Raw genomic sequence first — 144,179 nt, forward strand, 5'->3', positions numbered from 1 at the left:
AGGAGTTGGTTACCCTTCTTTGAAATCTAAATCGTGCTATAGAACTGAGTTATAGGGAACTACAGGGCATTTGGTGTTTGCATGCACAGATGACGGTGACTAGGAAGACTACGGCTAGCCAGAGGAGAGATACAGCAGTAGGTGAGAGGACCAGTAGGGTACCCCCAGTAGATGGGGCCCAGTCTGAGGCTCAAGGAGAGACCCCTACTCAGCCATTACCGGCTCCTCCACCAACTGCGGAGATTCCTAGGGAAACTGCATATACAGTTCCCCCCCACTTCCATCAGATCAGGACTTGAGAAGTGCGGTGCATTTGTTGACACAGTTGGTAACTACCCAACAACAGGCTAGGGCATCAGCTAGTGCAGGAACTTCTGAGGGGTGTGGGAGTTCAAGGGTCCGAGAGTTTATTGCTTTAATTTCCCCAGAGTTCACGGGGACAGATCATAGGGAGGACCCGCAGGATTTCATAGATCAACTTCACAAGATCTTTCATGTTATGCATGCCACGGAGAAAGAGGCACTTGAGCTAGCAGCTTTTCGACTCCGAGATATAGCCATCCTTTGGTACGAGGGATGGGAGAGGTCCAGGGGACGTGATGCACCTCCAGCTATTTGGGAGAATTTTTCAGATGCCTTCCTTGACCAGTACTTACCGCGAGAGATCCGACAGGCTTGAGTCGATCAGTTTCTAGCCCTCAAGCAGGGTAATATGAGTGTTCGAGAGTATAGTCTCCGTTTTGACTCATTGGCCAGATATGCACCATCCATAGTTACTACTATGCGAGACAAGATTCACAGGTTTATAGCAGGGTTAGCCCCAGAGTTAACCGAGGCATGTGCCACCGCTGCATTGTAGGATAGTATAGATATCTCCCGGATTCAGGCATTCGCCCAGAATATAGAAAGGGGTAGGCGTCGGCAGCAGGGTACAGAGAGGACTGAGCAAGGGCAACGTAAGAGGATGAGATTTCCCAGGTCTCAGGAGCAATCTCAGGGTAGTTATAGGACCCAGTACTTCGGACGGCCACCTAGGCTTCCGCCACCTAAGTTATAGGGTTACAGGTATGACCGCTATACTCAGTCAGGACCAGGTGAGAGCTTACGGGCGTCGGGTTTGCAGCGACAGCGAGGTTCTGCGCAGACATGGTCATTTCCTCCATGGTGTGACATCTGTGGTAGAGGACACTTGGGCCAATGCCGAGCAGGTTCTGATGCTTGTTATACATGTGGGCGTCCGGGGCATATGATGCGAGATTGCCCAAATAGAGATTCTGGGGGAATGGCATAACTAGCGAGTTCAGCAACAGGATCATCTATGTCCGTGCATCCTTCAGGGCGCGAGTCTCAGTCTTCGGCTAGTAGAGGTCGAGGCAGAGGTAGAGGTTCCAGTTTAGGTGGTAATCAGAACCGTATTTATGCTTTAGCGGGTCGACAGGACCAGGAGTCTTCACCAGACGTTGTGACAGGTATATTAACCATTTGCTCTCACGATGCTTATGTTTTGATAGACCCAGGATCTACTTTATCGTATATTACCCCATTTGTCGCGAGGAAGTTTGGTATAGTGCCTGAAATACTAAGTGATCCTTTTGCGGTATCTACACCGGTCGGAGAATCGATTATTGCTAGACGGGTTTACCGAGGTTGTACGGTGACAATTTGTAGTCGTCAGACCTCAGCTGACCTAGTTGAGCTAGAGATGATGGATTTTGATGCTATCATGGGCATGGATTGGTTGGCAGCTTGCTATGCCACAGTTGATTGCCGAGCAAAGGCAGTCAGATTTTATTTTTCGAGTGAGCCAGTCCTTGAATGGGTAGGTAATACAGCAACACCCAGAGGTAGGTTTATTTCCTATATGAAGGCAAGGAAAATGATCGCAAAAGGGTGCATTTATCATATTGTGCGAGTTAGAGATGTAGATGCTGAGATACCTACACTTCAGTCTATTCCCGTAGTCAAAGAGTATGCAGATGTGTTTCCATATGAGCTTCCAGGTATTTCTCCAGAGCGAGAGATTGATTTTAGCATCGATTTGCTTCCAAGAACTCAACCAATATCCATCCCTCCATATAGAATGGCACCTGCCGAATTGAAGGAGTTGAAGGAGCAGTTAAAAGATTTGCTGGAGAAAGGTTACATCAGGCCCAGTACCTCACCTTGGGGTGCACCGGTACTATTTGTGCGAAAGAAAGATGGCCCGCTGAGGATGTGTATCGATTATAGGCAGCTGAACAAGGTAACTATTAAGAATAAGTATCCACTTCCAAGGATCGATGACTTGTTTGATCAGTTGCAGGGGGCTATATGCTTTTCAAAGATAGATTTGAGGTCGGGGTACCACCAGGTCAGAGTTCGGGAAAAAGATATTCCGAAGACAGCCTTCAGGACCCGATATGGCCACTTCGAGTTCCTTGTCATGTCCTTCGGGTTGACTAATGCACCCGCCATATTTATGGACTTGATGAATAGCCTATTCCGGCCATTTTTAGATCTGTTCGTGATAGTATTTATTGATGATATTCTGGTTTATTCCCGTTCAGAGGATGAGCATGCGGACCACCTGCGAGCGGTACTCCAAACCCTCCGTGATCGTAAGTTGTATGCTAAGTTTTCTAAATGTGAGTTCTGGTTGAAGTCTGTAGCATTCTTGGGGCATATTGTATCAGATGAAGGTATAAAGGTGGACACTCAGAAGATTGAGGCCGTGAAATCTTGGCCTAGACCTACCACTCCGACAGAGGTTCGTAGCTTTCTAGGCTTAGCAGGATACTATCGGAGGTTCGTAGAGGGTTTTTCTTCCCTTTCGGCACCATTGACGAAGTTGACACAGAAAGAAACTAAGTTTCAATGGACAGAGGCTTGTGAGCAGAGTTTCCAAGAGCTTAAGAACAGGTTGACCTCAACTCCAGTTCTAACACTTCCAGAGGGTCTAGAGGGTTATGCCGTGTATTGTGATGCATCAGGTGTCGGGTTAGGATGTGTCCTGATGCAACATGGGAAGGTAATTGCGTATGCTTCAAGGCAGTTGAGGAAGCACGAGAGGAATTATCCGACCCACGACCTCGAGTTAGCTGCGGTTGTCCATGCACTTAAGATATGGCGGCATTATTTATATGGTGTTCATGTTGATGTATTTACTGATCATAAAAGCCTACAATATATCTTCAAGCAGAAAGAGTTGAATTTGCGACAGAGGCGATGGCTTGAGTTATTGAAAGATTACGATGTTAACATTCTCTACCATCCAGGGAAAGCTAATGTTGTAGCAGATGCCTTAAGTCGCCGATCTATGGGTAGCTTAGCACATGTAGAGCCCGAGAAAAGACAATTAGCTAGAGAGATTCATCAATTGGCTTCGTTGGGGGTTCAGTTAGTAGATTCTGAGGATGGTGGAGTTGTACTCCAAAACACTGCAAAATCATCCCTCATAGCTGAAGTCAAGGAAAGGCAGTACGAGGACCCAGAGTTGGTCGAGTTGAGAGAGCGGGTTCCACAGTAGAAGAAGCCATTGTTAGAGCTCAAGATAGATGGGCTTCTTAGATACAGGGGTCGTTTGTGTGTTCCAGATGTAGCAGGGCTACGAGATAAGATTATGTCAGAGGCACATTATTCATAGTATTCCATCTATCCTGGATCGACGAAGATGTATCATGACATTAAGGATATGTACTGGTGGAACGATATGAAGAAGAACATTGCTGAGTTTGTCGCCCAATGTACTAGTTGCCAGCAAGTGAAGGTAGAGCACCAGAAGCCCGGAGGGCTAATGCAGACTATAGAGATCCCGACATGGAAATGGGAGGCGATAAACATGGACTTTATCACGGGTTTACCTCGTTCTAATCATAAGTTCGATTCCATATGGGTGATAGTCGATAGGCTCACGAAATCAGCTCACTTCCTACCGGTCAGATCTACATATACAGCAGAAGATTATGCAAAGTTATATATTAAGGAGATAGTGCGGCTACACGGAGTACCGGTTTCTATTATATCTGACCGTGGGGCTCAGTTTACAACACATTTTTGGAGGTCATTTCAGAGAGGTCTAGGGACTCAGGTGAATCTCAGCACAGCTTTTCATCCACAGACTGATGGACAAGCCGAGCGCACAATTCAGACGCTCGAGGATATGTTACGAGTATGTGTGTTGGATTTTAAAAGAAGTTGGGATGAACATCTACCTCTTATCGAGTTTGCATATAATAACAGTTACCACTCCAGTATCCAGATGGCTCCGTACGAGGCTTTGTATAGGCGTAAGTGCAGATCTCCTATAGGGTGGTTTGATGTTGGAGAATCTGGGTTACATGGGCCAGACCTGGTTCAGCAGGCCATAGAGAAAGTAAAGCTTATCCGGGAGCGACTGTTGACAGCTCAGAGTCGTCAGAAGTCATATTATGACGTGCGGCGACGAGACTTAGAGTTCAGGATTAATGACTGGGTATTCTTAAAGGTAACACCTATGAAGGGCATGATGAGGTTTGGCAAGAAAGGCAAGCTTAGCCCACAGTATATTGGGCCTTATAGGATCATTCGGAGAGTGGTCTAAGTAGCTTATGAGTTAGAGTTGCCCTCAGAATTGGAGTCTGTCCATCCGGTTTTTCACGTATCTATGCTACGGAAGTGCATTGGCGATCCTACCCGACTGGTGCCTACGGATGATGTACATATTACAGAGGACTTGTCATACGAGGAAATTCTAGTTGCCATCCTAGACCGACAAATCCGCAAGCTATGAAATAAGGAGGTAGCTTCCGTGAAGGTTTTATGGACGAGCAAGAATGTAGAAGAGATGACGTGGGAATCAGAGGGAGAAATGAAGTCTAAATACCCCCACCTATTTCAAACTGAAGATATGGTTCGAGATGGGACGCTACAACATAGCTCTATGTAGGCTAGCAGGTTATCAGGTAAGCTTTTATTTTTCACTTTCAATATTTATGATTTACGGTCGGTGAGGCAAATTGCTGCTATTTATAAAGATTGGCCATGTGTGGCATGCATAGTATGTTTTTTGGCTGCGTGCAGGTTGGTTTTAACCTAGTGTACAAAGGATACTCTGGCAAAATTTTCCAAAGTCTCTAAGAGTAAACATTCGAGGACGAATGTTCCCAAGGGGGGAGTGATGTTACACCCTATATTTTCGTACGTAAAAATACGTCGTAAGCAAATTAATGTAGGACCAAAAATGAGATAATATTTAAAAGTATATAAAGTAAGTTAATCATGTTACCTCTGAAGTTACAAATATTGAAGATCATGAACAACAAGTACAAAGAGGGTTGGACAGTTCAGAAGCTAAAGCAATTAAATAAAATAATGTTTCGTCGAAAGTCGACAAGTTGAGAATGTTATAACATGTACCTTTGGGGTGATACTAGGGTGATTAACATGATAAGGAGATTATGTTATGATTTATATTAGTCGTATGACATCCGTGTATTATGTTTTGAAGTCAAGCGAGTTGTGGAACAAAAGTCGATGAAAGTCATCACAAGTTACATTCATAAGTTTTACTGAAACTTTGGGTCAAATGTAACTGCAATTTTCTCCCAATATACTTAGATTTATAGGGTGTTCCACCTATCAAATTAAAGATCTATGAGTCTATTTTCCAACGCATTAAACTGTTTGTCAATATGACATCGGAGTAGAGAGATATGGGCTTTTTTGCGATACTGCACAAGCTGCTAGGTGACAAGTAGGTGTGTCACCTACTTGCTTAAATGAAAGCCCAAAAATGGGCCATTTCGGGTCGTCCAAAGAGGCCTTTTAAAGGCCTATTTTCTTCATATATTAGACTTAAAATAGAGCATAATAACCAGACATAAGCTCTGCAAAGAATCCTCCCAAATATTTCCCACAAACCCTAATTGATTTTCTCTCCCTTTCAAGTTCTAATTGGAGGTAAAACCTAGAGTTTGAAGAACCAAGATAGGAGCTGAGTTATCCAACCAATAAGGTGAGTTTACTGATCTCTTTCATCCATTTTTTCTGCTGTAAATTCATGATAAGTCGTTCTATACTTGTAAGAACTCACGGGACGGTGATCGGAAGCCGTGAGTTCGAGTTATTCACTTGTAGCGGACTATTTTGTGGACGGTTTTGTGTTGCTGTTGGGATGCATGTTTTACTACTGTTTTTAGAGTTTTGGAGGAGGAAGGGGGTGTAGAAACACCATATAAATGTAGGGTGGTTGGCTGGTCGTTCGTCATAACATTTCCGGGTCGTTTGACACTACTACGATGGTCGTTTTGTGTATGAAGAGATTGGGGTGTGTTGGGCTGTTTTGTAGTATTTGATGGCGTATATAGGGCTGAAAAATGGTGTATATATGTTGTTATTGTTCTGTTCTTGTATTGTTGGTGTTATCTTGAATTTGGAGGAAGTAAGGATTATAGGGGAGATGCTGCCCGTTTTAATACAAAATAAGTTTGTCGTTCGTTGTGCGATAGTTGTACCTTTCGTAACTTAACGATAGTATTATTATCATTCTTGTAGATTAAGGTGCGAATAGGTGAGTTCAACTTGGTGATTGGAAAGATTGTGATAAGGTATGTTAAGGCTAAGCCCTTCCTTCATTTTGGCATGATCTCGTAGCTACATGTGTTAATAATGAGACATAAAGAGAAGTTCGTATTCATGAATTTATTCACATTATTCTAGTCTCATAAGTTACAATATTATTCCTTATCGAGACTTCATATTCAGTTTAGTTTTGTCTTTATTCAGTCAAGAGAGCAGAGGGTATATATATATATATATATATATATATATATATATATATCTATATATATATATATATATATATATATATATATATATACAGTATTACACTATTTTCACCACCATCGAGCTATAATCGGTGGGCAGGCCCCTATTGGGCAACCTCTGATCAGATGGTAAGTTATATATACCGAGCCTACTGTGACCGAGCGCCTATGAGCGAGCCCAGGATGGCCGAGGTACAGATCCCAGTATGGCCTAGCGCCTATGAGCGAGCCTACTACGGCCGAGCAGTTACACGTACCGAGCCTTATAGGACCGGACATTTATTTTACTTACTATATTGAAGGAGTTTAGTCACTATCAGCAGGTAAGTATATCTCTAGACCATCTTTGACTCCCAGTTAATTTCAGTTATCATATTATCAGTTCAGTTTTAGATTTCAGTTATTTTATTGCCTTACATACTCGGTATATTATTTCGTACTGACGTCCCTTTTCTGGGGGCGCTGCATTTCATGCGTGCAGGTTCAGACAGACAGACGGGTAGATCTCCTCAGTAGGTGTTTCCCGAGTTCAGCCTGATCGGTAAGCTCCACGTCTTTCGGAGTTGCCAGGTCTAGAGTTTTGTGTACATCTTATGTATATCTGTATATATGTTATGGGTAGGTCGGGGCCCTGTTCCGATCACAATATATCTATCAGTAGAGGCTTGTAGACATATCCTGTTGGTTAGTGCAGTATGTTGGGTTTGTAGGCCTGGTATGTATATTTGATGGTTTGTCAGCTGTAGTAGCTATGACGGCCTTGTCGGCCTAGCTTTATATTGATGTTTAGTTAGCGCTAGTTTCCATTCAGTTTTATATTTTGCTTCGCAAATTGTCTTGCAAGGTGGCCCCATGGCCAAAGTATGACATTATATGTTCAGAGTCCCTTAGTCGCAATTTGGTACGCCAAGTTAGGTGAGGCACCGGGTGCTGGTCTCGCTCCTAGGTTCGGGGCGTGACAATAATGCTATCAGATATTAGACAAATACCTGAACGTTGTTTGATAACATGCTTTTTCAAGTGGTTCAAATATAGTTCCCACGTCTCTTGGCTTTCATTGGTACAAATAGCAAAAGCTAAGGGAAATATACTTCCATTAGCATCTACTGCAACGACGATCAACAACTTAATATCATACTTTCCATAGACATGAGTGTCGTCTATGGATATTACCGGCTGACAATGCAGAAAATCATCAATTGCTAGTTTAAATGCTAGAACACATATTTGAATATATGTTCTGGTATTCCCGGACTCCGCTCAAGCTTCCATTCAATAACAATCCCGTGGTTAAAGTGCTCCAATGCAGCCATGTACCTGAGTAGAGATGCAAAGGATTTATCCCAATTACCATAAATAATTTCAAACGCACGTTTGCGCCCGAGAAATGCCTTTCTTTTGGTAATGGTACACCCATATTCCTGGTGGACGGATATTATACACTCTTTGATCTTGTACCTTATGGACGTTTCAATATGTGAAATCAAGACAAGAGAAATAAAGTCAACACTCAAGTTAAAATGATTCCCACTGAATGTGTCCATTTCACAATTGTGGGTGCCAATGTATTTACCCACAACGCACATATTTGTTTTCTTCTTCCTCGCACGCAGCATCCAATTACAACTCGTAAACCATCTACGGCAGACTACCTTATATATATCTGGAGATGACTTGCGTACCGTGGTCTCACGACACTCTTTTACGCTATACATTAGCGCCATCCTGGTTAGGCGCGCTTTATCGGGAAAAAGTATGCCCTTTGACAGCACCGTTGCTCTAGATTCATCCCATATTGTTGTCCGAATTTCGTTAATATCCCTTGTGAGGGCATACATATCCGGCATACTTGGCAAATGATCAAGGTAGGAAATCTCCCTTGAATGAAACAACACGTGGGACTCGTACACTCTTGGTCTAACGGGGGGTGGAGCATGCACCCTCGTCAAATCAGGTCCAGCATTCTCTTCCTCCTCATCATCACCCTCATCAGGGAAGGGTATGTCATCTGCAGACTAATCGGCATTGTTGTTATAATCACTATCCTCTTCCTGACTCTGTGCATCTGCCAGATCTCGATTAAATATATCGCCTTCGCGCAATTGAGTAAGGACATGACCTTCAGGATGCTCGTTTTCACTGCACAACCAACAAAATAATGAGTTACTCAAATTGATAAATACTTTACATATAGCTATATCACTTCACTTACAAATCGTAATGTGTTGACATCCCATGATGGATATTATCCTGTTGGTGATGACTCCCGGATGGACCACTATGATCCAACACACCAGAACTAGGCATATTTCAACTGGGCATTGGTTCATAATTTATAAAATTCATATCTCGATAGTACCCCGTGTAGAATATATGAGTATTAATACAAATTCAATACAGCAAAAATAAACATCGTAACACAAAGGAAAATTTAAGTTTACCAATCGTCTTGTGGATTATGTAAACTAGGAGAGAAATTATTTCATCGCTCCTCATTCGCCCGTGGAGATAAGTTTAGATCAGGTCAAACTCTTTCAGACGGAACCTGTTCGGCTAAAACTGTTCCAAAATAACCACTCGATGACTGAAGGATATCCCTTCTTTGCGCAACCACATTATTGCGAACGTATTCAACTTTGACGTACATTTTTCAATATTTTTATCACAAGAAATACCCGGTATTCATCCGGAGTCCTCAAAAAATCTCTCAGAGTTTCATCATCCTCGATGTTAAACTCAGCATAACAAGCAACCCCTTGCAGAGTGAAAGAATAGAGATATCTTCCGGTTACTTTAAGGTTCATCGAACGTTTGCTTACTCTTTCCTTTTTTTTACATAACAACGATACCAATGTATCGTATTCCATTGTAAGTGTCAACTTAACATGACACTGTGGAGATAAACTATAGGTTACTGAGTTATTCGTCATCACAACCTCACCCCTCACCCCTCCTTCCCCCCCTCCCCAATATAATGAAATCATTATTCTTCGCTCTTCAGACATTATGACAAAATGCAAAACAACTTAACGAAGAAATATTTCAGAAGACTTGAGAATATTTGTGAATGGATTTTTAGAAAATCCTTAACCTCTTTAAATAAGGCAAAAACCAATGTCGGGGTACAATTGTTTTAGGTATAGCGCTTTAAATAAGGGCGCTATACCCAGTTGAATTATTGTTATGTCAGTTAAGTCCAGAAGAATTATTGGTGGGCCCACATAATATGTATAACGCGGTAAGGAAAGGCGTTATATATATAGCATCTTTTAAAAGAGCGTTATACTTTAACGAGCAAACAACCGTTAAGGAATAGCGCACTTTAAAAGGACGTTATATATATTTTGATCACTATATTTATTTTTCACACATTTTTGTTCTTTAACTCCAAAAGAACCACATTTTGGTTCGAGACTCCGCGCCAAAGGGGTATTTAAACATATCTAGTCGTCCTCGTGATCGAATTTTTTAATTTATAGGGGGGTGCTGGGGTTACATAGGTAATAGGAATTAAAGACTCCTACTGCACAACGAAAGCAACACTTTAATGATTTCTGAAGCATGCATTCAAAAGCACGACCTATAAGATCTGACAGCTGTAGTATATATATATATGCTTTGGGAAGGAAAACTCAGAATCTTATATAATCACATCAGCTTTAGATTACTGGACGGTTGAAGATTAGTTTAATAATAGTTGATGTCTAGATCAGTTTATTCCAGTGAGTACATGTTAACACATATCAATGGAGGTACTGATAACTATGTCCAACAAAACTTAGGCAAATTAAATTGGAAGAAATTTTAGCGTTTTTGTCTCAACTGAAATTCTACCTCAATCTTCACTTTGTTTAAGCTAAATCACTCTTTTGTGTGCTTGATAGCAACCTTTGTGTTGAGACGTCCTAACCTTCTAACTCCTAACTAGCCTTGAGATTACTTGCAAATTGCAATTAGTGCCACACATCCAAGAGGCTATCTGGTCTTAAAACAATAAAACCCATTTAATTTACACTGGGCCTAACACAATTGAACTCCAAATGTACGTACCTACCCCAAACTTGGACGTACGCACACAAGTGTCGCAACTTCAAAGGAATTTAGAGGAAAGATTTGGACAAGTGTCTGAACTTTTTTAATGTTTTGATGTCTATGCCAACCCTCAATGTTTATACCAAAATTATCATATAGTGAAACCTCACTGGTGACTTGTCATATGATAACTCATACTACGTAGTACGTATTAATATATATCACTCAGTAGAGATTCATAAAGCTGAGCCACTATGACCGTCAAGCTACTATAAATATATAAATGAAGGGCTTCCAAAGATGAATCGATCACAAGCTTATTTAATTTGCGAAGGCAATGATAAAAGAGCGACAATTAAGCTTAAGGCACCGGGCCATCAACGCGAAGGAAAAGAAGAAAAGTACAGTAGGATTTTGAATACAAACGAGAAACAGATGAAAGAAGACCTCAAGGATACTCTTATACTATATGTTAGCCGGCGTAATCCATTGGTCCATAAGGATGGAACCACTCAGCTAAAATACCCTTTTTCCTTTTAGGATTCCATCCCATGTCTCTGCACAATTGGTCATTGTACCAAATATGCATGATCTCCTGTACCTGTAGTTGTTCAAATATGAATATCTCTTCTTGTATTTATCCCATTCTGCTATGTCTTTCTCCATTATCTTAATGTTAGGTACCTTAAATGTTTCGTCAAGAAGCTCTCCCAGCCAACGGCACTTTATTTCCGAGGTGTATAGATTTGATACGCTTTCTGAGAATCCAATTATTGCCAGTTGTGGTATTCGGGGATGAATGCATTCCCTGAAAATATATAAGAATTCTAATTACCGCTGCACAAGCCTTTTTAATTTAATTTATTACTCACCTATAGAGGAGAAGTGCAGAATATTCATCTGAGCCGGTTAAGAATTCCTGAAATTTTGGTGATTCAAAAATGTGTTTGAACTTATCAATTCCCTTGAAGCCAGTAGCGAGTATGACTAAGTCGGATTTTATTGGTTCAGCCTGACCCTCGACCTCGAGAACGATACCTTCTTTAGAGAATCCAAAATTCTCTTCTTGATGAGTTTGATACTTCCTTCCTCAACTCTGTCGTAGAAGCCCTCTGGCACTTTAGAAACTGAACATGAACTCAATTCGCTTAAGAAACTATGATCTGGTACCATTCCATGTTTTGCAAGCCCCAGTTTGTGTTTTATATGGCTTTCTACAAATTTTGAGAAGGCCCACCTCTGTAAAATATGATAGTGAAATCGACTAATTAGTTAGTTTTGTCACTTTGTGAGAGGAAGAGCAGGAATCGTACAAGTAAATTAACATCTGATTAGTAATCTTTATACGACTTGTAGTTAATCTTTAACATTTTTTTCTTTCAATTTTTTCAAAAACAAAATATCAAGTGACTCCAAATAAAATCAGAATCAAATTGTTCTTTACATCCACTAAAATGGAGTCAAATGTTATATACATGCATGACATGTGTTTGCACTTACATTTTTTTCCACTTAATTATGATTATTTAATTTTCACATTATTAATCACTTAATCGTGATAAGTACATAAAATTTGATATAAACACTCGGATGCTGATAAGTTTCTACTAATGGATCTTCTACTCGTTTTTGCCCTTTCCTTTTTCTTTCTTCAAGTCTGTCCAATAAGAAAGAACGCTAATCTGTCTAGACTAGAGCTGAAGAAAAAACTATTGTATACAGCAGTAACCCATCCTACAGATGGCTAATTGACCAACAGTTTTGTTCTTATATACCTATCAAAATCAAATAACTAACATTTTAAATTAAACTTCATATATCCGGTAGAATAATATCACAATAGGTCAAGAGTGGTATTTCAACAAACTTGGCAGGAGGATCAGCCAACAACACGGCTATACATGGACTCCCATTTTATAGTTTGTTTGGTCAAACTTCTGGGACGTCAAAAGTATTTTTCCTGAAAAAATAATTTTTTTGGATATTGAGGTGTCCAGACGGAAAAGTGCTTTTTAGCATAATCAAAAGCAATTCTAGTTTTTTTCGAAGAAACAGAATAAGTTGAAGTAGAAAACTAACTTTTTAAAGACAAAATATCTATTTTCAAAATTATCTTTCATTAATTTAACCTTTTTATTTTCCTTTTTTTTATTTATGCCATCCTCTTTTCTTCTCTTTTTGTTTTCACCGTATTATTGTCCTTCTCCTGCTCTTCTTTGTAATAGTCTTTGTACTATAAATAGATTTTTGGCCAAATACATAGACAACCCATTAAACTTGGCCCAATTTTTTATTTTGGCACTATAACTCAATCTTGTTCCATTTTGGCCCTCCAACCCCATTTCTTATGTTTCACTTTAACACAAAACTATTATCCGACGTAAAAATGCAGCGCGTATACATACTTGCTTGGCCAAATACATAGACAACCCATTGAACTTAGCTTCATTTTTTATTTTGGCACTCTATCTCAACCTTGTTCCATTTTGGCCCTCCAACTCTATTTCTTATGTTTCATTTTGGCACTCTATCTCAATCTTGTTCAATTTTAGCCCTCCAACTCTATTTCTTATGTTTCATTTTGGCACTCTATCTCAACCTTGTTCCATTACGGGTTCGAAAGTTTACGGTTTCGAAAATTTAGCGATTCAAAAGTTTATGAAATTTGTGGGTAATTCAGGATATGCATGCACACATGTTTCACAAAATATAAAATTTATTTCAAAATATTTTATTTTTTAATTTTTTTTACGAAATCGACCAACTTCGGTCGTTTTTTCTTTTGCGCAAAAATATAGGAAACTCTTTTAGTGTCCCGCAAAATTTATTTTTTAAGAAACCGACTGAAATCGGTTGGTTTTCATATAAACAGTAAATGGGGAAGGAAATAATGAAGTTGAAATATGGGGGAAGGAAGTTAGGAGATTAAAAATGGGGCCAACAATTATTTTATTACTGTTGGGAAGGAATTTTGCAATAAACAATCTGTCTCACGCACTTATCATGTGAGCCAATTCACACTATGTGACTAGTCAGCTTTCGTGTTAAAATGAAACATAAGAAATAGAGTTGGAGGGCCAAAATGAAACAAGGTTGAGATAGAGTGTCAAAATGAAAAAATGGAGCCAAGTTCAATGGGTTGGAGAAGGAAATTTGCCCAAAAAAATCTCCCTCACGCGCCTACAGGGTGAGACAACTCACACTCTCAATCTAGTCAGCTTTTGTGTTAAAGTGAAACATAAGAAATGAGGTTGGAGGGCCAAAATGAAACAAGATTGGATTAGAGTGCCAAAATGAAAAATTAAGCCAAGTTTAATGGGATGCCTATGTATTTGGCCTAGATTTTTTTTCCTGTCTTTTTCCTTTTCATCCTCTCCTATTTCTACTCCCATTCCTTTTTTGAAATAACTAAGCTAATCACCACATTTAAACACTTTTTTCATAAGGTATGATTCTTTTTGTTTCTTTTGTAATATACCAGATGTGAAATATTATTAATTTGGTATAATCATATTTTATATTGATTAAAATATTTAATTTTTATTATTAGTTTATATTTTATATTTTAATTAAATAGAAATAAAAACTTAATTAAATTCTTTTTCATTTCTCTCTTAAATATACTAATAGTAAACTGAACCTTGATAGTAATTTGATACTCAAAAGCACTTTTTATAAAGATTGGTTTTGCTTCTCAAATAATGTAAAAAACAATTCTCAAAGGGATTGGCCAAACACAAACTGTTACGCTCCAAAATTTACTATTTTGAAAATCCATTTTGGTAAAAGTGAATTGCAAAAGAAGCATTTTTTGGCAGTTTGGCCAATCTCTTAGACGAGCTAGAAATGTAAATTGTCAGCAGTAATTGTGCTTGGGAGCATTTGCAATGATACATTGACTACAGTTTCTAGAGAACAGAATAGTGGAAAAGATGTACTGAGAAAGAGGATCTGGCATACTTTTTTCCCTTGGTTCATTGTACTGGATGTCTCAAGGAAAATGAACACTTCCCTTTTCCAACCAAATGAACACTGTTTAGATTGACCAGAAATGGAAGGAAGACAATCTTTTCGGAACAAAAAGTATAGCAAATTTAAAATGCTAGCCTTATTGTTCAAGGTTAATGAACAAGAATACAACACACCGTTTCGTAGATCCATCTGATATTCTTGTGCCATTGAATCTACACAAACTGCTTGTCATTCAGTAGAGATTCATAAAGCTGAGCCAGCATGAACGTCAAGCTAGTATAAATCAGGGCTTCCACAGGTGGATCACAAGCTTATTGTGCGAATGCTATGATAAAAGAGTGACAAGCTAAGGCACCCGGCCATCAACACGAAGGAAAATACGAAACATACAATAGTATTTTGAGTACAAGCGAGAACAAAGAAAAGGAGACCTCTCTGAAGCTGTCAGAAGAGGACCTGATGATACTCTCATACTCGTTAGCCGGTGTAATCCATTGGTCCATAAGGATCGAACCACTCAGCCAAAAGACCCTTTTTCCTTTTAGGATTCCATCCCATGTCCTTGCACAGTTGGTCGTTGTACCAAATATGCAATGCACCGATGCATGATCTCCTGTAGTTCTTCAAATATGAATATCTCTTCTTGTATGTATCCCATTCTGCTATGTCTTCTTCCATGACCTTAATGCTAGGTAGCTTAAATTTTCCATCCAGAAGTTCTGCCAGCCATCGGCATCTTATTTCCGAGGTGTATAGATTTGCTATGCTTTCTGAGAATCCAATTATTGCCAGTTGTGGAATTCGGGGATGAATGCATTCCCTGAAATCATCCGGAATGACATTACTTTCACATGAGATGAGGTTATATACATTTGGATGAATATGATGAATGTATGCAAAAGAATTCCCACCACTGCACAAGGCTTTTAATACTCACCTATAGAGAGGAACTGCAGAATCATCTGTGCCTGCAATGAAGTCCTGAAATCTTGGTGATTCAAAAATGTGTTTGAGCTTATCAATTCCCTTGAAGCCAGTAGCGAGTATGACTAAGTCGGATTTTATTGGTTCAGCCTGACCCTCGAGAACGATACCTTCTTTCGAGAATCCAAAGCTCTTTGCTTTCTTCAGCTTGATACTTCCTTCCCCAACTCTATCGTAGAAGCCCTCAGGCACTAAAGAAATTAAACATGAACTCAATTCATTTAAGAAACTATGCTCTGGCACTATTCCATGTTTTGCAATCCCGAGTTTGTGTTGTATATGACTTTCTACAAATTTTGAGAAGGCCCACCTCTGTAAAATATGATAGATTTCGATTAGTACTGCATGTTAGTTTTGTGAAAGGAAGAATAGAAATCACATTGTTGTAACTTCGAGCATATAAGTAGTAACTTTAAGACAGATTTCTAGTAACTTTGGGATGGATTCTGATATTTTGAGAAGGAATAGTAGTTAACTTTGTCGACACATACTGCTCCGTTGTTGCTTCAGCAGCAATTGTATTTATTTTTCTTATTTCTTCACTTAACTTGCACACTTGCATGTATCTGTGTTACGTAACAGTCATGTATTTTGATTCTTATGATCTAAATAGCTGACATATAACCTTAAATTTGTAACTATCCAGTTAAACTCCGCTTATTTACTTGTTTTATCCTTTTGGATTCCCTAGTGGTGTCATGTAAAGAGTCTTTGCTTTTTTCCTTTTTCCATAACAGTTGGTGGAATAACTTTTCATCTCCAAATTCAAGATCTTTCCAATTTAGAAAGCTACTCAGATTCTCAGTCTTTGGTTATTGAAATTCAGGTATATAACTTAGAGTATATTTAGCCCGGTTTCTCTACAATGCTGAAGTTTTGAGCGAGATGTACAGTCCACGGCCAGAAATGAAAAGTACTTGTTTCCTAATATGTTCATCTCAGATAAAGAAACCTCTAGTCAACCTCAAAGTATTTGGCTTTGCTTTTAGATACATTTGTTAGTTTCAATGAGAAAGTATGACTAATCATTGCTGCACATAGTTCAGTTTTTTTATGAGTCAAATTAGTCAGGAAGAAAATAATTACCATAGGTGAAAGAGTTGTGGCGAGGAGACTTAGAAGAAGGCCTTCGCCGGGTTTATGCACCATAAGTTCGGAGAATCGATTTAGGTAGAGATATGCCAAAGGGAATCCCCATGGAAAATAATCGGGAATGTTCCAATGCGGTGTCCTGGTTACTACTGTACATGGACGTTCAATCCCTGCAAAATTAGTGCAAACAGAATCAAGCTGATGTTTATAAACAAACAATAAAGAGGTCCAGGGAATGAAGGTATATGAAAGATCAGTAGCAGTACTTACCATTAACTGTGGAGCACTCCATGGCAATGTCCATTCCTGATTTCTGGGACCCAATGACGACTACATGTTTTCCTTTGACCAAGTTGGTTGCAGTTGTTGAATCCATTTTGGAATAGTCCATTGAATGGATTACTTCACCGTCGAAAGCTTGTGGACCTTTGTTTAGAGGGAATTGAGGGATATTTGGAACTTGGCTGAATCTTCCCAGGCAAACTACTGCAAAATCAACTTGGTATACCTGCAGCCATGAGAGATATGCTTATCCTCCATTTGATTCTAAAAATCAACTTTATGGAGATACATATCAAGTAGGAGTCAACTCAGATATTAACCCAACAATAAATACTGAATTGAACTTGTAAAAATAATTTGTAGAAGTTTTTGAAATAGCACTCTGTCATACAGTTACAGAGAACCGTTTATGCAGCTCTCTTTGGGTTACAAACAATCATATTACACACTGCATTAGATTAGCTATTCTAGTAATTATTGGGGAATTATATTAAAACAGTGTTAGTAATACTAGCTTATCAGCTCTTCTACTCTTACTAATGAAGTATTGGCCTGGTGGTCAATATATAGGACAAGTTCGGTTAGATACAAATCCTACAAAGGCATGAAGCTGAGTCATGCGTTAATGTATTAGCTAGTATATGCTAGAGAATGCCTAGTTACGTTGTAAATACTATTAATTGACCCAAAAAATATGATGCCAAACAAGCTAAACAGAATAAGTATATTTCAGCATAATTTATTTGATCTTAGACGATACTACTCAAATGTCATCATCGGACATTGACACCGACACAAATCTCCAATGCGTGAGAACATTTTAAAATAGGAGATAAAGAAAGTGGCATAGTAATTAATTAATTACTTGTGTGGAGAGGGTTCGAGTGTCGTGTACAGTGACATTCCACTTCCCTTTAGTGCTAAGAGGCTCGCCGGTGCCGCCCCACAAATTCCATTCTCCGTCGGAGTCGTCACCAGATTCATAGCTGAGGCTCAACACTTTGCTATTGAACTGAATGTGACGGAGCAAATCAAAGTGATGAGCGTAGGATTCAATGTAGTTCAGCACAGTTTGTTGGTCGGGAAACACATCGGTTACAGAATCAGGCCATGGAAAATCAGAGAACTGGTAAACAGGTCTTGGAGTCTGCAGCTTGGTACTCTCAATTGTCTTAGTCCACACACCTCCGATGCTACCCTCGGACTCAAACACTATGGGATCGAAACCTTTTGAAAGGCTGTATTTGCAGGACAATAGGCCGCTTATACCAGCTCCGATTATTGCTATCACCTGCTTCTTTCTGCGATCATTATTTGCCATTGTTATTGCGATAGGATGAATAACTAGATTTCTCTACTTCACCAAGTCCACACAAACTTTGATAGTCCTATAAGTAGTAATTTATTGGTAGTGGGTGTACCTTTCCTCTAATTGTATGATTTAAAAATCTTAATTACCCCTAGTACTATACAACAACATAAAAATATCTGAGTTATGCAATACACAGCACGACAATAAGGTCGCTTTCCAAGGTCCCTGTATTACCAGATTTCGATGCTAATCAGGAGTAACTACTTAAACGTGAGGGATTGCATTACTTAATCAGAACACGCAATCCTCTATCAGTGGCTTTTGCCAAGTCCCTCCCTGATCATTTTTACATCTCTCCGTCTCCACGTGATTGATTTTCTGTTGAGAATATCACTGTGTGGTATCAAAGTTAGAAAAGTTTGTAAAACGGTTATATAGTACTGATAGCTACATTTGTCTTGATAATCACATGTCCTAAGAGGACATGGGCCATACAACTGAATAACATTGCTCAATAATATGCAGGTCTTAATTAACTAGGCCCCGCTATTGAGCTTCCAAATGCATCGTGCTTCGTGAAAAAATAAAAAATAGAATAATTTTCAGAAATCACTATTGTTTAGTGGTTATTAACTTTCTATAGTTATCATATACATAATTACTTCCTACAGCTACTATTAAATTGTTACGGTAGTGTATTCGTTGTATTCGCGTTGCTGTATTGATGAATACAGCAGCAAAAAGCATCAAAAATCAGGGTAGTCCAGCTGTACGCGCATTTATTCACATATATTCGCGCCATGTATTCATGAGGGCTTAAAATCAAGGCACTACAGTTGTACGAGCATGTATTCACATGTATTCGGGACATGTATTCATGAATATAGCAGCAAAAAATACCTAAAATCAGGGCAGTCCAGCGGTACACACATATATTCGCGCTGCTGTAATCAAAATGGGCCTAAAATCAGGGCAGTCCAGTTATATGCGCATGTATTCACATGTATTCGCGCCATGTATTCATGAATACAGCAGCAAAAAGCGCCTAAAATCAGGGCAGTCCAGCGATACGCGCATGTATTCGCGCTGTTGTATTAATGAAGGGCCTAAAATCAAGGCAGTCCACATGTACGCGCATGTATTCACATGTATTCGCGTAATGTATTCATGAATATAGTAACATAAATCACCTTAAAATAGGTATGTTCGACTGTCTAATAACTGAAATAATATCAATTAGTGTGATACACTCCTAATATAACTCAACAAAATCAATTCTAACATGCCTCATTATCAACCCAATTAATTAGAATCATTTTTGAGTTGTATATAACTTTTGTATTTAGTGTGTTTTAATTTATTAATTTTTATTGTTGCATTCATTAGATTCAATGTTTGTATTTACTGTATTCGCTATTTTATATACAGTGTATTCAAATATATTTGTATTAACAGTATTTTAGTTATTCCTAATACATGTTATTACTGATGTATTCAGTATATTTTATTGGTTGTATTCACTGTATTTCTACTTGTATTCACTGTATTTTACTGTATTTTAAAATTAAATGTATTCATTGTTTATATTTTATTTTATTTTAATATTTGTATTCAGTATATTTTAATGTTTATATCCCGTATTCATGCATGAACACATATGTATTCGACTGTATTGAAAAACTACAAACCTTCGAAATACATAAATACAAGCAAACAAAATGTATTTATGCAAAAATATAATGTATTTGAGTGAATTTGTACAAAATATAATATATTTGTATCATTGTATGTGACTAAATAACAAAGAAGAGAAAAAAGTTTGTTGGAGATGGTGTTTTCCGGCCAAGAAAAATATTATATGCATTGTATTAAAACTAAAAATGGAGACGAACAAAAACCCTGACCCTCGAATCTTCTCTGGCGTAAAGAATATTGCAGTATCCGTGTAAAGGAATCCATTGCAATATCCGACATAGAAGAAAGTCACAGTGGCCCTCTTGTTTCAAAGTTGTTGAATCAACCATTGAATAGGAAATTTGAAGTTTTCTGCTGAAAATCTAACAATGGTGAAGATTTAAAAAAAATGAAGAGAAATGAAGAAGCTTGAACCGACCAAAAACCCAAAAACTTTAACACTTACCACGAATTTTTGGAGCAAAAACGTTGAAAGTGAGAGAGAATCGTGCTTCAAAAATCGCGAATACAATCTTGTTGTGAGAGAGAGATCGTGGAGAGAGAAAGAAGAAATATTTTGCTGTGATTTTGGGAGAGAATAATCGAAAGAATGAGAGAGAAAAATGGTACATAGCGTATTTAATGCCTTAATGGTAGTCTATACCATAAATACCTATTTTGCTATAAAAAATAAAAGATAGCTATAGAAAATAATATTTTAAAAGGGTTTTGGTTTATAATAAATAGAGTATAAACCTTTGCTATATAAGGTAAAATTTCCTAAAAAATAACTACAAAGATCAAACTGATTACTCTTGCCTACCCATTTACTTTCTACCAATCAAACTAATTATCTTTTCTACCACTGTAGCTTTTGTGGGTAATTCTCTTTTCTTTTTCTTTTTTTATTTCACTGCTTTTTTTCTCCTTTTCTGTTCATTTTTTCCCCCAAATCATATTATTCTTTATTTTCCTTTTCACCATAATCTCATTCTATACTCAATTTTGGCTAGTTTCTTTTCTTTTTTTATATTTCCCTTTTCTTTCCTTTTGTTCATTTCCTTTATTTCTTGTTCTTTTTCTAATTTCTTTAACTCTTTTTTCTTTTATTTCCTTTTTTCTCCATAATCCAATTTCATTCACTTATTATTTTATTTTATTTTTTTCCTTTTCTTTATTCTTTTTTTATATACAATAAGAAAAGATAATTGATATAGTAAATATTCATTCACCTTTTTTTAAATAGCTGGTATAATATACCTTTTGCCTTTCTTTCTCTTAGTTTTTGTTCTCTCAATCAGTTATTAGAACAACTTAAATATTATACGTGTTTTCTCTTCCCCTTATTTCATTGCATATTTCTTATTTTTCTCATAATCTAAATCTACACCTCATTGGCTCTTACTTTCTATTTTTTTACTATATTAATAAAAAAAAGATAACTGATATAGTATATCTTTTTTTTTTTCTATATTAATTATCAATAAACAACTTATTCTAACATATAGTATACCAAAAATAATATATTAGTAACAATTAAAGTATATTGTTGCATCATAGAATGATACCCATATGGTATATTATCATATATTGATAGGGTATCATAGAGGCTTGGTTCATTCCTTCAGAAACACATTCAGTTCTCTATGATGTGTATATGGTATATATCACATATTGATAGGGTATCATAGTGTCCAGTTCATTCCTTCCATAAAAATACCCAGTCTTGATGATACTTAACCTGGTATATATCTAGCAGTGTATCATATAAGACTGGTTCATTCCTTCAACAAAAAAAATATATTTTCAGTCCGCTATGATATCCACATGGTATATATGTCATATACTAATATGATATATGTCTAGTTCATTCCTTCAAAAAAAAAGAGCTCAATTCTTTATGATATCAAACTGGTATACAAGTATACTATTTTGGTATACAGTACAAATTCATTTTTTTCGCTAGCTAAACTTAATTTCAGCCCAAAGTTTACAATTTTAGTGCAAAATCTTCACCAAATTGGCGCAAAATTTAGCCATAACCTCCATTCAATAATTCAAACTAAATATTTTTGTTTAAGAAAAAATAAATTAAAAAAGGCATGAAAACTGTATTGAAACATTGAAAAAGGTTCAAATGAAAAGGATACCAACCTGGTATATATTACTCCCTCCGGTCCACTTTTTGGCCTTTTTTGTGGTCCACAATATTTGATTTTTCAGATATCAAGAAGGAATTAATTTCTTCTTTCTAAAGTTGTCCTTGGAGCAAAGAACCTAGGAGTTGTTTGTTATATTTCCAATGAGCAAATTAAGGTTAATACGGTCAATTTCATTATTAATTAATGCTAAAAGGTGAATTTCTTAATATGTATGAAAAGAGCCAAAAAAATCACTTAAAGTGAACCGGAGGGAGTATATACTAACAGGATATCATAGAGAACTGATTCATTCCTTTAACAAAAAAAACCCGTTAGTATTTTATGATACCTACATGTTATATATCATATACTAACAGAATAGAGGTTTGGTTCATTCATTCAAAAAAGAGCCCAGTCCTCTATTATGATACCAAACTGGTATACAGATATACCATTTTGGTATACAGTACAAATTCGTCTTCTTCACTAGTTTAACTCAATTTCAACCCAAATTTCACAACTCTAGTACAGAATCTCCACTAAATTGGCTCAAACTTTAGCCACAATCTCCATTCAACATTTAAAAGTAAATATTTTTGTTTAAGAAATATTTTTAAAAGGCATGAAAACTCCATTGAAACATTAAGAAAGGTTCCAATGAAAATTTCCAACAAATTAAAAAAAGACCAAATTGTAACGATATATTATTACACTATATTGTATATTACAACAGTATATTGTTGGAATAAACTATATACTGCTAAATTAAAAACTATATAAATCCATCTTCTTCACTAGTTCAACTAAATTTCAACTCAAATATCACAAGTTTACTACAAAATCTCCACCAAATTGGCTCAAACTTTTGTCACAACCTCTAATCAACATTTCAAACAAACCCCAAGCAGAATCAGATCAAAACAACTACAAACTCAAGAAACCCAATATATGAGTTTTAAGTTTCAAGGTCCTTCAATGGTGGATTTAATTCTTCTAATAACAAATCTCTAAAAATCTCATGTATGAACTTTCTAAAGGTACTGTAAATAGATATGTTAAAATATCTATTTTGAGTCAAGCAACAAATCTTAAAGTTGAACTTTCAATTCTAGAGCTTCAAGCTCAACAATGGTTAGTCTTTAAAAATTCAATCCCAAGCACCTCAAACTAGCTCCAAATGAAATCAAATTTTAGTATGAACTTCTCAAAGATACTAGAAATAGTTATTAACACCCATTTCGAATCAACAAAAAATCTTTAAGTTGATATTTTAAATTGGCAGAATGGCCTAGGAGACAATTGTACTTGTTCCGGATTGTCATCCCGGTCTCTACACTCCATAAAGTATCATCTAGATACCTCAACTTAATCAAAACAAGACTTTTTAAACCCCTTCGGATTCGTGTGATGCTCACTTGCTTGATGTGAATGACAAATCAGCATCCACATCATATTCAATGCTAAAATAATATTATTTAACAAAATTTTAATCTCATAAATAAAAAATAAAAAAAGAAAAGAAAAAAATTAAAATTAAAGAAAACCCCCTCCTCCCTTCTTCAAACCCACCCACTCAACCTTCTTAAAAAAATAATGCCACCTTCCATGGCTCTTCCACCATGAGTACCACCACTTCCCATATCAATTCTTATTTCTTATAATCTTACCTTCACTCCTCTTTTAAAGAAAGTTATCTATCCATGAAAAATCCTCTTGAAAAATACATGAGCAGAGAATTAATTCTTTTGAATTTTGACTTATTCCTCTACCCAAATTTGGAAGGAGGCTGTGAAAAAATTGAAAGCTTAGACCATCAGAAAAAATGAAGGAGCCATAGAGAAGGGGAATATGACATGATGGAAGAAGAAATACACACTAAAGAGAAAATCTAATGGAAGAAGGGATGAAGAAAAATGAAGAAAAAGGGGAAGGGAGGGGATCTAAAGAAGAATGGGGGAACGAAGGGTAGGGGATCTGAAGAAGAAGAAGAAGAGGAGGAGAAGAATAGGCCGGGGGGAGGGGGGGACAGAACGAAGGGGGAGGGTAAATATGAAGAAGACCAATTGAAGCATTAAAAGAGGAAAGGGTTGGGAAGTTAATGGGTTTTCATGTGATAGAAAGGGCTTTGAAAATAGGTAGTCGGGTAAATAATTTGGATTGAATATGCACATATTGTAAGACAAACAGAATGGGCAAGAATAAGTAATAAAAATGACTTGAATGGGCATTTAGCATAGATTTTAGCCTATAAGATAGAAGCATATAACTTCCTTAAGACGTGATAATCTTTTTTTCAAAAAAAAATAATATACTTTAAATAAAAGAAGAATCGTATTCGTTTTGTTATTACATCCACTAAAATAGATGTTACTCGAGACATCTTGCAAGAGAGCGCATAACTCGGATTACACAATGAGTTCAATTGAATCATCTTCATCGAAATTTTTTAATGAGCAAATAAGGAAAAAACGATTGCAATATTCCACTACATACTGGCTAGTGTAAGGGTTTAAGTTACCCATTTAACTAGGGGACAAGATTTATATTGGAATGATATTCATAGATCTTGTTGGGCACGTTATGAATCTCCTAGAAATAAGGGACTATTCAAGCACAGTAGCAACGAAGGTTCATAAATTCCTTAAGCTACTTGTTTGAATGCAAGATTCTTCAAGGAGTACTAAATGGACATCCCACAGTATTCATAACAGAAATGTTGTTTGAACAAACTTGGTAGGAGGATTAGCCAACAGCAAGGCCAATGTGCTTGCTTTAATAATTACTTCTTTCATTCCATATCAACTGCTTTTGGTTGACTTGACATGATTATTCAGACAAGTTAAAAATGTGAATTGTTAAACATTGGCGCATGCATCGACTAATAGTAGCAAACATGTTATTGTATGTGAAAGAAAGAAAAGTGGACAAAACAAAAGAAAGAAAAATCAAAAAGAGATGAACTTATGATGTAAGCGCTTACATCGGCATTCTTATGATATATTCGCTTACATCGGCAATCGTATGATGTAAGCGCTTACATCGGCATTCCTATGATGTAAGCGCTTACCTCGGCAGGGCATTCAAATGCCTATAAAACGGGTATGCATTTTCATTTACAAATCATCCCTCAACTTCTTCTTTCTTTTTTTAATTAATAAAGAGTTATTCTTTGTGTGACCGTGGAGTAGGCAAAATTATCGAACCACGTAAGTTTTGTCTTATCTTATCTTGTGCAATTTATTTCTTCTCTTTTAAATATTTTTTTCTTATATTAGCCTGACACGTTTTACAACAACTGGTATCAGAGTACAGACAGTGTAATTCTGATAGAAAAATACGGTACTGGTGCATGTACTATTCACAAGAATAGTGTGACATTATTGATCATCGTTACTATTCACAGGCAATATTCACATAAATATTTTTGTGAAAAATGGCATCGGAAGAAGGGAAGGTTAAGATTGACAAGTTCAATGGCAAAGATTTTGGATTCTGAAAAATGCAAATAGAGAATTATTTGTACCAGAAAAAATTACACTTACCTCTAACCGAGGTAAAACCAGAGAATATGGCCAAAGTGGATTGGGATCTATTAGATCGCCAAACTTTTGGTGTGATCCGTTTGACGCTAACACAAAATGTGGCGTTTAACATCATTAACGAGAAGACCACTGCAGGCCTGATGAAGGCCTTATCAAATATGTACGATAAGCCATCTGCTTCAAATAAAGTTTATTTGATGCGTCGATTGTTCAACTTAAAGATGACAGAAGGTGAATCGGTTACATAACATATCAATGAGTTTAATGTAATATTAACTCAGCTGAGTTCTGTCAATATAATATTCGATGACGAAGTCAGGGCATTGATTCTACTATCATATCTACCGGAGAGTTGGTCTGCAACAGTAACTGTAGTTAGCAGTTCATCAGGAAGTACCAAAATCAAATTGGATGATATTAGAGACTTGGTTCTAAGCGAAGATATTCGCCGGAGAGAATCAAGTAATTCCCTAGGATCTGCTTTGAATACCGAAAGCAGGGGGAGAAACAGCTAAAGAGGACAAAGTCATGGTCGTGGCAGATCAAAGTCAAGGAGAAGAGGGCAATTCAAAAATCGCAAAGACATTATGTGTTGGAATTGCGATAAAAAGGGTCACTACAGTAGTTAGTGTAGAGAGCCAATGAAGAAGAAGAACGATCAATACAAGGATGATAATTCAGCAAATGCAATTGCTGAGTAAGTCGGTGATGCACTAATTTGTTGTGCAGACAGTCCAGTCGAATCTTGGATTCTCGACTCAGGTGCATCCTTTCACTCTACATCATGCAAAGAATTATTGCATAATTATATTGCTGGAAAATTTGGGAAAGTTTATCTAGCAGACGGCGAACCTCTGGACATTGTCAGGAAAGGTGAAGTTCATATAAAGACTTCACAAGGCACGCTATGGAAATTACAAAATGTCCGACATGTTCCCGGCCTCAAGAAAAAACTGATATCTATGGGTCAGATTGACAGTGAAGGATATACAATAACATTCGGTAACGGATCGTGGAAGATAACTAAAGGAAATTTGGTTGTGGCACGAGGCTTCAAGAAGGGAACACTGTATGCAACTGCAATACAACGAGATACTATAGCAACAGTTGATCATGGTCGTGATACAACATTGTGGCACCAGAGGCTCAGGCATATGAGTGAAAGGAATGCAGTTGTTGGCATCCAAAGAAAAGTTGCCAAACCTAAAGCATGTTGAATTAGGTTTGTACGAAGATTGTATCTACGAGAAACAAAAGAGAGTTAGTTTCTCAAAGGCGGGAAGGACGCCAAAGAAAGAGAAGCTGGAACTAGTGCATACAGATGTGTGGGGACCAACTCCTGTAACTTCTCCGGGAGGCTCACGCTAGTATGTCATCTTCATTGATGATTCCATAAGAAAGGTATGGGCTTATTTTTTGAAAAATAAATCTAATGTGTTTGTTACCTTTAAAAAATGGAAAGCTGAAGTTGAAAATTAGACAAGTCTAAAGTTAAAATGTCTGAAGTCTGACAATGGAAGAGAGTATGATAGACAAGAGTTTAAAGCATTCTGCTCTGAGAATGGGATCAGAATGATCAAGACAGTCCTTGGAACACCGGAACAAAATGGCGTTGTAGATAGGATGAACAGAACTCTGAATGAACGAGCCAGAAGTATGAAAATACATTCTGGATTGCCGAAGTATTTTTGGGCCGAGGCTGTTAACACAACAACTTACCTCGTAAAGATGGGACCCTCTGTACCGCTGAATTTTGAAATTCCTGAGGAGGTATGGACAGGAAAGGAGGTAACTCTCTCACATATGAAATTTTTTGGTTGTGTTACTTATGTGCATGTAAACTCTAATGATAGAGATAAGCTTGATCCTAAAGTCAAGAAATGTTTCTTTCTTGGCTATGGTGATGATAATTTTGGTTATCGATTTTGGGATGATCAGAATAGAAAGATCCTAAGACACAAGAATGTCACATTCAATGAAAATGTGATGTACAAAGACAAGCTTGAAGTAGAACCAAACAGAACCAGCAGACAGACATCTAAAATATTTGAGTTAGAAGAAATCTCAGAAAATAAAGTGGCTAGAGAGCCTACAACTGGATCTGAAATTGAAGATGCCGAACCAAAAGCCGAATCTGGATCAGAATTAGAACCAGAACCAGAGATAGAATCAGATGAAGAACTAGATCTGGATTCGGGACTTGAATCAAATTCGGGATAAGTTAATACTGAACCTACATTAAGGAGATCTAAAAGAGTCACGAATGCTCCAAATAGGTTAACTCTCTCTCTCTTCACTATTTACTTCTGACTGATGCTGGAGAACCAGAGCATTTTGTTGAAGCAATGCAGGTGATAAGCTCTGATAAGTGGAAGTTAGCCATGAAAGAAAAGATGAATTCTCTTCAAAAGAATAAAACATGGATACTTACAGAGTTAGCAAAAGGAAAGAAGGCATTGCAAAACAAGTGGGTGTACAGGGTCAAGGAAGAGCATGATGGTAAGAAGAGATACAAAGCACAATTAGTAGTAAAAGGCTTTCAGCAGAAGGAATGGATTGACTACACCGAGATCTTCTCTCCTGTAGTCAAATTAACTACTATCAGGTTGGTGCTAAGTATCGTAGCTGCAGAAAATATGCATTTAGAGCAGCTAGATGTTAAAACTGCTTTCTTGCATAGCGACCTTGAAGAAGACATCTACATGAAGCAACCTGAAAGTTTTCAAATTTTTAGTAAAGAAAACCTTATGTGTAAGTTGCAGAAGAGTTTGTATGGTTTGAAACAAGCACCCTGACAATGGTACAAGAAATTTGACGGATTCATGCATAATAATGGTTTCACGCGATGTGAGATGGACCATTGCTGTTATATCAAAAATCATGATAAATCCTATATCATTTTACGATTGTACGTTGATGATATGCTAATTGCAGGATCTAGCACAAATGAGATCAACAGGGTTAAGCAACAACTGGCGAAGGAGTTTGAAATGAAAGACTTAGGACCAGCTAAGCAAATGCTTAGGATAAGGATTAGCAGAAACAGGTCTGAAGGAACCTTAAAATTGTCTCAAAAAAAGTACATACAGAAGGTACTAAGCAGGTTCAGTCTTCATGATGCAAAGACCAGAAGCACTCCACTCGGAAGCCATCTTAATCTGTCGAAGGACCAATCACTTAAGACAGATGAAGCATGAAAGTACATGTCCAAAGTTCCATATGCTTCAGCAGTGGAAAGTTTAATGTATGTTATGGTTTGCACTAGACCTGACATATCCCATGCAGTTGGAGTTGTCAGTAAATACATGTCAAATCCAGGAAAGGAGCTTTGGGAAGGTGTAAAATGGATATTGCGATGTCTCAAAGGCACCTAAGGTATGGCACTTTGTTTTAAAATGAGCAATATTATCTTACAAGGTTTTGCTGATACAAATTTAGGCGGCGATCTGGATAGTCGAAAAAGTACCACAGGCTACGTATTCATCTTGGGTGGTACTATTGTTAGCTGGATGTCTAAACTTCAGAAAAATATTGTCCTATCTACCACTGAAGCAGAGTATATGGCAATCTCAGAAGCTGGAAAAGAGATGACTTGGCTTAAGAATTTTCTTAAAGAGCTAGGTAAAGAGCAAGACAATTGTGAGCTTTTCAGCGATAGCCAGAGTGCAATTTATCTTGCCAAGAATCCAGTGTTTCATGCAAGATTGAAGCATATCCAGTTGAGGTATCATCATATCCGAGAGTTGATAAGTGAAGAAACTCTTTCCCTGCAGAAGATACCAGGATCAAAGAACCTGTCAGACATGCTGACCAAAGTTGTTGGTGTTGACAAACTGAGGTTGTGCACTGCCTCAGTTAGTCTTCAAGACTGATAGGGTGAAGGCGCCACCAGAGAATAGCAAATCTTTATTTTAATTTCTTTCTTAATGTAACATAGGTTTGAGGGAGAGATTGATAGTAGCAAACCTGTTATTGTATGTGAAAGAAAGAAAAGTGGACAAAACAAAAGAAAGAAAAATCAAAAAGAGATGAACTTATAATGTAAGTGCTTACATCGGCATTCTTATGATATATGCGTTTACATCGGCATTCGTATGATGTAAGCACTTACATCGGTATTCCTATGATGTAAGCGCTTACCTCGGCAGGTCATTCAAATGCCTATAAAAGGGATATGCATTTTCATTTGCAAATCATCCATCAACTTCTTCTTTGTTTCTTCAATTAATAAAGAGTTATTCTTTGTATGACTGTGGAGTAGGCAAAATTGTCGAACCAAATAAATCTTGTCTTGTCTTATCTTGTGCAATTTATTATTTTTCTCTTTCAAATATTTTTTCCTTCTATTAGCCTGACACGTTTTCCAACATTGACTACAGCATACCTTCTATCTCCATATACATTGTATTGGAACTGTCTTAATATGGAAAATAAACACTGTATAGATTAACCAAAAATTCAAGGAAAAAATGCTTTTTGGAACGAAGAAGAGCAGCGAATGTAAAATGCTAGCCTTATTGTTCAAGGTCCAATTAAATGAACTAGAATACAACGCCCAGCTTAGAAAATCCATCTGATATGCTTGTGCAAGTGAAACTACACAAACTGTTTTTGGAGATTATACCTCAAAGACCTGTCTCGAGAGCTTCAAAGAACACAGGAGGAGATCACTCTCGAAATTCAGTCCAGATTTGCTATGACGGCATCCACAACTTCTTGGGTGGTACTATCTCCGCCAACATCCTTGGTCCTACCTTCTGACTTCTGCGATTACAAGCTTCACTGTAGTCTCTAGTCTATCTGCAAATGAAGGGAACTGCAAATGTCTCAACATCATGGCGGATGAAAGAAGCAAGGCAACAGGATTTGCCTTTTTTTGCTCCACTATCTTCTCATTTCCTACATTTCCTGCTGAAGCACCTTGCTCGACATTACCTGACACACAAAGTCCATTCTTCATTCATGTAATAAACACATTAATCATCTTAGGCATACCCCAAACGTTAAAGCTGCTCTGAAGATGAATGGCACTTTAAATGACACAAACCAAATTAGCAAGGAGAGAAATGAAAGAGGATGCAGAAAACCAACTTTTGAAAAGTATCCAAGTTAACTTGGAGAGAAAGCTGACTGCCAATGATACACACCTCCTGGCATTACACCCGTGCCTCCAGCAATACCAGCTGCTGTATTTGCCACCAGATTGCCATATTAGGGGTGACCTGTAACATACAATTTCAAAGTAACATCCACACGGGAAGATATAGTGACAATGAAATTCAGAAGAAGAATGAAAGAACACAAAGGTAAGCGCACACATGCTATACAACACACACACACATCATACATGCATACTACCATAACACAAGCACCCACACATATAATGTGTGTGTGCGTGTGTGTATTCACCTGATCAAACACATAAATCACGAGTTATTGATTTGCAACAGCACTGCTACAAACTCCAACAAAATGAAAACGTCAGCTCTATTTCCCATGTCAGCAACCTCAAGTTCAAACTTCATCTTATGAGTATACTTATCATCACCCATCACCTCTTCCCCACCCTCCATTGTTTGAAAAAGAGAATACTAAAATTTAACGTCGGCAAACTATCACATGCTCATTCAACTACTGTATAAGGAGTGAAAATGCTTCAAATAGCGATGAAAGTGAACATAGTGTGAGCATCATGCACAAGGCAACCAGTGGTGGATGCAGGATCTCCACGAAGGGGTTCAAAAAAAATAAATTGTAGCTAGTGGGTTGAACCTTTCAAAGATTTTGAACTTCCTTGACCACTAAGCTACACTTTTGGGTTGTGTCAAGGGGGTTCAAAACTTAATATATAAAGGTAAAAAAATAGATATTGTCTTATATATACCGTGTAATTTTTCGACGAAGAGGGTTCGGGTGAACCCTTTTCGCCCCTAAATCCGCCCGTGAAGGCAACTATTTCCGGAACCAAAAAGTAATCATGGATCAAAATTAAATGACTGATATTTGCACCAAATCCTTACCATAACGTCAAATTGCTTTGGCTTCGATACAAGTTGCATGCAGCAGTTATCCACAATGATCTCATTGTACTTGATACCAGGGTACTTGCTAGCAACCTAGCGACAAGACTCCAGAAATAAACCATCAGCGAGTTTCATGATGTTTGCTTTGCGTATAGCGGTCACTCTCTTGCGATTGTTGAGATATGCATATCAAAGGCATATTTTGCAATGCGTTCAGAGCAAAACTTTGTGATCACCTAGCAGTTAGATTATAAAAATAACAATTACAAGACTCAGACTCCTCCAGGAGAAGCCATTACAAACTTCTCGAAGTTGAAATGTAAGTGCTGAACACAAAGTATAAAGCAACCAGCGAAGAACTCATGACTCCTAACCAGAGTGGTCAAAAATTCAAAAAGAAAATGGAACCCCGACACATTTCCTAGGGCCAAAAGACCAAGGAAAACAGAACACAGAAGAAATTCCCCAGGGACTATCTGTGTACGGTCAAAATCGATTCTCAATCATAAAGAACGGTCGAGACAATGACATTTCAATCGAAGTGTATCCACATGACCAGCTCGGACGAATTCCGAAGTAGGGACGTCGAGCTTCGAGCTATAAGACAAATCAACGGCAAAACTCGATATCATTATCGAGCCCGTGTCCGAATCGGACTACGGGGCAACACCGATCGACACAGGCACCGAATATCGATGCCCCAAGGCAGAACCGAGCTCGAACCAAGACTGGGGGTTCGATCTAACACCGAGCTCGAGCCAGTGCCAAGCTCGCAGACAAGAGCCGTTACAACCGCACCGAAGGAGAGAATCTTGGCGAGAATCAAGGAAGAGACAAACCATCATGGGTCCTCTACTATATGTATTATTTTATTATGTTGTTATAGATAAAACAGTGACCCTCTACTATAAAAAGGGGGATAGACTGCAATAGACGCAGGTCCTCCAAGATACATTAAGATTTCATTGTGCTTATTTTTCTAACTCATTTCAGTCTTCCCGTCCATCATTCCCATTTTATAGCAAAAATATCTGTATTGTCATTTTGTATCAAAGGAATTTGCATACCTTTAGAACCATATCTAAATTTAACGTTATTCGATTTTTCGGGTAAACAGTTTGGCGCCCACCGTGGGGCTAAAGGTAACAGTGATTGTTTGATATAAATCTACAGTATACTCCAGCTTACAACTTCAAATCAGCAATGGCTCTACCTATCAACCTCGAAGCCAGCCTTCAAGATGAAACCAACAACTTGGCGCCCGGGACTGGAAGGCTACCTGACGACGGCAACGAGGCTCGAATCGAAGAACCCGAAATTCGAGCCGAAGTACCATTGGATATCAATTCACAAATAGCTCTAGAAGCGAATCAGCGTTCTGAACCGGAAAGAAGCGTTCAGGGCGGTGCTCGGCCCATAACTCGAGACACCTACAACACGGGGGAAATCGGGGTCAGCTTGCATATGATTTTCGAAATATTACAAGCCCAACAAGCAGCGATAGCTCAGTTGCAGAGCCGAACTCATATGCAAAGCGGGCCGAACTCCAATCCGCTTCTTCGAGAAGTCACCCCCAGAACGGAGCCCGCCGTAGTGAAATCAAACGAGTAGGAATCGGGGACCACTCCTGAAACTGCTAAATTGCTCGAGGAACTCACAAAACGAGTCGAAGCCAACGACAAAATAGTGGAAACGTATAACGCTAGGGTCGATCAAATCCCGGGGGCTCCGCTAATGATAAAAGGGCTCGATTCGAAAAAATTCATACAAAAGCCTTTTCTCTCGAGCGCGGCCCCAAAACCAATCCCCAAAAAATTTCGTATGCCCGAAATTCTCAAATATAACGGTACGACCGATCCTAACGAACACGTCACCTCCTACACATGTGCCATCAAAGGCAACAATTTGGAGGATGATGAGATCGAATCCGTGTTGTTGAAAAAGTTCGGAGAGACCCTCGCAAAGGGAGAAATGATCTGGTATCACAACTTACCACCAAATTCCATTGATTCTTTTGCCATGTTAGCAGATTCGTTCGTAAAAGCACATACTGGTACCATAAAGGTTGCAACAAGGAAATCAGACCTCTTCAAATTAAAACAAAGGGGTAACTAAATACTGAGGGAATTCGTATCCCGATTTCAAATGGAACGTATGGACTTGCCACCGGTCACAGACGATTGGGCCGTACAAGCTTTCACCCAAAGACTGAACGGGCTAAGTTCGATAGCATCACGTAGGCTAAAACAAAATTTGATCGAGTACCCAGCAATAACTTGGGCAGATGTACACAACCGGTACCAATCAAAAATCAGGGTCGAAGATGATCAATTGGGAGCTCCGTATGGGCCCGTACGTCAGAACCACACAACCACTAAAAATCAGAGGGAAATCAACAGAGAACAAAGGTCGAACAGAGACCGATACCAACCGTACGACACAGATCGGATGAACAACGGTTCAGCACGTGATACTGTTCGGAACAACCGAAAGACTGATCGAGGGCGAAATTCTCGGGGACTTATGAGCAAGAGCGGCTTTGATAAATATGACGATCCTATAGAAGTCCCTCTATTATCGGAGTATAACTTCAACATTGATACATCCGACCATCGTATCGGCCATCGGACGCATCAAAGACACCAGATGGCCTCGACCCATGCAGACCGATCCTGCCCAAAGGAATCCCAATCAAATGTACGAATATCATGGCACCCATGGCCACAAAACGGAAGATTGCAGGCAACTAAGAGAGGAAGTGACCCGCTTATTTAACAAAGGACACCTTCGAGAATTTCTGAGTGATAGGGCGAAGAACCATTTTAGGAACAAGGAATTCGGCAAGCAAAACGAGCCAAAAAAACCGCAACACGTCATTCACATGATCATCAGCGGCGTCGATGCCCCTCAGGGACCAATGCTTAAACGCACTAAAACATCGATTGTGAGGAAAAATCGATCTCGAACTCAAGATTATACACCCATAGGTACTTTGTCCTTCAGTGATGAAGATACAGAGGGAATCATCCAACCCCATAACGATGCACTAGTAATATCCGTATTCATGAATAAAACTAAGATTAAGCGTGTGTTAATTGATCCAGGTAGCTCGGCCAATATCATCAGATCGAGGGTCGTAGAACAGCTCGGCCTGCAAGATCAGGTCGTACCTGTAACTCTGGTTCTAAACGGATTCAATATGGCATGTGAAACCACCAAAGTAGAGATTACCCTACCAATAAACGTGGCCGGAACCATCCAGGAAATAAAGTTTCACGTGATCGAAGGTGATATGAGATATAACGCCCTTTTCGAAAGGCCGTGGATCCACAGCATGAGAGCTGTAACCTCGATCCTACACCAGGTCCTCAAATTCCCAACATCGGGAGGTGTCAAAATAGTGTACGGAGAACAACCGTCCGCAAAGGAAATGTTCTCCGTCGAAGAAGCAAAATCAATATCCTCGTCTTCGCCGATAAAAGGATCAGGTTCAGAAGGAGACACAATCGGAGAGCAAAGCGCCAAATTGCTACAGACATCAGCTTCGACCCAGCCAGGTAAGCAGAGCATTGAAGAAGATGATGATGATCGATGGATCCCTCGATCCTTCGTAACCCCTGAAGATTTCAATGCCACCAAATCAACAATTAAGGAACTGGAGCAAATCATACTGATCGAACACTGGCCCGAACGAAAGGTATACCTAGAAACGGGTTTGAGCCCCGAACTCAGGAAGAAACTCATTCAATTTTTTATCAATAACATCGACTGTTTTGCCTGGTCCCATCTAGATATAACAGGGATCCCGCCGGACATAACGGCGTACCAGCTAAGCTTGAACCCTAGGTTCAGACCGGTGAATCAAAAAAGAAGGCCCCAGTCCGAGAAAAAGCACGCATTCATAAAGGACGAGGTAACCAAACTTCTCAAGATAGGGTCCATTCGGGAGGTAAAATACACCGAATGGATAGCCAATGTGGTTGTAGTACCTAAAAAAGGGAACAAACTTAGAATGTGTATGGACTATAAGGATTTGAACAAAGCATGCCCCAAAGATTCCTTTCCACTACCCAACATCGATCGCATGATCGATGCCACGGCCGGTCATGAGATCCTCACCTTTCTCGACGCCTATTCCGGGTATAATCAAATTCAGATGAACCCGGACGACCGGGAAAAGACTTTATTTGTGACCCGATATGGAACATATTGTTATAACATAATGCCCTTCGGGCTAAAAAATGCAGGAGCTACTTATCAACGCCTAGTAAACAGAATGTTCGAAGAACAAATAGGTAAAACAATGAAAGTCTATATTGATGACATGCCAGTTAAGTCCCTACGCGCAGAGGACCATTTGGCCCATTTGCAGGAAACGTTCGAGATTCTGAGGAAATACAACATGAAGCTCAACCCCGAAAAATATGCTTTCGAGGTCGGTTCGGGAAAGTTCCTCGGCTTCATGGTATCAAATCGGGGAATTGAGATCAACCCCAACAAAATCAAGGCCATCGAAGACATCACCATCGTGGACAGCGTGAAAGCTGTACAAAGGTTAACGGGAAGAATTGCAGCCTTAGGCCGGTTCATTTCAAGATCATCAGAACGAAGTCACAAATTTTTCTCCCTACTCAAAAAGAAGAACGATTTCGCCTGGACACCGGAATGCCAACAAGCATTACAAGAATTGAAACGATATCTTTCGAGCCCACTACTGCTTCACACTCCAAAAACCAACAAAAAACTATACTTGTACTTATCGGTATCGGAAGTCGCCGTAAGCAGTGTCCTAGTTCGAGAAGAGCAAGGTACGCAATTTCCCGTTTATTACGTAAGTCGGACCTTAGGAGAAGCGAAAACTAAGTATCCGCACTTAGAAAAATTAGCACTTGCGCTGGTAAGCGCATCTAGAAAGTTAAGGTCGTACTTTCAATGTCACCCCATAAGCATATTAACCACCTGCCCACTCCATAATATTTTACATAGGCCCGAACTATCAGGCCGATTGGCCAAATGGGCCATCAAACTCAGTGGCTACGATATCAGATATCAACCCCGTACGGCCATCAAGTCTCAAATTTTAGCAGACTTCATGGCCGACTTCATGCCAACCCCCATACCCGAAGTCGAAAAGGAACTCCCTTTGAAATCAAGTATATCGTCCCGGGTATGGATCCTTTTTACGGACGGTGCTTCGAATATAAAGGGGTCCGGGTTAGGCATAGTTTTGAAACCCCCCATGGGTAACATTATTAGGCAAGCTATTAAAACTATCAGGTTAAATAACAATGAGGCCCGAGTATGAAGCCATGATTACAGGTCTCGAACTAGCTAGAAACTTTGGAGCAGAAGTCATTGAGGCGCATTGTGACTCTTTGCTGGTGGTGAGTCAAGTAAACAAAACCTTTGAAGTCCGAGAAGGTAGGATGCAAAGGTATTTGGACAAACTGCTTATCACTTTACACCATTTCAAACAATGGACCCTACGGCATGTTCCACGAGAACGGAATAATGAGGCTGATGCTCTTGCAAATTTGGGATCTTCGGTCGAGGTAGATGATTTGAGCTCGGGGACTGTCGTTCAACTTTCAATATCGGTAATCGAAGATGGGCACGCCGAAATAAATTCTACTAGCTTAACCTGGGATTGGAGAAACAAGTATATTGAATACTTAAAAAACTGAAAGCTCCCTTCAGACCCTAAAGATTCCAGGGCCTTACGGACTAAAGCTGCTCGATTTACGTTGGCTGCGGACGGAACACTATATCGAAGAACATTCGATGGACCGATGGCAGTATGCGTGAGTCCAGGAGATACCAATTACATCCTCCGGGAAGTACACGAGGGCACTTGTGGCAATCACTCTGGTGCCGACACATTAGTTCGAAAAGTGATCAGAGCGGGGTATTATTGGATCGATATGGGCAAAGATGTGAAAGAATTTATTCGTAAATATGATAAATGTCAAAGGTTTGTGCCAATGATCCATCAACCCGGAGAGCAACTTCACTCGGTCCTATCCCCATGGCCATTCATGAAATGGGGAATGGACATCGTCGACCCTCTGCCATCGACCCCAGGTAAAGCCAAATTTATTTTATTTATGACTGACTATTTTTTAAAATGGGTTGAAGCGCAGGCGTTCGAGAAAATAAGAGAGAAAGAAGTTATAGACTTTATTTGGGATCATATCATATGCCGATTCGGGATACCCGCCGAAATAGTATGCGACAATGGGAAGCAATTCATTGGCAGCAAAATCACAAAATTCTTCGAAGATCACAAAATAAGAAGGATATTATCAACACCATACCACCCCAGTGGGAACAGTCAGGCCGATTAACGAACAAGACTATTCTTCAAAACCTGAAGAAAAGATTGAACGACGCGAAGGGAAAATGGAGAGAAATCCTGCCCGAAGTCCTTTGGGCATACCGAACAACGTCAAAATCCAGTACGGGGGCGACCCCATTCTCCTTAGTATATGGTTCTGAAGCATTGATACCAGTCGAAGTCGGTGAACCTAGTCCCAGATTTCGATTCATGACGGAAGAATCAAATAACGAGGCTATGAACACCAGCCTTGAATTATTGGATGAAGGACGAGAAGCTGCCCTCATCCGATTGGCCGCCCAAAAGCAACGAATCGAAAGGTATTATAATCGCAGAACTAAACTTCACCATTTCAAGCCCGGGGACTTATTGATAAGAAAAGTCACCATCAATACTCGGAATCTAAACGAAGGAAAATTAGGACCAAATTGGGAAGGACCATACCATGTGCTCGAGAACGTTGGAAAAGAATCATACAGGCTCGGCATCATAAACGGCAAACAGCTATCAAGCAGTTGGAATGTATCACATCTAAAACGGTACTACTGCTAAGGTACGACCTTTCCATATTCATCTAACTGACCCATGCAGAAGTCCGAACAAGAGCTGAAGAAGATCTTTCGCTTAAAAGCATGCGTTGCACTCTTTTTCCCTTAGTCCGGTTTTCTCCCAAATGGGTTTTTCGGTAAGGTTTTTAATGAGGCAACCATCGATCGTGCTGCACTTTTAACAATATCCGAGGCCTCTTTCCAACCGACCTCGAATATTGGGGGGCATCAGGGCCCTCAAATATATCGAGTTCAGATGCAAGAAAGTCATCTCACAACAATAGGGTTCCAACAGGAAAAATTGTAAGAGCCAAATGGTCAAAATGAACCATGCTCATATAGATTGGCCCAAATATAAACACATGTGCAATGACTTGAGATTTATTGTGCAACCAGAATTAAGATTCACTCAACTATTAAGCCTACGGGCTACTTACATTCCGAGTTCGAAATAATCACTCGAATATTAAGCCTACGGGCTACTGTTATTCCGAGTTCGAGCAAGCACTCACTCGACCATTATGCCTACGGGCTACTTTCATTCCGAGTTCGAAATAATCATTCGACTATTAAGCCTACGGGCTACCTTTATCTCGAGTTCAAAACACTCACTCGACCATTGCGCCTACGGGCCACATTATCTCGAGTTCTTCACTCGACTATTAAGCCTACGGGCCACATTATCTCGAGTTTGAAATATTCACTCGACTATTAAGCCTACGGGCTACTGTTATTCTGAGTTCGAGCAAGCACTCACTCGACCATTACGCCTACGGGATACGATATTTCAAGTTTGGAACAATCATTCGACTATTAAGCCTACCGGCTACCTTTATCTTGAGTTCAAAACACTCACTCGACCATTGCGCCTACGGGCCACATTATCTCGAGTTCGAAACATTCACTCGACTATTAAGCCTACGGGCCACATTATCTCGAGTTCGAAACATTCACTCGACTATTAAGCCTACGGGCTACTGTTATTCCGAGTTCGAGCAAGCACTCACTCGACCATTACGCCTACGGGCTACAATATTTCAAGTTCAAAACATTCACTCGACGGCTAATAAGCTACTTTTACTGTGAGTTTACATTAACTCAACCATTACATTACACCTACGAATTATGTTCCATCAAAGTTTGAATCATCGACTCAACAAGCAAACACAGGGGCTACAAATCTGATCGATCAGAGAGACTACAAGTTCAACATTCGATTAAAAGTCTTCACAAAACAAAAACAAGTCGACCTCATTATACGTATATATACAAAAATTGCCTACGTGATTAATTTACAAACATGAAGAATTAGAAGCTAAGCTTCCTGGTCGAGCTCTTCCCCGTCCTCGGATCCGCTTTTGCTACCATCATCATCATCATCATCAGAAGCCAAGGCTTCAGCTTTCGCTTCGAGCTCTTTTGCCTTTTTTACCTCTTCGGTAAGGTCGAAACCTCGAGCGTGTATCTCCTCGAGGGTCTCCCTCCGAGACCTACACTTAGCAAGTTCGGCAACCCAATGAGCTCGAGTATAGGCGGTCTTCGCCGCTTCCCAGGCCTCCATCTGAGCAGCCTCAGCATCAGCCCGATATACAGCAATGGACTTATCCGCCAAGACTTTCGACGACTCAACCTCTGCCTTAGCCTCAGCAAGTCGTGTTTCAAGCTCCTCGATCTTCTTAGCTTGAACCGACCCCTTTTGCTTGACACTTCGAAGTTGAACGTCGGTCGATAATAATTTTGTTAAGATGGTTTCTTTTTTCGCTGCCAGGCGGTCGAGGGTCTCCTTCCACCGATTGTATTCAGCTCGAATTTGATCGACTTCTTCTCGAAGTAACCCGATCTTTTCGATCTTTTGCTGCAACTGAGACAACAAAGGGTTAACTTCCACGGTTGAGTCAGACCCATACTTTAACAGAACGAGGCTCACTTGCTTATCGAGCTCGACCCCTTCTTCACGGACCTTAGCCAAATCCGCTTGGAGGTCCTTTATAGCCTCGTCCTTTTGGCTGCAAAGAAGCCGCAGGGCATCTCTCTCACCTGAGACCTTCCGGAGCTCGGCCTCACACCGGCTAAGATCGACTCGAAACCTACTAATGGCATGCACAGTAAGAAACACAAGTCAAGTATGGAAAAGAACAAAGAAACCAAGTATGAAAGAATCATTACCTGAGTAATGAAACGTTGAGCCTCCTCTAATAAAAGAGAAGCGTCACCGATATCGGAACCATCATCGACTCCAGTATAACAATCCCTAAAAGGATCCCCTGCACCAGAGCCTGCGCCGATATCGGGAGTCTTCAACTCTCGAGCTTCCTTCAATGCCTTCTCAGAAAAAGATGGAAGAGAAGGCGCCCATTGTCATAGCCCCGAGCAAATCACTCGGAGTACTCCGGTCGAGACTCAGGTCTTCGGAAACAACCCTGACAGGCACAACCACCATCGGCTCGGGAGCTCTGGCAACCTCGATGGCCTCCATAGATCGGACTACGAAAGCCGAGGAGCTATTTTCTTCTTCTTCTTCTTCTCTCAGTCGTTGGACCGAGTCAATCGAAAGGGCAATTACTTTTCTCCTCACCCTTCGAGTTTTGGGCTTGGGGTCCTCTGACCGAGAGGAAGCTCTTCGCTTCTTATCTTCCCCCCTGTTTAGGGACTATGGACTTGTTTCCTTCTTCACCGCTCGAAGGCCTCAAAGCGGCATCCCTGGTTACGCCTCCACAAAAGGAAATCGGTAACGAATAGAATGCAAAGAATACTTCGAAGGAAACAAGAAGCAAACCTCACCATGGTTCTTGGCCTCCCATATGCCTTTTGCCAAATCACGCCAAGCGCGCTCGGCGTAAGAGGAGGTCGAGGCTAACTTCCGAACCCAGTCCTCGAGGTCATGCACCGCTTGTGGCATCCAAGGGGCAGCTGAACATCAGGGAGGGACATCAGAAAAAATCGGAAAAGGACATGAAAAGTGAACAAAAATCACTTACGATCAAAATTCCATTCTTCAGGGAACGACATCTTCTCCTCCGGAATGAGATCACGGGTCCTCACTCGAATATAACGACCCATCCAACCCCGATCCTTGTCTTTATTGATGCTCGACATCAAAGCCTTCGATGCCCGACGATGAAGTCTGATTAGTCCTCGAAAGATCTGAGACCGATACAGTCGTATGAGGTGGTTCAGAGAAAAATCCAACCCCCGGCTTTGATAGAGAAGAAGCGCAATAAGATCACTATACACCATAAAGAGGTATGAATTTGGGCAAGGGTGACTTGATACCTTTTGCAGAAATCAATAATCACTGGGTCGACGGGTCCCAGTGTGAAGAGATAAGTATAAACACTTAAAAACCCCTTCACGTAAGTGGTAACACTCTCATCGGAAGATGGAATTTGCAACACGACCTCCGAACCCCAGTTGCAATCTTTTATGACGGCCTCGAGGTGATCCTCCATTATAGAGCACGTATACATCGATACGTGTTCACATCGACCCAGAACGGAGGAAGGATTCTCCACCTTAAAATCGGTCTTCAAAGTGCACGGGCTAGGAACATAGTCATGAACTGACGACTCCACCGGCGCCTTATCATCAGACGGCTGTGAGGAAGAAGTTTTCTCCTTCTGAGGTACGGTTTTGGAAGTTTTCGCCATTGATATGAAAGGAAAGAGTGCAAAGGAAGGTGAAGAAATAGACAGCACCAAAATTATGGTATGGGCGGCCCCGTAGCAGCGAAATAGAGAGGATAAATAAGAAAGTTTGGAAGAAGAGAAGGCGCAAAAGTGGTAAAGGTTGTATGGAAAGACTATTTATAGACTAAGGCATGACGGTTCGGTATCAGCAGTGGCCGACCACCGTCTGACACACATTAAATGCTTCGGTAAAATCGAGCCGATAGGACAGCTATCATATACGTCAAGATCGGGTTTGATAGAAACGTCAGCATAAATTTGATCGAGCCACAGGAAAATCATATCGTTCTTCGCCACATCCTTTCCGAGAAATGAGGGGACTATTCCGAAGTAGGGACGTCGAGCTTCGAGCTATAAGACCAATCAACAGCAAAACTCGATATCATTATCGAGCTAGTGTCTGAATCGGACTACGGGGCAACACCGATCGACACAGGCCCCGAATATCGATGCCCCAAGGCAGAACCGAGCTTGAACCAAGACTGGGGGTTCGATCTAACACCGAGCTCGAGCCAGTGCCAAGCTCGCAGACAAGAGTCGTTACAACCGCACCGAGGGAGAGAATCTTGGCGAGAATCAAAGAAAAGACAAACCATCATGGGTTCTCCACTATATGTATTATTTTATTATATTGTTATAGATAAAACAGTGACCCTCTACTATAAAAAGGGGATAGACTGCAATAGACGCAGGTCCTCCAAGATACATTAAGATTTCATTGTGCTTGTTTTTCTAACTCATTTCAGTCTTCCCGTCCATCATTCCCATTTTATAGCAAAAATACCTGTATTCTCATTTTGTATCAAAGAAATTTACATACCCTTAGAATCATATCTAACTTTAACGTTATTCGATTTTTCGGGTAAACACACAACAACAAGCACACTGGAATCATTATAAGTATATAGATCAATAAGTTTTGACTTACAAAAAATTTAAAATAAATAAATTAAGAAAGACAGCAAGTTGTCCGAGCATAGAAATTGCAAATCCAGCGAGAAATACAAGAATCTACAGAAATAATGTGACATGCAGTCAAAGGACTGAAGATTAGTATGACCTCAGAAAGCCGAAGAACAGGGCAACATACAATACAGCGAGAATGCTTCTCAAGCTAGAAAGATATATACAATCTACTTTAAAGAGATCTTTTTTCTCTTTCCTTTTCTTTCGAGTAAAAATTTGAAGTCAAATTGAAAGGGTAAAAGCAAAGGCCAAAGGTCATAACTTATTCTATGTAACAAGGAATGCAAGGTCTCTCATGCGATTTTCATCAATATTGTGTCTTGAAACTTGTGGACGGTGTATAAATTCATAGATCTCGGGCCCTCAAACCAATTCCTTCCCAGATGTGGTGCTGACTGCAAATTATCAGTATTTTGGCCCTGTTTCTAATCTTTTAATACTTAAAATCATTTTTGGCTCACCTTTCTCACGAAACCAGCATCACGCAGGTTGAATATTACAGCTTGATGCCAGGAAGATGTATTAGTACGAGATTTGTCCTGTGAATGTGCATACATCCAAAGATCTGGAAGAATTTCCCTGAGAAAATATGAACCTACAGAGGTCCCTATAGATTGGCTCATTCTTCAACCATGGGTTAAGACTTAATACGTGGCTAGCTGGTATATGTGATTTTCTTATTTTAGACTTTTGTTCTTCCTAGTAGAATTGGTTCATGAGAGCATCCCTCTTTCATAGTACACACCATCTTGTTTATGCAGCTGCTGAGCTATTCAATAAAACACTACATATTAGATTACAAATAGAAAAGAAGAAAATAATTCTAATGACCCTCAATATTTAGTTGAGTTAAAGTAGTAGTAGTTTATAATTCACCGGACTTGACTTATCACCGTACCAAAAGTTTTAGATTTACATTTGAATGCTACTGCTTGACATTTAATGCCAAACACAGTAGTCAAAATTTACATATCAAACAAACATAGATCAAGCTCGAGCAAATAAATAGTACATAACTTGCTACTTACACAGGCTAAACAATCACATATTGAAGGAAAGCTGATTCAGAAGAAACCAATTATGTTCCTAACTAGATGAAGCACGCCCGTGCTAAGCACGGACCCAACAAAGTGGTGTTGCGATAACCTATCGAAAAAAATAAAAAGGTGTTGCGAGAATGTATGTAATTGTTTACACTACATACGTACAAAATTTCATATCCCAGTTGACAAGCATATAGTGTATTGCAAGAACTTTGCACTACCAAAAAATGTTTCCTCCTTTGTATTTGCTCTCGTGAATCAAAAGAAGTTACATCATAAAATAAAAACAAAGGATAAAGCTTCACTAAATAGGTATGTACAATCATTTTAGCAAACATTTTTTAGTTTCTTTCAAGCGCGGTAATTACCCTGAAAACCTTTGCTTGCTTGAAGGTGTCTGGAGGCTCACGCAGCACAACCAACAAGCCCAACCATTACAATCTGGAGGCACGTGAGCGTGACATCGGACATGTAAAGCGTATTGCTTTTCGCATAGTGGGTTCTCTCCATCTCCAATTCTGCCTTAACAAGAAGAATTATGTTAGAATTTATCAAAATAGCTAATATAGAAATTATGTAAGTCCGAATTAAATTTGAGTAAGAATGATGATAAATACTACAGATCAGTAAGTCACATTTGAAGAGTAAACCATTAATATTCCTCTAATGCAAAAGAAGCTACAGATTTTTCTAATATGCTGCTCTTTTGCGTGTCAAAGTTTGAAGTATGAGCTTGTCCCTAATTGGAATTTTCATTTCCCTTTAGTACAATAAAAGTAAGAGAGCTACTTTCATTTATTTTCAGAAAGAAACTAACAGAAATATTAAGTTTCATACCACAAATTCATACCAAAATTTTCTTAAACATTGAGATGGTACAAGATTTATCTAAATAATGCAACGGTAACACTTCAACTGCAGTACATACATTTGCTGGAAGAAGTGCATGTACTGATCAAACCCTTGCAATTATTAAAAACAAATGAAGTGGTCCTATATGTAGCACATAAAAGCAACAATCTAGACAGTGCATTATCAAATATGAGAAATGAGAAGCAATTATGTTTCTTTGCTACTTATTGTTGAGGTTTGGTCATTCACTGAATGACAAGAGCTATTATATTAGCGGAAACCCATGGTGCATCAACTTTAGGCAAGAGACGTAAGAGTTGACATGTCCATATAAATGACAGAATTAAGATTGTGTCAGCTGCATTCTCTATACAAAGAGTCTATCCTATTTTGTTTTTAAGTGTCATATGAGAAATCCGATGCTGTTTGTAGAACATGATCAGTTAATGCATTCCCAACACTACTGCTATCTTAGAAACAGTAAGCAATAAAAAAAAATAGCCGCAATGAAGCCTAGATATCAACATGTATACATGTAAAATTCACTTCTACACCAAAAAGATCGTACCATTTCTTCCAATTATGTCCTTTTCAACTAAGGCTAAATCATAATATAAGCAGTTAGAAATGTCTAAAAAATTTGGGAGAGAATTGAGGTCCTTCTATGTCCTCTTCAATTGGCACCAAGACAAACTCTAGGCATATAAATTGGAAAACTAACATTGGAAAATTTTATAACTTTAGGAGAAAAAGGCTAAGATAAAGTTCTTGACATCTAAAGTGAAAGAAAATCTTAAATTAAAGATTGTAGTTTCAAAAATAAGATATAGTTTCTTTAGTAGTTTAGAGAGTCTTATTTCATGTTTCACATAATTAATACCGAGGAAAATATATCATGTCCAAATTCTCCAATATTAAAACTTATCTTAGTAATTAAGGTAAATTTTTAGTTTAATCAAGTTAGAGTGCAAAGTTGGGAAGATAAAATTATAGTCTGCAATTTATAGCACATGAGAGTTCTTTGAGGGTGTCAACTACTTATCGTACCTAGAATTATTTTACTTGAATCCTTTTTACTTTTATGAGAGAAACGGAGCAGAACAACATTGAAATATGATTAATAAGAAAGTGCAATACTTGCCTTTTTTAATTCAAAGATGCATATCCATATTTTACCCCTAGGTGAGCCCACAATAGTGATATATATTATCTCCACTCTAATTAAAAAGTTAAACATGAAGCAAAAAATAAACAAAAATACAAATACAAATTTAGAATAATGAAACTTTAATAATCAAAGTATGAATTTAAGATGAAGACCATGAAGCTAATATATAGCTATTCAGTGCTATCAGCAGTTGTCAAAGTCATACATCGGGATATTCCTTGTCCCTTTTTTTTTAAAAGAATGAAAGATCCATCTTAGATGTCAAATTTATTTAACAAAGAAGATCTTCAATTAGTTGATCCACAAAACATAAAGCAAACTAAATGGAACAGTTTTGCATAGAGTTTAAAACAAGAAATTTTATCCTTCTCCGCGAAATCAAACAAAAATAACATTTCAGCCCTGAAGCCCGGCCCCTTGAATTGCACCAATTTCTTAATCAAAGAGAAGACTTGTCATGGATTGAGGCATAATTATTATTGTTTCAGTTAAGACAAGGAAAGGGTCATGGTTAATGAAAGAGTTGCAAAGCTTCAAGTGCTTGCTAGGACAAATGTATCAACGCACCGGTACTCCTGAAAGCAAGTTAAAACTTCAGCTAATTTAATTGTTTAAACAATTGAACACAATACTATACCGAGCTGAGCATGATGATTTACAAACAATATGAGAATATGCACTGAAGAAACATAAGTTTAACAAAATGTATACGACAATCATTTTTATTCCTTTGTTTAATGAAATTTAAAAGAAAATTAATTTTTTTTTAATGATACAGTTGATCTGGATTTACTGATATTAAATAAAAACATATTCTCTTATAAATTTTATTTTTAAAAAAAATCAAATTATTAGCCAAGAGGCAAATCCCGAACTAAAAAGGCCATGACCGAATTAACACGTTTCGGAGACGTCCGAATTCCGTAACAAAACAGGCATTCGAATTCCCTCATAAACCGATTAAAAGGGCTACCCCGCCAAATCATAAAAGGCTTCGATAATATCAAGCCTCGAAAATTCCAATGAGTAAAAAATTATTCGAGCTCTCAAACAGTTCCTTATTGCATGCTAAGGCATTACAAGTTTTGCAAATACAAATGATAAAAAAAAATTTCAAGTCGAAAAGAGGAGAAAGCCATAAACAATCTTTTTACAAAGGCTATATCGGCATAATACAAAAGCCTAAGGGTTGTTTTTGCTTTGAGTTCGAGAGACCATCCTCACTCAAATAAAAAACCTAAGGGTTACCTTATTTCGAGTTCGAGCAAGCACTCACTCAATCGTAAAGCCTAAGGGCTATACTAGTTCGGTTTCAATCAAATTGTCTAAACCTCGGACATTAGAATACAACTTCATAATTTTATAAGGCAGAAAGGAAGAAAGTTTTTATATATATGTCAAAAATTATTTACAAGGGCAACATGGCCCGATCAAATTTCTCTACAAAAGACCGAAACAGTCTTAAAAGAAACACAAAAAATACTAATCCTAAAAGACTTAGTCTTCTCCAGGTGAAGCATCTTCGCTTTCGAGGCCTTCTCCGCTTTCAAATTCGCTCATACTCCCAGAATCATCATCATCAGGAAAGGCCAATACTCTGGCTTCAGCTTCGAGCTCCTTAGCATTCTCGATCTCGGCTGTAAGATCGAAGCCACGAGCATGGATCTCCTTGAGAGTCTCCCTTCGAGACTGGCATTTAGCATGTTCAGCAACTCAGTTTGCTCGAGCCTGAGCAGCTTCGGCAACCTCCTTTGCTCGAACCTGAGCAGCTTCAGCATCGGACCGGTAGACGGCCACCATTGCATCATCATTAGCCTTGGTCATTTCGACCTCCGATTTGGCCGCTGCAAGTTCTGTGGCCAGCCTCTCTCGATCGGAAGTTGCTGAATCCAACCGAGACTGGAACTCCTCAATTTTCTTGGCTTGCACCAAGACCTTCTCTTTCAAGCTTCAGAGTTGGGTCTCAGTCGAGGCCAGTTGAACTCGGGCAACTTCCTTTTCTGAGGCAAGGCGGTCCATGTTCTTCTTCCATGCCTCGGTCTCTGCTTTCACTTAGTCCACTTCCTCACGAAGTTGTCCGATCACATCGAGCTTTTGCTGGACCTGTGGGACCAAACTGTTAGCCACCACGCCCGAGTCAGTATCGTTAACTTCAAAGATTTGTTTTACCTTCTCGGCCAGATCAGCTTGTTCTTTTTGAGCTTCTTCTAGCTCATCCCGAAGTCCTTTTGCTTCCTCTTCTCTCTGCTCACTGAAAAGCTTGAAGGCATCTCTCTCCTTAGTAAGTCCTCGATTTTCGGCTTCGTACCGGCTCAGCTCTACTCAGGATCGGAAGAAATCCTTGCGATGAAGCACAGAATCCTACAAAAATAGAAAGAAGGAATTATACATGGGGAGAAAAGTACAAGTATGAAAAATGACAAAGAAAATATGAACTTACCCGGTTCAGGGCCTGTTGGGCTTCGTTGAAAAGACAAGATGCTTTCACCTCGTCCATTTGGGCTTGGTCTTCTTCCGTGACCGAACGTCGGAGGTAGCTAGCCACCCCTACGGGGGCAGTAAGAACTCGGGCATCCTCCGGGATCGTGGTAATGATTGTTCGCTTGCACCCGGGATCGGCACTAGGGGTCGGAAACTGATTGGTCAGTTTAAAACTCAAGAAAGCCTCGCCCGAACTCTTCTCCGGAACCTCTAAGTCACTCAGACCGGTGACACCTTCTACCCCAATAAAATAACCACGAAAAGGATCTTCCTCTTTGTGGGCTCCTTCCCCATAACAAGTCTCCACGGCCTGAGCATCGCGTATCATCGACTCAAAAAATAAAGGAAATGAGGGGGAATCCCCGATCTCTATTGCCCCAAGTGGATCTTTTGGGGCGCCGCCTCCGTCTTGGAGAGCCTGAGCCCGATTTCTGCACCAGCATCCACCACATCTTCAACGGTCTCTTTGACCCGAGATAAAGCATCTTCGATGAATTTATCTCGGCTCGGGTACTTGGGCCGAAGTTTTCTCCTCGACCTCATCAAGCCTAGACGGAGTAGTATCAACTCCCACCAGTTCCGGAGTTCGCCGAATCTCGGTGCTAGCTCGCGCACGGGCCGCCAGCCCAGAATCATCTTCTTTCTCTTCTTTTTCTTCTTCTTTTTCTTCCCTTAGCCTTTGGACTTACTCCATATTCACTGGGATTGTGTTCCCCTTGGGTTTACAGGTTGTTCTCTTCTTGGGTTTTTGACCCTCAGAGTTCGAGGCCCTTTTCCTCTTATTCTCCTTTGCCGGTTTTGAGATAGGTGATGAAACTTCTTCATCACCGGACGGGGATCTCATAGTCGTGTCCTTTCCAAGACCTACAAAAGGAGAAAGTAAGTAAACTCATGTTTGAAAAGATGTTTGAACGATAAACAAATCGGTAAGTCAGGAAAAAGGCTTACCATGAGTACGAGCCTCCCACCGACCCTTTGACAAATCGCGCCATGCGCGCTTGGCGTGTGTTGACATCGAAACCAGGCTTCTAACCCAGTTCTTGAGGTGGGGAACTGCACTCGATATCCAAGCAACGGCTGCATCGAGAAAAATACTGATAAGAAAGAATGAAGAAGTAAAAACAACGAATAGAAATTAAAGACAGAATCATACTTACGTTTCATATTCGATTTCTCAGGAAATGGCATGCTCTCAGCCAGGATTAGGTATGTGGTCTTTCTCAGGTATGTGCTTAGATACTTTTTTTAGGTCTAATTTGCTATTTTTACTAGTTTTGACCTTTTTGCTTTATTTTCTCTTAAAAATGAAAAGTACAAAAATATTTTCCATTATTTTAGCTACTTATATCTCATCTAGCTATGTAGTTTATCTTACTTTTCATAAAATGGAAAAAAGACAAAATAAAAAAGAATTAAAAAAATGAAAAAAAAGGAAGCAAAAATGGAACGTTGAATCTCATTTTTTGGGATTCTTATCCCAACTAACTTGGCCCCACACATGCACACAAGCACATAACAAAAGAATTTTTTTTGATTTTATTTTGATTATGGGGAACCACACGTTTAAGAGAGATTCTTCCTCTCCAAGCAAAAAGAATAGAAAAAGATAAAAAGATAATTGATAATTGAAGTGAAAGAGGGAATGGGGACAACACTTTGAGGGGAAGGGAGGATTTTCGGGAAAGAGAGTTTGAGTGGGGCAACACTTTAAGGGGGAGAGGGGAATTTTGGGAAGAGAGATTTTTCATACATAAATTTCGGAAAAAAGAGGGAGATGGATGAGGGGTTTAATGAAAAAAGAAAATATCATTTCTCTTGAATCTCTTCTCTCATTTTTGCTTCTTGAATTCCAGAAAAATCATACAAAAAAAAAAAGATTTCTGTTTTTAAGTGAGTAGGATCCGAATTTCGAAAATATATATGAAAAATATATTTCAACTTTTCTTTTGGTTTTTAATTTCAAAGATGGGGTACTCAGGTCACCGTTTGTGAGTTCGAGGTCCGGTCGTAAGGTTCATGTTGGTGATTTCAATTAAATTTTTATGCTGATTCTCGCTTAGATTTTGTAATCAACGATTTTTGTATCCACGGATTCTTTTACTCTGATTAAGAAAAAGTTTGGCTAAGAAAAAGTTTGGCTTCAACAAGTTCATTACTTTATCCCCATTTATTTAATTTCAAAAGTAATTAAAAGATGAGTTGAATCAATAGTGAGAGCTAGTGTTTATTAATTTGTTAGTTTACGTGATTGTGGCTGCCTGTTTCTTCCTTAATTTCTTTTGGATAATTGTTTAGCATTTGAAGTGAGTTAATACTTGTTTGAACTTGTAGCTTTATATCTTTTGTGTTAAATCTGATAGTTGAGTGCTAAAAGTATTGTAGTTGACAAACATCATGTTTAGTTTTCAGCTTAAATAGGTGAATAAGACTTTAATGATTTCTCTGCAATTTCTTGGATTTTTAAAGGAATGAAATCATCTATTTATTATTTGAAGATCTATGAGCTGCTACCTAAATCTTCCATGTAAACAAGTGTTTTGAAGTATTTTTTTATTATTATTATTTGAGCCATGTTTGCTGCCAATCTCTCGTTCTTAAAGGTTAGAGTATCTTTCTAGATTAGCAGTAGATTGGATAATATGAAAATAAATTTTCATCATGCCATTCCTACTTATAGAAATTACTCTTTAGTGGTTCAATGAGTTATTTTTATTGTATTTTGATAAAAGTGTTTCTACAGTTCATTTGAATTTTCTTGTTAAATTTGGATCGTATGCATTGAAATACATATTCCTTTTGTTGATTTTGGTTTAAACAAGGACTTGTTCTTGCTGAATATTTCTTTGTTATCTTGTTTAATGCTTCAGTGCTATTTAATTGTCCTAACGTGCTAAATTAAAATTAAACTACGGTGTCATCCTGTTTCATTTGGTTCTTTTGAGTGCTTATTTGATGGAATGTTTCTTTTTGTTCTTCTTTGTTTTCATTCCTATCTGCCATTGTATATATGCTTCTTCGTGTGAAAGGGTCTGAGGGGGTTTGGGGCGCTAAAGAAGTTAAAACGAGCCTGCCATGAATCTTTTTACTTAGTTTTTTTATTTTATTTTATTATTCTGGCCGCTAGGAGTATGTTTAGGCTGGCTACACTTGGGTAGGCAAACTTTAGGTTTTTTCTTTTATTTTGTTTTGAGGTAAGAGGTCGTTCCCTTTAGTTTATATTCAGAGGAATGCCCCGCATATTTTGTATATATTTTTTCTGGGGAATGCCCCGTAGTAAATGCAATTGGAGGCGGTGACGGACATTATGGAATGAGCACAGTGTAGACTTTTAGTATTTTCTTCTTCTTCTTTTTTCTTTTATTTAAGTGGGAACAACCTCGAGCCTTGTGTGTGTTTATTTTGCGTTTGTGTGTTTTACCTCAATTAGAATATTCTTAAAAGCGAATTAGATCAAGTATGCAACCGTACTAGTTACGGAACTAGGGGAATGCCTAACACCTTCTCCCCGAGTCAAATGAACTCCCTTACTTAGAGTCTCTAGTGCAAACTAGTTTTGGAGTTTAAATGTGTTTTGAAAGGAAAAATTATTTTTTAAAAAAACAAAATGGTGACCTGGCACACCAAAACCAAATATCAGATGGTGACTCTGAAAATCCTTTGAAACACGAATTATGTCACTTTTAAATTGAAAACCCTTTGAGCTTTCCACTTTATATCTATTTTAAATAGGGGTTAGCGAGGTAAAAATAAGGGGTGTGACACTCAAGATAAGAGCCTTAGTGGCCCGGCATTGAAGCTTTATCATCCCACCTCGCTAGAGTCGAGGGGTATATAATCTTATAAGGTGGTCAAGGGTGAAGGGAAGCCTGTCAGTTTTGCTCACAAAAAAACGGAGCAGTATCACGATTCTGTAGAAAGAGGGGTGAATTTGGCCGAGGGTCACCTGGTATTTCTTGCAGAAGTCTACGATGATCGGATCGAGGGGACCTAATGTGAAAGGATAAGCGTAAACACTCAGGAACCCTTCCACGTGGGTGGTGTCGCTTCTTCCGGTGCCGGTATCACAGCCTTTTTGTTTCCCCAGTTGCAATCTTTCTTCACCTGGTCAAGGAGGTTTTTGGGTATCGAGCATATATATCTCGATATCGGCTCGCATCGACCAGGAACCGATGAGGGTTTCTCGATCTTAAAGTCGAAATCTATGACACACACCCCGGGAATAAGTTCTTCAGGGCTTGGCTCCACCACTAGTTTCTCGCCGGCCCGCCGAGATGAGGAAGATGCCTCTTTCTGCGGAACAGTTTTAGATGTTTTGGCCATTTAGTTTTTGTGGGCAAAGAAGAATGGAGATTGAAGTATTTGGTGTTTTAGGAAGAACAAGTAAAGAAACTCAAAGATGTTACGACCCAAAATCCCACCACAGGCGTCGTGATGGCACCTATCTCTAAGACTAGGTAAGCCGATTTCTATTACATTCTGAAGCCATTTTTTTTATAAGTAAACCAAAACTAACAGCCGAATAAATATGAATATACAACCTCCCAAGACTGGTAGTACTGAGTCACAAACTCTAACTGAATACATGGAATGATCACGAGGAGCGAATATACAATACTGTTTGATTACAAATTAACAGTACAATAAAATGAAAAGACTCCAAGGGACTGCGACGGCTAAGCAGCTCTACCTTAAACCTTTACGATCGCGCTTTAACTCTACTCAAGTCTGATATCTCCAATACCTAGCTCTGCACAAAAATGTACAGAAGTGTAGAGTGAACACACCACAGCGGTGCCCAATAAGTATCGAGACTAACCTCAATGGAGTAGAGACGAGGTACAGTCAAGAAATTCACTAGTCTAATAACATGTGCAATATAATATACAAAATAATAGGAAACAAATAACAATAGAGCAACATGAAACAACCAGTGATATGCACAGCAGACAACAAGAATACCACTAATATCGCTCAACTATTAATAATTATAATTACACCCAATTAAATCAAGTACTTTAAATAAATGTCTTTCACATATAATTCTTCCAAATAATTCTCTTTCAAATATAATTCTTTCAATAAATCTTTTCAAGTAAAATTTCCTCAAATAAATATCTTTCAATTAAAATGTCACCATGTGACACCTCATTTCAAAATCATAAAAAAATACGGGTCTCAGCCTATTTTCATATTTTTCATAAATACGGGTCTCGGTCCTTTTTCATATTTTTCATAAACACGGGTCTCAGCCCATTTTTCATATCTCCGCGGTATTTCATGCCCATAATTAAATTATCATATTTCTCCGGTACCTCGTGCCCTCATTTCATATCTCAACTGCATGGACAACTCACGTGCCAATATCCTCAATGTATATAAGATCCACGTGATCAATTTATTTTTAATAAAGTAAGGTTAAAATTATTTAAATCAAGTAAGAAATCAACAAAAGGATAAGTTTATTTTAGAAATCGTTTGAGAGAGGAAAAATGGCATTTCCTTTAAAATAAAGCATCAGGTAAACTACTGATTTGGATATAAAATTTATTAAATTAAACATACTGGAAATTTTCTTTTATTTAAAACAACTCAATGATCAAAGACAAGTACAACCCATAATATACAAATTCTCAAAGTCTCGTACGAAAAAAGTCAAGGTCAACACAATACATCAAGAAATATAAAACACTTAATATTAAGTCAAATAATACATCACAAAAAATACAAAAATTTACAAATTACGGAAAAAAAAATAATCAAGGGCAAGTGCAAACATAGTCCCGAAGTAAGTGTTCAACAGGAGATCTCCCGAGGTACCGCCTCGTAGTCCCAAAATAAATATGCAACAACAATAATGCCCCCAGGCCATCACAAATCAATCCCCGACATAGCCCCTTGTCTCGACACGTGTGCAATAGTAAAGTAAATGCCCGCCTTATCTCGCCACATGCGTAAATCTATACATATATATAAATAGCCCGCCTTGTCACGCCGCATGTGCATAAATCAATAGTAATAATAGCATGGCAGAAACCTCGTGCAAACACCCGAACATAACTACCACAATATAATGTGCCAATATCACATCTCATAAACTACACTTCAAGTATTCAAATATTACAACATAGCATAGATTGCACATCAAATGCTCAATTATTACAACTTATCACAGACTGCATATCAAGTGCTCAAATATTACAAATTATCACAAAAATCAACAATACCTTATTTTTCACAATAAGGAGCCCATGGCTCGACCATAATATGCACAAAGAATCTTAACAAAATATCCGAAAGTGAACAACTCAACAAAAGAATATTTCACATAAAAATCAAGATGGCAATCACACCAAATCATCATGTAAAAACAATTTCAACAAATATTGATCTAGGCATGACAAATAGAGGATTTAATGAGTGCCAATAATTTTCAATTTAATACATAAGGGCGTCTAAGGATTTTTAATCGATGAAATTTGCACATATAAACCAAGTACGTACTCGTCACCTCGCGTACATAGTTTTCAATTACACAAATTGCACATAAGACTCAATGCCTAAGGAAAAATTCTCTCACTCGAGGTTAAGCAAGACACTTACCTCTTTGAAGTTAGGCCGATATCCTAAAATAGCCTTCTTGCTTGAATTGACCTCCGGGCAGCTCAAATCTATCCAAATTAATTGTATAACTTCATTAAAATTCATCGAAATCAATTCCGGATAATAATACGTCGACTTAAAATTTTATTTCAAAAAGTCAATAAAAGTCAACGCGGGACCCGCCCCTCGGAACCCGGCAAATTTTTCATGAAATCCGAACACCTATTCCGATATGAGTTCAACCATACCAATTTTATCGAATTCCAATAATAACTCAACTTCCAAATCTTAAATTTTTGTTTTTGAAAGATTTTACAAAATTCTTGATTTTTCCTCCATTAAATCCGAATTAAATAATGGATTCAAAGACATAATCATGAAAATTAATCAAAACTGGATAAGAATCACTTACCCCAAACACCCACGCAAGAATCTCTCCAAAAATCGCCTTCTACCGAGCTCCAAATTGGGACTTTTAATTCTGCCCAGATAGGCCTTCTTCGCGTTCGCGACCATAGCTTCACGTTCGCGAAGCACAAAAAATGTGCTGCCCAGATTCCTTCTTTGCGTTCGCGATATCCTCATCGCGTTCGCGATGCATTCCGACCTCTGCCCTTCGCGTTCGCGAGACACGAGTTGCGTTCGCGAAGGCTTAACGCCAGGCAGGCCCCCAACTCCCTTTCCTCTTCGCGTTCGCGTCTTCTTCATCGTGTTCGCGATGGGCAAATCCCAACCGTCCAAAATCCTTCTTCGCGAACACGTGAGACCCTCCGCGTTGGCGAATAACAATACCATATATCAGTTCCAGCAGTTGCAAAACAAGGAGAAATGATCTGAAACCATCCTGGAACTCACCCGAGCCCCCCGGGACCTCAACCAAATATACCATCAAGTCCCAAAACATAACACGGACCTGCTCGAGGCCTCAAATCACATCGAACAATATCAAAACGACGAATTACACCTCAAATCAAAATCTATGAACTTTGAACTTTCAAATTCTATGTCTTGTGCCGAAATACATCAAATCAATTCAGAATGACTTCAAATTTTGCACACAAGTCATAATTGACATAACGAAGCTATTCAAATTTTCAGAATTAGATTCCGACCCCGATATCAAAAAGTCAACCCCCCGGTCAAACTTTTCAAAAATTCGACTTTCGCCATTTTAAGCTTAATTCCACTACGTACCTCCAAATAATTTTTCGGACACGCTCCTAAGTCCAAAATCACCCAACGGAGCTGACGGAATTGACAGAACTCCATTCCGGAGTCTTCTTTATACATTCCCGACTATGGTCAAAATCCTAAGACTTAAACTTCCGTTTTAGGGACCGAGTGTCCCAAATCACCCCGAATCATCCGATAACTGAAATCAACCACGCATACAAGTTAATACACATAATACGAAGCTGCTCAAGACCTTAAGTCACTGAACGGGGCGTAATTTCTTAAAACGACAAGTCGGGTCGTTACAAAAGATCTGAAGATAGGAAGCTTTGAAGAAGGCAAAGAACTATGGAGATTGGAATGAAAAAGATTTGAAAGTAAAGTTTGAAATAATGAAGAAGGGGTCTATTTATCAGTTTCACAATGACGGTTCAAAACTGGTAGTGGCCGACCATCGACTGACGCGCATTAAATACCTGGAAAACTGTACCGACGAGACATTTCAGTCACTTCTGCTGCTTATGTCACGACAATTACGTCATGATCGAAGGCTCAAATTGTTTCTTGTCATTACTCTCCAAAAAATGAGAGGACTATCTGTATACGGCCAAAATATGGTTAATCGAGACCGAGGTGGCAAACCGAGGTTCAATCCCAAGTTATATTGGATCGTTACATGAATAAATATTGCCTAGCTCGTAATTCAAGGATTGATCGAGATCGAGACCAGCTAAGGTCGAGACCGAGAAGGATAGAGATCTAGCGAGATCGAAGGAAGCCTGCTAAGTCGAATAACAGAAAGCCGAGGAATCCGTAACCAGGCGAGGATTGTGGCGGAGATCTCGGCATATATCAAGTCAAGACCGGTTGATTAGCCAATCAGAAGATTTCCTTCTGTATTTAGAATTGTGCCATATGTAGAACTCCTCCACTATATAAAGGGGGTTCCAATCATTTTGTAAGGACAGATTCACGCATAACAAATCAATATATTACCTTTTTCTCTCTTAAGCTCTCTCATTCAGCTGTCCAGTTCTTGCTTTTCAATAATATACTCAGTTGGTTCTAGGGCAACCTAGCTCGAGGGTCAAAGTTGCGCGTTGCATTGGTTGCTTCATTTTACAGTTAATTTCTAACTTCAATTCTCATATTTCTCAGTTTGTGCCAAGTGAAATCACATATCCTTAAAACCACTTATAAATTTAATTATTATCCGAATTTAAGAGTAATTAGCAGGGTTGGGTGGAAGACGGTATCTACGAGGGTTTGTTAGGCATAGTGACATAGGTTTCATCACCATTCTCTTTTGCTATTTAATTAAGTAGGCAAAAGGTATAAGTTTGCTCATGTTCTATTCAAAATTGCTTAATATTGTTTTTGTTATACTATTACCGGAGCTCCACCGTATAATGGTGAACTCCATATATATCGAGATAATGTCTAAATTATACGTACTGGATATTAATTGAAGACCTGTGGGAGTTGGGACCAACAAACTGGTATGGTGCTAATAACTTATTGTACCGAATCCTGAGATGGAGTACCAATTACTCCTTTAAAAATTTTACAACTTTTAAAATTTTAAATTGATATAGCAATTAAATTTTTAAACTTTGATGTAATGTTCTTATAATTAAAATAATTTTTCAACTATTTATTCTATCATTCTTCTACTCAAAATAGCATCTTAAACATAGGTCCAATCAAGCATTGTATACAAAACGAGACAGGGAATATTATAAATCTCTGCTGTTTATAATTAAAAATATTTATGACGTCTTTTGCCAAATGTGTTGAAAAGAAAAACAAATAATGTGATGAAAAGAGTTGAGTACTTTATACTTAAAGAACTCTAGAACATAAATCATATACTTCTGTCACAAATTAATACTTCTGTCACAGACTTGTATTATAGAGAGGATTAGATATCTAAAAGTTACACGAAAAATCTATATATATATATATAATAGAGATTTTATTAATTAAAGTTTAGATAATATTATTGAGAACAATCTATATATTATTAAAAGGAGAGGAAAAAACCCTTTTCTTAAGCCAAGAGGCACCCTAAAAAAAGTCACATGACATAAGTAATTAATAATTAGTTATTTAATTAATAATTAATTATTAGTTATTATTTTTTAATTTAAATATCTATAAAATAATAAAATAAAATATTTTATAATAAAATCTAATGAAGGCCACATGAAAATATGAAATACTATATATTAGGTAATGTAATAGCAATAATTAAAAAATTTAAAACATTTAAAATTATAAATAGGAGGGAAAGATGATTTGAACTTGATATTAGATTAAAATTATGGTAAAAACGCTCAAACTATAGATATGACCGCAAAATTAAAGTTTTACTAGATAAAGAAAAATAATAATAGGATAACAAATTAAAATATTAAGAATACAAAATAAATATCTCATGTAGATAATTTAGTAACGAAAATAAAATTAAAAGGAGAGAAAAAAGCCCTCTCCTTAAGCCAAGTGGCAGCCTAGAAAAAAGCCACATGGCATAATTAGTTAATAATTAATTATTTAATTAATAATTAGTTATTGATTATTATTTTTTAATTTAAATATCTATAAAATAATAAAATAAAATATTTTATAATAAAATATAATGAAGGCCACGTGAAAATATGAAATACTATATATTAGGTAATGTAACATCAATAATTAAAAATTTAAAAATAATTAAAATTATAAATAGAAGGGAAAGATGATTTGAACTTGATATTAGATTAAAATTATGGTAAAAACGCTCAAACTATGGATATGACCACAAAATTAAAGTTTTACTAGATAAAGAAAAATAATAATAGGATAAAAAATTAAAATATTAAGAATACAAAATAAATGTCTCATATAGATAATTTATTAACGAAAATAAAAATTAAACTTGAAACTAAAAGAGAAAGAAGTTTTAATTGCACGTGATATAAACTAATTATAGGAAAATACAATAGATTTAAAATTTGCTAATTAAAAAGACTTATTTATTCAATATTTTAGACTAATTCAAAGTTATGACTTAAAATAAAATGTGATATTACATATTTTGATTGCTGGTAAAATACTAATATAAAAAACTAATTAAATTTTTATAATAGGGCAAAACTATATAAAGAGAAAAATAAAGGGAGTGTGAGAATATTTATATTTTGAATTAATTTAAGGATAAGTATATTAAATAATTAAATAATACTCAAAAATATTTGATTATAGATTTAAATGACGAAAGAGTTCCAAGTAAGAGGATAAAAGTATAAAAATATATTAACTTTTAGGAATAAAATATTTATATTTATATATGATTTGTCACGACCCAAAAATCCCACTCGTCGTGATGGCACCAATCCCAATACTAGGCAAGCCGACGATCTCAATAAACCACCATATCTTTTAAGTTTGAAAACATAATATCTAAATTTAGCGGAAGAAAAACTCATAATTATATATATAAACACTCCCAAAAATCGGTGTCACTGAGTACATGAGCATCTAATATGAATACAAGTCTGGAGAATACGGTCCAGAACAGTCTGAGACCAAATACAGTAAATAAGGAGATAGGGAAGGAGAGGCAAGATCTGCGAAACACGATAGCTACCTCTGAATCTCCGAAAAATCAACTGTGTGAGAGAATTAGCACCCATTATATCCGAAAATATATGGATCTATACACGAAGTGCAGGGTGTAATATGAGTACAACCAACTCAGCAAGTAACAATAATAACTAAGGAACTGAAGATAATGACGAGCTACACAGTTATAGTTCACTTTCAGTAATTCCAACAAAGAATAGACATGCTTTCAAATCCGGCAGTTTAAGCCAAATCAATTTTATACAGTTCAAGTTCATGTAATCCGGATATAAAATCTTTCAGAGATTTCACAATAATGACAGATAGCAACCAAGTACAACAACAAATGCAAAGCAAGTACAGCCTCTCAGGCAACAGTCACTCAACTCATCACAACAGCTTAACCATTCGGCTCTCAGCCATCAACACTCACACTCAATGGGTACCCGCGCTCACTGGGGGTGTACAGACTCCGGAGGGGTTCCTACAGCCCAAGCGCTATAATCTGCACTGACAACTCACGTGCCATAATATAAATATCTGGATCCGCATGGCCAACTCACGTGTTGCACGGCCAACTCATGTGCTATAGTATAATATAAGGATCCGCACGGCCAACTCACGTACTATAGTGTAATATAAGGATCCGCACGGACAACTCACGTGCTGCACGGCCAACTCACGTGCTATAGTATAATATGAGGATCCGCACGGACAACTCACGTGATCCACGGCTAACTCACGTGATATAGTATAATATCTCACAATCATGAAATCAGCCCAAAAACAATGATATGATACATCAATAATGAACAATAGAGACTGAGATAAAATAATTAAGTAAACTGTGACTGAGTACAAAATAATAATTTAGGCAGATAATTCAACATGTGTACGACCTCTGTGGGTCCCAACAGTACCAACATATAGCCCAACCATGGTTTCTAGTCAAATTTCCACAACACATAGAGAACGCATAGCTAACAACAAGTTATTCAACTTTACAATCTCACGGGACGGATCAAGTCACAATCCCCTCGGTGCATGCCCACACGCCCGTCACCTAGCATGTGCGTCACCTCCAAAGTAATCACATGATACCAATTTCCGGGGTTTCATACCCTCATGACCAGATTTAAAACTGTTACTTACCTCAGAGTGTGAAATTCTTTACACTGTTATGCCTTTGCCTCGCAAATCGCCTCCGAATACCTCGAATCTAGTCACAAATAATTTGTTTCAGTCAATAAAATTTATTGGAATTAATTCTATATGAAAATATAATTTTTCCATAAAAATCTGAATTTTAACTCCAAAAATCACTCGTGGGGCCCACGTCTCGGAACTCGACAAAAGTTACAAAATATGAACCCCCATTCCACTACGAGTCTAACCATACCAAAATTACTAAATTTTGATAACAATTCGACCCTCAAATCCTCAAATTTATCCAAGAGGATTTTCAAAATTTTCCAACTTAATTCACCAATTAAATGGTAAAAACAACCATGGATTCGGATAATTTAACCAATATTGAGTTAAGAACACTTACCCCGTTGTTTTCTCTTAAAATCTCCCCAAAATTGCCTCAATCCGAGCTCCAAAATCGTAAAAATGGAAAATGATATGAAGTCCAATTTTCTGAACTTAAACTTTCTGTCCAGAACTCTCTTCTTCGCGAACGCGATAGGTCTCTCGCGTTCGCGAAGTACAACTCGACTGCCCACAAATTTAACCGTTCGTGAATGCAACTGTGGCTTCACAAACGCGAAGCTTTACAAATCTTACCCTTCGCGACCACGACAACGATCACGGCTTCGCGAACGCGAAGCTTTACCAGCTCAGACCTTCGCGAATGCGACCACCACCTCGCGAACGCGTAGAACAAGGACCTGGGGTCCCCATAGCCTTACTCCTCTTCGCGAATGCGATACCACTCATGTTCGCGATGCACACACAGACCATACCTTCGCGTTCGCGTCCTCCCCTTCGCGAATGCGAAGAACAAAACCTCACACTCAGAAAACACTCTTCGCGAACGCGAGGGCCCACTCGCGAACGCGAAAGAGAAAATCACAAAAATGCAGCAGTAGATATCAGCAATCTCACCAAGGCCAAAAATGATCCGTTAACCCCTCCGGAACTCACCCGAGCCCCCCGAGACCTCAACCAAACATATCATCAAGTCCTAAAACATCATACGAACTTAGTCGAACCCTCAATTCACCTCAAACAACGGTTAAACCACGAATTATACCCCAATTCAAGCTTAATGAACTTTGAAATTTCAAGTTTCTACAAACAACTCCGGAACCTATCAAATCACGTTCGATTGACCTCAAATTTTGCACACAAGTCATAAATGACATAACGAAGGTATTCTAATTTTCAGAATCGGATTCCGACCCCGATATCAAAAAGTCACCCCACCCCCGACCCACACCCACCCCCACCCCGGTCAAACTTTTCAAAATTTCAACTTTCGGCATTTCAAGCCTAATTCCACTACGGACCTCCAAATAATTTTCGGACATGCTCCTAAGTCCAAAATCACCATACGGAGCTATTGTAATAATCAAAACTCTATTCCGGGATCGTTTAGACATAAGTCGATATCCGCTCACTATTTTAATTTAAGCTTTAAACCTTGGAACTAAGTGTTCCAATTCATTTCAAAACCTCACCGGACCCGAACCAATTAGCCCGGCAAGTTACAAAATAACTGTAAAGCATAATTTGAGCAGTAAATAGGGAAACGGGGTTGTAATACTCAAAACGATCGGTCGGGTCGTTACATGATTATCAAAAGGGTAATAAGCAAGATATTAAGTCAATTAGTAAGTTAATAAAAGATCACATGAAAATTTAACAATGTTAGGTAATGAATAATGCAATAACTATAAGCAAAGATTAAAGAGATTTTTTTTATGGTGAAAAGGTAGAAGGATAAGACTTATTCGACTTTGAAGTAAAACATAAAGTGGTAGTAAGAATTTTATTAAAATAATATGCTCAAACAAGACAAAATACAACGTGATATGTTTAGTACTCTTTAATATCGACCACGGAATAAATACAAGTACTAAGATCAAGGATGTTACAGATATAAAATGGAAATATGTTATCCAGTACGAGATATGAGAAATAGTTTTAAGTCGTGCTTCTTAATTGATATCTAATGATTATATGTAACTTTTATTCGGAGGGTTTAAATTTTAAGGTAAATTGCATATAATTTAAATAACCCATATCATAATTTGATATTTGTGTTCGCACATCGCACGGATACTAATACTAGTTTTAGACGGAGAAAACGATAAAGAATTTGAGAGTTTGATGAGGTGGCTAACCAATCAATAACACATGTCTGTTATAAATTACGAAAAGTCAAAAATGCCCTCAGATTGTGACCATATTCGCTCTTCTATATTTTTTTCCTCTAGTTCTTCCTCTACAGTTTGAGGGGCTTGGGGTCGTCCGGGGTATTTTGAAAAAACTGCAAATATTTTTGGCAACGTGTTAATACTACTTTAATTTTGACACGTTGCTTTACACCGCTCAAACGAACATCTCATCTACACTCTGTTTCCTCCCGATTTGCAGTCTCTACAGTTTCTTCCTCAAAATTTCCAACGCTACTCACCTACTCTTCCAATTTCCCTTGTCTCTTTTAGTCTTCTCTCTTCCTAGACAGTTTATTCGCCTTGATTGTATAGTTATAAGGTGAGTTTTAGTTCCTTTTTTTTTATTTTTTTATTTTCAGAATAGCTGCTGCATATATATTGTTTAAACTGATTAAATTATTCGTCCATCATTCTTTATCATTCATCCGGAAAAAACTGGGATATTTCGAGTTGTTTTCCATTTCAGTTGGGGTTGAATTCAATCCCCACAATTACTCACTTAACCCCCTCGAGTATATTTATTGATATTGATTTAGGTACTATGGGGGTAGTTATGGTTAAGGATGTTGTAATCTTTCTTAAAAACAGACATGTTCTTGAAGCATTTGTTTGGTTTAGTATTTTTTCCTACGGTCTTGGTGTATCTGTTTATGCTTTTAAAGGTGTTGGAATAATTTTACCTTTTGGAAGCAGAGATGAACGACAATGACAAATTTGAGAAAATTTTGGGTTTGTCGATGGCTTTCATTTCTTTGATGTATGGTTCTTTGGGGGTATTGGGATACTTTACTTTTGGAAAAAAGACCAAAGATAAGATCACTACCAATCTTGGGAGAGGATTGGTTAGTACCTTAGTGCGGATTGGACTTTGCATATACCTTTTATTTACTTTCCCACTTATAATGAATCATGTTTATGAAGTGATGGAAAGGAGATTTCGTGAAGGCAGATAGAGTTTGACACCAAAACAGTAAAATCAAAATTCTTGTTCCGACAAGGTTAGACATTAGAATCTCATTCAAGAAGCTTTATTAGTTGGAGTTCATAATGATTTACTACAGGAATAAGTTTGATTAAACTTATTTGTTTCTAGCAAATAGTCCAATATTACGAAAGTACAGTATGTTCCTCAAGGGGACCAATTAGCTTAGGTTTTTCATGTTTCAATTAGGGAGTGATAAGGCGAGTGGGTGTGGGGTGACTAGATCAAAGGCAATTACGAGAGTTATGAATATAGTTGCATTAAATTGTCAACTGAAGCTTCTTCGCCTCACTAGGATTATATCTGCCAAAATTTCAAAATTCAATTAGTTCCTCAACTCACTCCCTTGCCTTCTTCAACTTTACAAAGTGATTTGGCTTCCGCTCTCCACTTATCACATTCAGTAATAATCTCTTAAATTTCACTACTCTTACTGGTATTTAATTAAAAAGTTAGAAATAATTTAATCTTTTCTACTAATATGATTGGTTAAGGAAAGAGCACATATATGTATTTAGTATATAGTTTCATAAAATAATATTACTGTATTAGGGGTTCATGATCTTTAAGCTATAAATAAGTTCAGGCGATTGTCAACTTTACAAAGTGATTTACTCCGGGGTATACTGTAAAAGGTGGCCTTATTTTTAGGCTTTTTATTTGTGAGCCTTGTTGGCACATTTGGAGCCTTTTATTTAAGGCCTTGTTGGCCAAATAAATGGCCTTGTATTTTGAGAGGATGTGGCCAATTGTTGGCCAATCATTTCTTTCTTCTCTTCCTATATAATGAGGATTCTCTACTCATTTGGAAACACACCAACAAGACTTGAGTCTTCATTTCTTGTTTCTTCCTTTCTTCCTTTATTAAGAGTGTTTTGTATGAGAGTTAGTGTTGGGAAGCACTTGCGTGAACCCTTTCTTTGGAGTGATCTTGTGAGGTTATTCTCTTAGGGTATTTGGATTAATTAGAGTGTACTCTAATTTTGTACTCTCATTTGTACTCTTATTCGTATAGTAAATTGCTCCTCTCCGCTTGTGGCTAGGTCACTTTGACCAAACCACGTTAAATTTGTGTCTTTTTATCTACTTTAATTGTCGTTGTTATCAACTTCCATTGTCTTTGTTATTGCCATTATACCGTTGTTTGGCTAAATTTTGCACTACCCGGGTTTCCGATCCTAACAAATTGGTATCAGAGCCGGATCTAACCGGGTTAGTTTCAATAGCCAAAATGACTCTAACAAAGACCTATGTTGAAAAATTTGATCGAAGTGCAAACTTTGGAATGTGGCAATTAAAGATGGAAGCTATCCTAATTCAGGATGGCTTAGACTTGGCGTTACAAGGAAAGGAGAAGAAGCCGGATAAAATGACGGATGAGGAGTTTGCAGTTATAGACAAAAGGGCAAAAGCAGGTATCATTTTAAATCTCTCAAATGAGGTTTTACGTGAAGTTTCTGTAGAAACCACAGCCAAAGGCATGTGGGAAAAATTGAAAACCTTATATATGAAGAGGACGGTGGAAAATAGACTTTAGCTGAAGCAGAAGCTTTATACAATTCGTATGGGTGAAGGTACCTCTATTCTCTTTCATCTTGACACTTTTGATTCCATTCTTATGGATTTGAGTAATATAGATGCTGAAATTAAAGATGAGATCAAGCCGTGTTACTGCTTTGTTCTCTACCCCCATCTTTTAAGCATATAAGAGATACTATGCTCTATGCAAAGGATAATATCTCTTATAAGGATATTAAATCTATCTTAAAATCAAAAGAACAGATAGATAGTGATATTACTGGGGAAGCTAGTGGAACTCAAGCGGAAGTTGGCTTGTTTGTTAGGGGTAAATCCGACTCCATATCCAGATATAATAATTTACAGTGTCGCTATTGTCATAAGAAAGGTCACAATATCTCCGAATGCTATAAACTGAAAAATAAAGAAAAGCATAAAGAAAGAAAAAATGAGCACAAAAATACTGATACCGCCGAAGCTAGTATAGCAACTGATGAGATTGAGGAAACTATATTTTTAGCAACTGAAACTAGTTTCAGATTAGACAATGAGTGAATTTTAGATTCCGGTTGTTCATATCATATGTGTCCTAGCAGGGACTTGTTTTCTACATATGATTCAGTTGCAGGTGGAGTTGTCCAACTGGGTAACAATGTTACTTGCAACGTTATTGGCAAAGGTACAATTCGGTTCAGAATGCACGATGATGTGGTGAGAACTCTCACCGATGTTAGATATGTTCCTGAGTTGAAGAAAAATCTCATATCTTTGGGCACTTTAGAATCACTTGGGTGCAAATTCACTAGTGAAGGTGGAGTTTTAAAAGTTTTTCAAGATGCTCTTGTGATCATGAAAGCACACAGATCTGGTTCGTTGTATACTTTATTGGGCTCCAATGTTATAGGCCCTACTGCAGTTTCGGTATCAGACAACTTGTCTGATTTTGATAGCATTAAATTTTGATATATGCCCATTCACTATTAGAAATTCGCTAAAAACCGACCAAAAAAACTGACCAAAGTTGGTCGGTTATGGCCAATTACAGACCAAAACGCGACCATTACGGTGTGGACGGTGTTTTGATGGTCGGAATGGCTTACCGACCAAAGTTGGTCGGAAATTACCGACCAACTTTGGTCGGTAGCTTAAAACGACCATCTGACAAGTTTAATTACTTACCGACCAACTTTGGTCGGAAACATATTTTATTAATTTAATTTTACCGACCAAGGTTGGTCGGTTTAACTAAATTATGTTTTTTTATTAATTATTAAAATAAATAAAAACTGACCAACTTTGGTCGGTAATTGAAAAAATATATATTTTTAAAATAATTAAAATTAAACATTACCTACCAACTATAGTCGGTAATCTCAACAGTGCAGGAAAAATACCGACCAAAGTTGGTCGGTAATGTTGAATTCTGGGAATTCAATGTTCATTAACCGACTAACTTTGGTCGGTATTTTGGAATAATTTATTTTTTTTTATTAAAAACCGACCAACTTTGGTCGGTTTTTCTAGGTTTAATTTTGACATAAAATGCCTGTTTTGGCAGCTACACCACCTGGCAGCATACCAATACACCTAATAACAACAACAACACAACAACAACAACAACAACAAAACAACAACAACAACACAACAACAACAACCAAAACATTCAATAAATACTTTAAAACTAACAAATTAAAGTTCAATTGAACATAAAAATCCAAAATCAAGTTAAAACTAATTACAACTAGTTCAAAACTGGTTCTATTTGTCTAGTTCAAAGTATATAAAAGTCAAGGGGTGTTTTCTACAACATCATCATCACCGTCTGATGAACTTTCATTTACAAGACGATATAGAGAACGGTCTTGTAGAGGACGGGAAGCACGATCACGGAGAGGACGGGAGGAACGATCACGAGCAGGACGGGAGGAACGATCACGTGGAGGTCGACCCTCTGGAGATGACTCACGAGATCGGGGCAACGGAAAAGCTCCACTAGATAGGAGAGTTCTGATCTGAGCTTGCATGCCAAGGAATTGAGCATCTCTAAGCCTTTCTCTTTCCTTGGCCGCTTCTAGCTCTGATGTGAGCTTTGTCACTGTCTCCCGCATAGCGGAGAGGCTCTCCCTATTAAGTTGCTCGCCTTGCGAGGAAGTCCCTATTCCTCGCATTCCACACTTATAGCGATGGAAGTTTTTAGTAGGAAGCCCGTATACCTTCCCCCATTTTGGACCGCCAACAGACTCCAACCATATTCTTTCAGCATCCTCGTCCGAAGGTTGGGTTGGCTCACCCGATTCACCAGCTGGATGACTACGAATGAATTCCTCCACGTTACTTTGGTAGCGACCCTATATTATTTTAAATTAAATCAGTATTTCAAAATTTTTATAAAAGTAAATTATAATACTTAAAGAAAATTGAAAGCTTACATATGCAGTCGAGGCCCGGTCCTCGACCCACCTATCTTGATCCCCCTCTTTCTTCTTCTTCACAATATGTGTCTCCTTGAATAGCTCATCATGACTCATTGGACGCCCATACTTCTTTTCCTGAAAACAAATTAATTTAGTTAATAAACAGAATAGATATACTTAGAAAAGTAAAATAATTTAAGCAATTATGTACCAATCTTCTTTTTATTGTCCCTAGGTTGATCGCACCTCCAGTGTGCAAGGAGCCTCCTTTCTCGGATGCGCGAGCTTTCTTTCCTTTTTCGCTCCTCTCTAAGAACTATGCGGTAAGCCATTGCCTTTGCAAATCATTCCACAAATTCTCAAGTAACCAGCCAGGCCTCTTGTTCTTCTTTCTAGCATCCGAGAAAGCATCTGCCAATCTCTTGCGAGCTTTATGATGAAAATTTATAGCCACTTCCGTGCTATAGCGGTCTTCCCATACACACTTGCTCTGTATTTCAAAAGTTAAATATTAGATGGAAACATCATAAATATAAATTATTAAACTGTTTAAAAGAACATTTATACCTTAAATTGATTGAAAATTTGCTCCTTCAGTGAGAATGGGCAATCAGTCCAAGTCGCATAAGGGCCATCATAAAGCTTTCTGATAGCATTGGTGATTATCTTCGTAGTCTTATTACCCGGCCTGAACCTGCAATTTAACAATAAAAATATCTTAATATCTTAGTAAAAATGTTACAAATCAATAGACGTAAAAATAATGAATAACACTTACCCATCAACCTCGGGGACTATGATGATCCTGCCATATCGATCATAATGCACTACCTCGTCATCACCATCCGAAGCATGTGTATCAGAGGCATGTGAAGACGATGTAGGCGGGTCAGAGCTACTGCCTCGCAGGCGAAGGCCTGCAATAGATGGAGTCGATGATGAAGATGGTTGTGATCCCTGTGACTGCGACATAGCTGGATGCGACCCAAGTGGATGTGATACCGATGGCTGTGACATGGATGGATGCGATCCATGTGGCTGTGATATGTAGGGATGTGATCCATGTGGATGTGATGTAGATGGTTGCGATGCAGATGGCTGTGAGGCAGCTGGACTGTATGTCGGACGAATAGTCCTTTGCCAATTGTCCTACATAATCTCATGTTAGCCAAGAACATTCAAATAAAATAGAATATTACATCAAACTTATAATATTACCTCTCAAAGGGATACATCCATCTGCATTGAACAGGCCCTCCAAGTCGTGCCTCGTGTACAAGGTGTATTGGAAAGTGTTCCATCACATCAAAGAAACCATATGGGAATATTTTTTCCATCTTACTCGAAGTTACACGGATGTTCTTGTCCATCCGAAGTAGGTTTTCTTCCCTTAATGTGGTAGAACACAAGTCTTTGAAAAATAAACTAATCTCTGTGATGGGTTTCCAGATTCTTTCAGGCAAACCACAAAATGCAATAGGCACTAAGGTCTCCATGAAAACATGACAGTCATGACTTTTCAAATGGCTCAACTTCCCTACCTCTATATCTACTTTTTTTCCAAGATTCGACGCATAACCCTCAGGCATCTTCAATTTCGTAACCCAATCACAAATTTGTCGTCTTTCCTCCAAAGTGAATGTGTAACTTGCTTTGGGCTTGAACACCTTACCATTGTTTGCTATCTGCAAGTATAATTCAGGCCGCCTGCAATATTCTTGTAAGTCCATTCTAGCCTTCGGGTTATCTTTTGTCTTACGTTTAACATCCATCACTGTGTTGAACAAATTATCAAAATAATTCTTCTCAATATGCATGACATCAAGGTTGTGTCGGAGAAGATTATCCTTCCAATATGGCAACTCCCAAAATATACTCTGTTTCATCCAATTATGATTAACACCATATCCGGGGAATCTATAAGGTGGAGCCTCAGTAACTTTACTGAAGTTCTGGACCCTCTCCCAAATTTCCTCACCTGAAAGTATCGGAGGTGGAGAATCATATTCCACTTTATTCTTTTTGAATGCATTTTTCATCCTTCTAAACTCATGATCATCAGTCAAGAATTGACGGTGACAATCAAACCATGATTGCTTTCGGCCATGTTTCAAAGTGAACGCTTTACTATTTTCCATGCAGTAAGGACAAGCTAGCTTCCCAGCAGTCATCCACCCAGACAACATTTCATACACAGGAAAATCATTAATAGTCCACATTAAATTAGCACGCAAATTGAAATTCTGCTTGGTTGATATGTCATATGTTTCAACACCATCATACCACAATTGTTTTAGCTCATCAATCAAAGGTTGCAAATATACATCAATCAAACTTTTCGGATTACGTGGACCGGGGATAATACAATTTATGAATATATATGGACTAGTCATACACAACTCAGGTGGTAGATTATAAGGTGTAAGAAAGACAGGCCAACATGAATATGGTGTCACAGATATAGAAAAAGGCGTGAAGCCATCCGCACACAGACCTAACCGAATGTTCCTTGGTTCACTAGCAAAATCTGGATATGTCCTATCAAAGTGCTTCCAAGCTTCTCCATCTGAAGGATGACACATAACACCAGGTGGTCTTCTATTTTCAAAGTGCCATCTCATATGAGGAGCAGAACTCATCGACCCATATAACCTCTTTAACCTAGGTATAAGAGGTAAATAATGCATCGCCTTGACAACGACCATATTCCCGCTGGAAAGCCTCTTGAAACGAGGCTTTTCGCAAAATTTACAATTGTCTAAAGTTGCATCATCTTTATAATATAACATGCAACCATCTTCATAACAATCAATTCTCATTGACGAAAGTCCTAACTTAGAAACCAATCTCTTTGCCTTATAGAAATCGCCAGGTAAGTTGATATTAGGGTCTACTAGTTCACTCATAAGGTCAATGAAAGAGTCCATGGCTGCTTGAGAAATATTCCAATTAGATTTGATACTTAGTAATCTAACTGCAACAGATAGCTCAGAGTGCGGACTTCCTTCACGTAGTGGACGACTAGCTTCCTCTAACTGTTCATAAAAACGTTTTGCGTCATCATTAGGAGTTTGTTCAACATTTTCATTGGGCTCACCCCGAAGTGCATCCCAAAAGTATCCGCAACCATATCCTGAATTCTAGAATCAAGATTTGTATTCTCCACCGACCTACTACTTTCACCAGCAACCATGTTATGAAATATTCCACGGCTACCATCGATCTCTCCATGATTAGTCCACACAAAGTAATTCTCTATAAACCCCTTCCTATAAAGATGAAGCTTAACTTCCTCCGATTTTTTGAACTTCATACAATCGCCCCTGACACAAGGGCACCTAATTACTCCTTCACTTTGGTATGGTGGAAGTGACACTGCATGTCTAATAAAGTCATCAACCCCTTCTACAAAATCCTCCCGCAATCCCCGCCGATTAGGATAATTCCTATTGTACATCCAAGTACGATGTTCCATCTATACAAATAAAACAAGAACAAATTAATTTATTCTACAATTATAAATTAATTATATCTTTTTAGTTAATTCAAGATAATAATTGGCTCCTAATTACACCAATTTATATCCTAAAAGTTCAATTCATATCCAAAAGGTCCAATTCATATCTTAGAAGTTCAATTCATATCCTAAAAGTTCAATTCACAAGAACAAATCCTAAAAACTAAAATTTCAATTCATATCCTACGAGTTTAAACATAAACTAATTAAACTAAAGAAATTCAACCCATACCCTAAAAGTTCGATTCACAAGAACAAATTAATTTATTCTACAATTATAAATTAATTATATCTTTTTTAGTTAATTCAAGATAATAATTTTTTCCTAATTACACCAATTCATATCTTAAAAGTTCAATTCACAAGAACAAATCCTAAAAACTAAAATTTCAATTCATATCCTACGAGTTTAAACATAAACTAACTAAACTAAAGAAATTCAACCCATACCCTAAAAGTTCGATTCACAAGAATAAATTAATTTATTCTACAATTATAAATTAATTATATCTTTTTTAGTTAATTCAAGATAATTATTTTTTCCTAATTACACCAATTTATATCCTAAAAGTTCAATTCATATCCAAAAGGTCCAATTCATATCTTAAAGTTCAATTCATATCCTAAAAGTTCAATTCACAAGAACAAATCCTAAAAACTAAAATTTCAATTCATATCCTACGAGTTTAAACATAAACTAACTAAACTAAAGAAATTTAACCCATACCCTAAAAGTTCGATTCACAAGAACAAATTGTAAACCCTAGATTCTAACTAAACTATTCATGACAATACAAAGTTAATAATTCAATTCTAACTAAACTATTCAAACTAACTAAACTAAAGAAATTCAACCCATACCCTAAACTAAACTAATTCATAACTAATTGACTAATTAACAAAACTAATTAGTTAATAAAACTAATTAACAAAACTAATTAAAACAAGACCTAAACCCTAATCCTCAATAAAATGCAATGTTCAAATAATTGAAACACTAATCAATTGAAACTAATTCATAACTAATTAACAAAACCTAGAAATAATAAATAAATGGGTTGTAATTCAAACCTAGAATTTTTAGGAGATGGAGAAGGAGAGGGGCGGCAGTGGCAGTGGCAGCGGCGACGGCGAGGGCTGGGCGGTGGCGACGCGGGGTGGGGAATGGGATTTATGTGAGGGAAATAGAGAAGGAGAGGGGAAGGTTTTGAGTGAGGGAAATAGAGAAGGAGAGGGGAAAATAAGAGAGAAATGGGGGTTCCCCCGTTTTTCAATTCTGATTTCAGAATTACCGACTAAAGTTGGTCGGTAATTTTGGTCGGTACATTAAGTGTTGACCGTTTGACCAAAAACCGACCAACTTTGGTCAGTTTTTTTTTTAAAAAAAATTAAATTCTTTTTTTTTGTGTTTTTTTTCTTAAAATATTATAAACTATAAAAAAAAAAATATAATAAACTACAAGCATTTATTTTATTTAACTATGCAATTATTATAAATAATTATAAACTATAAGCATAATCTTTATAAATAATTATATTAACTATTTAATTTTAATAAATTATAATAGCATCTATCTAAGTAAATTTTCTAAGTTATAATTAAGTATGTGAGTAATTTCTCACACACACACATACACTATATTGTAATTGATGCTAATAACTTCTTTTTTCATTCGTTCATCACTAATAATGCATGACATAGATTAATCGATATATAGGTCGAGACGTTTTGATGAATCATCGATTAATATTCATCGATACATCTAAGTAAGTTATAAGTCGATGAATCAATTTACAAATAGATATATTTGATGATAAAGTATATATACTAATTAGTATCTTCCCAAGTCTATCCCTAAAAGAACCCGACCCTGTGGTCCTAGCGCTTCGTGTTCTTATATATATACGGCTATATATATATATATATATATACATGTACATACACACACACAAACACACTTCACTGTAATACTTTAACTATATATATAGCTTGTTATAGTATATGTTAGTGTGTATATATATAGCTTGTTAAAGTTTGACCATGTTTGACCTATTAATTTAACTCGTTTACTTAATACTAATAGCTTCTTTCGTTTATTTAATTTGTAATTCATATATATATATATATATATGTCAAAGATGTTTAGTATTAATTCTTTTATTTTTCATTCATTCATCACTAATAATGCATGGCATAGCTAGATTAATCGATATAGGTCGAGACGTTTTGTTTTTACTATTAGTCGATATAAGTCAAACGTTTTGTTTTTAATATTCATCGATGCATCTAAGTAAGTTATATAAGTCGATGAATCAATTTACAAATAGCATGTTATATATAGTATATGTTAGTGTATTCATTATTTGTAGTACAAAAGTGTTAACGAATTATATTTATATTATTTAGATAGTAAATATAAAAGTAATTCGAAAGTTTGACCAATGTTGACGTAATAACCGACCAACTTTGGTCGGTTATTTTGCAGAAAATAACAATTACCGACCAAAGTTGGTCGGTAAATGCTTCCCCTACATTAACCGACCAACGTTGGTCGGTAATTTTAAATATAAATTCTTAAATATTATAAAATATTTTAAATAATAAAATAATTATTAAAATTTAAAAAATTGGATCCAGATTACCGACCAACGTTGGTCGGTAATCCAAAATTTTCTTGTCTGACCAGCTGGGTCAATTCGTTAACCAATTTACCGACCAACGTTGGTCGGTATTTAGTTTAAAAAAATATAAATTTTTTTTCCCAGTTTCCGTCCAACCTAGACGGTTTTTGGTCGCTTTTTTTGACCGACCAACGTTGGTCGGAAATATTTGGTCAGTTTTTAGCAGATTTTTAGTAGTGATTGGGGCTTTTGCGGAGAAGGTGAAGCAAATTTACTATATCAACCAAAATTAGGCCAAGGTGGAGATTTGTAAAAGGTGACCTTATTTTTAGGCTTTTTATTTGTGAGCCTTGTTGGCACATTTGGAGCCTTTTATTTAAGGCCTTGTTGGCCAAATAAATGGCCTTGTATTTTGAGAGGATGTGGCCAATTGTTGGCCAAGCATTTCTTTCCTCTCTTCCTATATAATAAGGACTCTCTACTCATTTGGAAACACACCAACAAGATTTGAGTCTTCATTTCTTGTTCTTTCCTTTCTTCCTTTATTAAGAGTGTTTTGTATGAGAGTTAGTGTTGGGAAACACTTGTGTGAACCCTTTTTTTGAAGTGATCTTGTGAGTTTATTCTCTTAGGGTATTTGGATTAATTAGAGTGTTTACTCTAATTTTGTACTCTTATTCGTATAGTAAATTGCTCCTCTCCGCTTGTGGATGTAGGTCACTTTGACCGAACCACGTTAAATTTGTGTCTTTTTATCTACTTTAATTGTCGTTGTTATCAACTTCCATTGTCTTTGTTATTGCCATTATACCGTTGTTTGGCTAAATTCCGCACTACCCGGGTTCCCGATCCTAACATACACATATTAGATACGGTAAGAATCACTTAAGTTTTATTACGCTTATTGTAACTTATTAATGGAAATAATTTAATCATTTCAATAGATTTGGCTAAGGAACAAGCACAGATCTGTATTTGGTGTATAAATTTCATAAAATAATGTCATTGTCTCATAGTTGACTGGCAATCTTTAAGCTATAAATATTAGGTGATCGTCAAAACTAATGCAATAGTTGCTCTTTACTTACATTTTATGCTACAATCTGTGTATTTGCTGTCATTGTATGAGTTCTCTGATAGCATTCTTATTTTGGTAGCTATAAAGAATAGAGTACCTAATGATATTTTGTTTAAACAAAGGAGAACTTTGATGTAGCTGAAGTGCTTGACAATATGCTTAACAGGTGACAACATATTTTATGTGTTATATATATCTTTCTAAAGGATGTGTCATGTCTTCAATTGTTGTATGCATATTTCTCATAGTTGTCTCTCGAAGTATTCTGGGGTTTGTGGAAAATGGATATGTAGGTTCTGATGTGATTTTGTGAAAATATATAAAATTCCGTTGTCACTAATCAACATATCTCAACACTAGCAAAACTCTACTACTGCTTTGTTGCACCAATGGCAAAGCTGGTTGTTATGCTTTTGCCTTATTTGACTCTAATTTACGTTTCTCTTCATCATTTTGGGAATTATGTAGAGTATAATATGTATGAAGCCTATTGTTCGTATTAAGTATATCTAAATAGCAGATGATCAATTGATGACAAGCTGAGTTAAGTTTTTTTTTTTGGCCAACAATCTTTGGCTTATGTTGTGCCAATGGAATGGCTGACTCTTGCGGTTTTTCCTTATTTGGGCTCTAATGTAGATTTTTTTTTATCGTTCTGAAAAATATGTGGATGTTTTGTTCTTCTTCATTGTCCTTGGTATAATATTTGTCCAAACTTCTTATTGTAAAAAGCTTATGAGCTTTAGTTAGTAAATTATACAAAGAAAGCAATTCTATTGCTGTAAAATTTGAGACGAAGGATCGTTGGTTATTTAGTCAGGGTTTTTGTACTCATCATTAATCTCTCTTTTGATCTGTAATTTTATAGAAAGGTGACAAATTTGTAAAAAGAGTGGAGTTTTTGAACATAATTTTATGGTGCTAAATAGTTTATGATGGTTTTTACTTTCCAAAAAAGAGATTTTTTACCTTTATGTACAGTGTGCAAAATTTGAACAGAGAGAATAGTAGGTTATTTAGGGGGGAAATGAAACATATTACCCATGTAAAGTTTGGATATCATAAGACATTTATACTCTTAGTGTAGGAGAAACTATGTAAATAACAAAGAAAACATCCTAGAGCATATAGTCCCCATTCTATACATATTTAGTAGCTCCTTGGTACATTTATATCAACAATAGAATCATCTATAAACAAAGATGACAGGGATTATTTGTCATGTTAATACATTCTTTTTGACTGAAGTCAGTCATGTTAATACTAGAGTTAACATGAATTTCTTTTGCATGTTGGATAACTGATCACCTTGAATATTAATGTATTACCATGATAACAGTTTCTGTTAATTAGTGAATAAGGCAAAACATGCTTTATCTCCTATATTTTTTTCCTTTTTCGGAGTACAGTCGTTTATACTCCAGTATCTGTTGTGACCGAAACTGGGCTTCATGATTTTTATATTAAAAGTTTTAAGCTTTTTGTGCATTAGTTTTAGATTTTTGGTCAAGATTTTTTTTTTCATTAGTTTTTATATTGGGTTTTCCGGAGAATATAATACATGTGTTTTTGTTGTATCATCAACATGGATTGTATATAAATCATATAATCTTGACTTGGAGGTGATAATTTTATTGAAAAAAGGTGCAGCCTTGAAATTACGTCTTTGCTCTTTATGTTTTGCTGTCATGTATCTATAGTATACTAAGTGTTATCTTTTGTTCCCTTTTAAATATTTGTAGAAAATAATATATACCAATGTTCATGTATGGTCTTTTGTCTTCGTTTCAAACTAATAAAAAATTCATTGTATTGTAGGTTGCAAAAGTGATTGGCTGACACTTATAAAACATAAATTTTTTCGTGAATGGATCGTCAACAAAAAAGAAAATAACCTTGCATAACAACAGAAACTCATGATAAGAATGCCAAGCGGCGTGAACTGTATCATGACATGGCCACAGTTGAAAAGAACGCACTTTTGCTGCAACGCCGCCTAAAAAAGAGAGAGGCAACAACGAATCGTCTTCTTGGAAGTAGAAAATTTATCAATCTTGCCGAATCAATGTCTGCAATTCAGGGTAATGTTATTGTTGGAGGCTCTTCTTCGATTTCAAAAATATGTTAGAATATCAAATTCATTATTCCTTATTTCCTCACATGCGTCTTCTGTATGAGTGTGTATGCGCAGTGGTTACGCTCCTGCAATCTCTATATTTACTAATTATATTTTACTACAGTTGCAACTGATTGTGAGGTTTTTACGCCACCAAATGTGCTTGACAAAGGGAAAAATGTGATTCATCCTATTTCTATTTTTGAAAAGGGTAAGCCTCTAAATCTGTGTTTACCATTTATTTTTCTTCGGTTACTATGCGCAAACATTTAATCGGCAACTATCTTGAATTAGGTTCGACATCAAGTACTTCAGGTAAATCAAGTGCTCCAACTACTGAAACAGTTCAGGTCGATGGTTAGTATCAACAAAACACTTTAACTCTGTTGTTCCTTGTTTTCTTCTTTTCTATTCCTTAAGGCTGTTTGATATATGCAGGTCACGTGAAGAATAAAAGAAATATGACTAATATTATCCGATTATGCCTTGATTATGTGTCGTTAAAAAAAGTTCCAAACTGTAAATTCTGCTTGGCAAAAAAATTTCAATACGAATCACCTGGATTTTGCTGTGGCCGCGGTTTTAATTCGCCTTTGACCATCAAATAAAATGTGTGCAATTACTAGGTGAGCTTCGTCCGTCTGTTTTTGCTTCTCTTTATCCCAGCTTATCTGCACATGCTTGTGTTTGGTAATCTCAATTTTATTTTTCACAGTATCGCAAATATTGTTGGATTCAAATGTAGTTGCATGCGGCTTTTGGGTGCAAATTCAGCTACTACTGGATTTGGAATTGTATATGAAGTATTGAACCCGAACAAATCTGTACCTAATCCTATGTAACTCAGAATGGTTTCAATCTCCCCGGCTCTTCTTTTGTATGCCCTTATTACTTTAATTTTTTACATTCTTTATTTCCAATGCATGAGATCTATGTAACTGTTTGCAATACTTGATAACACCACTGATTCTAGCACTGTTAACAGAGATTCATCTCTTCAGAAGAGTAATACCAAGTCTCACCCTGTGGGTTGGTGGTTTGAGAAAGAGGAGGAGCGAGCTGAAAAGCAGCAGTGCGTTGTTGCTGCCTCAAAAATTCTCCACAACTTCTCTTTTATGCCAGATAATGAAGTCATCATGCGCCAGCATAAACATTGCTTAGGAACTCTATTCCAATGTCAGCCAAATTATGTTACAGGTATGAAAGAAGCTCTGTTTGATATTTATGATTTTTGTTTGTGCTTACAACCTTGACTTCTGTGAAGTGGGATATTTCTATTATGAAAAGTTATAATGTTTGACATATGTGATATCTGGTCCTTTTTTCCTTGAGTTGCCCTCATGGTTATAATTTGGCTAGATTTTGATATTATTTTTCTTCAAGTAATATTTCGGATACCGTTAAAGGAGATAAAGTTCATAAAATAATCTCCGATCATTAAGATAAGTTCATATTCCTAGCTCACTTTAAGCGTGTTTCACGTTATGGCAGTTCCAAATGAAACCTGACCTATGCAGGGTTCACTTGACTAGAAAGACGACAGGGATGAAGATGATAACAATGAGAAAGACAATAAAGATGACATGAGGGCCAAACAGAAGGTACTCTTGCTTGCGGAAGTGAAATTACTATTTTTTTATTCCTTATTTCAGTAATCACTGAATCCTCTATTTTACGCAGGGTACAACTCATGACTTACTATCTTTTGGTTGCGAATGCCATCTTTTCTTTTGACGGAATGTAGGTACATTGACGGGTAAGTCTATAGAGTTGGCAAAGATCTTCCAGAAGAGGAGGGTCAATATAGCGTGTGTCCAAGAGACAAGGTGGGAAGGGTCGAGGGCGAGGGACGCTGACGGGTATAAACTTTGGTACTCAGGAGTCCAGAAGGGTAAGAATGGAGTGGGTATCTTGGTGGATAGGGAACTTAGAGAGTTTGTGGTTGAGGTTAGATGAGTGAATGATAGATTGATGATTATTAAGTTGGTGGTTGGAGAGTGCACTATAAACGTCGTTAGCACCTATGCGTCGCATGCAGGCCTAGATGAGGAGGTTAAACGGCGTTTCTGGGAGGGGTTAGATGAGATTGTGCGCCAGGTTCCGACTGCTGAGAAGCTATTCATACGAGGGGATTTCAATGGTCATATTGGGTCGATCGCATGTGGTTAAGGCGAGGTGCATGGAGGCTTCGGTTTTGGGGAGAGGAACGGAAGAGGTACCTCGTTGTTGGACTTCGCTAAGGCTTTTGGGTTGGTGATTGCGAACTCTACCTTTCCGAAAGGGAGGAGTATTTGGTTACTTTTCAAAATGCGGTGGCGAAGACTCAGATTGACTCTCTTCTCCTCAGGAGGTGTGACAAAGGGTTGTGCAAGGATTGCAAGGTGATTCCAGGTAATATACTCGCGACGCAACATGTACTCTTGGTGATGGACTTTGGTATTATGTTGAAGAGGAGGAAAAGGTCTGCTCGAGGAAGGCCGAGAATCAGGTGGAGAGCCTTAACTAAGGATAAAGCCCAAGAGTTGGAGGGGCAGTTGTCGGCTATGGGAGCTTGGAGGAGCAGTAGTGACGCGAGCACTATGTGGTCAATGACAGCAGACTGTGTAAGGGAGGCTGCGAGAGAGGTGTGAGGGGTCTCGACGAGCGTCGCTGGCGGGCACAAAGGAGACTCGTGGTGGAATGAAGTGGTCCAGGGTAAAGTGGAAGCGAAGAAGGCAACGTACCTGAAGTTAGTGGGGAGCATAGGTGAGGAGGAGAGGCGTGCGTTCATGGAGAGGTATAAGGTAGCTAGGAAGGAAGCTAAGCTGGCGGTCACGGAGGCTAAGACTGCAGCTTATGGTCGAATGTACGAGGAACTGGGGGAAAAAGGCGGGGAGAAGAAGCTATTCCGGCTAGCCAAGTTGAGAGAGAGGAAGGCTCGGGATTTGGACCAAGTGAGATGCATCAAGGACGACGATGGTAGAGTATTGATGGAAGATTCCCAGATTAAGAAGAGATGGCAGACTTACTTTCATATACTTCTAAATGAAGAAGGGGATCGGGATATCGTGCTAGGTGAATTGGAGCATTCCGAGAGTCGCCGTGATTTTGGGTACTGCATGCGCATCAAGGTTGAGGAGGTCGTGGGAGCTATGAGTTAGATGAGAAAGGGCAGAGCGAGAGGGCATGACGAGATTCCGGTGGAATTTTGAAAGTATGTGGGGAGAGCAGGTTTGGAGTGGTTGACTGGGTTGTTCAATGTTATTTTTAAGGCGAAGAGGATGTCGGATTAGTGGAGGTGGAGTACGGTGGTTCCATTGTATAAGAACAAAGGTGATATCCAGAGTTGTAACAATTATAAAGGTATCAAATTACTGAGTCATACCATGAAAGTGTGGGAGATGGTGGTTGAAGCGAGGGTGAGGATGTCGGTGTCTGTTTCCGACAACCAGTTCGGGTTTATGCCGGGTTGTTCTACTACAGAACTATACACCTTGTTAGGCGGTTGGTGGAACAGTACAGAGATAGGAAAAAGGACATGCACATGATTTTTATTGACCTAGAGAAAGCATATGACAAGGTTCCTAGAGAAGTTCTATGGAGATGCTTGGAGGCAACAGGTGTGTCGGTTCCTTATATTATGGCGATTAAGGACATGTATGATGGGGCTAAGATACGGGTAAGGACAGTAGGAGGCGACTCTGAGCATTTTCCGGTTGTTATGGGGCTATACCAAGGCTCTGCGCTCAGTCTGTTCCTATTCGCCCTGGTGTTGGACGCGTTAACACACCATATTCAAGGGGAGGTGCCATGGTGCATGTTATTCGCCGATGACATAGTTCTGATTGATGAAACGCGAGCCGGTGTTAACGAGAGGCTGGAGGTTTGGAGACAGGCTCTTGAGTCTAAGGGTTTCAAGCTGAGCACGACGAAGACGGAATACCTGGAGTATAAGTTCGGCGCTGAGCCGGGGGAAGTGGGTGTAGATATGAGGCTTGACTCACAGGTCATCCCAAGTAAAGGCAGCTTCAAGTATCTTGGTTTGGTTATCCAGGGGGAGGGGAGATCGACGAGGATATCACACACCGTATTGGGATAGGATGGATGAAGTAAAGGTTAGCATCTAGAGTTATGTGTGACAAGAGAGTGCCACTAATACTCAAAGGTAAGTTTTATAAAGTGGTGGTTAGACCGGCCATGATGTACGGCGCTGAGTGTTGGGCTGTTAAGAACTCATATATCCATAAGATGAAAGTAGCAGAAATGAGGATGTTGAGGTGGATGTGCGGGCACATTAGGATGGATAAGATCAGGAATGATGATATCCTTAAGAAGGTGCGCGTGGCTCCCATTGATGACAAGATGCGGGAAGCGAGACTCAGATGGTTCGGGCATGTAAAGAGGAGGAGCCTAGATGCCCCAGTAAGGAGGTGTGAGCGGCTGGTTGTGGAGGGCACGAGAAGAGGTAGAGGGCGGCCGAAGAAGTATTGGGGAGAGGTGATCAGGCAGGACATGACGAGGCTTCAGATTTCCGAGGACATAGCACTTGATAGGAAGATGTGGAGGTCGAGTATTAGGGTTGTAGGTTAGGAGGTAGTTGAGTCTTGCCTTACTTCGTACCGTCGTGAGACTAGTCTGGTAGGGTTTTTGTCTAAGCTAGCTAGTGGCAATGTCGTGTCTTACTATTTTGCGTTTCAGTGCCGGACCTATTTACTAGCTATCGTTTTTGCTTTGTATCTTTCTTCTGGATTTCATGTTGTTCCTATTTTTCCTATGATTTCTGTGGTGATACTGATATTGTCTCCTTTTGTCTTTTTGTCCTCTTGAGCCGAGAGTCTTTCGGAAACAATCTCTCTACCTCTTCGGGGTAAGGGTAAGGTCTGCATACACGCTACACTCCCCAGACCACACTAATGGAATTTCAGTGGGTTGTTATATTTATATAAAAGTTGTTAGGCCTGGGCTGAGCCGGGGCAAACACCCACTAGTAATAGAAATATAGAAAAGTGTGAAAGGAAAGATCACTACCTTAAGGCTCTCAACAACGCCAGGAACAACCTCATGCTCAAGACCAGAATATTCACCCTCGGTGTTTTCCCTAATGACAACAATATCCACGTTGTCGTGGCGCGTGGGAAGGCCCTGCAAGTTGAAGCAGTGGACAAGGGAAGCATACAGATCGAGCTCTTTCCTAAGCTGAACGTTAATGGAGTTGACACCACCGCCAACGGGAGTCTTCAAGCCTCATTTAATACAGACCTTGTTTTTGCGGATGGAATCCATCACCTCACGAGGCATGATCTTCATGTAACCGTGACCCGTGAACATCAAAATGTTCGAAGTAAACGGGAGCGTACATTGCTTCCATGACTTGTTCGACGGCGCCGGTGACGAGAGGGCCAATTCCGTCGCTGGGAATAAGGGTGACAGCACGGGGAGTGCCATCTCTGGGTCGGGGCATATAAGTAATGGATCGGACGGAGGTGGAGGATTGGGCGAGAAAAGGATGGGCATCACATGTGGAAAAAGAGCGGGAGCTCAAGCAGAGGCAGACCTACGTTGGGAGGTGGGAGGTCACCGGAACCCGTTAGCCTCGGCAAAAATACAGTATATAAATTTATATACATATATATATATAGTGAGGACCCCTTAAATATTTTAAGTGTGCCCCCTAAACACAAAAGCTAGACAGAACCGTTGGTTTAAGAAAGTGCTCAAAGTGCCTTCACTTTCTTGATGTCCCAAGTTCGAATCCTATCTCCTACAACTTTTATAATTCTATTTTACTTTTACTTTGTTTTTAATTCAATTATTGTTTAATTACTTAGTAGTCAACCAGTTATAGTTTTATATCCTTTTCTGAATTCAATTATAATTTGATACTTCTACATAATAATAAACTTAAAACTTAATTAACCTTTTTTTTTCTCAAATCCCCGACTCATTCAAAAGTCCAAATATTTATTAGCCTCCCCCTCCACAAATAGAGTAGCAAACTCTTCTGCCTCCCTTCAATTTAGTTAATTCTTTTTCAGTTCTCTGCATCTCTTCTAAATCCGATAGCCCTATTAGGTGTCGACAACGATGACTGATTTTGAGTCTCTTCTTCTTTGATTTTATTTGAGTCCGTTTTTTTCTTTTGAAAATATTACCTTAGTAAAATAATGTGCTACAAACTTTTTCTTTTCCGAAAAGATTCTTAGAGCTAGAAAGATATTATAAATATTTGCTTTTTCGATTTATGTAAATTATACCTAGATTAGCATTTGACTCTTGCATCACTTTGAGGAGAAAATGTTAAATTATATTTCAGGTATGTAATATATTGTTAGTTAAGGAGTAAAGATTTTTATTGATTCAATATTAATTTAGTCATATTGCTTACATATGAATGGTCAATTGGAGCCGTAGATTATTGAAATAGTCTACCTAAAAAGCGAAAATAGAAGAAAGATACTTCTTTGATTGAGAAGGAAGGATCCTTTTTTGATTGAGAAGAAATATCCTTTGGTGATTGAAGAAAATGTTATTTTGCTTGGAATCGTTATTTTTAGGGAGTTCTTGTTCTTGTGAATTTAGATGACGTATTCTTGGCGAAGTTTAATTATTTTCAATCAAGTTCTTGGTTTAAGAGACAATGCCTCTCATTTTATAGATGAGTTTGACGTGGAATCACATAATCCCGACCTTGATATGAGTGGACGATGTACTTATTTTATATTAGTACCAAATTAATGATATTCGATAATATCGAAGTTTGTATTTTGATGATAGTTATTATGATCATTAAGTTTTTATAGACTTGAACACTGAACTTTATCGCTAACTAGTACTTGGTATACTAAAGATAGTGCCCTCCGCTATACTCAAGTCCTGGGTCCGCCTCTGAGCTCAAGAGGTGTTTGAGAATAGGTACGGTTTGTCTCGCCATCAATTTACGATTTGGATTGATGACAAGAGAGGTGTTTGAGGGGTTGCTGTTCAGGAGACGAATACACAAGCGGCCATGAATTGAGAAGAGAGGGGAGGGGCAGCCTCACGAATGTTTTAAAAAAATAAAAAGGTGACAAAGTTAACTGGAATGTTCTTGTTCTTTTTTTCTCCCCGTTTTGGTACTACTCCTCCTATAGTCAAAATTTAACAAAATAAGAGATACTTTAAAATCTTGGGATCTTAAACTAACTTGTTTTGATTGTTACTTAAATTTTATTATATCGTTAAATCTGTCTTTACATAACGACGAAAAATATCACTTTATGGAACGGCCGATTTGGTGTGGTCGCGTCGTTCCCTTTTCTTTTTTTTCCTTCTTTTGCCACATATTACGTTTAACAGGGCGTGAATTTGGTGCCAATTGGAACTACTCGCCTTATCCTGGAAAATGATGGGGTTAGAATAGGATAGAGAAAGCATCTAACAACAATTTATCTTGAATTTTCTGAAATAAAATTTATATACGTAGTACTAAAATATTAAAGCTCACAATTCTTTTATACTGTTTGACAAAATCGGAATCAGGGAAAAAATTATTTCGTACTACATATAAGTGATTATGTCATAAAATGGAAGAGAAAAGAACTACCACTGTATCTTATATTTTGCTATTTCTCTGTGCTTGTTCTGATAAAAATGAGAGAACAGTTTATTTGTGCCTCCAATTTATTACCATAGTTGAGATCTTGAAAGCATTAAGGGAAAATTATACGGCCAACGGTCGCAAATAAGTAAATGGATGAGTTTTTAAACAACAACAACGACCCAGTGTATCCTGGACGGGAAGCTGATGAGTTTTTGAATGCTTGGATGAATAAACTCTACACAGTGCCAAAGCATGGCGTCTCCTAATTTTTGTCATTTGTGATGAGAACAAGAAACTCTTTTAATGTCTAATTTGTTATTAATCTGTATTCCTAAAATAAATTATGAAAACAGAAACAACGAAAAAGAAAAATGTAGTAGAAGCAGAATTATATTCGAATCCACTGTATTCACAGTATTTTCTTAAGAAATTTAATCATCTCCTAGTACCCGAGATTTAGGACTATTTTCGCCCAGGATAGTGTTGGATTTTGCATTTGTTATTGCTACTGTTTTTCTAGAATAATTAGTTGTTTAGTTTTAGGAGGAGTCTGCTAGAAGATTCAGAATTTTAATTATAGTAAGAGTTTAGTAATTTAATTGTAGGAGGAGTCTACTACTTTATTTATTTGGCTATTTAAAGCTCTATGATTAATAAAATTTTAGAAACAGTTTTTCAATCATATTTTCAACTTTCTTATTGCTTGCATATTTTTTTTAAAATCTATAACAGTGGTATCAGAGCCTCCATTGATCTTGACAGATCTCTGAATTCGCTGAAAAACAACCAATTTCAACCACTTTTAAATCATACGCATTTTTACCCATACCGATTTTTAACCAAATTTTTAACAATGGCAAGCAGCGGTCTCTCTTTGAATACCCTACAAACTTTCACTGGTGAAAACTATCAGATTTGGTCAGTGAAGATGAAATCTTATCTTAAAGTTTATGATCTATGGGAAATTGTAATGGAAGACAAACTTATACAATCACTTCATGCAAATCCTACCCTTGACAAATCAAAGCTCATTCAGATGAGAAAATCAAAAAATACAAAGCCAATACTATAATTCAAAATTCCGTTGCAGATTCAATCTTCTCTAAAATTATTGCATGTGAGACTGCAAAAGAAGCTTGGGAAACACTCAAACAGGAGTATCAAGGAAGTGAACGAGGCAGACAAAATCAGATTTTAAATTTGAAAAGAGATTTTGAATCTCTTAGAATGCAAGATGATGAGACCATCGCTAAGTATTCTGACCGAATTTCTTTAATTGTCAATAAAATCAGGTTACTTGGCGAGGATTTCAAAGATGACAGGATAGTTAAAAAAATTCTTGTGACAATTCCCGAGAGATTTGAATCCAAAATTTTCTCTCTGGAAGAGTCTAAAGATCTCTCTACCATCTCTGTTGCAGAATTAATAAGTGTTCTTCAAGCACAAGAGCAAAGAAGGGCCTTCAGATAAGACAAAGTTACTGAGGGTATTTTTTATGCGAAACACCAAAAAGAAAAAGCCGATTATCCTTATTGCAAATATTACAAAAAGAAAACACACTTAGAAAAATTTTGTTGGTGGAGACCTGATGCATTATGTGAAAATTGCAAACAAAAAGGTCATATTACAAAAGTGTGCAAGTTCAAAGATGCTCATGCACAAGCACTAATAGCAGAAGAAGGAATTGAGGATGACCTTCTTTAGACTGCACCAACAGAAGCAAGGAGGAGTGTTGGATTTTACATCTATTACTGCTACTGTTTTCTAGAATAATTAGTTGTTTAGTTTTAGGAGGAGTCTGCTAGAAGATTCAGAATTTTAATTATAGTAAGGGTTTAGTAATTTAGTTGTAGGAGGAGACTACTACTTTATTTATTTGGCTATTTAAAGCTCTATGATTAATAAAATTTTAGAGATAATTTTTCAATCCGATTTTCAACCTTCTTGCTGCTTGCATATTTTTTCTAAAATCCATAACAGATAGAATGGATAACCACACTGGTGTAGTGGTACTTCAGACACCAGTGTACAACGAACACAAATAGCGGCAGTGAATCACACTTTGTTGTTGTAAGAAAATAATGCAGAAAGGAAGAAGAGATTTTAGAATTTTCGTAAGGAAAATTTGAGGGAATGACCTGGTATTTATAGCAAAATAAAACGGAGGAAAATTAAATTACTGTTACTGAAACAGTTGATTTGGATTAAAAATTATTAGTTTAATATTACTATTTAACAAATAAATTTGGTCCAAGAAGTTAATTACTCATTTAGATCATTTGACCGAAAACGAGCGAGCGACGACGATGGCTTCAACTCGTAAGAGCTAGAAGAAGTGCAACTATATATATACTTAACAAACGAGTTTTACTCCTCCAATATGGGACAATGTTCCTTTGTAAAGGAGGGAAAATCAAAATTTTATTTTTTCCTCCATTTCCCATTCACCTTAATTTTTAGCTAAAAACCCAATGTAATTAAGTGAAAGTTCGAGCGTGGAGAGAAATTTGGACGGTCAAACATAGGGGTGGCAAACGGGCGGGTCGGGTCGTCTATGGAACGGGTCAAAACGGATAATGCAAAAACGAATAAATTATCCGGCACAACCCATATTTCATACAGATAAAAAATAGGTTAACCGGCAGATAATATGAATATCCATATTATCCATGACTCATTGAATATGATCGCTTTTGGAAGAATTCCTAGTCTTCCGAATTTAAGAAACTCCCAATTTGAGGCTTTACAAATATAAAAATTAAACTCATTAGTTATCCATTGATTATTCATTTTCTAAATGAAAAATATGGCTCTCATTGATATTCATAAAAAGTTTATTATCCAACTCATTTTTTAATGGATAATATGGATGGATAACTATTTTCTTTTATCCATTTTGGATTGATGTCCTCAAACGCCTTCACGAGACTAAAGAAAGTAATAATGATTCAATAATGAGGTCATGCTAATAAAGCAATTAGATATGCTTTTTACATATGAAAAGAAGCAGGTCAAAACGAACTGCGTTCTTGTTCACCCAAAAAAAATTGAGATTAGTAAACAGTTAGATAGACAGCTGGAATCTATTCTCTTAATGAGGCTTCCAGCTTAATTATTGTGGCGGAATGACTGCATTTAAGCTGTTCTTCGTTGTATGTGGCTCTTCCCAGAATGCTGATCTTGAAATGCCAGCAATGCGTGCATATTTAATTTTTCAAGTCAAGCTATGCAACGCATCGAGCTTTACAGAGAGGGAAAAACAAATTTTTATTGCAAAACAATAAAAACAATATAAGAATCCACACAAACTACCTTTGACTGTGCGATGGTATGCAAACAGCTCCAAGTATATCAACTACAGAACAGCTGTTATAAACAAACTCCAAAAAGATTTGAACATATATATGAATTCCTCATACTTTAAAGATTACTATGCATCAACGTCAAATATCATAATCTAGGAGCACTATGAAGAATATGGTCAATAAATCCTTCTCCAATTACTCAACAAAACCCTGATAAAGTGCACACAGTCCATACTGAACAACAAAAGGTTTCTTTTGGGGATTGTACACAAAACGAACCTGCATTAATGGGCTGGTGCTGCACCACTAGTTCCCAATCCCATCTTCTTCCCCAGCAGTGCAAGCTGCTCAATGAACTCACCTCCTGAAAGAATTTCTGTTGTCCCATATATGACATGCTTAACTGGCTGCTGACGACTGGCAAGCTCTTGTAAGCTTCCATACTCCACATAGTTACCACCACCTATCATGAAGACGATAGCTTCTTTAAATGGTCCTTTCAGATGACTGCTACTCATCCCGGAGCTTGATTTAGGTGCACGAGGATCCAAAACAAGATAAGAATCAATCTCGGGGTTGGGTTTCCCCTCCATTAGTGCTTCTACTGTTCTTGACAAAGCTAACTGATGATCACTGGATAATAGGTTTTTCACACCTGCAGTTACAGCACTGATTGATTGCCCATATAGTTTTTCAGCCCAATCGACGATGTTGCTCCTACTTGCAGAATTTGCTGATGCTAAAGAGACATTCAATGATTTTATCTTCTTTACATACTGAAATGCAGTGGTATCGACCTCAGACTCCCTAAGTGCTGTTTCAATCATTTCAACTTCTGATTGAGGTAAGGTTTCAGTCGAGATAAGATACATGATAGCAAACCGCAGCTTATCCACCTTAGTCCCTTTTCCCCTGAGAGCTCCAATGAGCTCATTGCGATCAATGGCACCTCTTACCATCATATCACTCTCGTTTTTGGCATATGAATCAAGGGACCTCTCCTTGATCTCGCCTAACAATACAGTAGCAATATTTGTGTGCTTATCAATGACTTGCTTTCTCTCTGTCAACTCAGGCAGGGAATTTACAGCATTCATCAAATGCTTAGTATTTCCAATCAAGTCTGTCCCATCAAACTCAGCCCCTGCGTTCCCACCAGTTCTTTTATTTACCTCCTCAACATCCTTCTTGTATTTGTTCAACTGAGACTCTATCTCCACAGCAACCTCTGGAAACTCCAATGACCAATTTGCCGTCCAGAATGGATCAGATCTGTCCAACTCATATGATTTCATCCCACCTTTCTCTCCCTGCACACTCAACCTGTTCAATCTCAAACCAAGCACATCATGAACAAGTGGTCTATACCTAAAATCATGCTGTATAGCTACCGACAACTCAAAGTTTCTATCGAATAAACACAAAATTGGCCTCTGAAATGAGCTAGTGAAATTCCCACCCTCAGAAAATAAATTGTTTTTAGCCAACAGATGGTCTCGCAATCGCTGATCCAACAGGGATGCCACCATCTCAGCAGGCCCGCCACGGGGACACCTAATAATAGGGACAACAGAAAGAGTAACCAACACACAAAATAAGCCACTGACAATCTTTTCAATGATCTCTTCGATTTCTTTATCCCCAGCAGAGGGATCATTCAGCTGAAGATAACAGTTCTTGTAGGCAAGTGAGAACAAATTATCCTCAAGCGTGACAAACTCCAAATACTGATCATGCACTTTTGAGATCCTTTCAATCGATTCAGAATTAATCGTGCCTGGAGCAAAAACAAGTCGTAGGAGTTAATATTTCAAATCTTCACTCAGCACCACCCAGAAATTGTATTAACTATTAAGTGTTTCGATTTTAAATCAATTAATCAATCAAGCTGTTGCCTCTTCTCTCCGTAGATCCGTGCCCCCTTTGTACTGTTGAATGCAAAAATATCTATCTTCGAAACGCAAATTAAATTAGATCTTTTAATCCCTTATCCACTAGGTGGAAAAATTGGACCAGCTGGGGTGAATAAAACAGTATTCATTCCAATACTAGCTAGCCATTTCAAGCATAAAATTCAACAAAAAGAAAAGAAATTAATAATGATGAAAGGAGAAGGCGTAGGGTGCACCTGAAGCGAGATCTTCGAGCAAGGGCCTGGGAATAGAAGAGGAGAAGTTCAGATGGAAAGAATCGTAAAGAGAGTTGGAGGCATTGGCAACGATACGCTGTACATTAGGATGGGTGGGTTGGACGAAATAGACAGCTGGAACATCATGGACCGGTTTGCGATCCTTGTCAATGAGGAAGTAGAGGGTGACGCCGTGTTTGCGGAGGTCCTTGACGTGAATCAAAGGGGATAAAATGTCTTGGCAAAAGCGATCGTAAATCAGGATCTTATATACCTCCTCATTCGCTGTGCCACCCGCATTCACCGGCTGGTTCAGATTTAACATCCGCGTAATGCACTCTGCAATTCCACAAAAGTGTAAAGAATTCCAAATTATTAGATTCGTTAAAAAAAAAAAAAAAAAAAGTGTGGAGAGAGCAGAAATAAATCTATACAACAGAGAGAAAAAATCCAGTTACCGGTTTGCTTTTGACGAAGATTTAGCGCCATAATTTGTCAAGCTTCAAACAAACTATCAGTTTACTTGTCAATTCTCCAACAAAGAGGAAGGGTATGGGGACGAGGAGGATGATGTTTTGGGGTTTGTAGACGATAAATGAGATCTTGTAGCTTGTTCCTTGCGCCTAACTAGCTGTACTCTCTCTGCTTAATCTTTTCGGGTCAGCAAAAAATGGACTGACCCGGATCCGCTTACCTGCTTAATGAACAAAGGCGACTGATTGTTCATTGTGCCTAAATATTGTACCTTAATTCTTCGGTGAGAATTAAATAATTAAAAAATATAAAACGACGTCGTGGAGCTGCCTATAAGTACCGCCCCGGATTGGCTGAATAAAGGAAGAGCAGTGAAGAGTGGAGAGTAAAGAATGGCAGGCGTCGTTAACAGATATTGGGTGCTGAGGCATGGCAAAAGCATTCCCAACGAAACGGGCCTCATTGTTTCCTCCATGGTCCGTCCATTTCTTTTTTCTCTGTTGGATCATCATTTTCCCTTCTTCATTATATGCTAAAACAACTTTCCACTTCCTGTGTTATTTTGCTCCTGAATCCTGATACTATTCTGTAATGTTTATCTGTCAGTTAATCGGCTCTAAAATCAATGTTTTAGGGTGTGCGCGGAAAATGTTTTTCAATTTTTCTCATGAGTCACCCCAATTTCTCATGGGAGTTCTTGGAGATAGGTTTCCGAGTTTCTATCGGAAACAGCCTCTCTAACCCTGGATAGGGTAAGGTCTGCGTACAAACTACACTCCCTTAGATTTGTTGTTGTTGTTCGTGTTTGATTGACTTGGAATTTTTTTTTCAATGGAATGTTTACCCACAATCAAGAGAAGGAAAATATTTTCCATAACTTTTTTTTCAACCTCCCTGTCCTATTACCCACCCGCACACCCCACCTACCTACCTACCCCCACCCCTACTACACTCTACCCCACCCCACTTGCGGGACCCACCCTCGCCCCCCACCCCACCCTAAATAAAAATGGTTATTTTTTTTTCATGAAATAAAAAAGTGTTTTTTTTCAATTTAACAAAAAAATTACTTTCTTTGCATGATATAGAAAAGTTATTTTTTTATTTCAACAAAATGAGACTGTGGAAAAAATTATTTCAACAAAAAGTATTTTCTTTTCACTACATAGAAAAAGTATTTTTTTCCATTTCAACAAATTTAGAAAAAGTATTTTCTTTTATTTTAATAAAATAATTACTTTATTTTCATGTTTTGAAAAGAGTATTTTTTTTTTATAGTTATGGAGCATAAATTTCAAAGTTGTTTTGCATAAAAAAGCAAAGCAGTACATTAGTTCTTTTGGGTTTGTGTGAATTTTAGAAGAATAATTAAATTGTTGAAGAAGGGGTGAGGAGAGTAACATAAAAAAATATTTTCCGAAAAAAGTTTTACACTCACCAAGCAAGTAAAAATAAGTGATAAAACCACTCGTTTTCCGTATATTTTCCATGGAAAGCATTTTCCTTCGTACCAAACACACCCTTAGTTTGGGTTAATTCTCTTTACTGGAGTATCTTCTTTAATAAGGTTTTTTTTTACAGTTAACAGTACATTTTAGCTAGTGTTCTAAAGGACTGAGCTTGCTTTCTGCTTGTCTTTTTTGAATTTTCCTTATAAAGTGACCAACTTTGACTAAATGCTATTGCACATTTGACATTCATTTGGTAGTCCATGGTTTGCCCTAACAACTGGTAAAGTTTGCAGCTTTTGAATACATTATTAAAAAAAGGCAACTTCCTCTCTCGCTTTGTTCCACTAACCCATCAACACAATGATCTTCCTCTGCCTGCCCCATGGCACTCTACTTAGATTAATTGGAATACTTGTCTAAGTAATTGACACATTGTACAGCGTGATCGCATTAATCACTTAGTTCCAAATAATAAGACAGACAGACCTTCTTTCTATTTGTACCACAGTTCAATCAACTAACGTTAATTGGGAACGTTAATTGGGATAGATGGTTTACCTAGCAGCGGGAAATGCACAGACCTTTAAAAGTCGGAAGAATACAAAATTTGACTGTTAGAGATATAATCCTTGGGGAGGTTTGAGAGTTGGTTGAAATGATTTTTTTTCCCTTGTTACTCTTGGCAATCTAAATTACTGAAAAGAACCATTATCTTTACAGGAAAATGGAAAACTTGAACAATATAAGTTGGCTCCTGAAGGAATCAAACAGGCAGAATTGGCTGGAGAGTTATTCCTAAAGGTTGGTATTCCCATTGAATTCTCAATTTTTGGTTTCCCAAAGTAGTCCTTGGCAGACATTTCATGATTCAGATGTTCCACCTATCTAGATATGGAGTTACGTGAACCATAATTGCTGTCGGCCATTGCTTTCCCTAGTTATTTTTAAGCATTTGACTGTGTATGGTGTTGTATGTCCTGGAATCCTATCACCTACCTCTTTTTGATGCTCAGAAACTTATTATATTCCAGTGAAATCCCTTGTGATTTTACAATGCCTCTGTACTAAAAAGTTTGGATGCTAGATCCATGTCCATTTCTCATTATAAGAACAATCATTGTGATGTCATAGTTTTCAAGTTAGCATAACTTCCTCATCCAAGGTAGACAGTATAATGAGGATAAGGAGATGGTGACATGTTAAACAACTGGAAACTCAGTTCACATGTGAACAGTCTGTTTCTTTTTCAGTGTCAAATCTTGGATAAAGTTGGAGGGTATGTAGTGGTTGAAAGAAAAATCTAAGCATCTCAGAGAAAGTGAACTAGTATTACCAAGCGAGTGTTCATAACAAGTAAATGATGAGTTCTATCTTCAGCAATAACATGATTCACATAAGCAAAAGAAAAGGTTTTAACCAAAACCGTCTAAGTAGAAGAGCAGGAAGAGAAAAGTGTTTTCTGAAAGGACCATGTATGGGCTTCTATCCCCTTAAACATTATCATGTGGAGGCTCACCTTTTGTCAAACTAAATGCTTTCTCCAGTTGTGAAATCATGTTTCCCTAGAGGCTTAGAGTTGAAACAGCCAGTTTATCTCCATACTTTATGGCTACTAACAGAGTCTCCCGATGATTAGCACCTTGATGTATGTATTTCTGTTTGCTGCCCTTCAGTTGAAGATAGGTAAAGAGAGACTGTCGTATCGTTCCTGATTCTGAGTAATTGCATATTAGTTACTTTTTTTGAGCTAAAAAGGGTCTATCTCTTCTCTATAAGCTTAGTTTAATGGTGTTTACAGGCAATCTGTTTTCTGATAACAGGTACTGAAAGAAGATGAAGTACCACTTGAAAATGTTCGAATCTGCTACTCTCCCTTCTCGAGGACCACTCATACTGCACAAGTGGTTGCATCTGTTCTAGATATTTCTTTTGAAGGACCGCAGTGTATGGTAAATCTTATCCGTCCGTCACAGGGACATATAGGCACTCTTGTAACCTCTTTTTGTATATTTTATTATCTAAGTGTTATCATGGTACTTTTGTTTGAAGAGGTACTTGAGATAATCAATTCATAAAGCTCTGATCACTGTTATTAGAACCCATGACATGAATAGAGTGTAAAAGTAGCAAGGACCTGGCAACAAAGTCATTTCATAGGCTGAAATCTCGTTTTGTCCTGTTGATATAAGCCATTCAGTTGAGAAATGCTCATGTAAATAGCAAGGATGAACTGTTTGGTCTATATCTCTTTTTCACCGGGCATCATGTCTTCCTTAAATGCACATTTCTAGATTTATATGCTTAAACTGAATTGCTATGTACTTTTCCTTCTGGTGATGAATTTGATTTAGCTGCATAACTTTTCATCTTTTATATCATTTTTCTCCTGATGCACTCGAGCCAATCAACACTAAGCCTAAAAAGCTTTTTGAGTGTTATATAAGGTAAAGCTCCATTTCCTTTTTCCCCTCTGCCTTTCCTGTCACGGTGAGATGCTTCTAACCTAAAACAATTGATCGATTGGTCTGTTATGATTTTGGCTTTAAGACAAGAATAGATTCTGCTGATAAGCTCTGAGTTCAGACAATTTTGTTATTACAGGTTCTAGAAGATCTTCGGGAGCGTTTCTTTGGTCCTTCATATGAACTTAAGTCTCATGATAAAGTGAGTTGTTATTTGTTCTCTGCATTTCAAAATCAAGTGGATCCTCAACATTTATAAGCATCTGCACTTGGTTTGTGGCTCTCAGACTGATTAATTATTTCTGATTTCAGTATCCAGATATATGGGCTCTAGATGAGAAGGATCCATTCATGCAGCCTGAAGGTGGAGAAAGTGTTGCAGATGTAGTGTCTAGACTCACAAGTGCATTGATTAACATGGAGTCACAATTTCGAGGGTAATGTTGTGCTTTTAAGTCCAACATTAATCATGTATTTTTTTAGTGCTAATGAGGGTTGCTTATTCTTTTTAACAAGTGAAGGAAATTTTGCATGGCAGTAGAATCACAGTTCATGCTTAAATTCAAGATTCTCCTAGTGTTTCACATATTCCCACTAATGAGGAGACCATAAGCCTATAATTGCATTTTCATGATATCTGATGGACTTATAAGTAACGATTGTGGATTGCAGATGCACAGTGTTGGTGGTCAGCCATGGTGACCCTCTGCAAATTTTCCAGACGGTACTAAATGCAGCTAAGAATTACAAAGGATCCTGTGAAAATGACTTGACCTCAAGAATACAAGCAGTCAAAATCCCTTCTGTTCTGTCGCAGCACCGGAGGTTTGCTCTACAAACAGGAGAATTGCGCTCAGTAGTATAATCCACAGCTTGAGCTGCACATTCTGTCAGCTCGTGCTGTTATTCTTCTCTATACATTCTGAATCCCCTTTCTAATTTATCTATGTCTAGGGATAATAATTTGGTTTTAACAAATATTTAAAACTAATGAAGTATAAACCGAATAAGGAAACGGCAGAATATTCAATTTGCAATCTCCTTTGCTAGGGAGGTGAGCTGCTGTAAGAGTACATTCATTGGAGAGCTTTTCTAATTATCTGGAATCTTTTTGGTTCTCCCTACCCCACCCCGGAAGAGTACTGAGTCAGTCAATATGAGGGGAAATTTATACTTTTAACCTCATAGTTCTATGTTGGCCTACGGATGATAAACATGTTAAGAAAGAAATCAGAAGATCGTTTCTCCATTCTAGATTTATCTTCCCAACTCTTGGCCGCATGACCTTTATGTATTAAACCAATTGCCTCCTGTTCCAGTAATGGCTTTTCGTCCTTGATGATTGGGAGATATAAAGATGGAGATGAAATCAGAACAGACTCTTCCATTTCTTATTTGCAACAATCTTACCGGATTTGAGGCTAATTTTTCAGGTTATCGCTAACTAATCCTTGAAGTTATATATATATATATATATATATATATCAAGAGAGAGAGGCACTTCGTGTCCAAAATATAAATGGTTAGTAGTCCTGCTTAAATTTCTCTACCTGAAATGCCATGTTTTGCTACCAAAGAATCGCTTAAATCACCCATTCTCTATTTACATGCTAGAGTTGCTTAAACATACTGGACGCTGTTCCCCTACGGGCTACGAGAGCAAATCTACAATTACAGCAAATCTGCTTTTTGCTTTTTCGGATATGCAGAGTCGTTGCGTTAGATGCGTTATTGACTATATTAAATTCAGCATTAGTAATACTATGTCTGATTGCGATTTTAATCTCTGTATTGATAATCCTTGCATTACTTTTAATTTCAATGCGAAATAGCAAAACATTTATCAGCAACAGATTACATGATGCCTTTTGAAATTATTACTTGTTTAGTTAATCATCTTTAATTATGTTTCATTTGCTTTTGATAATGTTTATAATATTGACTCTATAATCACTAAAGAATCTTAGCAAAGAAAAATAAAGGAGAATTGCATGATTCGTTAACTAACTTTTATTATTTATCTCATATTATAGTATAACTCACTGTAATTTTCATCATAAAAGTATTGCTTGTTTGACATAATTAAAAATTGAGAAATTTAAGTTTTATCTTATTCACACAACAATAAAACCAAGTTGTTAGATAAAGCAACTAATATACGCTAAGGGAATTATTTGGAACAATTATTTCTCCAATTTAAGACCAGATGCAAGTTTTAAATGTACATTGTATATCAATATTTTAATGTGATGAACTGAATGTCTAAACAAATACAATATTCTAGTGATAATTATTCATCCTATAATACTACATACACCTTTAACAATCCATGCATTACAATCCTAGTATAACTTGTGCACGAACGAAATGACTCCTTGGTACTCCGACCATACACCGGTTGCTCAAGCCTCTTCTTAAATCGCTAAAAGCACCTCACTTTCAAGTCACCAACACTAATAGCAGTGAGGCTAAGGTCATACTCAGCAATTGGAAACTGGATAATGAGATGACGGCCTTAGATTCTACAATTAGCGGCTGCAAATAAAAAAAGGAGGAGGAAAAAAGACTGCTGTTATAAAACGAGGCATGCTATATTGTATCATAACATAAAGCAGACTAACATCTTGACCAAAAATGGATGACAACCACTGATACCGGCAGGTTAGACGCTTTATATCTTCAACTGACGTCTTATATTTATTTCAATAATCTCACCCAATTACAAAAGGTAAATGTTGAACATTTCCCAAATTCCTAAAGGAATCATTTCCTTTCTATTGTTCTTCTCCTTGCATGCCAACAGGGAAAGAGCATCAGACATATCTGTCAAGGATAGTAATGGTGATTAACTCCATCGGCATGCGAGACAAGCCTAAGAGTTTGGAAGGGCAGTCATCCAAATAACTACGGTCATCCGAATGAATAACACAACCTTCAGTAACAAGTCAGGGGCGGCCCAAGGGTCAAACCACTTAAATTTTGAGGGGCCCAAATTTTTCTTTTGTTTTTCTACTCTTATTTGTAGTGAGACCCCGACTAATCTAGATTCGTACCGCGTAAGACCTAGTAAAAGAGAGAAAACGTTTTAACAGGATTTTTTTTAACCACAGGACTCGAACCCAATATATTTAATTAAGGTAAGTTGGATCAAATACATCTCACAACAATCTTTAGAGGCAGAGTCTAAATATATTGTGTATGTTAAAATAAAAAATAAAATATTTTATAAAAATTCAAGATAACTTTTAATTTAGTAGTGATGTAACCGTTTGAGCAAAAAATGCAGAAAGAGAATCACTCCCCCTAAACCCTTGTCGCGAATATAAAATTTTTCATTATTTAAATTTTACGAGTGACATCATTAGTGAGGTATCTATATGAATTTGGTTCTATTATCTAAGATCAACAATATCTTAAGAGAGACTAAATTATTTATAAAAGAAACTATTAATAACTGATGTTAGGCCAAAATTCTATATTTTTAGCACATTACTCGCCCTATATTTTGTTGGTTTAAGTGAGTTATTGTGCGACAATTGCGCTAAATTGTGTTGTTCTATGTGTAGGAACATCGGAATAAATCATATCGATGTTATGATAAAAAAAAAATTTCCTTCTAAAAGGCCCCAAATTAAAAATTTGCTTTAGGCCACCAATCTTCTTGGGCCGCCCCTGCAACAAGTGAGCTTTATCGTTTTGTGGCTTCAAGGCTCAAGCAGACTATTAAATGGGAAGACTTCCAGCAGACAATAAGTGGGGTTTATGGGTTCACCACTCAAAGAGGACGAGTAAATGCTACCAGAAGCCACCTTTTCTGAAGAACCTCTGAATGGACTTCAGATGGAAATCTCTCCCATCTCTACAACAGATACCAATTGGCGGAATGCAAAATGAAAGGCAGTATCACAAAGACAAGTAGATAATGAAAGGACTCACTGCAGTAGATAAATTGGTTGATATCAAGAGTCACTCGGCCTTGCTTGCTTGTGTCAAATGAATCAAAAAGGTTCCTGCAAAGATCAAAAGTATTATTAAAGTTTTTGCTAAGAAGTTCAGCACTGAACTAACATCTAAGAACTATTGGAATTGCAGCTCCACTGAATCACATTTTAACCTCATCAAGACCTACAAATCTTTGTAGTTGAAATGAATGTCTAACTCAAACATTAATTGACGTCTTAACCAAGAATCCTTCCTAAGTAAGGAAGACGCCAGTGACTCAATTTCAAAGTGACAGATATAAAACAAGTGTTCCTCATCATATACATCGATCATGAATATTATAAATGCAAGCGACAACCATCTCATGTAAATAAAGATCTACTCACCGTGCAGACTGTACAAAGATACAAAGAGATATGAAGTCATCAAGTCTGAATTTTCCATTCTTGTTCCTATCAAAACTCTGCAGAATTTACCCAGAAAAGGAATTATATCAGTTCAAAAGCAGAGGACTAGAAAGAACTTTTTTCACCCTCAAACCAATTAACATACAATGTATCACGTGATATTCCACATGCGTATCTTAGTTGCAATAAGAATATGTCATCCTGCGAGTAACCCTCCACGTGAACAACCAAATTGAGTGCCCCTGACTGCATGGCAATACAACTATACAAGGTGTAGTAATGCACCCAAGTGTGTGGCCTAGTGGTCAATGAAGTGGATGAGAACCATGAGGTTTCGGGTTCAAATCTCAGCTAAGGCAAAAACACTAGGTGAGTTACCTGGTACCTGTTGCTGGTGGGAGGTATCTTGTGGAATTACTCGAGGTGCGCGCAAGTTGGCCCGAATACCACGGTTATCCAAAAAAAAAAAAAAAAAGTGTAGTAATGAAAATCATTAAGCTGTGTTATTTTCTTCCCTGAACTGTAAAGGCGGAGAATTAAGCTATGTTTTACCATAGCATTTTATCATCCTACTCTCATGAACCTCAAAAAAGAGAAAAACCAAAATAACAATTTAATGAAGTTTGTGAGTATTTGCTCGTTCATTCTGACCATCTGCCACAACCCACACCATAATCATCACAATCAGCGTTATGACTATGGTTTGCAAGCCATTAACTAAAACCTTTTCGCGTACTCTCTATCCTTTTAACACGTTTATAATACCACCAAGTCATTATAAATGCAAAAAAAAGAAAAAGAAAAAGAAAAAGAAAGACAAAGCTCATTGGGCTTTAAGCGAAAAGCGATAAGCAAAGGGCACTTCTATTTCAGTTTCTTCTAATCCATACTGCTAGCTTCAATTAAAATATAGTTTAACCAAATACATGTCAATAGGAACTCCATGCCTTTATTTACGATTTTCTTCTCCTCTACGAATATGGTTTAAACAACTAAAACGAATAAACCAAGGGTACTTGAACAAATTTAATGCTTTTTTCTAATGGAATAGCAAAAAGGAACATGATAAATGATGCTTTTTCTGATATATGTCATTTGGTTGTCGAATTTTATTTAAAACCAGCTACTTCATTAGCTTTTGTTTTGATGATGAAACAAAGGTATGAGCTACATGAGAAAATATGCAATGTAGGTAAAACGAACAGCATGTTCAGTTTCATTGGTGCTTTGAGAATAAGATACTACATAGTGTAGGCCTCAAGGAATTTTCATAACACACATTAAGTCCATTGAATGAGATATTTCTGCATCCCACTTCACAAAGAACAATATCTACTGAATCTCATAATGAATTCTATAACAATTATAGTACCTCGCACACAGTGTATAATGCTGGAGAGTCGAGCTGGAATCCTATTTTTATCAACGCCTGCAAATGATGCAACAATTTCATTGATAGATTATCGTCCGTTGCAAATAAACGGGCTGTTAAAGACCATTTGGCAGTCCAAGCATTCTTTCCTCATTTTCCTCGCCATAAGAAGGTCTGAGCTGTAGTAATAAGCAAACACAATAAGGCAGAAGGAGTTTGAGATTAAGGATTTCTTGCCTCGTAAACATCATCTGGAACAAGGAATCCACGACCCCTAATTCAATGACCAAAATAATATAAGAATTAACTTCCTAAAAATATATTTCCAAATTCCAACCAATGACACGATGAAGTATTAGGGGACTCAAAGTGTACCATATTAACAACAGAAACCAAAGTAATAAACGGGAATAGCTTTACCAAAAAAGAAATTCACCTCTCCAAGTCTGAGAACACATGTTGCACCTACAAATGATAGATTGATGGTTCATATAAATCAAACAATTGAAAACCTTTGAAAGAACACAACTTAGGAAAACATTTTATGAAGCATCTACAGGAAAAGAAGAAAGACACCATAGAGTTCATGCAACACTAAGTATTTCGTTCTAGTGCTGCCAAGATGAGGTTGTGCAACTATTGCCAAATGCTGTGTATGAGAAAACACAGCAAGGTGCCACTCAAATCACATGCAAATTGCATATAGAAAGACCAGTTAATGTTTTTGAAAAAAACAAATAGACAAAAAATGTAACTTGGGAAGAAAGCTGACCTTCAGCAGAAACTTGTTAAGTTCAACAAACTCTGGCAAACAGAAATTAGATTAATAACAGTCTGAGAATCTCAATGGAACAATTATTAAACATAAACTCAATTGCACCAAAATAAAGTAAAGAAGAGCCTAAAGTAGATTGAACAGCAGCTTAGCACCGGGGATCTAGACAATGCTTTGATATATCTCATGCCTGGAGAGTCGGAAGCAGTAGCTGCAATTAACAATCTCCCCCTCTCTTTCTCTCCCATTATATATAAAAGTAAGAAAAAGGGAATTATATGTTAAGGTTAAGTTAACATTTCATATATGCTCATTATGTCTTTTGAAAATTCTCCTTCCTAGTCTACCTTATAAAAAAAAGGGGCAGCCCAGTGCACTAACCACTAAGCTCTCGCTATGCGCGAGGTCCAGGGAAGGGCAACATCTTATATTGATTTCGTTTTTCTTGTATCGTTTTCCTTGTAGACATTACCACTCTCCTAGCTCAAAGCACATATGTGTTTGCTTTTCTCTATTTCTCTTTCAATGTTACTTCCAGGCGTCCAAGTTTTATAATGATCTTAAGGGGTCGTTGGTACGCGGGATAAAGTGGGATAAGGTGGGATTAAGTGTGGTACTAAATTTATACTATGTTTGGTTGACGGTATAAATTTATCCCGGGATAAATTTATACCTCCAATACCTCCAACCAAACATAGTATAAACTTTGTCCCAAACTTAATCCTGGATATTCCATCTTATCCCACCTTATCTCATCAAACTTGCTATTATTTTATCCCACCTCCCAGGAGGGATAAATTAGTCTAGGGATTATAATCCTAGGACTATAATCCAGGGATAATTTAGTCCGCGTACCAAACAACCCCTAAGGATAGGTATGATGGAGCTAAGACTCGGGTAAGGACAATGGAAGACGACTTGGAACATTTTCCGGTAGGGATGGGGTTACACCAAGGATCTGCTCTCAGCCCGTTCTTATTTGCTTTGGTGATGGATACACTGACGCGTCATATTCAAGGGGAGGTGCCTTGGTGTATATTATTTGCTGACGATACTGTGCTGATTGATGAGACGCGAGGCAGTGTCAACAAGAAGTTGGAGGTTTGGAGACAGACCTTAGAGTCTAAAGGTTTCAAGTTGAGCAGAACTAAGACGTAGTACTTAGAGTGCAAGTTCAGCGACGAGACGAGGGGAGCGGACATAGATGTGAGACTTGGTTCGCAAGTCATCCCTAAAAGAGGAAGTTTCAAGTATTTTGGGTCAGTTATCCAAGGGAACGGGAAGATTAAGGATGTCACATACCGTATAGGGGCAGGGTGAATGAAAGGGAGGTTAGCATCCGGCATCCTGTGTGACAAGCAGGTGCCAACAAAACTTAAAGGTCAGTTCTACAAAGCGGTGGTCAGACCGACAATGTTGTATGGGCAGAATGCTGGCCAGTCAAGAACGCCAATATCCAAAAAATGAACGTAACGGAAATGAGGATGTTGCGATGGATGTGCGGGCACACTAGGTTGGATAAGATTAGCAATGAGGATATTCGGGAGAAAGTGGGTGTATCCCTACGGAGGATAAGATGCGGAAAACGAGATTTAGATGGTTCATGCATGTGAGACGGAGAAGGCTAGATGCTCCAATGAGGAGGTGTGAATGGTTGGTGCTAGCAGGTAGGAGAAAAGGTAGAGGGCGACCTAAGAAGTATTGGGAAGAGGTAATAACGCAGAACATGACGCGGTTGTAGCTTACCGAGGACATGACACTTGATAGGAGGTTTGGAGGTCGAAGATTAGGGTGGAAGGGTAGTAGGTCGGAGTGTGTTTCTCTGTACCGTTTCGGGTTTGTTAGGGCTAGCCGGCTAGTACCTGTCGTTGTTTCTTAGAGGGCTAGTGTTAGGGTGGTTTTTAGTGCTATCTTCCGCTTAGGTTTTCTAGTACCTTGTCGTTGTTACTGCTTGACTATTGCTATTGTTGTTGCTATTGCTTTTTTCCACCTGTTTTTCCGGTTCATACATTATTGGTTGCATTTTCCTGGCTTGTTGTTGATATTTACCTGTTTCTATTCTTCCTCTCGAGTCGAGGGTCTTTCGAAAACAGATTCTCTACCCCAAGGGTAGGGGTAAGGTCTGCGTACACATCAGGGGCGGCCCTTCCATAAAGCAAGTAAAGCAACTGCTTTAGGCCCCACATTTATGGGGGGGCATTTTTTGTTACACCTAATAGGCTATGTATAAGTTTAAAAAAATGTTCTATGAAGAGAAAAAGTTTGATTTCTTTCTTTAACAAGTATAGAGAAAAGGATTTGCAACTGCTATGATTTCTGCCAAGAAAATTACACTTGAAATGAATATCAAACCCGAATTTCGTAAGAAACGTATGATATATAGGAAGTAACAATTTGATAAGAATGTTGATAATAAAATCTCAAAATCTTTCGAAGGGTCCTTTGGAATTTATTACTTTATAAATAGTAGACAAGGCTATTTTTTTAACTTCAAAATAGATTTGAACAATTCGCAGCATATGAAAATATATTTGATTTTCTATTTAGCGGTAAAAATTAAGATCACTAGATGATGAAAATTTGAAAAAATATTGCCTTAATCTTGAATGTTCCTTAAAGCATAATAATCAATTCGATATTGATGGTTTAGATTTATTTTCGGAATTAAAAATATTAAGAAAAATAGGATAATTAGAAGATAACAGTTTAATTGATACACTTGGTCAAATAAAAAAATTTGATTCTTTTATATCACTTATGGAAAATTGTAATGACTCTTGTTTCCGTCGTTTCAGCGGAAAGAAATTTTCAAAATTAAAATCGATAAAATCTCACATAAGATAAACAATGTCTCAATAAAGATTAAATGGATTAGCTATATTATCAATTAAGAAAGACTTATTAGGAGTTATTGATTATAAGAAAATTACTAATAACTTTGTATCTAAGATAAGAAACGCTAGAAAAATAAACTTCAAATAAATAAATATTTTTTTTTTGTTTAAAGTTAGGCCTCTCGTAAAGTTTGGCTTTAGGCCACAAAACTCACCAGGCCGCCCCTGGTACACATTATACTCCCCATACACCACTTGTGGGATTCCACCAGGTTGTTATTGTTATTTGAGATTACATCACTCTGATTGAGAGAATTTCTATAAATAAACAAAAAGCATAAAACTCATGAAACTCTATTAACGAGAGTAGAGAGACAATCAGCAAGAGATCATCCTCACCTTCAAAACTCATTGTTCCATTCCTGTCAAAATCATACATCCTGAAAATTGATATAAAATGGAAGAAATAAAGCTACAATTGGTAAAGACCTGTGTAGTAATTATTTGGATGTTATTGTCTCGTAAGTTAATACAAAGAGAGAAAAAAAAAACCTGATCATTTGCTGGACAACAGAGATAGGAAATTCTAAATTTCCAATCGCAAAAGCACTCTGAAAGGTAACGATCCCAAACAGGGCCGCGCGGTACATATATGGTATAAAAGGAAGGCGTCAAGTTCAGTAACGGAGTACGTAAAACGGAAGGCTTATTTCTACGAGACCAAAACAGACCTTGAGTTGAATAGCAGTGACGCTGCCGATTTTCTCCGAGTCGACCCGATCGAACCACTCTCTCAGAATCGCCGAGCTTTCCATTTTCCTCTGCTGCTTCCGCCTTGCTCCGCAATCCTACTCCTTGCTCACCGAACACAATGCCCTTTTATTAATTGCACTTTTCATCCTTCATTTATTCGCAAATTGTAATTTTAGTTCTTATAATAGTTCACTATATATAGGTTGACTCTAAATTAATTACAACGTGTGTGTTTTGACCCGTTAAAAATATTTAGATTGTTTTTTTAAAAATATATTTGTATTACCTTGTTGTAAATTTAAAAACGAATATATTATTAAATTTTAAATGATTCATATTCATACATTTATTTATTGAGTAAAACTAATACGACAATGTTTCAAAGGGCGAAGGCATGAGACTAAGGGTGTTCTAAACCGAACCGAAATCGAAAACCGAACCGAAACCGAAGCTTAATGGCTTATTGATATCGGGTTAACGGTTTAATGGACGGGGAACGGATTGAAAATTTTTTATTAACGGCTTATCAGTTTGGGGGCGGATTATTTAATTTTCTTAACGGATAATCCGTTAACCCGTTAAGAATATATATAATTTTTATTTTTATCCATATATATATATTAAATAATCAAAAACCCTTCTTCCACTTCCAGTACTCTATCTCTATTCTCTATTACTAATTTACTATTACACATTTAGAAGCCCTAACGCCTAAATTTCAACCAGTAGCCACCAACACTCTATCTCGTCGACTTCCAGTACTTTATCTAACGCCAAAAATATATATAATAGTTTAGCCACACAAATTGGTTTTAATTAAAATTTGAATCCAAAGTGACTAATTTTGTAATTGTTTCAAGCCCATCCCTTTAGAAGCCCAATTTTCATGACCTGCCTGGCCCAACCGGATCTCCCATCTCTTTAAAACACTCATTTTTCCAAAACCTAAGAAAAAGACAGACGGATCCCCCTTTGAAAATCCTAGCCGCTTGGTCTCCTTCCTCGCTCACCCATTCTCTTTCACGCAAAAGGAAGCCGAGAATTCGCCATCATGCACACACATCTCACCTATGAAAAAAGTTAGAATAAAATCCCTGAATTCCCATTTTTCTACATCCGGATCTGAAGAAGAAAAACGAAAAAAAAAGATTAAAAAGGTTTTCTGATTTCTGTTGTGTTACTTGGAGAATTTATGGGTTTCTCATTTGTTTTTGGATTGAAGTTGAGGTCGACATTGTTGTTCTTCTGCTGTTTGCTATCAAAATCGTAGTTGAACTTCCTTCATCTCTATTTCTGCCTTTATCAGTTGTTTCAAGCTCTATTTGTCAAGTATTTTAGGTACACATTCCTGAATCTGTACTATTTCTCCATAAAAATGACTGAAATCATGAATGAATTTGTTTCTGATGTTCCATCTCCATGTATGTGACTATTTTTCTTAATAAATTGTTAATTAGACTTATATATGATTTTGTTAACGAACCAAAGGGATGGCTGCCCATTTCAATTAAGTTTAGACCGTTGGAGTCTTGTTAAATATTAGTTAATTGAGTTTAGTTTTTTATTTTATTTTTCAGAGTTGTTAATGGGCTTTAGGTGTATGCATACTAGTTAACAGTAGTATTTATCACAATCTCTATTTCGTTGCCTAATGTTGAAATTTGGTGTATGCATATTTTTTACAGGGATCTACTCACTTATGGATTAAGCTGATGTTTGAACTTTGAAGCTGCAGAAATTCAAGCACTGTTAGGCGTTAGCTGCATGACAAACATTTTTGTGTAGTCTGCTCACTTATGGATTAATCATTTTGAAGTATGTATTCTGGACTCACTTTGAATATAGACTCGAATTTTATCATTTCAGAATTAATCAGGGAGCATTGAATTTTCCTTTGCAGTTGTGGGCGGAGGAAAGACATATGTATTCTGGACTTATCTGTAATGTAGTTTGCTTTGGGATGTAATGGACTCATCTATTGTATTCTATAGACTGGAATGTAGTCTGCTGAGCATAGGAATTTTAGTTTGAGTTACAATGGTCAGCAAACAATTAATGCACGCAATATAGATTGAATTAGGCCGATAAACCGCTCGATAAGAGCTAAACCGATACCAATCCGCCCGATATCTTATCGGGTGGCTAGCGGATTAATATATTTAAAAGCCGATAACCGATAAGCCAAACCGTTAAGAGTAAATCCAATCCGCCCGATAAGCAGCCCTACATGAGACGATGCATTTAACCTTATATGAAGCGCATTTACCATAAAAACAACAACAACAACAACAACAACAACAACAACAACAACAATAACAACAACAACAACAACAACAACGAAGCCAGTGTATTCCCATAAATAGGGTATGGGGAGGGTAGTGTGTACGCAGACCGTACCCCTACCTTATAAAGATAGAGAGGATGCTTCTAATATGAAAATAAGGCAACAATTAGCAAACAATAGTAACAACAATATATTAAGGTAACGGGTCAAATGACACAGCATGTAATAGTAAAGAATCATGAATAAGATAACACAAAATAGTCTTAGTACTACTGGTAAGCCTGGGAGGAACACACTACTATCTTTCAACCTACAACCCTAATCCTCGACCTCCATGTCTTTCTATCGTGGGTCAAATCCTCGGTAAGCTGGAGCAATGACATGTCCTGCCTAACTACCTCTCACTAATACTTTTTAGGCTTACCCCTTCCCTTTCTCAGACCCACAATGGACAACCTCTCACATTTCCTCACAGGAGCATCTATGTCTCTTTTGTTCACATGCTCGAACCATCTCAGCCTCGACTACCGCAACTTGTCCTCCACATATGCCACTCCTACCTTGTCCCTAATAACTTCATTCCCGATCCTGTTCTTCCTGGTATGCCCACACATCCATCTCAACATCCTCATTTTAGTTGCTTTCATCTTCTCGACATGAGACTTCTTGACGGGCCAGCACTCAGCCCCATACAACATAGTCGGTCTAACCACCACTTCGTAGAACTTGCCCTTAAGTTCCAGGTGGCACACTCTCATCGCACCAAACCTCGGAGATGAGCCTCCGCCTCATCCACCCCGCACCAATACGATGAGTAACATCCTCGTCGATCTCCCCGTTGCCTTAAATAATATACCCAAGATACTTAAAACTACCTCGTTTGGGGATGACTTGAGTACCAATCTTCATTTTCACTCCTTTTTCATGCATCCTATCACTGAACTTGCACCTTAAGTACTCAGTTTTCGACCTACTCAACTTAAAAACCTTAGACTCCAGCGTATGTCTCCAAACTTCCAACCTAGCGTTAACTCCGTTATGCGTGTCATCAAATAGGACTATGTCATCAGCGAATAACATACACCATGGCACCTCCCCTTGTATGTGTCGCGTCAGCACCTCTAACGCTAAGGCAAACAAAAACAGGCTAAGAGTCGATCTCTGATACAACCCCATCTCCACTGGAAAATGATTCGAGCTTACACCTGCAGTCCTCACTCGAGTCTTCGCTCCCTCGTACATGTCCTTAATCATCCTAATGTACGCCACTAGGACACCGCTAGCCTCCATACATCTCTATAAGACCTTTCTCGGGACTTTATCATATTTTCTAGGTCTATGAATACCATATGCAAATTCTTTTTGCTTTCCCTATATTGCTCCACTAATCTCATCGCAAGGTGAATAGCTTCTGTAGTAGACCTTCTCAACATAAATCCCAGCGCATTGCCCCTTGAAGTGCAGTATTTTACAAATCACTCCGACTTATAAGGTATTTCAGTATTTATTTATTTTATTATCTTACAAATTGGACAATGTAAATACTTGAAAACTTAAAATACCAAAATCGGAACTACTTTGAATTGAATTTATCAATTACAATCCATATTTGAGATGATAGGTAGATGATTATGATTACTATCAATACTAGGAGAACAGGATCAATGAAAGTATTAATGCCGGTTAACATGTTTGCTTCGTGCAGTTATGTTAAGCTTTAATAAGAAATATCGAGGGAATAACAAACACACACACATCTATCTACTATTTACACTAAACTTAGGTTAATTTACTTGAGAAGAGCATTTGTCACAAGTTAACTTGAGGTAGTTTCATTTTAAATTCCACAGTTGATTGTAAAAGTTATTGCTAAATGAAATTTGATTTTGTTTTGTTTTAATAATTGAAATTTATTAAATTGAACGTATTTATGAAGGATATTTGAAAATTGTATAATTAGATGGAGTATAAAAACAAGTAAGTAAAACATTAAAAGATTCTTTCTTTCTTATTTCTTAACATTATGTTAAAATATACTATACAATTAACTAATATAATGGCTAAATTATTGAAATCTATAAAAATAAAATATACATCTAATTCATTTGTTGGTTGGGCCTGAAAATTAGAAAATTTGGGTCTAATTGGACCACGTCCCAAATGGCCCACATGAGAATTGGGTCGTAACGGGTCACAATAATAACCAATGATTCTCCTCTTTGCACGCACCAGACACTGGACAGGCACGATCAACAATTTGAGGGCCACTGGTTGTTTGTGCCCACTATTCCTCCGTCGTTGTGATTACCTTCCACCCTCTGAAGAAATTGGCAGCATATCCGTGTACATATTAAGGTACTTATTTCATTTATTTTCTCTTTTGTTTTTTGATATGTTAGATTGTAGTTATGCAATCCAATTCTGTCGAATTGATATTTGATACTGTATGCATTTTTATAGCTCATTCTTGTTGGTTGATTGATTCACGGTATAAAGCTTCTGCTAAGTTGGATTTTAGATATATTCAAAAGAATTTCTGTAGCCGCTGGTACACGGATTGCACTATACGTACTATTGCTGGAGAAAGGGATCTCCGTTTTCTTTATTGGGAGTGTGGTATCACTATATTGCATTGCTCTAAAAGAAAAAAGCTTCCTAATTTTAGCTTATTAACATTGTAATTCAAAGGTGATTCCGTTGTCCAGGAAAGACTAAATGAATAGGCATTACGGGAAGATCAGGTTATGACCGATTCTTCTACTCAACCCATTTTAAACTGCCCCAAATTTTTTGCCATATCCATTACATTTTCTAAGCTTAATCACCAAACGAATACGATGAGATAGATAGATAGATAGATAGATGGATAGATAGATAGATAGATAGATAGAGAGAACTGCTTTTATTAGCTTAATACACATTAAACTATAGTTTACAGACTTCCTCAGCTCTACTCTCTCTTTTAAAGCTAATCTACCACTAGGGAGGTTACCTAGTGGCTAATTTGAGTAATAAAGATTCCAACTTGAGTTCAGAACGAGTGTACACTATTACAATGAAAACAAACCATGTCTAATGAAATAATGAAACTATCTAATGTCATCTTTGAATTTATTTAATATTCCGAGATGAACTCACATCGAACAAAATAATAAAATGCTCGAAAGAAATTGAAGTGTCCACACTGCCAAAGATTTCGAGATTTCATTTTGTGCAAGCTGCTTTCCACCTTGAAGTATCCGAATGCCACAGAATAGAACCATTGCCCCATCATCCGCCACCATATGCTAATGAAACTCTTCATGGTATAGAATGCCATTGTTTTCCTCCCTTCACTGCCTTGGTTCTCAATGATGGCCACTGTAGCTTATCCAAATTCAAAATGCCCTTCCTTTGGTGTCCAGCTCCACAAATGAATTGATTATGAGTTCCCCATCCGCATTGAAGGCTAAGTCTGCCAAACGATCAGCTAGCTTGTTACCTCAGTTAATGACTTGGTTATTTTTCTGTAGACCTGTCATTGCTCAAATTTCCGAGACGAATCATTCTATTAGTAGTATCTGCAAAAGTGCTTCTCTAAACTATGCAGATTAAGTGGACACATTCAAACCAATTTTAGCAGAACTTATTTTATTTATCTCAGTTTAGTAAATTTTTGTTGGATTCTCTTCCCTTTTGCTCTTTGTTTGGTGAAAAATGCTGAACTGGGAGTATGTTCTCATCTGAGTCGCTGCTTCTTTTCAGAGCTGCAGATAATTTTCATTATGTCTTGGAATGGAACCACCTCGAATGGAACATTTTCTTCTTATCATGTCATGCTCCATCATCTCGACGCAGTGTGCCTATGAGGTGAGACTGTGAGAGTAATATTCCCGACTCCATCACGCATGAGATACATTTAGTTCATTTTCTGCATAATTTCTTTGCTTAGGACATACATATGTACTTGACAAGCAAATGTAGGCATACATAGCATTTGTTCTAAATTCATTATTTATCAAGTTTCTTTTCATCCATGCAATTGTTTTATGTAAATCATGTCCTATTTATTTTTCCCTACACCACTCCTTGCTGCGAACATTTGAAATAAAATCCTACATTAATCTCGAATAGGGTCAAAATCACTGCTACCTATGAAGCCCCAACACCCTAGAGTATCTTTCTTTGGCCTCTCCTAGATGTGTAAAACTAGAATTATCTGATTATCTCCCAAGTACCACTAATTTGTTGAACAACTGCTGGGATGAATTGGTCCCTCTACAACACTGCGGCTCAAAATGGTTATCTTCTTAACGTCTGTTTTAAATTTTTCGGGTTTTCCTTATAATATTCTGAAAAGAAAATGATTTCAGTTATTAATACACAGCTTTCCAAAAGAAAAAATTGAAAATAACCTTTCAAAAGTTAAACACGCTCATTGAGTGTGGCAGGGTTGCTATCTACACTTAACTTGTGCTAGTTTTTGTAGTTTAGGAATTGATGTTGCAAATATGTTGGAAGTAGTTACCTTCTCTGAGCTGATTCTAGAGCTGATGGATTTGTTCCACTTAAGGAGCTTATTGATTAGTATATGCTTGTTCCTTCTATTATAATCAGTGCATAATAGAGTTGAAAATATACAGAATTTGGGATACAAGAGTCATCAATATATGCTAATGTAGAATTTCTCTGACTTGGGAAATGTGCCCCCCACAACCTGTGCCCCTCTCTCTCCGGTGAAGACCTTACTCCGGTGATTGTTTTTACTATGAGGGATTCCACTTATTCCGTTGCAGGTGATAAATCTTTCTAGTTAATAGACATTAGTGAAGATCTCGATAGGTGGTTTGTTCTAATTGAACGCGGAGAGGAACCGCAGAGGATTTTCTCTCCAAATGCCTGATTGGTCAATTCAACGACCCCTTTAACCACAACCCCAACACTGAAGTGATCCAAAAGTGGTTTCTCAACAGATGGAAAGCAGAATCACCCCTTTGGCCCATAACCAGTTCCTCTTTGAATTTCCCTCAAGGCAGGAAGCAGTGCGAGTCAAAGCTGGTGACTGGTTTTGGAATGGGAGACATCTCGCACTAGAGTGGTGGTCACCGGAAAAGACTACAATTGCAACTAAGAAAGAATCTGGGCAAAGATGAATAAAGGCCTTCGGGGTTCCATTACATGCATGGACCTTTGACACTTTCCAGCAAATCGGAGATCACTGTGGTGGTTTTATTGACATTGACGGGGACACAAAATCCAGAACACATCTCTTCTGGGCAAGGATTTGCACAAGTTCTACCGGAGAGGCTCTTCCTAATACAATGATACTGGAGGTTGATAAATTGAGATACAAAATCTCGATTCTGGAGGATGTACTAATGGAAGTTATTTCCGCCAGCGGTAGTAGCGGAGTCACAGAGCAAGAGAAGAAAGAGAAGACGGTGAACTGTTCGGTGGCCTCCTCGAGCCAAACAAAGCCTCGAACTGTACAAATCAACAGCTTCAAGGGTGTGCATAGGGGCCCTAGCCACTTTAATTTAAAAAAATGTCCTTTACAGGTCAGTAATCCGGCCCAGAAGCAGGCCCGGTTAGCTAACAATAATAAGGGTTTTAAAAAGGCAGGTAAATTGGGCCTTGATGTGTATTACTCAAAAGGCCCAAAAAATAAAGGTCCAAAGAAGCCCAAAACAGTGCAGCAATGGAGATTTCGTAGGCTTATTTCGGACCCACTTTTAAATGAACCACACAGAATTATCTTGGAAAACAAATTTGACCCTCTGTCAATAGAGACAGATGCAGATTTTCCAGAGACATCTCATACAGACCCACCACCACTAGAAGCGAGAGGCGACTCTTTGTTTGAGGCTGACGACGAAGCAGAACTGGCGACTAATATCATCAGACCCCTCTGTACATCTGCACCCTTGTCGGAACAGTCAATGGTAAGTTCCTCTGAAAACGACTTTTCCTCACCCCCAAATCTTCTCTCTCTTCCCTGGCATGGCATGGGTGCTGCCAATTCTCAGATTATTCAAAGCCCAACGGTAATAGAGACATCTAGGTGGACTAAAACAGTCATGTCAAAGGCATGCAAAGCGTTTGGGATTAATGTGACCGGCTTTGAGCATGAAATCTTCGACATCATACTTCGTATGGAGGAAAGGAGACAACTGCAGCTGCAAAAGCAAAACTCATCAGACAATGGGAAAAAAAGGGGTAAGAAGAAACAAGAGGCAGAATTGGAAAGATTGAAGTGTGGACTCAACTATGATAGCAGGAGCAAAGGGGTTAGGGGCAGGTATTCCAAGGCCTTCTCATCATGAAACTCAAAATTCTCAGCTGGAACGTGCAGGGGGAATGATGGGGACAAGAGAAGTACAGTAAAGTCCTTAATACAAAAGTGGAGGATAGATATTCTATGTATGCAAGAAACAAAAATTGAACAATGGTCCAACACCTTGGTCAGGCAATTATGGGGTAGTCGTTGGGTTGAATGGGCTGAACTAAAATCAAGCGGTGCAAGTGGGGGTATAATAGTGATCTGGGATAAGAGACAGTGGAACAATTTAGGGGTACATCAAGGAACCTATACTCTATCAGTTATGTTGGAAAGTACACAAGAAGGTTTCAGGTGGTGTTTTTCGGGGGTATATGGTCCTCGCTCAAACCCAGAAAGAGAGGTCCTTTGGTACGAGTTGGCAGCAATTAGGGGCATATGGGATGAACAATGGGTGGTAGGAGGAGATTTCAATGTATGCATGTATGAAAGCGAAAGATACAATTGCATAAGAAGATCCAGGGCAATGAAATCTTTCTCGAATTTCATCGAGGATCTTGACATCATTGACCTTCCACTACAAGGGTCTTATTACACATGGTCCAGAGGTGAGGATTCACTCCAAGCTTCTAGGATTGATAGATTCCTAATTTCTCCTGATTGGGATGACAGTTTCAAAGCTATAAAGCAAATTGCCCTCCCAAGTGTGGTTTCTGATCACAAACCTCTTCTTTTAGAGTGTGGTGATTGGGAAACCACTTCTTCCTATTTCAAATTTGAAAACATGTGGCTTCAGGCTGCAGGATTTACTGATACGGTTAAAGAGTGGTGGCAGAATTATGACATAAGGGGCAGGCCAGGTTTCATCTTGATGCAGAAACTTGGAAGATTGAAAAGAGACATCACTGATTGGAACAAGGGGGAATTTGGTAGACTGGAGGCTAGGAAAAACAATGCCTTGGAAGAACTATCTATGCTGGAACAGTTCACTGAAGGTAGGCTCCAAACACAAACGGAAAGAGCGAAAATACTAGGGCTAAAACTGGAGCTACAACAAGTGGCAAAGGAGGAAGATATATCTTGGAGGCTGAAGTCTAGGTGTCTTTGGCTCAAAGAAGTGATAGGAATACCAAGCACTTTCAAAGAATGGCAAATTCCAATATGAGATCCAACTGTATAGATAAATTGTTGATTGGTGATGCAATAATAGAAGACAAAGATGCAATCAAGGAAGAAATACTCACTTTCTACGAGGGTCTATACACGGAAGAGGAACAATGGAGGCCTACTGCTGATTTTGGTAATTTGGGATCTATCTCTAGTGATGAAAAGGACTGGCTAGAAAGGCCATTTGAAGAAGAGGAAGTTCTTGCTAGTATCAAATCATGTGCACCAGTCAAAGCTCCTGGACCTGATAGATACACTATGGCATTCTTCCAAAATACCTGGGGCATAATCAAGCATGACATAATGGGGGCCTTAAACCACTTCCATCACAATTGCTACATGGTCAGATCCTACAATGCCTCTTTCATAGCTCTAGTCCCTAAAAGGAAAGGAGCCTTACAACTAAAAGACTTCAGTCCTATAAGTCTTATAGGCAATATCTACAAGATAGCAGCCAAGTTACTAGCAGAAAGGATCAAATCAGTGATAGGGAAACTCGTATCAGGAGTGCAAAATGCATTCATCAAGCACAGACAAATTACTGATGCAGCCTTAATAGCCAATGAGATGCTGGATGCCAGATTGAAGAGTGGAATTCCAGGCATACTATGTAAGTTGGATATAGAGAAGGCCTTTGACAAAGTTAGCTGGTCTTATCTACTATCAATGCTTGGAAAAATGGGGTTTGGGCGCATATGGATTAAATGGATTCTGCATAACGACTGTCAAATTCTCAGTCCTTATTAATAGAAGTCCAATTGGCTTTTTCTCTCCACAGAAAGGGTTAAGAGAGGGAGATCCCTTATCCCCCTTCCTCTTCATTCTAGCCATGGAAGGACTCAGTCAGATGCTAGACAAAGCAAAGCAGCTACAATGGATAGAAGGTTTCAGTGTTGGAAACTCTTCAATAGATTCCATCTCAGTTTCACACCTATTATATGCAGATGACACAATAATCTTTTGTGGTGCTGAAAGGTCTCAGGTACAATACCTCAATCTCACTCTACTCATATTTGAAGCAATCTCAGGCCTACATATCAATATGTTAAAGAGTGTAATATACCCCGCCAATGAAGTCCCCGATTTGGAAGCTTTGGCTGCTATCTTATGCTGTGATACTGGTACCTTTCCAACTACTTACTTGGGCCTCGCCTTGGGGGCTAAATACAAATCAGCTGATGTGTGGAATGGAGTCATTGAAAAGGTAGAAAAAAGACTGGCAACATGACAGCTACAATATATTTCAATGGGTGGCAGATTGACCTTGATAAATAGTGTCTTGGACAGCATTCCAACCTATTGCATGTCACTCTTTCCTATGCCTAGTAAGGTCCTAAAGCAACTGGACAAAGCCAGAAGAACCTTTCCATAACTTTCTATGGAAAGGTAACTCTGAAACTCATAAGTTCCACCTTGTCAAATGGTCCAGAGTAATACAACCTAAATCCTAAGGTGGACTTGGAATCAGAGACCTAGCAAAGCACAACAAGAGCATGCTAATGAAATGACTAGGGAGATTTGGAGATGAAGGCTCCAGCTTATGGAAGGAGGTGGTTGCTGCCAAACATGGACAACAAACCCACTGGTGCACTAAATACAACAGAGCACCTCATGGAGTAGGCCCTTGGAAGCACATCAACAGCCTGTGGGAGGAATTCTCACAGAACATATCATTCAAGATTGGAAATGGGTTACATGTCAAGTTCTGGAAGGATAAATGGTTAGACACAAACACATTGAAGGACAGCTATCCATCCTTATATCAGATAGCCAATGCTCCAGATTCAACAATAGCTCAAAACAGATCAGAAGGAACTTGGAACATCCTGTTTAGAAGGAACATGCAAGACTGGGAACTAGAAAGTCTACTGGAACTGTATGGAAGACTTGGGAACTTCTCTATGAATGAACAAGCATCAGACAGACTCAAGTGGAGTAACTCTGAATCAGGCTCTTACAGTGTGAAGGCAGGCTACAAACACTTCTGCGAGCAAAATGAAATCATCGACTATTGGCCTTGGAAACTGATTTGGAAGACAAAACTGCCCACAAAAGTCATCTCCTACTCATGGACAACTCTAAGGGGAGCTTGTCTCACATAAGATAATCTCTGTAGAAGGAGTTTCCAACTAGCTAATAGATGCTAAATGTGCCAACAAAACTCAGAGTCTATTAACCATCTTTTTCTTCACTGCCCAGTAGCCACTTCCATGTGGTCTATGTTTTTTTTCATTATGGGAATAAGCTGGACCCTACCTCAGGGCATTAAGGAAGCAGTTGAAGGGTGGAACATGTGGAAAGTTGACGGAGCCATCAGGAAAATCTGGAAGATGATCCCTCCTTGCATCTTTTGGGTTCTTTGGACAGAGAGGAATCACAGATGTTTTGATGGAGTTTCCACTACTCCTCATTTTTTGAAAGCTAAAGGTCTGGTGTACCTTTTTAGTTGGAGCAACCTCACCCCTGTAAATAACGTTGCCTCCTATCTAGATTTTATCAGTTCACTTACATTGACTTAGGCCATACTTTCGTTCTTGTGTTTTTTTGTTGTTAGCTCTCCGACTGGAATTGAATCACATTGTAACGGAGCTAACAATGGCCTATTTTGTATTTCTGCATCCTCTGGATGCCATCAATGAATCATCTTACTTCATCAAAAATAAAATAAAATAATCAGTGCATAAGAAGAAGTGGTCTTGAATTTATCATGGTGAAGATTGAAGAGTTGTATTCTAATGGTTTGAGTATCACTTTTTTTCAGTGAATGGTGAATGAATTATAGCAAGCCAGGGCTTCTATATTAAAAGCAAATATTTTTAAAAGAAAAGCGCAAAGAAGCAACAAGGTGCAGGGTTTGAAGCGAAAAGCAAGAAATGAAGCGCACAACTTACAGAAAATTACAAGCTACCAAACATATATGAATTTAGTACTATAATGATCAAATTGCAATTGCAAGATTAGTTTTATCATCATCCAATATATAGTAATACTGATATTAATCGAACTCTTCAAATTTGAGATTCAAAGAACCAACAACTTTGTGTTTGGATCACTTTGTGCATTATTGTTTGAAGCGTGTGAGACTCATGAAGCGATAATCCCTCGCTTCACCTTGCTCATCCTTTTAAGCGAAGAAGAGATAGACTTTTAATAACATTGTTTAAAACACGTTAAATGTACAACAACAACAAACCCAGTATAGTCCCATAAGTGGGGTCTGGGGAGGGTAGATAGTACGCAGACCTTACCCCTACAGTGAAAAACACGTTAAATGTATTTTTGCAAAAAGAAAAAAAAACGAGGTATATGTAGTAGTGCTTTTTATTGTCTTCTTATAGTTATTGTCTCATTTCCAAATTGTAGATGAATTTAGAGAGTATCAGAAGAGCATATTGATTTGGAGTGGTTGCTGTTATATGATGAACGAATTTTTTTAACTTTTGTACTTAAGATTTTGTTCATATTTACTAGAAAAGGCAAGATCTATCTAATTGTCTAACATACACCTTCTCTAAGATGGGTCAACAAACAGTAGATTCAAAAACAAGTGACCACGGGAAGGCTAATACTAAATCTGGTGTACCCAAGCATGATAAACCGCTATCAGTGCCAGAAGCTGTAATGGGTACTGCAGTACAAGATTCGCAGAGCGAGAATGTGGCTGCAGCCTCCAAATCAATTGAAAGCCCACTATTTCCTGAAGCGAATAATATGGTCAATAATGTTTCTAATATAACTGGCTCCAAAAGACCTACCCCTGAATGCCTAGTGAACCCACTCAATCGATACTCAACAAACAATTCTGGTAGCGGGCATCTTGTCTATGTTCGTAGAAGACCTGACGGAGAGTTAAGCAAGACTGCTGCTAGTAACAACCAAAGTGGTGTTACTGATTATTCACAACTGAAAAAGCTTAGTCAACATGATGAGAAAGCTCAGACCGAAATCCAGATAAAAGAAGCTAGATATTACGGTCCAGAAGTTTCATCAATGTCAAGGACTCCTTCGAGGGGCTCCTTGTCCATGAAACCTTCAGTTCCTCCCTCTACAGGAGAGTCCAACAACAATTTAGCTTCAGTTAATGTTAGCAACTATCAAGTAACTTCTACCAGCCTATTGTTGGATAATCCCAAGAAGGTTAATTTTAAGCACTGGGAAGAGCGGTATTTCCAATTGCAGAACTTATTGCACAAACTGGAGCAATCAAAGCAAGAGGATTATATCCAGAGTATGTATTCAAATTTCTTGAGGCTTATTCACTGAATTATCTGTTTGTAGTAATCCTTCTTCTCACTCATTTACTCAAATATAATCTCATCGAGCAGTGCTTCGTTCTCTGTCCTCTGTTGACCTAAGCAAACATGCTGTTGAACTGGAGAAGAGGTCCATCCGGCTTGCATTGGAGGAAGGTACTTTGTGATTTTGCTTTTATTGTTGCTTTATTATAGCCCTAGAGATATGTGTAATTTTACAACAGAAATTTGAATGAAAAAGTAAGTAAACCTGCAGACTCTATTGTTGTACTCTTGGATTTGCCTTGATGTATCTTTTTCCATTTTTTTGATGAGTTGGATTTTTCTGGTTGATCTTGTAAGATGCATTTTGCTTCAAGAATTGACTCCTGTCCGTTTAGTATTTTAATAGGCTAGAAATGATACAGGATGGTGTTTGATATCTCATAAAGTCTTGTGTCTGTATTTGCCTTGGTTCTAATGAAAGGGATGACCTAGAAGATAGTTATGAATCGGACTACAAGCTAATTGTGCATTTTTCTCTATAGAATCTTTTTGGGTAAGCCATTCTCACAGTCCTGGGAATGGCCTCTGACTAAGTTTTGGTAAATTTGAATCCTAAAAAGAGGATGAATTGTGCATTGTATGGATTAACATTTTGTTAGTTCCTCTTGGTTCAAGTTTGGAGTGGTTATATAATATTGTTGCACTGACATATGATAGGACGAGGTGTTTGAATCCAATGTAATCAAGGTCCTTCCTTGTGGCATCTGAAAGAGAATCGCTGCCACATTTGATACCGGACCTAATTTTAATTATTGGGCTTTTAACTCGTTTCCTCTCTCCCCTCTTTGTTCCAGTGAGATGGTGAATAGAAACGGAAAAAAAAAAAAGATTGTCTCATGTTTGCAGTTTTCAACCCAAAAAAAAAATTATTAAATTGAGGACTTCCTAATCTATAGAGTTTTTTTAGCACAATTAGTCCTAAAGACCTTTTTGGTGCTGGTATTGATTCTAAATTTCACCTCTTTTTTTTTTTTGGTTTTCTTCTTAAATTTCTCAGCGAAAGAGGTGCAACGAGTAAGAGTCTCGGATGTTTTGGGGCAATATCCAAAGAACCCCAAAAGCTCTCTAGCTTGACGTCCTGAACAGCTTCCGAAGGAAGGAAATGTGACTATTGTAAAACAGAATTTGTACATTTTGTAACCTGATATTTACTAGTGTCGTAGTTAGAGTCTTGTCTGGTCTTAGCCAGTTAATGTGTTGTACTATTCTTTGTTAACACTAACTTATAGTGCCTTGTAATGAGGAAATGGTAATGGCATTCCTCAGGTCCATCTACAATAGTTGAGATTGAATTCTTGTGCTTTATGTATCATGTAAATCTTTTTTATCTATGCTTAGTTCTAGAACTTAATCGAAAAGAAAAAAGAATCTGTTACTCACAAGATTTTGGCAGAAATTTGTTGTGGGATTGCAATCTATATTCATGTTGAATTTGTGAATATCTGGCCATATAATCAGCCCCAACCAATATTTTTAGTATGGTGCCATCTTTTTGGAGCGACGTGATTCACAGTTTACTTTTTAGTATGGACAGTTTGAGGGAGGTGAAGATAGGGATCATTACCCTACATAACAATTCTGATGGTAAAATATGTAGACATGATCAGAATTCAATGGAATAACATTACCCCCGCCGCCCAGGCCCCAGGCGTGTGTCTGTCTGGCCATTTTGATATGTTTCTAATGGGTTTCTACTTTCTATGGGTGATAAAACAAGCCATAGTAGGCTAAAATGCGGAAATTAAACAATTCAGGAAAATAATTGCGTGACGATAGTCAATTGGTTGGTTGATTGTGCTAGAAGAATGGGATATACGAACTAGAGTATTATTCTACATTTCTTTTTAATTGTATGAATTTTCTCCTTCGATTTTTCTCTTTACTTTTGATATCTTCGTAAAAACAATTACTAGGTGATTTGAAGGTTGTAGGGTCAGTTTTCTTTGGGGAAACATACCTACTTCAAAATACTTGCTTGTCCCACATTATATGGGGGCAACTCCGACACCGACAGTGATTGAGATTTTTGGCTACTTATGTGTAGGGATCATTCGGATGCAATTTGGGACTAAAGTGTGCGAATTGGAGCGAAAATGGGAAGAAAAGGCGAAATGGCCCAGTTGAGCACAGCGTGGGATGCTACATGTGGCGCACAAAATAGTGTGTGAAGAAGTTGAGCGCCGGCGCCCCACACTGCCCTGGACGCCCAAAACGTGAACATGTCCTATTTCACCCGGGACTTAGTTATTTTGGCCATACACACCCTCAACTCGTATAAAAGGGATCCTAAACCTATTTTGGAGAGGGGAGGACATTTTTGAGAGTAACTTTTGACCAAGGGAGAGCACATAGCCACCGTGGAGGCCGGGTTTCATCTTTTCTTTCACCAAACTTAGTAATTTTTATATTTCTTTGTATGATTTATTATTTTTCTACCATGTCTATGTGGAACTAAACTTCACGTTTTAGGGTTGTGGTTCTTTCATGACTATTTTTATTCGAATATTGATTTTAATTTCTTAGTTTATTGTATTAGTTTATTTATTCAATCCTGTACTTAATTATTTGATTGCTTGATCACCACCTGAATACTATCTACGAATCTAGAATTGAACTCGAAAGTGGGAATTCTAGATTGCATATAGGATTGAGTAGAGCAAGTTCTTGAACTTGGGGATCGGGGAACGGATTCGCAGTTAGGATAGACATATACCTAATTGCCTTACTCGGTTGATTTACAGGAATTATAAATGCATTCTTGTTAGTTTTAATTTCATAGACATATAGGCGTTAGGTTAGCTTGAATAGGCGAGTAAGAACTCGACAGATTCTTATGAGCAATATTAACACTGTTAACCAATAAACTAAATAAATTAGTTAGTCAATTCAACTGAAGAATACAATAGGAATGTTAGATAGCCCATAATCCTAGATCGTTTTCATCACATTGATAATATAAAAATCTGCTCTTCCTCTGTTTAAAGTTCATTAGTTATTTTATTTTTAGTTTAATTATTTTAGCATCACTATTTTTGGGTTTAATCCTTGTTCAGATAATTAGGATAGTCTGATCTAGTTAATAGTTGATAATAAGTCCTCGTGGGTTCGACACTCTCTTATCACTTTATGACTTGACGACCGGGTATACTTACGTGTGCGTTTGGCCGCAACAAGTTTTTACGGGGAATTTGATATTTATGTTCACCATTACATCTGCATTAATGTCCCTCATAATTGGCATTAAAAAAGGGCTCGATCCTAGGACCTCCTTCATAGTTATAAATAGTGAGCTCAGTTATCACTGTAAAGGACACAAATTTTCTAAAAAACTGACACTACATTCTATACAAAGCTCAATATAATGTTATCTTCTTATTCTTTTGATTTCGATGTTGTTGCGCCCGTAAATCCTATTCCCGAAACTATTATTTATGTTGTTTCGTCTATATCCTAAGGCTAAGTATTACATAATTCTTTGATTATTTTATTATTTTAGGATCAAATTAATTCACTTGTCTAGAAACCACGTATAAATTCAACTGTACCATTTTACGGGTAAACAGTTTGGCGCCCACCGTGAGGCCTAGACAGTCTTGTAATTAAACTGATCCTTGTCTTTTGCACTAACGTGTTTTGATTATTTTGTCTTAAAAAAATCATAAGAAATAGCAGATAGCACTGTTAGCGACATGCACAACCCCGAGATTCGAGGCGATCAACCTCATTTCGAGGACTCACTCAGTGACACCCAAAATGAGGGGGATGACGCTACACCAGTGCATGATAGACAATATCCTCGATATGTTCGGGAGACCACTCCCGATGATACTGATGAGGAGCATGTTGTCGACGCGGTAAGGGTCTTACAAGAGCAACAAACGATCATTTTAGGTCATCTCTCGCGACAGGATAAAGTTATAATAAAATTGAAGCAGGCGTTGTCGGGAGCTTCAAATAATGCAAATAGACGAGATCTGATTCCTCCCAAGGTTCTCACAAATCAAACTATGCAGAGAGTCGACAACAACACTCCCAGGGGTGAAATTGGCTCGGATGGGGCAGGGGAAACGGATCCAGCCACAACAACAAGAATAATCCATCCAAGAATGAACTGTTACGGTTTATGAGGGAAGTGAACGGCTGCATGGACTAGTCTCGGGCGCACCACCGGTGCTGAAAGGTCCGGACTCAAAAAAGTATACTCAATTGCCGTACAAGCTAAGTGCGGTACCAGAGTTAATCCCGAAGTTGTTCAAAATGCCTGAAATACCAAAGTATGACGAAACTTCGGACCTCCAGGAGCATATTACCACCTATACAACGACGATAAAGGGAAATGATTTAGCTCCTCCCGAAATTGAATCTGTGCTGCTGAAGAAATTTGGAAAAACCCTCACGAGGGGGGCCTTGACGTAGTATTCGCTGTTACCCGAGTATTCCATAGACTCCTTTGAAATGCTCGCGGATTATTTCATCAAGTCTCATGCTTGGGCTAGAAAAGTACAGGGATTGCGTAAGGAGAGTCTGAGCTGCTACGGGAGTTCATTACCCGATTCCAAAAGGAGAGAATGTTTCTCCCGGTTGTCCTGGATGAATAGGCGGCTGAAGAATTCACCAAGAGATTGAATGGCGAACCTGTCCTATGAAACGGACATACGAACTTTGAGGGGCCGGTTTATTCCCTACGAATGAACCAAAGGCCGCAGTAGAGCTTTCCGCACAGTAGACAGGTTCGCTATTGACAGAAGGACCAATCGCGGTCAGAACAATCAATCATTGCAGGATAAAGAAGCGGCAGGATTGCGGGATCCTTTTTACCCCAAGTTTTCGGAATACAACTTCAGCATCAATATAATGGAGCTGGTATCGGCCATGAGAAACATCAAAGAAGCACGATTCCGAAAATCGATGAGATCTGATCCCACCCAGAGGGATCCTAACTTGTGGTGTAAATACCACAGAATGAATGGCCACCGGACAGGGGACTGTCGACACCTCCGGGAAGAAGTGGCAACATTATTGAATAATGGTCACCTCAGAGAATTCTTGAGTGACTGAGCTAAGAACAATTATTGTCGTAACCGGGACAACGCGGAACCCTTGAAAGCAGGATAAGATACCCCGCGTCAAATAATCAACATGATATTCGGAGGGAATGAGATTAACGAGGTCACCTTTTCAGCAACAAGGAGGACGAAAGTATCAATAACGCATAGCAAAAGGCTTTAGGAAGACGATATCATTTTTACGAAGGGGACGCAGACGGATTGCTGCTTCCATACAAGATTAAACGTGTTCTAGTGGATCCAGGGAGTTACGGCTAATATTTAGCACATAATTTATTCTTTCTCACTAAAGTATGTGTAATTGATTCGTTTATTTTCTAACCAATCACTTAGTCTCTCAATAAAATCAGAAGCAAAATAACATACACACAAACTTTTTATTTTTCTCGTCAAAATAGTACAGACTATTACCGTAATAGATGAACATCCAAAATTTGTGGTGGTTTTAGTACAGATTTCTGTTGGTCTCTCATTATGCCTGGCGTCAACGTTCATGATCTATCTAGCATGTAATATATCGATTCACGTGAATTTAGTAACTTTTGCTCCAATATATGTTTGTATGTATTAAGAAATTTACTAAATATCAATAACTATTAGATCATTATCGCGCGAGTTATATAACACGATTCTATCGATCATTTGTTAGCAGTGGGGCAACTAGGCATTAGGCAGACCCAGCAGTGGTGTCTATTGAAGGCTTTGAGGCCCTCTATTAATTTTTAACAAATCTTTGACATTGACCGTCCGTATTACACTTGGGTTTACTCGATGTTTTGAGAATGTTGTATCTAGTTGCAGAAGTAAGACATGCATAATGCTGTACTCACACACACACACACACACACACATATATATATATATATATATCCGTTTTATCCTGTGGTTAGTTGATCCTCTTACGGATGTGGTCTATAGTTTTTAGTCTCAAAGTTATCCCAATTTACGGAGTGATGGGAAATTCATTAAAAAGTGTCTAACTATATATATATATATATATATATATATGCTCCATTATTCCTTTGGTAAGAGTAAAGAATATAGCATTAATAGGGCATTTGCAAATTCTTGTGTATTGCGTTAGTAGGCTAAATATCTAGAGTGAGTGAGATGCAATGGATCTTTCACATACAGCACCTAATGGTCATCTTCTAACATAAGCAGCAAATTAAAAACGATTTGCTTTGTGCATCTTCTCATCCATCCAGCACATCATTTCTTCTATTTCTAAATATATATGTAATTGTGTGTGTGTTGTGCACATACCTAGCTAGCTAGCTGATTGTATTTATTTTAATACCGTCGATTTAAAGTCAGAAAAGAAAGAAGAATCTTGTTTGAATCTTTCTTTGATTCAATAATATTGAGCTCCGCTGGGGATCTTCTTTCTTATCTCTTACAGCTGCCTGAAGCCAGAAAATTGAAATACTACTACTATATATGATTTCTCTCACCATCTCTCTATCCATTATACACAATAATTATATATGTTCTGCTGCAATAATACAATATATACTAGTAATAGTTAGAGAGTAGAATACGACTTTTTCTTTTTTCTTTCTACAAACAAAAGAAAAAACTTTTTTGACTTTTATTTAAAGTTTCTTCCCGCTGACTTTTATTATTGTATAGTACATGTTTCTTGCCTTGCTTGCATATGTTTCAACTTTGAATATACCATTAGGTTTTTTTTTCTAATTTTATTTGAGTCTACGTATACCATTACTTGTATTTTGTACATCAGGTAGTAGTAATACGTCATGAACACATCTATTACAAATTTCTGTTATTTCCCTAAAATGAGAAAGAAAATAAACAACTCATCTCATACATTCTCATATTTGGTCAGGAAATGTCAGCCCTAAACTAGCTACATAATTCTACTTTAAAATTTAAGTTCGTAGGGACGAGAGTTGTTCATAATTCATTGAAGGTGAAGTCAAAATTACATAGATTTAATTAGTAACCAATTTAGATAATTAGTAGGGTATATATCCAACATGTGCTTAAAAATATTCAAAAGTAAAAGGCTAGCTATTATTCCTGCTGGGGGATTGGTACAAGATGCTTAAGTAAGCAGACAACGTTTGGCTTCATTTGCCGTGTTCTACCGAAAATTAAATCCCCATGTCAACCAAAAGTATAGAGAAAAAGTAAAAACCTAAAAAAGAAAAATTAAACTAATTAAGATGGTCATTTTCAAGGCCGTCCATTACCAAAAATTGGTACAACTGTCCCATTGACAAATAGTGATGACTCATTCTATATAGATTAGCTATAAGATATTTGTGATCAATTAATCTGCACAAATAGGTAATTAATCATTTTATATGTGTCTACACAATTTTCTACGTAATTTTATAGGCATCAATTCACGTCTGACTATTCTTAGTTAATTCTGAACCATACCAATAATGCCCCTACGTAAGTACTACTTCTCTACTCCTCATAAAGATAACTTGATCTGGTATATACTTCTACGTTTTCAATAAATAAAAAAGAATCTCGCTTAGGGTGTACATAAATGGGGTTAGTTCAGATTTTTCAATTATCAAACCAAATTAATGGTGTCGGATTTTTAAATTTATAAACCAAACCAAACCAACAAAGTCGAGTTTTTCAATCTCGTTTTTCTCGGATTTTTCAGGATTTTTCGGTAGTCTTCATAGCATAAAATATGTAACTTGTGCTCCAAATATTTTTTAAGTCCTAATAAAATACAACTATAAATGTGTTTTCCAAGAAACTAACACAATAATATGAGATAAGTCATACCATTATACTAAAATATTCAATAACACCGATAAAATAATAAAATTACATAAAACAAATATTGCTAATTAATAAGCCATAATGAAAATTAACATAATCTAAAAATACTATATAGGTCATGCTAAAATAAGTATAGTTAATAAGCAAATATTAATTACATAACTAAGCACTAGAGAAAAAGATAAACTATGTTATGCATTTTCATTATAAACTAATATAAAATTAAAATAATTATCCAACATTATCGTCATTCCTAATATTGAATTGAATTTCTTTTGTTAGCATTAATATTGATTTGAACTTTGTTTGAGTTACTACATTTATGATCTATAAAATTTTGTTTACCATTCAAGAATGTTAAGTCTAAACTTGAAATAATATATTAAAAGATAAAACTGTTAAAAAGTTTAAGAAATATTATAAATTACATTACAATAAATATTTATATGTCTAAATTATTTTTAAAAATTATACTCTTTCCGTTTCAATTTATGTGACCCTATTTCCTTTTTAGTCTGTGCCAAAAAGAATGACCTCTTTCCTTATTTGAAAATAATTTACCTTTATGCAATGATTTATAACCACACAAAATATATGTGCCTCATTTTACACCACAAGTTCAAAAGTCTTTTCTCTTTTTTTAAACTTCGTGCCCAGTCAAATGTGTTCACATAAATTAAAACGGAGGGAGTATAAATGTACTATTGGGTTGGTTTGATTTCGGTTTGACTTTTTTTAGTTAAAACTAAACCAAACCAATTATGGTCGGATTTTATTTTTCAATACCAAACTGAATTTTTTCGGTTTGATTTGGATTATCGGTTTGATGCGATTTATCGGTTTTGTTTCTCTTATTATTATTTTTTCGGATCATTAATGCCACGCGGATATCTTCGTATTTACCAAGGACGTACGGACTGATAAATTTCTTTTTCCTTTTCCCGCATGTTCTTGTGTAGGCAACTCATCGAATCTCTAATATTAAAATTTCATTATTTCAACATATAACTTATATGTTAGTTGATAACAACGAAACCCTTTTCTTCATATATCAAATGAGTAAAAGATAATCCTGAAAATTAAATTGCTGTATCACACTTGAAAATAAACAACAGGAAGATAGAAGATAAACGTTGACGTAAGTGCGCAAAGAGATTCCAAGCTACATTAATAATAGTAAATTTTTTTATAGAAATTTAAACGAAAGAAAAAAGGAAAAAGAAATGAGATGCTAATGTCAGCATTCAGCAAGGTCAGATACCGTCGAATTAAACAAAGCAATAATGAGTGTGGAGAACCTTACATCAACCAACTAGCATCAAGCTCTAATAATCATAACCAATATATTAACAAAAAAAATTGATAAAAAAAGAGTAAAACTTAAAGAGTTGGTGTGGAATGCACGTAAGTACAAAAATTAGTTTATGTGAGGCCTAAAATCTGACATAAGCTTTATGGAAAGAGGGAATGAAAGGAACATATAATCATAATTAACACTTGGAACAGCGAGTGAAGACCATGTGCTGTTGTCATTACCCATAAGTGGATATTAATGTACTTTTACATCTTTTTCGATGACGCATCAACCTTTTTTTTATGCATGCAGTTTGTTTTTTAATTGAATTTTTGGACTTCGAGTAACACTAAATGTGAAAAAACTATAGATTTTTTTAATTTGGGATAATTTTTTTTTTTAAAAATTAAATAAATTGAATCTTTCACTACTTTTCAATTTTATCTACTCCGTATAATATAAGGTCCATGCGACATTACTAGTCTCTATATATATATAACTTTTGCATATGTGATTAAGTGTAGTACGAATAACCCCTGATTAAGCATGTGAATTCCTATAGAGAAAAGCATCACAAAACGAGACCCATCACTCTTTTTTACTGCAAAAGTAAAAAAGAAAAAGAAATAGATCGTACCATGGAACAAGTATTCAACCTATTTAGTGAAGGCATCTAGTTATTTATGCAAGAACAAAGGAGCTTTCCTGTGGGTTCAGCTTTTATTACCGTCTTTGGTCATTCTATTTTATACCTAGTGTTATATTAAGAAGTAAAAAGAAAGGAAAAAGTGGTTATTGAGGATGATAATTAAAGCTGAGAAAGTATATTATCATATAAAAACTGAGAAAGTATATTATAGGATGATAATTAAAGCTGAGAAAGTATATTACACTAACAAATAGGTCTTTGGATTCGAGTGAAAATTCGAATACCAAACATCATTGGAAAAAAGAAAGAAAGTAGTATATGATATTACACGTTCAGAAATGATGGTTAGGTTGGAGTAAACCAAAGACCAATATAATATGAAGGGAGATGATGATATCAGCAAATAGGTTTGTTCAAATAATTAAGATCATTCATTGTAATAATTGGAGGGGGTGTGTGGGGGGTTGTAATTGGTGTTGCTTCCTCATTAGCGGCAGGTTATAGGGCCCACTGTATATCGTCAGCACGAATTTATATAATTTTTATACTCAGAATTTTACTCTATTATTAATGACAACAAATAAAGGATCAGCATAAAATACTAATAAATTAAAGAGCACTACCTACGATGACCAAAGCACTCCCCTTTGATTCAGAATCCAGAGAGGAATCCAGTTAAACGAGACTACCACCCAAACACCCTCTGCTAATTATAAAAAGAATACTTAGAGAAAAGTTTTATAGAGTATAAATTTAGTTAGAATGAAGACAAATTAAAGAGGGGGACCAGGCCCGCAAAGTGAAGGCCAATTCCCATATTTTTCGTGCGATGCGGCGAAGAGCGATGCTAATTCTCTTGGAGCCATTACCTTGAGCCTGCCCCTTTAGATATTAGAGAGTCGCCTTTGTAAACTATGGAATATTAATCCAAGATCTGTACTTAGATAGGTAATAATAAATGACCCAGCCAAGATTTTAAAAAATGACAATAGATTCCAATTGAAATATATCGTCAGCATTCAGGATTCAGAATGGCCTAACTTCATATCTTTTTAAGGTTGACCAGTACAATTTCATACCATGTTCGCATATCTTTAAAGTACAGCTTAGGAGTTGTTTAAAGTTAGTTTTAAAAAGAAAGAGACGGAAATAATGGTAGTTATTACCCTGACCGGCGACAGCCAAGCCAATTTTTTACTTCTACGTGTTTTGAGGTCGTCATAACTCATAAGTAACATGGAAACTGCCGAACCATAATTTACGATAACGATTATCATCAACAGGGAAATTAGTTAGGCTCTCCGGCATGAGAAATGGAGAGTGCAAGCAGCTTAACCAAAGTCCATATGATGTAGCAATATCAATTTGTGGTTGAGTGACATAGCACGACTATTGTTTTATACTTCAATACCACACAGGGGGTGATTTGTATGGTGCCTGATTTTCGCGTGCACTGGATTATCGAAAGACCTGATCCTTCTATGCGTTCCTTACACTACAATTGCGGAATAAATAACGCAAAAAGTAAAGAACACAAGGATTTTTACGTGGAAAACACCCGACTCAAAAGGTGAAAAAATCATGACCTACTACCCAGTAGGATTTTTTCCAAACACTTCACTACAACTCCGAGACAACAACAAAGTTTACAAACTCTTGCAAACCTAAGGATTACCTCTAACCCTTGTAGCAATCTGCCACAGGCTGTTGCGACTGCTTCAAGTTAACTCTAACTTGAACAATACAACCAGAGTTTACAATCTCTTGCAAACCTAAGGATTAACTCTAACACTTATAGCAATACGCCAAAGACTGCTGTAATTACTTCAAGTTAACTCTAACTTGAAAGATACAACTCAGGTACCTAGTACAATTTGCTTCTTAGAAAGCTGAAATGTACAACTCAAAACGCCTACTACACTTTGAACTAGAAATAAAGAAAGACACATAAAACTCTTTGTGGAGCTGGTTCTTCAATCTGGTTCGTATAGCTTTAGGATCACACTCTTAAATCTCACAGGAATTGCTCACAAAATACCTTGCTATTTTGCTCTCAATTCGTGCTTAACTTCAGTATGTGTGCATCACCTGTAAAAAAGAACACAACTGATATATATATATATAGAGAGAGTTAGTAAATAAAGATTAACAAGAAGTCTAATGCTTTACTCTTCCTTGATGGAAGAGTTCTAGTTATCTTCAACTTCTAACTCTTTTCTTATCTTGGATAGAGTTCTCTTCAAGTAAGGAGTCATGCTCCTTATCAAATATGCAACCTTTTCGTTCAGGGATTATCAGAAATAACCACTTATACGTATCCCTTTCACGTGCATGCCTTTTGCTTGATTCTGCCCGTCACTTGTGTACACTGTCTATGGACCTGGTTCATACATGTGTTCCTTTGTCAATCATCAAAACCAAAACCGCTCAGGTCAACAAATTCTCCTTTTTTGATGATGACAAACTCAATGCTTTTCATAAGTATGAAACCTGCTTCAACTCAGCTCAACATCAACACAATGTTAGAACATTTTGCCTTCTTAAAGTCACTTATCATCAAAGACCAGGTTCATTAAGTTATAAACATCATTGTCCAAAGTAAAAACACAACCTAATTCCCCCTTTTGGCATCATCGAAAAGTTGCATAATAAAGTAAGTAACCAGATTTTAGCAGATATCACTCATGGCCACTGAGGCTACTTCAAGTGCAATCATGGATTCAATTTTCTCTTTATCAATCTAAGGATATTATCCACCTAAGAAATATCAACAAACAATTAGAGCAAAAGCAGTGAATTTCATTGATTGATAAGATCATACCACAAATCATAAGAAGAAATAAAAACATAGAACCATGAAGAAAAGACAGAGAAATCTCACTTGGATCACTGATTACAACTGGGCTAGGAAAAATTTAGGACTGGGAAGGACCTGGTACTTGGTTCTTGGCTCGAAGTAGTTTCAGCATATCTTGAAGAATACCATCATTCTTCTCCTTTTACTTTGCAAGATCACATTGAGATAGTCTCTCTCAACCTCTACTTTAGCTAACCTAGTCTTCAATCGTTAAATATCAACATCCTTAACCATTTTCTTCCACTATTTGAGCCTTCTTGCTCCTTTTAGCACACCTAGTTCTTTTAGACACAATTGAGCCCTCAGTCTCAGCCTCTGTTTCTCGAGAATTCTTTTGAGAAGTATCTCTTTTTGGCACTAGGTGTGGGTACTTCCACATCCTCATATTTATCTTCAAGAACCAGGTTCATCTTTTCAATCTGGACTACTCTACTTGGCTTACCAGCCTTTTTTTCAAGCGACTTTCTTGGCATTCTCAGCTAAGGCCTTTTTTATATTGGCCTCACTCTGCTTCTTCTGTCTCCTTGTAGTTCTTCCTCTTGTGGGAGGAATTGCTACATGGATAGAAGGAGCACTCTTTCTCTTAGTGCCACCCATGCCCTTTCCTGTAGTCTTTCCAACTATGTTCTTCTTTTTTATTGTAACTATCTGACACCTCTTAGTGCCACCCATGCCCTCTTCTGACTCTTGTCTATTTTAGCAAGAGAAGGAACTGGTTCATGAAACCGTTTCCTTAACCTAACCAGCCCATCTGCTGCACTTCTATCACCAGAACCATCACCTATCTCCTGTGATTCTATCCCTATACTTTCATGCATAGTCTCCTCATTTTCACTAATCTCTTCACTTAATACAATCATTGCTCCATCTTCTTTAGTCAAACTAACAAGAGTGGGTGAAGGAGATCCAACCACTCTTTCTTTTCCCTTTCTCTTTACATCTACTTCAACACCCTCACTCTTTTTTTTTCTTTTTCATTTTTACCACTAATTTTTCCAGACCGACCAGTTTCTACACCAACAATCATACCAACCAACACAAACCTATTTTCAAGATTCTCAGCAATTTTAGCAGTAACATCAACCCAGAAGTTATCTGCTCAGTTTCAGATGAAACTGGTTCTTCCCCCTCAGTTGCAGACTTGAAGGACTCATCAGATTTTTAGGATTCTCCTGCTTGACTGGCTTGTAGCATCTCACTCAATTTCTTAGCTGGTTCTCCACTGGCCACTGTGTTGCATGCAATCATTTTGATATGCTTTTTATTGGGGGATTGGATGGTTGAAAGTATGGGTTAAGGTTCTTTGGGTGGTGAGGAAGGGTTAAGAGTTTTTGGGATTCTCATGGGTATTTGCCATTTGATTAGTTCAGAAACTTGAGAGAAATAGAGAGAGTTTTAAGGTTTTGGAGATTTTGATCTTTCGAAAATATTTTAGATAAGAGGGTAAGGTCAGATCAATTTAAAGAGGAAAAGCTTGAGTGGATAACGACACCTTTTTGAAGTCTAGAAGTCTAATCACATTGGAAGTTTCAGTTCATGATCCATATGAAGTTATTTCAAATTATGTGGAGTGTAGAATACATACCTTATAAGCTCGATGAACCAGGTTCTTCACTGAAAGTTCTTTTGTGTAAGACTGATTTTTTCCAAGAAAATAAGGATAATATCATTAGACATAAGTGAGACATTTTAGTACATGGCACAAGAGTATACTAATAAAGTATGATACTGAGCAATATCTAGTCTAATTATTCACAAAATTCACAAATTATCTAACCAGTCATTGAGTTAGAATCGGTTTCTTTTAGGTGATCTTAATCATCCCTAATTATAACATGTTCCTTTCAAAGTGATCCCTACTCAAAGCTTTTGTGAAGATGTCAGCAATTTACTTATCAGTAGCACAAAATTCCACAGTGATCAACACCTCTCAAAATTATCCCTTTGAAAATGATGCCCAACATCTGTGTGCTTAGTTCTTTTGTGATGGACTGGGTTCTGATCATACTAATTGCACTAGTGTTATAAAAAAAAATGGGGATACAACCTTTGAATACCATAAACAGAGGTCAGTGGTGCCTTTTAGGTATCTCAAGATCCCCTTGACAGTAGTCAAGTGCGACTCCTTTTGATTTGCCTGAAATCTAGCACAAAGTCCTACATTGAAAACAATGTCATGTCTGCTAGCAGTAAGATATAACGAAGAGCTAATCATTCCCCTATACAACTTCTGATCAACAGATGAACGAGGTTCATCCACATCCAATTTTGTGATTGTTGCTATAGGAGTGTCAATTTCTTTGGAATCTTCTATTTTAAACTTTTTAAAGCAACTCTTTCACATACTTCTGCTAATTTATCAAAGTTACATTTGAATTTTGTTTAATTTATAAGCCTAAAATTAAATTAAGCTCACTCATCATACTTTTTTCAAATTCACTCCCCATTAGTTTAGCAAATTCCTTACTTAACTTATCAGTAGTTGCTCCAAAGATTATATCATCAACATATATCTGAACAACCAAGAAATCTTTACCTTTTTATTTCAAGAACAAAGTATTGTCAATTTTACCTCTCTTGTAGCCATGCTCAAGCAGAAATTTTGATAATCTTTCATACCATGCTCTTGGAGCCTACTTGAGCCCATAAACTACCTTCTCAAGCTTGCACACATGATCAGTACATTCCTTGCTTTCAAAGCACATAGGTTGCTTGACAAACACTTCTTCCTTTAGATAGCCATTGCGGAAGGCACTCTTGACATCCATATGATAGAGAGTGAATTACATATAAGTAGCAAAGGCTATGAGGAGTCTAATTGCTTCCAATCTTGCAACTGGAGCAAAGGTTTCATCATAGTTTGTGCCCTCCTCTTGACTATATTCTTGAACCACCAATCTTGCCTTATTCCTTGTAACTGTTCCATCTTCATCAAGTTTGTTTCTGAAGACTCATTTTGTGCCAATTACTGATCTGTCCTTGGGTCTTGGTACCAGATGCCAAACTTGACTTCTCTCAAATTGGTTGAGTTCATCTTGCATTGCATTCACCTAGTCTGCATCCTGCAAAGCTTCAGCAATATTTATAGGTTCAATAAGAGATATAAAAGCATCAAACGCACAAAGATTCTTCAACGAAGATCTGGTTTTGATTCTAGAGGTTGGATCAGTAATTATGTTCTCAATGGGATGAGAACTCTTATACTTGTAAGGTTTCACAACCAAATAGTTTTCCCTAGATGTTCCTTCAATGTTTTGTTGCTGAGGAACATGTTCATGGACAGGTTCCTTCGATATTTTAGGATCACTTCCTCTTTGTTCAATTCCCCCTGTCAAGTTGCCCTGGGTGGAAGGACCTGTTCCATCACATGTTCCTACTTCTGGTGCAACTTCAGTCTGGGCTGTGGTTTCATTTGAGTTTCTCACTAGCCCAATTGCTTCATCATCATGTTCCTGCCTCTCAGAAAGAATGTTAGTTTCATCAAAAACCACATGTACACTTTCTTCTACACACATAGTTCTTTTGTTATAAATCTTATAAGCTTTACTATGTGAAGAATATCCCAATAATACTCCCTCATCACTTCTAGGATCAAACTTACCTAGGGAGTCTTTACCATTATTTTTCATAAAGTACTTGCATCCAAATGCCCTAAGGTGGGATATATTTGGTTTTCTCCCTTTAAGTAACTCATAGGGAGTCTTCTCAACAAGAGGTCTAGTCATGCACCTATTTATGATGTAGCATGCAGTGTTCACATCTTCTACCAAGAAGCTATAGGGAAATTTACTAGGAAGTAGCATAGTCCTAGCCATTTCCTCCAATGTCCTATTCTTTCTTTCAACTACTCCATTTTATTGTGGAGTTCTAGGAGTAAAAAAATTATGATCTATGCCATGCTCATCACGAAATTTAGCAAAATTAGCATTCTCAAATTCAGTACCATGATCAGACCCTATTGATGCAAGCTGATTACGTAGTTATTTTTTTTAGTTTTATCTAACAAATGAAGTGAACATGTCAAATGCTTCATCTTTAGATATTAAAAATAGTGTCCAAGTAAACCTAGAGTAATCATCAACAAGTACCATAACGTATCTCTTACCATCTCTACTCATTGTCCTTATTGGTCCATACAGATCCATATGGACCAGTTCCATCGACCTGGTAGTACTCACCATTTTCTTAGTTCTGAAAGAAGATCTTACATGCTTCCCTCTTCCACAAGCCTCACAAACTATATCTTTCTTGGACTTAATGTTAGGCAGTCCTATCACCAAGTCCTTGGAGACTAGTTTGTTGAGTTGACTTAGACTAGCATGTCCAAGTCTCTTATACCAAAGGAGGAGATCACTATCCAATACACTTAAGTAAGTGAGTTCATTTTTTGAAAGTGTGGACATATCTACAACATATATGTTGTTCACTCTTTTTCCCTGCAAAACTATCTTATGAGTGGTAAGATTAATCACAAAGCATTTGGTAGATGTGAATGCTATAATGTTACCTCTATCATACAATTGTGATACACTTATTAGACTGTGCTTCAGTCCATCTATCAAATCAATCTTACCTGCCTTTCCAACCCCAACGATCTCACTTTTTTTCCCATTTCCAAAGGAGATATTACCTCATTTAAGGTCCTCAAGTGAAAGGAAGTGGTTCTTGCTTCCTATCATATGCTTTGAGTAGTAACTGTCCATGTACCATATTTGGCTGCTCCCCTTCACTTGGACCCGTAAAAGAAAATCAGGGGTTAGTCTTAGGAACCCAAACTAGTTTGGGTCCCTTTCTATAGGCAAAAGGATGAATCAAATTCCTTTTAGCCCAATTTGGGAGCCTATTTTTCCCTAGAACAAAATTTTTGTTCTTTTGATATGCCTTTTCTTTCGCAGTGCAATCACTCTTGTAGTGACCAGTGTTTCCACAGTGTGTGCAAATCTTATTCTCATGGAGTGTTAGGTACTTATTTTTGTGATCCCATTCGGATGCAAAGTTCCCAAAGATAAGTCCCTTTCTGTTGCTACTATGGTGTTCTTGTAGCCATGAAAGTGCATTGGAGGACCTGTTCCATTTACATGTTCTATCAAGCTCATGTTTAACCTTTGTTAAGTCCTCTTTCAAAGCTCTTACATTTTCTTCCTTTTTGTATAGCTCATCTTTAACCTTCCTTAAGCCATCCTCTAGGTTGAGTTGTATATCACTTGTTATCTCTTTTTCTGTCCCTAACTTTAACTTTACATTTTTAGATCTAAGTTCTAAGACAACTGTATCAAGTGCATGAACCTGGTTCTTCAAAGCAGTATTTTCCTTTTCAATTTTACAAATGTTTATTTCCAGGTTTTTGCATTCTGCTTTTAAAAAGTTACACTCTTTTAACAATTGTTCTTTTTCAGAACATATATTCTTAGATTCATCAATTAAAGTTAGCAACAATTCTAATAGTCTATCTTTAGAAAGGAGTTTAATTTTATCCTTAAGGTCCAGAAAACTTATCTCAGATTCTTCATCAAGTTCATCTTTAGATTCTCGAATTGCTATGAGAGCTCGTTCAACACTATCATCAATATCCTCATCTGAACTATCTTTCCAAGTAGCAACCATTTCTTTAGATGACCTTTTGTTGTATTCTTCTTTTCATGAACCTGTTCCTTCTCTCTGTTCATTCTGTCAGATTTCTCCTTTTTCCACTCGACTTCCCACATAGGACAGTTCTTGATCATGTGGTTCTTTTTACCACATTTGAAGCACCCATCAGTCATCTGCAAGTGGTCAATTTTCCTCTCCTTCCACAAAGAATAGTAGTGATCATTGAATAGTGGTGGCCTAGTAGTGGATTGCTCTTTACAGTTTTCAGGTAGTGCACTCATCTTGATCTTTTTCTAAGGTGTTAGCCTCTTCAAGGATAACCCGCTCTGATACCAATTATTTTTTTATACTTTAATACCACACAAGAGGGGGGAGGGGGAGGGGTGATTTGTGTGGTGCTTGATTTTCGCGTGCACTGGATTATCGAAGGACCTGGTTCTTCTATGCATTCCTTACACTACAGTTGCGGAATAAATAACGCAGAAAGTAAAGAACACAAGGATTTTTACTTGGAAAACACCCGGCTCAAAAGGTGAAAAAACCACGACCTACTACCCAGTAGGATTTTCTCCAAACACTTCACTACAACTCTGAACCAACAACAAAGTTTACAAACTCTTGCAAACCTAAGGATTACCTCTAACCCTTGTAGCAACCTACCACAGGCTGTGGCGACCGCTTCAAGTTAACTCTAATTTGAACAATACAACTAGAGTTTACAACCTCTTGCAAACCTAAGGATTAACTCTAACCCTTATAGAAACACGCCACAGGCTGTTGTAATTACTTCAAGTTAACTCTAACTTGAAAGATACAACTCAGGTACGTAGTACAATTTTCTTCTTAGAAAACTGAAATGTACAACTCAAAACGCCTACTACACTTTGAACTAGAAATAAAGAAAGACACATAAAACTCTTTGTGGAGCTGGTTCTTCAATCTGGTTCGTGTAGCTTCAGGATCGCACTCTTAAATCTCACAGGAATTGCTCACAAAATGCCTTGCTATTTTGCTCTCAATTCGTGCTTAACTTCAGTGTGTGTGCATCACCTATAAAAGAGAACACAACTGATATATATAGAGTTAGTAAATAAAGATTAACTAGAAGTCTAATGCTTTACTCTTCCTTGGTGGAAGAGTTCTAGTTATCTTCAACTTCTAACTCTTTCCTTATCTTGGATAGAGTTTCCTTCAAGTAAAGAGTCTTGCTCCTTATCAAATATGCAATATTTTCGTTCAGGGATTATCAGAAATAACCATTTATACTTATCTCTTTCACGTGCATGCCTTTTGCTTGATTCTGCCCGTCACCTGTGTACATTGTCCATGGACCTGGTTTATGCATGTGTTCCTTTGTCAATCATCAAAACCAAAACCGCTCAGGTCAACAATGACAAAAGAGGTCGTTCTCTTTACAACCAAAATTTAGGGGCCAACTTTAGTTTAGATTTATTGCAACTCTTGGGGATCGAGGGGATTAAACTCTTATCTGTAAAAACTTATCCGCACCGGGTGTTTACATCTAATTTAGTTAAGTTAATCATAGAAGACAACCTAAGTCTATTAGAAGTCTAATTTTTAATAAATAAAAAAAGAAAAAGAAAAATAAAGTCATAATATTTAACTTAACGTTAGAAAGTTTAGCGCTAAAGTCACCGTCCTTTTTTGTTATTTCATTCCATTCTTCTTCTAGGTTCTGGCTGAGCTTGAAGTTAAGAAATTGGAATATAGCATGTTGGTTAATTTTATACTTCTACAGGTATATTTGCATGTTGAAAGAATTATGCTTTTTAAGAAAATGTTGTTTACACATAAGTTCAATTTTCTTCTCGAGATTAAGTTTTTAAAAATATATGTTCTTAATTTTCATGACTAATAACAGCGTAAGTATGGAATCAAGTGTAATTCTGTGATGTTTATTTGTATAAGTTTGCCAACTTTTGAAATTTATTTTTAGGATTATGATGGTAGGCTATAATCCCATATTTTAATCGCTTATTACACTTTAATTCACAGCACTTTACGTATGTTGAGCTTTAATTAGGCGTATTTTGCACTTATTGTGTGTTTTATGCCCCGTATGAGTGTTTTCGAGCTATGTAGATATTGTGGGATAAATTCATGCTATTTTGGAGCTTTGAAGTCTGATTAAAAGCCCAAGGATTAAGTTGGGATTGTGTTCGGGGATCAATGGATGATAGTGCACTTTAAGAACAAAACGAAAAATCGAGCAAGCATACTGCGCATTGGTGAGTAAAATGCACATAACGTTTCGCTCAGAAATCCGTTTGGGCTCCACAATATATCGTTGAAAAGATATTTAAAAGGGCCACAACTTTCATATTTTACATTTTTCCAATTTCTCAACTGATACCACCCAGGTGCGCGAGTGTGCACTGGGCGCGCACTTGGGGCAGAACAATGTGCAAAATGCACGACCAAGAGCGCGAGCAGGTCTCCAAGTGCGCGGCCATGCATGTACTGTCTGGGAAGAGTCCTATTTCACTAAGAAAAGGGTAGTTTTGTCCGAGGTTTATTTTGGGGGCGGCTTAAATACACCAAAACATCATTTTTGAGGTACTTTTGACATACCTTAGACCTAAGGAACCTAAAAAGAAGAGGGAGAAGCAAGAGCACAAGAATTTCATCCTTCCTTCCCCGCTCAAGATCCGCATTTGGATTGTATTTATGAATTCCTATACTTTTATTTTATTTGTGAAGAACTTCTCTATGTCTATGGAGTAGATCCTTTTGGGTTTTGATGGATTTAGTGTATTGATGATTGTTTGTGGATTATAACTCTATTTTTATGTATTTGAATCATTTTTGGAAGATTTAATTGTTGCATCTATACACTTCTTCTTGTAATCGAAAGAGGCATAACTTGTGATATCTTTGCATTATATTGTTGGTTGAGTTCATAGATTCTGTTAGAACTGGGATTGAAGATGAGCTTGAAGCTCGATCTGGAGTCCTTCTAGAGAGTTCTGTGAGAGAGAAAACATAAGAGAGAAATAGGAATTGGGAAAGTGAAAGCTCGCTTTCTTTTCTCATTGTAGTATAAAGTATATATATGTACAATACCAGAAACTACAACTAATGCTGAGATGGCTAAGTTTTCCCATTAACTAACTCCCCTAACTGTACAACTAACTATCATTACATATAAAAATATATTTATACAAGTCTCAACGCCCCCCTCAAGTTGAAGGTGTTGTAAACACTACCAACTTGCCCAATATCGTTGAATGTTTTACTCATGCTAGAGCCTTGGTGAGAACATCAGCCAACAAATTGTGTGTTGTTACATGGTGGAGTAAAATAAGCCCTTCTTGCAGCTTGCTTCTTACAAAGTGACAGTCCACTTCTATGTGTTTAGTCCGCTCATAAAATACAAGGTTTCTTGCTATGTGTAGAGCTGATTGGCTATTACAAAAGACTTCTACAGGTTTAGCAAAGGGCACAGTAAGCTCTTTAAGTAATCTGCACAGCCACACCAACTACCCTACTACTTTTCTGAGTGCTCTGTATTCTGCCTCTGCTGATTATAGTGAAATAGTCTCCTACTTCTTAGATTTCCAGCATACAGGAATATTTCCTAATAGATTTATGTATCCACTCACTAACTTTCTTGAGTCTAGGCAGGCAGCCCAATCAGAGTCACAATAAGCCTTAATATTACAGTTTGGATCATATGACATGAAGATCCCCATGGTCGGATCACCCTTTAAGTATCTGAGCAAGTGAAAGGTTGATTTCAAGTGGGGTTCTCTTGTATCTTCGATGAATTGGCTAAGATGTTGTATACTATAGGCTATGTCCATCCTTGTGTTGGTGAGAAAGTTCAACTTTCCAATTAGTTTCCTGTAATGGGTAGGATCAGTTAATGTAGTATCCTCTTTAGCTTTCAACTTCACTGTTGGATCAAGTGGTGAGGGAAGGCTACTATAATCCATACAGTTGTACTCCTTTAGCAGAACAAGCACAAACTTTCTTTGTGAGATTATAACTCCATCAGCCTTATAGAGTATCTCCAACCCAAGAAAATAATGCAGTTTACCCAAGTCTTTGATCTTGAAGCTATCATGTAGGAATGCCTTCAACTCCTCTATCTCCTTTTTGTTTGTTCCTGTTAGGATCACATCATCTACATATACTGCCACATATACTGTTGACTCATATGTATTCTTGTAGAAAAGTGAGTAATCATACAAAGAATGGGTATATCATTTGCAGCACAGTGCTTCACTCAATTTGGCATACCACTGTCTACTTGCTTGCTTAAGTCCATACAAGGACTTCTTGAGTTTACATACCAGATTTCCACTATCTACTACTAAGCCTTGTGGCACTTCCATATATACATCTTCATGGAGGTCCCCATGAAGGAAGGCATTATTCACATCTAGCTGGAATATGTGTGTAAGGCCCCGTAAAATTTCGCAAAGAAAAATAATGTTTGGCAAAAAAATGCGTTTCTGCGGTCCATTATGCGATCACAAAATCACTTTGCGGACCGCATAATGGCCGTAAAGTGAGGCAAGTGCGGGCCGATTTCGGATGCCATTCTGCGGTCGACTATGCGACCGCAGAACTGCTCTGTGCTTCATTATGCGATCGTAAAACAGGTCTACGGGCCGCATAGTGACCGCAGACCCAGGCAGATTTTTGCCAGTTTTGGATACCAATTATGCGGCCGATATGCAGACGAAATTCCAATTATGTGACTGCAGACCTTGTTCCAGAGCTTCATTTTTGGATTTTTACAATCCGACCCTACTTCGTTAAATAGATGCAATGAACCATTTTTGACTAAAAATATGACATTTTAGAGTGAGAGAGAGTGCCCTAGAGTGAGAAGGTGTTCCTCAATAATTGTTCTTCAATTTTTGCTCAAATCTTGGAAGATTAAGAAGGGAAACTCCCTAGGTCTTCACCCTAGAGGTAAGATTCTACACCCTAACCCTCAATTTCAAATTTTGTCTAGAATTGGGTAATTAGTAAGATAAGTTTTGGGCATGAAAGTTGTTCATCTTGCATGCATGTGTTATCAAAGGGTGTAAGAAGATTGTTGATTTAAGAATGGTAAAGAATGGGTTGTGGGATGATGGAATCCTCCATAAAAGGACCTTGAAACCTTATGCACACCTAGTGTTTGATAAAATGCTCAAATGAGCTAGAACTATAATCATCTTCCTAATTTTGGTTCAACTTATTATATTTCTAAAATAGATTGAAGTTGCTAAGAATTCCGGAACATTTTAGAGTGTAAGGAAGCTCAATTGAGGTATGTTGGCTAAACTCTTCTCTTAGAATTGAATCCCATGGTATTCATGTAATTTATGTAAGACCCGAGCGGTTCATTATAAAATTGGCTATTCCGAGTTAGTTTGTGTTGAAAGATATGTGTTCAATAAGTATCCTAAATGCTTTATTCATATTATGTTATCAATTGAGGATGTGTTCAAGTATGGGTTGTGCATTAATAATGTTTCGACTTCAAGTCAAGTTCAAACGAAGGCTATTATGCTAAATTTTGTGAAATATCTCTATGTGCCTTAAACTCTTAATTGCTCACATGTGTACTACACACCTTGATTTGAATTGTCGTTGTTGGTGATGATGATGTTGATGTTTGAAAGTGAAAAGGTGAGCATGAAATACTAAATATGGCCAACATGCCAAGAATAATTTTATAATTATGGCCACTAGTGCCAATGAAATGAAAAGATGTGAAAGAAGTATGAAATGCGATGATTGATATAAAAAGGTTGATGTCTCTAATAAGACAACCTAGCCGATCGGGTCGTGATCAAACACCATGCCGCACACATGGTGTGGATTGTGCTGGAAATTGCAATTGAAATTATGATTGTGGTTGATATCTCTAATGAGATAGCCTAGCCAATCGGGTCGTGATCGGACTCCGTGTTAAAGGTACAGGGTTATTGATATTGAGAGTGATTGTTGTTGATGTCTCTAATGAGATAACCTAGCCGATCGGGTCGTGATCGGACTCCGTGCTAAGAGTACGGACGTATTAGTATTGTGAATAATGGTATTGTGAACAATGGTTTATCGGTGCTATGAATCACCAATATGAAAATATGGGAATTTACGTGAAACTTGATGTTTTGGTATTATTCGAGACTTTCATTGATTTAATAATTATTCCTCCTTGTAATATTATTTGTTCTATTGAGAGGGTATTTAGTTATACATACTAGTACTATTCGACAGTACTAATGTCCCTTTTGCCAGGGGCGCTACATCTTTAACTGGATACATGTGGTTCCACAGTAGGAGATATTGATCAGTGATAGCAACACACCTTCTTCCCAGCTGACTTGGTAAGCCCCACTTTATCCCGGGGTCATGTATCTTTTGTACTTTGTATATTCTATTTGAGGTATAGTTGGGGACTTATTGTCGGCATTATCATTGTAATCTTCTTTATCTATAGAGGCTCTGTAGACATAGTGTGGGTTGTATATTGGTGCTAGGAAAGTCAAACTAGTTATGTTGTGCTTGAATTACTATTTCCA

At 37.5% G+C, this 144,179-nt stretch overlaps 7 protein-coding genes, 1 long non-coding RNA gene and 2 pseudogenes across 15 annotated transcripts; 4 read left to right on the top strand and 6 right to left on the bottom strand.

The window, feature by feature from the left end:
• Positions 1-11,115: 11,115 nt before the first annotated feature.
• LOC117276838 (uncharacterized) lies at positions 11,116-12,083 on the bottom strand. The gene is made up of 2 exons (XR_004507094.2): positions 11,687-12,083; positions 11,116-11,622 (listed from the first exon to the last, which is right to left on the bottom strand). It is a non-coding gene; the product is annotated as an uncharacterized lncRNA (long non-coding RNA).
• A 2,799-nt stretch (positions 12,084-14,882) lies between these two features.
• On the bottom strand, positions 14,883-18,595 carry LOC104096569 (probable flavin-containing monooxygenase 1). Its single transcript, XM_009602951.4, has 5 exons — positions 18,010-18,595; positions 17,133-17,370; positions 16,857-17,032; positions 15,724-16,082; positions 14,883-15,606 (listed from the first exon to the last, which is right to left on the bottom strand). Exons 1-5 carry the CDS (start codon positions 18,463-18,465, stop codon positions 15,264-15,266), a joined length of 1,572 nt encoding a protein of 523 aa, XP_009601246.1. The 5' UTR covers positions 18,466-18,595; the 3' UTR covers positions 14,883-15,263.
• An 11,822-nt stretch (positions 18,596-30,417) lies between these two features.
• On the bottom strand, positions 30,418-84,851 carry LOC104096571 (isocitrate dehydrogenase [NAD] regulatory subunit 1, mitochondrial-like; annotated as a pseudogene).
• LOC104096910 (uncharacterized) lies at positions 63,833-85,098 on the top strand. 6 transcript variants are annotated; one of them, XR_011411402.1, is made up of 9 exons: positions 63,833-64,013; positions 77,644-77,948; positions 78,066-78,152; positions 78,236-78,298; positions 78,380-78,567; positions 78,657-78,818; positions 78,927-79,138; positions 79,433-79,542; positions 79,622-84,281. XR_011411402.1 is itself a non-coding variant. In XM_070186489.1 (9 exons), the coding sequence occupies exons 2-5, from the start codon at positions 77,780-77,782 to the stop codon at positions 78,547-78,549; spliced, it is 489 nt and encodes a 162-aa protein (XP_070042590.1). In that variant the 5' UTR covers positions 63,834-64,013; positions 77,644-77,779; the 3' UTR covers positions 78,550-78,567; positions 78,657-78,818; positions 78,927-79,138; positions 79,433-79,542; positions 84,768-85,098. The 6 variants fall into 6 exon arrangements, 4 of the variants coding, with proteins under 4 accessions (XP_070042590.1, XP_070042585.1, XP_070042581.1 ...); XM_070186489.1 differs by lacking the exon at positions 79,622-84,281 and adding an exon at positions 84,768-85,098 and having other exon boundaries at positions 63,834-64,013; XM_070186484.1 differs by lacking the exon at positions 79,622-84,281 and adding an exon at positions 84,768-85,098 and having other exon boundaries at positions 63,834-64,013; positions 79,459-79,542.
• Positions 64,089-65,252, top strand: LOC138899804 (amino acid transporter AVT3B-like; annotated as a pseudogene).
• A 3,643-nt stretch (positions 85,099-88,741) lies between the features above and the next one.
• Positions 88,742-91,560, bottom strand: LOC104096911 (SEC1 family transport protein SLY1-like). The gene is made up of 3 exons (XM_009603367.4): positions 91,391-91,560; positions 90,933-91,271; positions 88,742-90,581 (listed from the first exon to the last, which is right to left on the bottom strand). The coding sequence occupies exons 1-3, from the start codon at positions 91,419-91,421 to the stop codon at positions 89,089-89,091; spliced, it is 1,863 nt and encodes a 620-aa protein (XP_009601662.1). The 5' UTR covers positions 91,422-91,560; the 3' UTR covers positions 88,742-89,088.
• Positions 91,561-91,728: 168 nt separating this feature from the next.
• LOC104114881 (metal-independent phosphoserine phosphatase) lies at positions 91,729-96,425 on the top strand. The gene is made up of 6 exons (XM_070186514.1): positions 91,729-91,882; positions 93,578-93,658; positions 94,678-94,806; positions 95,459-95,521; positions 95,632-95,756; positions 95,992-96,425. Exons 1-6 carry the CDS (start codon positions 91,799-91,801, stop codon positions 96,182-96,184), a joined length of 675 nt encoding a protein of 224 aa, XP_070042615.1. The 5' UTR covers positions 91,729-91,798; the 3' UTR covers positions 96,185-96,425.
• A 1,103-nt stretch (positions 96,426-97,528) lies between these two features.
• On the bottom strand, positions 97,529-105,544 carry LOC104114713 (uncharacterized). The gene is made up of 10 exons (XM_070186519.1): positions 105,381-105,544; positions 105,202-105,260; positions 105,049-105,089; positions 101,813-101,844; positions 101,477-101,505; positions 101,278-101,314; positions 101,041-101,097; positions 99,648-99,724; positions 99,256-99,329; positions 97,529-97,854 (listed from the first exon to the last, which is right to left on the bottom strand). Exons 1-10 carry the CDS (start codon positions 105,462-105,464, stop codon positions 97,835-97,837), a joined length of 510 nt encoding a protein of 169 aa, XP_070042620.1. The 5' UTR covers positions 105,465-105,544; the 3' UTR covers positions 97,529-97,834.
• Positions 105,545-109,892: 4,348 nt separating this feature from the next.
• On the top strand, positions 109,893-120,789 carry LOC104114712 (uncharacterized). Of its 3 annotated transcripts, XM_009625224.4 has the most exons (5): positions 109,893-110,041; positions 111,431-111,535; positions 118,626-119,337; positions 119,435-119,518; positions 120,405-120,789. In XM_009625224.4, exons 2-5 carry the CDS (start codon positions 111,461-111,463, stop codon positions 120,479-120,481), a joined length of 948 nt encoding a protein of 315 aa, XP_009623519.1. In that variant the 5' UTR covers positions 109,893-110,041; positions 111,431-111,460; the 3' UTR covers positions 120,482-120,789. The 3 variants fall into 3 exon arrangements, with proteins under 3 accessions (XP_009623519.1, XP_009623520.1, XP_009623521.1); XM_009625225.4 differs by lacking the exon at positions 111,431-111,535 and having other exon boundaries at positions 109,908-110,041; XM_009625226.4 differs by lacking the exon at positions 109,893-110,041 and having other exon boundaries at positions 118,642-119,337.
• Positions 120,790-135,095: 14,306 nt separating this feature from the next.
• On the bottom strand, positions 135,096-137,649 carry LOC138907096 (spindle pole body component 110-like). The gene is made up of 4 exons (XM_070197237.1): positions 136,927-137,649; positions 136,619-136,717; positions 136,224-136,481; positions 135,096-135,497 (listed from the first exon to the last, which is right to left on the bottom strand). The coding sequence occupies exons 1-4, from the start codon at positions 137,647-137,649 to the stop codon at positions 135,096-135,098; spliced, it is 1,482 nt and encodes a 493-aa protein (XP_070053338.1).
• Positions 137,650-144,179: the final 6,530 nt, after the last annotated feature.

This window comes from Nicotiana tomentosiformis, chromosome 1, assembly GCF_000390325.3.
Source record: "Nicotiana tomentosiformis chromosome 1, ASM39032v3, whole genome shotgun sequence".
Taxonomy (NCBI): Eukaryota; Viridiplantae; Streptophyta; class Magnoliopsida; order Solanales; family Solanaceae; genus Nicotiana; species Nicotiana tomentosiformis.

Excerpts from the sequence above, each read along its gene's own strand:
- LOC104096569 (XM_009602951.4), bottom strand. The coding sequence starts at position 18,465 with ATGGCAAATAATGATCGCAGAAAGAAGCAGGTGATAGCAATAATCGGA. Across the intron at positions 17,033-17,132 it reads GGAGTGCTCCACAGTTAATG|GGATTGAACGTCCATGTACA; the intron begins GTAAGTACTGCT and ends CTAATTTTGCAG. Across the intron at positions 16,083-16,856 it reads CCACAACTCTTTCACCTATG|AGGTGGGCCTTCTCAAAATT; the intron begins GTAATTATTTTC and ends CATATTTTACAG.
- LOC104096910 (XM_070186489.1), top strand. The coding sequence starts at position 77,780 with ATGGCCACAGTTGAAAAGAACGCACTTTTGCTGCAACGCCGCCTAAAA. Across the intron at positions 78,153-78,235 it reads TATTTCTATTTTTGAAAAGG|GTTCGACATCAAGTACTTCA; the intron begins GTAAGCCTCTAA and ends ATCTTGAATTAG. Across the intron at positions 78,299-78,379 it reads TGAAACAGTTCAGGTCGATG|GTCACGTGAAGAATAAAAGA; the intron begins GTTAGTATCAAC and ends TGATATATGCAG.
- LOC104096911 (XM_009603367.4), bottom strand. The coding sequence starts at position 91,421 with ATGGCGCTAAATCTTCGTCAAAAGCAAACCG. Across the intron at positions 91,272-91,390 it reads TCTTCGTCAAAAGCAAACCG|AGTGCATTACGCGGATGTTA; the intron begins GTAACTGGATTT and ends GTGGAATTGCAG. Across the intron at positions 90,582-90,932 it reads GCTCGAAGATCTCGCTTCAG|GCACGATTAATTCTGAATCG; the intron begins GTGCACCCTACG and ends TTTTTGCTCCAG.
- LOC104114881 (XM_070186514.1), top strand. The coding sequence starts at position 91,799 with ATGGCAGGCGTCGTTAACAGATATTGGGTGCTGAGGCATGGCAAAAGC. Across the intron at positions 94,807-95,458 it reads TTGAAGGACCGCAGTGTATG|GTTCTAGAAGATCTTCGGGA; the intron begins GTAAATCTTATC and ends TTGTTATTACAG. Across the intron at positions 95,522-95,631 it reads AACTTAAGTCTCATGATAAA|TATCCAGATATATGGGCTCT; the intron begins GTGAGTTGTTAT and ends TTCTGATTTCAG.
- LOC104114713 (XM_070186519.1), bottom strand. The coding sequence starts at position 105,464 with ATGGAAAGCTCGGCGATTCTGAGAGAGTGGTTCGATCGGGTCGACTCG. Across the intron at positions 101,315-101,476 it reads GTGTTCTCAGACTTGGAGAG|GGGTCGTGGATTCCTTGTTC; the intron begins GTGAATTTCTTT and ends TCATTGAATTAG. Across the intron at positions 99,330-99,647 it reads ATCTTTGTACAGTCTGCACG|GAACCTTTTTGATTCATTTG; the intron begins GTGAGTAGATCT and ends TGATCTTTGCAG.
- LOC104114712 (XM_009625224.4), top strand. The coding sequence starts at position 111,461 with ATGGAACCACCTCGAATGGAACATTTTCTTCTTATCATGTCATGCTCC. Across the intron at positions 119,338-119,434 it reads GCAAGAGGATTATATCCAGA|TGCTTCGTTCTCTGTCCTCT; the intron begins GTATGTATTCAA and ends CTCATCGAGCAG. Across the intron at positions 119,519-120,404 it reads CCGGCTTGCATTGGAGGAAG|CGAAAGAGGTGCAACGAGTA; the intron begins GTACTTTGTGAT and ends TAAATTTCTCAG.
- LOC138907096 (XM_070197237.1), bottom strand. The coding sequence starts at position 137,649 with ATGGTTGCTACTTGGAAAGATAGTTCAGATGAGGATATTGATGATAGT. Across the intron at positions 136,482-136,618 it reads CGTTGGGGTTGGAAAGGCAG|GGAAAAAGAGTGAACAACAT; the intron begins GTAAGATTGATT and ends ATAGTTTTGCAG. Across the intron at positions 135,498-136,223 it reads CTTTCAGAACTAAGAAAATG|GAACATGATGATGAAGCAAT; the intron begins GTGAGTACTACC and ends TCTGAGAGGCAG.